At 30.5% G+C, this 121,896-nt stretch overlaps 4 protein-coding genes across 4 annotated transcripts; 3 read left to right on the forward strand and 1 right to left on the reverse strand.

Annotated features, from left to right (window-relative positions):
- Positions 1-843: 843 nt before the first annotated feature.
- Positions 844-32,786, forward strand: LOC129981581 (techylectin-5A-like). Its single transcript, XM_056092481.1, has 7 exons — positions 844-890; positions 3,392-3,567; positions 14,448-14,489; positions 16,809-16,996; positions 22,561-22,666; positions 24,390-24,554; positions 32,208-32,786. Exons 2-7 carry the CDS (start codon positions 3,393-3,395, stop codon positions 32,537-32,539), a joined length of 1,008 nt encoding a protein of 335 aa, XP_055948456.1. The 5' UTR covers positions 844-890; position 3,392; the 3' UTR covers positions 32,540-32,786.
- Positions 32,787-35,473: 2,687 nt separating this feature from the next.
- LOC129980899 (hydroxyproline dehydrogenase-like) lies at positions 35,474-85,048 on the forward strand. The gene is made up of 11 exons (XM_056091361.1): positions 35,474-35,602; positions 41,275-41,479; positions 48,003-48,190; positions 50,711-50,834; positions 54,514-54,603; positions 64,234-64,317; positions 74,520-74,666; positions 76,612-76,790; positions 78,551-78,643; positions 79,319-79,401; positions 80,407-85,048. The coding sequence occupies exons 2-11, from the start codon at positions 41,288-41,290 to the stop codon at positions 80,580-80,582; spliced, it is 1,356 nt and encodes a 451-aa protein (XP_055947336.1). The 5' UTR covers positions 35,474-35,602; positions 41,275-41,287; the 3' UTR covers positions 80,583-85,048.
- A 13,061-nt stretch (positions 85,049-98,109) lies between these two features.
- Positions 98,110-107,700, reverse strand: LOC129981314 (6-phosphogluconolactonase-like). Its single transcript, XM_056092103.1, has 5 exons — positions 107,498-107,700; positions 105,293-105,493; positions 103,013-103,161; positions 99,816-99,956; positions 98,110-98,428 (listed from the first exon to the last, which is right to left on the reverse strand). Exons 1-5 carry the CDS (start codon positions 107,622-107,624, stop codon positions 98,318-98,320), a joined length of 729 nt encoding a protein of 242 aa, XP_055948078.1. The 5' UTR covers positions 107,625-107,700; the 3' UTR covers positions 98,110-98,317.
- A 417-nt stretch (positions 107,701-108,117) lies between these two features.
- LOC129980969 (SNW domain-containing protein 1-like) lies at positions 108,118-120,106 on the forward strand. Its single transcript, XM_056091514.1, has 2 exons — positions 108,118-109,921; positions 116,666-120,106. Exon 1 carries the CDS (start codon positions 108,266-108,268, stop codon positions 109,868-109,870), a length of 1,605 nt encoding a protein of 534 aa, XP_055947489.1. The 5' UTR covers positions 108,118-108,265; the 3' UTR covers positions 109,871-109,921; positions 116,666-120,106.
- Positions 120,107-121,896: the final 1,790 nt, after the last annotated feature.

Genomic DNA, 121,896 nt, shown 5'->3' on the forward strand with positions numbered 1-121,896 from the left:
TTTTAAAAACCTAGATCTCAATTGTCCGTTATAGAAGAATAGAAAGAAAGGACAAGTTAGATAACAAATCCGTCGGAAAAGCATGAAATCTTTAAATTCTCACCTTCCTACTTCATGCATATCATTCACAATACGTATTATGTTATAGCGAAACACGCTCTCATTCATATTTTAGTGCTTTATAGTGTAATAAGGTCACTGTAATGTCCTAAATTCAAAGCTTTGTAATGTATCGTGCAAAGCAGTGCTTTATAAATGCAGGTATGAATTATACTGTAAGTTTTAAGAATTTATTAATAAAATAAAGTCCAAGAATTAAAATATTGCACACATTTTTAGATAAATTATATGTTAATATCAGGAAAAACAAAACAAAACATGAATGTTGTACATGATTGAGAACGTGAAGATAATATTTAATACAAAATATTCGTTTAATTCTCACAAAAATTATTTCTCACTTTATATCGGAGAATTATTGTTTGAATTAGGTTGGATAATTATAAACCGGATTATTGAGAGCTTTCTTACATTTTGTTTTCGGAGTTGAGAAATACTTCGTGTGGGTACAGGAAATCGAATCTAACTTTTACGATTTTTCCAGAGAATAGATATATTTTTCTTCCGGTCTCTCCAAACAAATATTCTTCGTGGGAATTGGAATATTTTTTCTTGGAAACTTTGATTCGAAAGTAAATACAGCTTCTGTTAAGTGAGAAAGGGGCAAACCGCACCATTAACCCAATTAAGAAGTTTCGTGAAGCAAAAAAGTTCAGCTGTGTGGACATTCGGAGGCGAAAAAAAGGCATACAAATATGATGTCCGATCCATTGAAGAGATTCATTTCGCGTTCCTCATTCGATTTCGTCAAGTTTTGAGACAAAAACAAGGTAAGGATCCTTTTTCTGTTCCGAAAAGAAACGACTTTTGTGTTTTGAGTCAACTATTTTGTAAAATTAATAGTAAATAATAAAAATAATAAATAAGTAAATATATAAGAAAATTCAATCAAAAATCGGGATCCCAAAGCAAAAATCATAAAGGCATGAAGTATCAAAATAAATACTCTTAAGACTCTAAATAAGTTTAAATTCTAATAAAATTTATATGACATATTCTATTTTTAATGAATATCCGAGTATTTCTTTTCTTCTAATATTCATTGAAGCTTCATTTTCATAACACGCCATTTTTAATTCCTCACAATTTTACAGTTATTGCTCCAACTGTTAAATTTTTGAGAAGAATATATCTTTATTTCTTAGTCTATATTATATTGCATAATTCATTAACATGATTTAGTTTTTTTAATTCAAATTTTGAATATTGAATGATAATTCTAAAAGTCCTAGCAACGCATGATTTATATGCGATAATGTATAAAATTATAGACAAAAAAATCATCAAACTGAACCATCGAATGAATCACAAGAAGATAAATATCTTCTGACGAATATTAAATTTGACTCGCTAGAACTATTGCGTCGACTTCGGCGCGCTTTGTAATTAGTTTCGTAGCATAGAGAAAAGAATTGAGTGTGCATTTGGATCTTTTCTCTTTAAAGGATTTGATTCAAAATTTGATTAGCATCTGCAATTCTAATAATAAAATTATAACTAAATTTCATTCACCTAACTCTTTGCTTTACATGCACGTAGTTAGATAGATAAAAATCTTCTCAAAGAGAAGGACAAAATCTCATGTGAATGATTCTGAGAATCTCATGAATGAATGACCAGGACTTTTCAGATTCGTGTGAATGAATCTGAGAATCTCATGACTGGACAAAATCTCATGTGGATGATTCTCAGAATCTCATAAAGGAATGACCAGGACTTCCCAGATTCGTTCACACGAATCTGGAAATCTCATGAATGGACAAAATCTCATGTGAATGATTCTGAGAATCTCATGACGGAATGACCAGGTCTTCCCAGATTCGTGTGAACGAATCTGGAAATCTCATGAATGGACAAAATCTCATGTGAATGATTCTGAGAATCTCATAAAGGAATGACCAGGACTTCCCAGATTCGTGTGAACGAATCTGGAAATCTCATGAATGGACAAAATCTCATGTGAATGATTCTGAGAATCTCATGACGGAATGACCAGGACTTCCCAGATTCGTGTGAATGAATCTGGAAATCTCATGAATGGACAAAATCTGATGTGGATGATTCTGAGAATCTCATGAAAGAATGACCAGGATTTCCCAGCTTCGTGTGAATGAATCTGGGAATCTCATGAAGGAATGTGATAGAAGTCTTCAGTTTCGGTATAAAGAACACGCACCAAATATCATGCTCGCAATTCTGCAGGTTTTTGAATTAACATGTCCTCAAATAAATAGACATAATACGAAAAATGATTTTTTCTTACTCAAGAAGGTTTAAAACTTGAATATTCTTCAAAACATTGAGACGGAATATTTTGCCGATTACATTATTAAAACTTGTATACGAGAAGTCAATACCGATATTATATTTGCATTTTATGTTTCTGTATATTAAAATCTCAGATTAATTCGCAACGTTAAAAATACGATTGGTAGAAAGCTGCAATTGAATTTCATTTATGTATATTTTAAAATAAAAGTAGTTTACAAACTATCCCACAGTTATTCACCTGACAATCTATTAGATACACCGCTGAATTCGACTTTATCCAAAATATAACTTGATTCTGATGAATTTGTGCTGCGAACTTAAAAATGCCGTGATCTCTCTAGTTTGATGTAAGCAAAAATAGAATAGATGTTTAATAAGTTAGATTTATATTTTTCAGTTGCACAGATGTTTACATATAACAAATAAAAAAGTCACTCCTGTGAACTAGGTATCAAAGGAAGGTAAATCTGTCCTTCGGTCCGAAATAAAATAAAAAGAAAAGTTCTCTTTCTTCTTTCTCACCATTCCTCTTCTAACTTTATAAGAGTTAAAGTATGAGAATGAACGAGAATGCAAATGAATGAATTTTATTAGATATTTTCAATGAGGTGTTACAATCATAAATTAAAAAACAGTCAAAGTTAATGACTGAAAATCACTTTTAGATCCCTGCTATAAATTTAACTTTTAGTACAAAAATTGTTTATTATAATGAGATAGTAATTCATCTAGTTTTAATTAACTTTAAGCCTTCAATCCAGGGGAAATGGGAATTTCCATCCGAACTTTTACAACATCTTTGAAAATGTTCCGAAATCATGTTATGAAAATAATAGCAATAAGTAATATCCCATTAAGGAATCAATCCCAAACAATAAAACTGTAAAGCATAAAGTAGTAACTGATTAGATTTTAAATATTCACAGTATATGAATATAGCAACCACGTTATTGTTGCAAAATAAGGCAGTATATTGTAAAATCATGCATTTTTTTGGCAGCATGCAGTATACGTGGTTTCCAGGCTTGACCCTCTGCATGACAATGCTGAGCAACACTACAATGGAACCCAGTAGGAGGGCGGACTCTGCCCCCATGACGGTGAAGAACGGGATACCTTACACTCGGTACCTGCAAGCTGCCATGATTTTAATCAAAGCTGCTATGTCCAATGTTGGTATGAAATTTTCTTTGCTTTAAAGAGATAGTGAATATTGTGTAGCACATGTTTTTCACCATTTCTCACTATGAAAGAGAAAAATTCTGTATTTCATGAAAGTGTTTTGAAATACTAGCACAGCAGAACTCCAGTTAACTAAAAGAATTGGGACCAGATTTTAACCAAGTATTAGGAGAATTGAATATTAACAAGTAGTTTATTTCTTAGGGAAAACAACTACAATTCTATAATATAACTGTCCAGCGAAATTTGTAATGCTTATTATAATTATTAGATCGAGCTTATTAGAAAGGATTCCTAATCAGGGCGTCTTATTCCTAATCAGATATGGTTTTTTTTCCTACTGTGTAAATTGACTGATTTATCGACACACTAATAAACATTATTAAAAAATAATTATGGTATCCATAATTTCCCATCTTTTTAAAATTCTTTTAATGCTGGAGTGTAGCCAAGGTTAATGTGCTGTAATCTGAATTTTTTATATTTGTACTGTTTCATTCGAGTTTATTGCTATTATCTTCTTTCGGTATTATGTTTACTTTCTTTTAGTGGATCCTTACTTGTTTGAAATTTATTTAAATGATTCATTTTGATTTGAATGTTCGTGAACATTATAAGTAATGAGGATTTCAGCACAAGGGGAAAAAAATCTGTTGTTATTATATGTTTACATCTAAAATGTACTGAAAATAATATAATTTATAAGTATTTCTTAAGCACTCTCCGGATGTACATGAGATTTTCTACTACTTTTTACATTACTTAATATGTAACAAGCATATTTGAGATATTGTTAAGAGGATAAGAGTCCGCCTACACTGGTACATCTTTTTGCTTGCTAATAATTAATTAATTTAATTTAATGAATACAAATACAATACTCTTCACATTTCTTGTACCCTTATATTAGAATATCCCTGGTTGAATAAACTAAAAACAATTAACCTTTTATAACTTTTTTATTCCCAATATGTTTTTTCTGTTTTTCTATTTGAGTGTTATCAAGATTTAAATTCCTAATACATATTTCACAACAATACTTTCATTATTTGCTTGTTTGGCGTTCATTTCATAAGAGGCATCCGAAACTAGAGATTTTTCTGTAGAGTGCATTTCTTTAAATAAATGAATAAATAAAATATTACAAATAAATCAATTTAAAATCACCGGATATGTCACACATGCACATTAACACATTTGCACTACTGAAAAGAGAGGTGAAGAATTGCAATCTGAAATTTTTAAAGAACTATGGAAATCTGTAGATAAGGTGCACGGGAAAGTATCTATATTCATTTTATAATCAGCCGAATTGGTCTCCCCGAAACGTTCTCGTATACTCTCCAATAAAGATCTTAATTACCACCCCCCATAAAATAGGGGACCTTGGGTAAGGCAGTGAATGTCTGGCATGACTTTGGTGAACAGTAGTTACGAGATATAAACTTTTGATGTGAATCTAACACTTTTATTGAATCTATCTTATATATTTTGTGCATCTTTTTTTCAGAACAATTGAAATCGAAATATGACACGGAATTGCAGTTGTAATTTCAAGATCATATGCCGAATTTCAGTAATTTAAGTCATTATGTTTATGAGTCTTTTATGCGAAAGTACAAACCGACAAAAGGTCAACCTCTTGACGGATTTAGTTCAAAATTTGATGCAAATATACGCTTTTTTTTAGATGTTAAATATGTCTATCAAATTTATCCATTTAATTTTGTACGTTTTATAGTTATGTGTTAAATAATATTCAAACAACCTTGCGGATAAATTTCTTCTGAATTTCGTTCAAAATATGATTGAAATCTTCAAATTTGATCTAAAGTACATATGCCAAATTTTATCCATCTAGCTAAATGCGTTTTAGAGATATCATGTTTACTGAAAGACAGGCATAAAGCCGAAAATACGTTTTCTTAACCCAGTGAAGTTTGAAACGTGGAAATTCGTTCAAGTCTCAATTTTGAATTTTTTTTACTATTGTTCTATAATTCTTAAACGAGAAAAATTATAATTATTTTAGAAATTAAAATACAAAATAACAGTTAAGAACAATTAGAAGATTTCTTCTGTAGGAATTTTGTGTTATATCACATTCGTACAAAAAAGACGCGAACTGTACAAATGATTACAACTGATTATTGATTAAAACATATATAAATATTTGTATATTCAAATTTCGGTTACAAATTTAAAATGACTGAATTCAAAGTATTTTCATTATATACAAATGCGATTTCTATTAATTATTTTAATTAAATTATATGATAATTATAATATGGAATTATTTTTAATAAATGTAAAGTTAACGATTTAAAAGTTAGCGATATAAATTAAATCAATTACAAATATTATAGAAGTTATTAAACAGATTGGGGAAAACATTCAAGTGCATATTTCATTAAAATGTAAATTTACTTCCGAATAATTATGGGATGATTTAAGTAGAAATTAATCAACCCTTTGCATTCGAGAGGTGACTCATGGCCACCATTCAAGACGGTGCATCATTTTAACGTTTTACTTATTTATTTATTTTTTAATTTTGATTTTTAAAAAATATCTAAAGAATAGTAAGAAAATGTAGATTAATCTTTTGGTAAAATTCGATTTAAAACTATTATCATGTAAAAAGGTTTTGAAGCTCGAAATATCGTAGGCAATAAATATTGAAACTCGAAATCACGTAGGCAATGAATAAAGCATAAATGGTCATTTTCATCATCATCTTTTAATTGCATATATTTTTTTACCTGCTTTTACCAGTATTGCATTATTATTATTACGTATAATTCTTTGACAGCAGATGCGTTTTTAAAAGGTTGACGTAGAACTATGACATCATAGCTGTTATTTCATCTCAAAATTGGTCGAACTCCGAAAATGAAAGTTTAAAAAAATTATCATTATATATAGAGAGAGGGGGGGGATAGAGGCCTATAGAGAACCGGTTGTTTCGAACCGGTTTAAACTGGTTAAAGACTTAAATTAATTAAAACGAATAATGACTTAAAAAGTAATAATGTTCTCACATGATAACTTGAAATTTGCGATCGTAGATTTCATTTAAATTTTAATATATATATTTTTTTCATATCAATAAGAAATTCCTTGTATTAGCTGAATAATTTTGCATCGAATTACTTTTCAAACTGCAAAGGATAAAATTGTTTATTTTTCTTTTAACACATAAACTAGCACTCTAGAAAACAAAATTAAATAAAAATTGAACTTCTATATGAAAGTAGCAGCATAAAATTTTGAGCTTGATTAATCTATATTTATCTTTAATTTTTTTCTCTTTATTATAGAAACTGTAACGTTTTCACAAAATTTCAAATAATATAGTTGTAATTCGCAAAAATTTAAATCCAGTAATAGAACTAATGAAAAGTATTTTTGAAAAATACACTTAGAAACGGAATTGCATTGAAAAATGGATATAACTGTGTAAAAGTGGTTTTTTGTTCTATTATACATTTTGGAGTATAATAAAAGATTTTAAAGCTGTATTTGATTTTAAATTAAAAATCTAACTACAATTTTGAAAAATCTTTCTTAATCATTTCGCTGCTACTCAAATACAAATTTTACAGTTCTAATTCAACAGTGTGCTCTATAAAGCATTTTGAAAGATTTTTTTAGACTATACATGTCATATCACGTAATTTGTAGATAGAATCTAACCTATAAGCATTAAAAAGCTAAAAAAAGTTCTTAGTAATGTTAATATATTTTGTTTTGCAAGATTTAAAGAAATATATGTGTAACATATCCTTCATTAAGTACAGATGTTAAAACAGATGTGAGTAAATACAATTCGTAGACTATTTAACGTTATAATTAAGACATTATCGATGAAGCATTAGAATTGTAGTATAGGTAGCAACAAAATCATACTAATAAAAACAAAGTTACAGATACAAATCAAATTCCACTGTCATCTAATGTCTTTATTTAAATAAAAATTTGACAAATTTACAATCTCACATAGAGAAACAATATTAACGAAATTACAACCTAGAAGTATCGGATAATTTTCAAATTGTAAAAGATTATAGATTATATTTTGATAAACACTCTATAAACTCCCAAAATTATTATGATTATTCAGCACTTTCAAGATAATACGATATAATATACAATGAAATGACAAGCTGTGATCTCTTTTTGTTTAAAACTCATTTATATACTCCATTCGAACTATCAAATTTCCCAAGAAATCAATTATTGGAGAACTATTTAATTTGGAGGGGAAAAACAATTCTAACAAATGCTACCTCATAGCTTATAATGTAATTTCATTATAGCGATATTGCAAATTCTTAAGCTGTATTTTATTTAATAGTGTATTTTTTTAAAAATTGGAACACATAGCCAGGGATTTTTACAAATATTGAGCCTGAAAATATTATGCGTCGTCATTAGTTAATAATATGTTAATATCTAAATATGTCAGAATGAAATTTTTGTGAACAATTGACTAAAAGAAACTTTAATAACAATTTGCACTTTTACCATTCCTTAAAAAAACAATCTTTAGAAAAATGTTTACTTACATTTTTCTCTTACAAAAATAGGGACTACATTCAAGAAGAAAGTATTAATATCTGAAAATGTTCATTGATGAATTTGGTAAAAAGAAGGAAAGGAGGGAGGGCGTTGTTCTTATTACGCTACATGATTTTTATATTGGATGAAATATCTGGAAATGTTAGAATTTTTGAAAATAAATAATAGTAATATTGTTCAAAATTTAAAATTAAAGAATCGAGTTACAAGTGGTAAAACAAGAGATAAAAATGAGCTAAAAGATCATAGATAATTAAAATCAAATATCATTCAATACCGTAGTTTCTTTCAAATGTAAAAATATGTTAAAAAATCGATTCTTTAAAATATCTAAAAATGCAGAAATAGACTTGTAAAATGAGATTAAAAACTTGTATTAAAATCTGAGAAACTACAAAACCTAATATTCTCTAAATAACTGGAGGGTATTTAATATCCATTATTAAGTATGAAATTTGATAAAATCATATTTAAGTTGTACCAAATAAATCCTCTCAATGGGAATCTGTTATTAAATCGGATTCCAAATATCGGTTTCAATGATATGATTCATTCCGAATTTTATTCTGATAGAGGTTGAAAATCCGAGATGATACAAATGTAAATGCAAAATAGGAACTTTAGAGAATGTGCGATCAAATAAATTTCCACTAAAATTATCTTGAGGTCCAAAAAATTGTCCACCTTTGAGGACACGAAATCCCCCCAAAAAAGTCTTAATTTGCCATGGAAAATCACTAATGAATAACTGGAGCTGTGCAGTTCTGTTGATCACATGAAATCTTGTGTTTGGAAAGTCTGTTGACCAAACTCTTCCATCTATCATTCACGAAAGAGGTCACTCTCTCGAAGGTCTCTTTTAAAAATCTCGTTTTAGTTTCGTTATATCTCTCCTCTGTGATGTTGTCAAAAGTTTGGGCACCTGAAGCAACGAGATTTTCCAGAAGGGGAGCGAAGAACTCTGTGGTGTTCTTTTCCTGAAGCTTTCGAACACTTCTGTCTCCTGTGGCGGTCGTGGACACTGAGGGCATATACATGCCAGTAGTAAACTGATCGGACAAGATGGGGAGTACAGCAGCTATGAGAACAGAAATAGGAATGATGGCTGATAAAATTAGACTCATGGGATCTGCTGACCACTTGGAGAGGAGACTTGTTGATTTGTCCGATTCATCAGATCTGTCTTCTTCTTCTTCTTCAAGGTCTTTCATCATTTCCAACATCTCCATTGGCCATTCGGATTGTCTATTAACGCCATCTTTTCTTTTCGCGAGAGTTTTTTCCTTGGCAACAGTTAATTTTCCTTTCTGGAGAAGGTTCATCAAATAGGGCAATCTTTTCCAGTCGTTGCTTTTGGCATCTTCAAAATTGGCGACAGATAGCAGGAATTCTTCTCCGGGTGATAAGTTTCTTATGCTTCTTTTCTGGACACTTTTTTGGAGTATTCCCTGTTCTTCAGATGTTATGCTTTCTTCCATATTATGTAATGCTTCTGTTTGGATATCGGTACCATTTGCTGTATTTTGGTTGATATTATCTTGCTTTAGTAATCCATTTTCTATTATTTCAGTACTTTGATAAATGGCATCACTTGATATGTTTCCAGATTCATTTAATTCTATTCTTTGCTTCAGGACATCACCCAAGAGTACTTCAGTTTCAAAGCCTGCCTCATTTTTCAACATAGTTTTGTTGAATTCCATTCCTGTCTTATTGGACACAGAATTTTCATTTGCTTCGTCTAAAGATAATCCAACTTCAACTGCAGTAGTATTTTGGTTTAACAGCAGATCTAAGTTTGTTTCATTTTCTGAAACGCTTGCATCTTCTACGAAATTGTCTTTCAAAGTCGTCTCAGTTTGGGTTGCTTCAAAATTTCGAGTCTCAACTTTGTTTGAGGTTGATGGCATAAACTTTGGTGTGGTTCGCACAGAGCTTCTGACATTTCGAAGTCTTAGGGAAACCCCAGTTGGTCTACCTTTGACAGAAAACAAATCCAGCGCACAGCAAGAAACTGCAAGCAACAGACACAAGAAATATCGAAGCATCGTTGTTCTGGAGAAATCCACTTAGTTTAGATGGGAAGAGGTGTTTGAGACGAATGTGAGAAGCTTGCTTGTGTTCGAAATTTTATCTCCCTCTCCACATCCGCGTTGAATGAACCATTGAAATTTTAGGGTGTTAATGAAATTCTGTGTTCGCTAACCCAAAGCAGGTTCGGCTCTAAGTTTTGAAACTGATTTCACGGGTGAGGTGTTTCATTCAGGAACGAATAGAGAACTGGAAAAATATTTCAATTCATTGATACCGGCTGAATCCAAAATCATGTTTACAAATTTCGTTTGGTTGTTTGAAAATAACTTTATATATCTATTTTCAGCTAGGAAAAGATTGAAAATTCTTTTTAAAAACAGATTTAATTAAATTTGATTAAAAATTCTGCGGAATATTGAAGTACATCGATCGAATTAGTTTGTATATCTTCCAAACAATTACTTATTAGTTCACTGAATATAGACTTCGACAATTGCTGATCTAATAAATAAAGCAATATTATTTTAAGAAATGCTCTCAGTAAAGTTATTACACAAATGCAGATATTTTATTATATAAACTATTTCTAAAATAAAGAGGAAATCGCGATAGTTTGTTCGTAGTTTTGGCAACAGTATCGAATCTCGCAAATTCGAGATACCGAAAGACATTTTGCTTATTTTTATTTATTTATTTAAAGTAAGCACAATACAGAGAAGACTCCATTTAAAAAGTGTGTGAACTAAACACACACGAGAAGCGCAAGTCACAAAACAAATTAAAACACACTTAAAAAATAATAGCAGAGAATATAGAATTACGAAGTTTAAAACCACATATAAATAAAATGCAAAAAAAAGGTAAAACACGTACGAGCCCAGTAACAACATAGAAGCAAGAACACACATAAACATCTCAGTGGGTATAAAATGTTTTCTTATTTTTAATATAAGAAGTCAGAACTCCTCCAGCTGGTGTGATGGAGGAGTTTAGAGGTGAGGGTGCTACCTCCGGAGCTTTCAATATTATTTTTCTGATTAAATTGTGATAATACTTGTTTATGCAAGTATTTAACAACATGCTTGTTTTCTAAGATTAAAAATTTATTAATTAAGATTCGATTTGTAATTAATATTTTTTAATTTTCCGAATGAATTTTTACTACCTTGTTTTATTTCCTACTTTTTTTTTGTAGAAGCTTTAATCAAAATTCAAGGAGATATTAAATACAATAACAATTCTACAAGATATAGTAGATTATTTTGCTCATTATTTATTAAAATGTTTCAATCCATTCATTAGACCTTATTAGAGGATGGGGCACATTTTACTCATAGGGAATTTTTTTGTACGGGGTCCGTATAAAAAGTTAAATTTTATATTTTTTAAAGCTTAATACCCTGAAAGTTTGAATCGATTTCAGAAAATTTTGCACCTCTTTTTACGCATCTTTGTAATTTACAGTATATGTCTGTGATCAATATTTAAGGAATAAAAGCCGAGGTCAAGGTTTTTGAGACACCCTGTCTAATTAAATATCAAAGGGCGAAGCCATTTAAAAATTTCATCCTTTTCTAATATTATCAGATTTGACTCTGTAAAACAGGTTCATGTACACCATCGATATTTAAATCTCAATTTAAATTTTACACTGCTCTATTAAGGGGTCGATGAATATTATTGACAAAATATTTAATTGAAAGTAAACATATCCATTATTCCCAATGAACAAGTTATTCTCAAAAGTAGGCTGTTACGACACAGTTCTAGGCGAAATTTCGAAATCAGCAACCCTTTCCTATTGTTTTGGCAATAAACATAATTATTTAAACAGAATTTACTTCTGTAAAATACAAAACAGTTGCTCCTACCGTTTATTTAAGGAAAAAGAGTTTTGTTAAAATTTTATTTATTTTCATAGTTGTTATTCTCTAGGTCAAGATAGAAAAATATTTGAAACGAAAAAGCCAACGAAATTTTTTAAAATTTGTTTTAAAGTTATTCAAAAGCCATAAATATATTTTCTCAAATCCTAAAATTTTAAATCATAACTTTGACAAGTTATTATATTTCTGATATCTTCATTTCAATGATAAAAAAAATGCATAAAAACTTGTTCTAATTGATTTTCGTCGCTATGATAAGCTAGCTATTTCTTATTTTTTGTGAAAATTTTACACCACTGATTTGCAATTAATTGTTTTTAATTTGAATTTGAAAGTACACATCAGTTATTGAACTCATAAAAGTTCATTGCATGAAATATATGAATAGAAACAATCATTCATATAAAGGATTAGATATGAAGACACTGCTGATACAAAATAAAAATCGGCATTTTGTCTTAAAAGCGTTATAACGTATTTCTCTTGAAAAAAAAGTGCGTTACAGTCGTATATATTAAAATGCAATGCTAAGAACTGGTTCTCAATGTCTTGACGTTTTGATAGATATATAAAAATAAAATTTCATCTTGTGAATAATCTCGTCTAAAATGTTTTCTGAATAAGCCTATATTAATGCATTTTTCACTCGGAACTTTGCCTTGAACTTCTTCAACCCGACCATTGGATAAAACAAATTTTGAATCATTTATTGGTTTCTACATAGGATAATGGATGCAGATATATAGTAAAATGTCTTAAAATTGCATCGCATCATTATTTCGTTTTTTTTTTTTTTTTTTTCAAACTATAGTTTCTTTTTAAGATACCGAAAACTTAAAGAGAAAGCTGTTCGCTTATTCTTTGCATCATCATCATCAACATATTCCATGTATTTTTATATCAGCCCTTCTACTTTTATATTTAAATAAGTGTGCTTTTTGCCGGCGTCCTGGCATAGGGGTAGCGCGTCTTCCCCGTGATCTGGGCGTCCCGGGTTCGAGTCCCGGTTTGGGCATGGCTGTTCTTCTGTTGTTCTATCTGTGAGATGTGTGAATGTGCCCTTCTGTAAAAAGGGGTTGTGCAAGCGAATGAGTGATGCGTGAGTGGCAAAGTCGTACTCTTGGCCCTGGTTGGCGCTGCTATAAAAAATAAGAGACGTTCCCCCTCAGGCTTAAATCGCTGTTTTCGTAACAGTGGGCTTATCAGTGGCAAGTGCCATAAGAAACAAACAAACAAACAGTGTGCTTTTTAAAATCTACCTTTTGATTTTTATCTTGTTCTTAGTAGTAATATTGTCAAACAGGGTTCTGGCGCTAATAAACAACACAAATCCTATGATATTGCACTTCCTCAACAACAGGATTAAGTCACAATTTAGTTTTTATATGCGAGGTTATTTGATTAGAATTGTATAATGTGATTTACTACACACACACACACATTTTCAGGTATTATCATGCAATTGTTCCTCAATTAAGAAACAGTGAAGTGCAATTGAAGTAACAAATAAAATAAAATAATAATAACAACAACAACAAATCTGAAAAACGCACTCGGAGGTGGATGCTTGAGAACGCATTATTCAATTTTAGGATGCACCCTTTTTTTAAATTACGGAAAGTTTATAACTTAAGTCGCAAATATCTCAGCTAAATTTACAGATAGCTCCAAGAAGCTGTTTATTTTTTTATTTATATTTTTAAATTAATTTTCTAATATTCTAATTCGTCTTCTTGGTCGATCTCCTTTATGTATACGTATATGTATATATAAAGAGAGAGAAGTGATTAGCTATTTAGAATAATAATTAGTGCCATGAAGTCAAGTTTTAGAGGATTAATAAAATGGCGATTTTTCATTGCAGATATTTTTTATTTTCATATTATTAGTTTGTTAAAAATCATATCGGTTTTGCCTTATTTGTCGAATAAATGAGGAATTATCCATAAAAGCAATTTAATAAGAAAGCTTTCTTCTATTTCTTTTCAACAACAGATAGGACAATTTTTCTATTAAAATATCATATCGTGGATTATTGACCTTTTCGATTTAGAAGCTTTGACTCATATATTACGAATTCTCTTAACCTCCTTGCATAACCCGCGACACAACATAACCCGATTTTCATTTTTCTCTTTTTCCTTTCAACTTGTGTGCGCGACATTTAACGCCCGAAAGAATTGCAACAATATTTTTTGCATTCCTGAAAAGAGGTGATGAGCAAAATCCGATTGCATTTTAGAGGTCAAAAGAGAACAAGTTATTTTATGTTTCACTTGGAATGCGTATGCTCTGTGAAGAGGGCTTTCATAACCGCAAATAAAACTTTGAATAATTTTTTGGACATTAATTGAAAGTCATTGACATTCGCAGGTACTGAAGAAGATCTTGACCGAATAGATGAAGATGATACTGGTAAGTATCACTATCTTATAATTTTTCGGAAGTACTATTTTTTTTAAAGGAAAATGTGAAACCTTATTCATATCGGATATATAAAGCAATTTTATTCCCAATTAAGAAAGAAAGATACTATTCGCAATTCAGATTTATCATTTGCCATGCAAATGATTTATTGGAAAGAAAAAAAAGTAAAAACACAGCATAAAAATAAGTAAAAATAGACGACATAAATAGGTAATAACTTTATAATATGGTCCAGCACTTATTACCTATAAATATTTTTGTTTGTAAAACATGAAAAAATAACCTCCTTTTTACATTTGTATTTGAAAAAAAAAAGTAAAGAAAAAAAAAGATAGAATTCTCCAGTAGCTAAAATAAGAATATTTCTGGTTGAAATTGCCGTTTATAATTCAATATAAACTTGCAAAAATAGCTTTTACTTAGCTTTGATTAATTGGTTTTTTTAAGAATTTTCAAGCTTCTTAGATGTCAAAATTAAATCTACTTCTTTATTTAAAAAAATTTTTTTAACAGAATCAAATTTGTCAGGTTTTCTTTTTTTCCATTTTAAAGTTATTTTCGAAATGTTTTAACATAATACATTATTTTTTTCTAAATCAAAAATGGCAATTCTTCTACATTCTTAGCAATTTGTGTTAATTTTATAATTTAAGCTACTGAAGATCTAAGCAATGCAGACGCAGATATGGAAGAACAGCAAATTACTATTTTTCAATCAAAGATTTCGATTAAGATTATAAATATTACGACAACAAAAAATACTAAACATATAAAAACATTTTTCTCTGTATTTCACATAAGTATTCTGTATTAATTTCTGTATTGCACATAAGCATCCGCGCAACCACGAATGAATAGCTTCCAGGAACCATAAAATGAGTTCTGCTCCATCTGAAAAAAAAAAGAGCTCCGTTGATGAACTTAATTTAGCGTACTCATACAACCGCAGATTCTAATACTAGAAATGGGAACGGAACTCTTAAAAAGTGTAACAACATGTACCATCAGGGTCTTCAGAAACGAATACTGGTATTACATATTGTATGTACGCAAAATAATAAACAATATACAGTTATTTTATTATAATAATAAAAGATAATAAAATAAAAAAAGTACAAAGGGAGCATTATATCCATTTCAGTATGTTACCTCTGTGATCTTTCGACAGATATCAATTAATTTCCCTCCATGTCTTATGAAAAATTTCCGGGGTTATAGTTACAGCTGTCCCTATTCGACATTTTGGATGACTGATAACAATAATTTCTTCGCTGCATATAACGTTCTGAAAGCGTTTTCACAGGGAGTCCAGAGGGAAAAGATTGACTGTCTTATTTGTTTTTGTGTGTATGAGAAACATTAAATAAATAGGAATCTCAAACTCATGGATTGGACTTCCAATCTTAGTCCTTTGGACTTCCAGGAATATTGTGTGCAATGAAGAAATTAACTGATAAACATCATCAAAAGTAGCTGAACATACAAACGGATAGCAGTACTTTATCTTTGGTACAAAATCACAACCAAAAGATCTTAAACCCGGAGAACAAGGAGGACACCAAATAAAATCCCAGCCACCGAAAGCAAATGTAATAGTTACATATTGTTATTTAACCATTCCAGCTATTCTTTCTATGCGAATCATCAACAACATTGATATGGCAATTCTTTTAAGATTGCTATATTCTTTGTCTTCTACGTTGTCAGAAGAATTTAAACACAACATTGGTGGATATAAACATAAAACATAAACGGCCATTCCGACCCTGATAAATCTGATTAACCGGACCGCCGTGTAACTACGGTTGAGACCAAAGAATCGTCACCGGCCACGACACAACCCTTTCCATGGGAAGCATGTCCCGTCATTGGTAGGAAGTAGTCAATCTCCACCATTTCTGTATTCATCCAAGTGAGAGAATCAACCACTGTACCGAAAGATTCTCATTTTCATTTTTGAGCTTCCCCCTCCCAGTGGTAATAGAAAAAAAGTTCAAACTACTGTCAGTGAATTCAGTTATAATTGCAATCAAATTGTAATTATCAGATGTAATTGCAAACTATAATAAATTATAATTGCTTGGTTGCTATTATAAATTTAAAATCCTTGTTAATAATTATGTGGGTAACCGCATTAAATTCTATTCATTCTCATTTGAATGGAAAAGATTTATTTTGATTCTAGAAAAGAATTTGTGTGTAGGATGAATAGGAAACTATTCTATTGTAATTTTGATTGCATTATTTGATTTAAATGATTTTGATCACTTGATTCAATGAAACGATAAATTATTTACGTTTCGTTAGATTACGATGAAGAAGAGCAGCGGAGGTTTCAATGTCCGGATCGTCCAATGGATTGTGAGGAGCTTCTGGGCTGCGGATTCAACACGTCTGGTATATACCGAATCTATCCAAAGAGTCGGCTGAACACGTGGGGGGAGGCCGGATTCGACGTCTACTGTGACATGGACACTGATGGTGGCGGATGGACGGTAATTCATTGAGTAGTTTGGACAGTCTTTGTTATCTGCAGATGGAAAATATTAATAATATAATAATAATTTAAATATATATAAATTCATACTATTAAAATCAATTTTTAAAAATATTATAATTTTTGTCAAATGAATATACGTTTAGTGGATCTTTTTACTTTTGGTCAGATATTAGATGGTATAATCAAATTATTTTTTTACTAATATTTAAGCATTTACGATTATTATTACATTTATATATGTATATACAAATGGATAAGCTGTTACATAAAAAATAAAGATATTCCAGTATAGGGGATATAAAACTCAACAACAATCAACATACTAGAAACTAATAATTACAATGAAACGATTAAAAAAAAAGTACCGTATTTTTCTAAGCACAACTACTTATTGAGTAATCGCATTGCCATGCCATTACTCTGTTCACCGTTATGTCCGTAGGTTCGGAACTTTGAATTCAAAAATTCCATGATACTTCCCTAAAATTGACAAAAGATAAAAAAAAAAACAATATTATTCCTAAAATAATACCATTAAATTATATTACATTTTTATAACCAATCCTTTAAATTTAAAAAAGGAGAAAAGTGGACAGCTGCTCATGAATGTTGGTTTTCCTCCCATGAGTGTCAATTTTCTGAATTTGATTTGCAGCGATATTCATAGTAGAGAGACATATTAGAAACATCAAGAGTGGAAGTCAGATGAATAAACAAAAAAACTATCAGATAAACACTAATCAAACAACTATGCACATAATACAATTATCATATTACAACGTTACAAACTATTAATCATTGTATTATAAAGATTTTTAAGGCAATGATAGAAAGTCCTTCTGGAGTTATAACAAGGATTTTTAACGTGAGTTTGATAGTGAGGAACTATTTTATAGTTTTGTCAGGAAATCTGTATTTAGCGCTAATTATAACGTTACAAATTATTAATCATTGTATTATAAAGATTTTTAAGGCAATGATAGAAAGTCCTTCTGGAGTTACAACAAGGATTTTTAATGTGAGTTTGATAGTAAAGAACTATTTTATGGTTTTGTAAGGAAAACTGTATTTTGCACTATTAGAAGCAAATAGAAGTTGAGAACGAATTGGTAGAATAATTGATTTAATTTTGTTTAATTACATAAAAGTCCCATTTTAAAGCAACACTAAGACTATTTTGGGACAGAATTCGTATTTTTGAGCTGCGGTGAGATGACGAGGACGACACCTAAACAGGCACCTCCCTCACCAAACATCAGCACCACACAGCGATAGGACATTTGGAACGACAAATTTAACCTCCACTAGACCCGCTTACACGACGGTTCTGCGGTGGAAGCAGGTCTCGAACACGGAACCTTCCGGTTCCAAAGCCTGAGACCTAGTGGAATGATCGAAAAAGTCTCAAAAACTTTCGAGCCAGTTTCATAATGTAATCTTCTATTTTCTATATTCTCAAGTTAGAGTGGAAAATAATATTTCTGGTGCACTAAAGAAAGCTTGTTATAATTCGAAAAACTTTGTTATTTGGAATAATTTGTATCTTTTGCGTTTAGTCTTTTGCTTGCAACCGATGAGGGATGCGTATTTGAGAACGAGAGTGATTACTTGTTTATATAAAAACACGTTGTTCTTGAGTGACAACTTCAAAAAAAAATCAATAAATCGAGGGAAACGGAAATGAACTTTTGTCCAAAAACCTTCCTTTGATATATGATGCATTCACTCAAATCATGATGCATGCCTTTGAAAGACAAGACTGTTGCACATCTTTATAAGTTCACAATGTCACTCTAATAGCACAGTAATAAATTTAAATCCTTTCTAATTTTAAAGTGGTAGTTACAAACAAATTACCAAATGGAAAACTGCATGATAAGAATTTTCGATGAGTAGATGAAAAGATATATTAGTTCATGGTAAAAAGGCATTGCAATTCAGAGAAAGCGATTCAAAATCAAAATCAAAATTTCTTAGAAATTTTTTTGCATCTTTCTTTAATACACGTAAGTATTACTAATATTTAACAGTGAATTATTCGAAAAATATTATTTAATGATAAAACCACCCTTAACCTGAAAGATATTCTCAATAAATAATCCATGAATGCTATATTACACCTTGTGGCGTTGTTTCACCTCAGATGCCTGGATTATAGTCACTGAATTTCTTTTAATTGTTAACTATTAAAAAAACAGATATCCATTTTTGTGACAATAGAATATATATATGTAACATATTTTGATTGAAGTAGAATGCAGGTTCGAAGCAGTGAAGAGACTTGGTATTTTTAATTCCTTTTATTCTATTCCGAGTGGCAGGCATGATTATATACAAGAAAACGCAGTGTGACACAAGAGCGAAAAAAGGGACGAACAGATGATGACTAGCCTTATATAACATAGAATTTCTGGCCAGGCGCCAATTCAATACACGTGTGACCTTTTCCACCTTTTGAAGGGTACAGAAGATATCACTTTCATTTGATACGTAGTACTGATGGCGCATTATTTTTACAAAGGGATTAATTAGACCGAAAGTGGAATTGGATCAAGAAATAAGAGAATATTTTAGAATGAAGTTACAATGGACTATAAATTAAGATAAAGTTTTGGAAATTAATTTGAATTAAATATTAAATTAAGAGTTTAAAATATCATTACATACATATATATATATATATATATATATATATATATATATATATACATGTGTGTGTGTAGATACATGTTCACTCTGGATTGAAAAACTGGCCTCTACTAATCGGATTATATGTCAAATCAAATATCGCTCATTGGCCCTAGGGGAAAACCCAGTTGAGATGAATACTTAGAGGTGGCTCATATTACAGAATCACACACTAATTTAACATAAACGAATTTAATAAACTGGACGAACGGCTGGGCAGCTTTTATATCGATGAACGCTATTACTGTACTGAATATAGTTTTAATGGCGGGAATCAGATAGCTTCTTATTGGCTGTTGAGTGATGACGCGAGCGCCGCCAGGATGACGTTCCGTACACCACATATATATTACGTTCGGGAAATCCCATTTTTGATAAACAATGTACTGACAATTGCACCCGCCTTTGAAATGAATACACTATAGTGTAAGCAAAATTGGAATGAAGGCGTGTAGGCTAACATTGGTATATCACCTTGGCATTTGCCAGAGTGCACATAAAATGATAAATATTCTTATTACATATCTGAAATGTTTGTACTTTGCCAATGATAAGTAATAACAAATTTAAAAAAATTTCAATACTGATCAGATGGGCTATAACATTTCGGAAGTGGAAATAAAGTTCAAATGATAAATGCAAAGGTGAACTCATAAGTACAAGAAATCCGATACAATTATTTATGATTTTGCTGTGGCTATAAAACTACATTTGGTTTACATGACAATCGTCGACTGTGACATATCCCTTCACGTAATAACCCTATTAGCACAAGATATTGTTCGATACTCTGAATGCCGGCCAATATCGCGAATATACTGTAAAAATATTGATGAGTATTTTGGGCTAACACGGAAGTATGCAACATTCTTACAAATAGTTTGAGACATTACAAAGCATCTGTTACTGATTTCTATTCTTCCAGATGCCGCTGCTGAATGCCGTTTTATAAATGATGTAAGCCATGCCTTATTTGTATGGTAGGCAACGGAGAGAAACGGATGGACAGTGCTGGAGTAGCCAAATGATTTACTCCTAAATTAAAATTATTGTACATAGTGTATGTGATTTCAAGTAACTTTTAAGAATAAATAATCGAAAAGACAATTTGAAATTCATGATCCACTGGACTAAAGACGCAAAAGCATCAGGATTAGGACTGCACAACGTGCCTGCGGTATATGGGATTTAAAAACAGATAATCCATGGCGTCCTCTTGATAACTATAAAAAATAAGAGGACGCAGTTACTAAGGGAACATTCTTGGAGGTTTATTTACACGACGTTTATTTACACGAAGACACACAGGACAGCACAAAGACGACAACTATATACAGCATAGAAGACGATTATCTTCAACCGAGACGTGCAGCATACAACAACATACATGGCAGCATACAACAAGACTCTACTGCAGACAGCAGCGCACAGCTTAGTTCAGCACTAGCTTGACTCCGTCGCTGCTCCGCTTATCTCTGGAAGACCAGTTCTTCGCCGTCGATCCCAACTACTCTCCACCGTCGATTCCGACCACTCTTCACCGTCGATCCCGACTACTCTTCACCGTCGATCAGGACTACTCTTATCTGTCGATTCCGACTACGACCCTTCTGGAAGCTGCGGCTGCCTCCTTTTATAGGTGTAAGGAGGCGGGGCTAGAAGCCTCTCAATCAGTCAGGAACGTTCGAGGCGTATCTCGGTTCCTAATGGACGGATCGGGAAAATTCTCGATGTTTCGGGTATAATCTATTTTGGCGCCAAAGTCGCCAAATTCGTCGCCAAGTCGCCAAATGGTCACCAAGTTTGTCGCCAAGCTCGGAGACCTCCGACGTGACACCCAGACTCCGTCCAATACAGATGACTGCAAAATTGTCTTTCTGATAATGGAACCAACTATGCTGGGAAACAACATTACAGATTCGTAACAATATTTATAAACGCCAAGAATCTGCTTAATCCATACTGAGTACAAATATGGATGCGGGTGCAGAAACAAAATCATTTACTTTCGTATTAATTTATCAAAATATAAAAAGATTAACTTAAAAGAAATCATGAGCATTTTCAAAATGTGAAACTAAATTGACTAGTTGTTAAAAGAGACGCCTCATAATATGCATTGCCCAGGACCACTAATCATCTAAATCTATCACTGACTAGTCATGAACATTTTTATAGGCATCCATGATTAATGGTATGTATGCATTGCTTCTGACGAAGTATACTTGCTCATATCCTACATTTATGCTGATTAAATAGGCCGGTTCTAACAGCAGAAGACATATCTGTGCCATTGTCGCGTACATTATGGTTACAGGAATTTAATCTGAATTTGGGGTATTGCCATTCCATACAAGTCATCTGAACACATTTGGAATAGCATGGAATGTCTTATTAAACGCAGACATCTGAAAATAAATTACTTTTCCAAATGAATAAAACATCCTGCCAAAAGTAATATATGTGTGTGTTGCTTTAGCGTATTCTTAAGCCCTAATACAATATACGCTCGTTGTTTTCCTGCAGTGTTCTACGTTTGTGGAAAACCTGCTAGTTATTAAACTTGTGTGCCATTTCTTTCTAGTATTTAATGAATGTATATTTATAATAATATTGATTACAAAATGCAAAATATTTGGTTTGCCCTTCAGGAATTGCTTATTTATGAGATAAATACCTTTTAATTATTTCCTTTTTAAATCCCTTATTAGTAGTTTTTTCGATAACAGTCATGGGAATAACATTTATTCAAGGATATCACAGATGTTGCATCAGTAGATTCTGCATTTGTTGTGCACTATGGATGCAGTATCCTTAAATCATTCAAACTTGAGAATTCTTTGTGGAATTAATATATTCCTTTTATTTTAGGTGATGCAGAGGAGAGATGATTTTGGCACCAGTTCCGACTTCTTTTATAAAGGCTGGCAGAGCTACAAATTTGGATTCGGTGATCTGAACCATGATTATTGGCTCGGTAAGAGGCTTCTCAACTTATATTACTTATCTTAAATATGTATAGCTCCATTCAAATTTGGCTAAATACAAGATAAAGCAGGATTCTAAAAATGGTATTCTTGAAATCAGGGAGATCTGAAACATAGATGTATCAGGTTTGTTTGAATATTGCAATGGTTTCTTTTTAAAAACTTCTTATATGAAAAAGTAAAAATAATTTAAAATATCGTTATACAACAGAGTTATTGATTTTTTTTTCAAATTAAAGCAGTCTAAATGCTAGAAAAGCCCTAGAATTACTATTTTGAGGTATACGAAGTGGTTTTAAAAAGCTTTTTTTTTTTTTTTTTTTTTTTTTAAAACTCTAAAGAAAGCCAGGCTTGCAGAAAATTCTTTTTATAATAGACCATGAACACGTAAATGCAAAGTCAGGCTGCGTGTTCATAAATTAAAAGAAAATTATACATCAGAGAAAATGTACAATGCAAAATTTATATATTACAAATAAACAATAACAAAGCGTGAATAAAAATATACAGAGTGTATGTCACTCCAGATGCCCTGTTCTTAGAAACATTTATTTTATGATCTTAAAACTCCCACTGGGGAGGAGGGGAAGGGGTACTTCGTAATTGAAGATGAGAGGATTCCAGTATGGTGGTTGAATCTCGCCACCCTGGTGGATACAGAAAAAGCTAGAATCGGCTCCTCCCATCGATGACGGGACGTACTTAACAATGGAAGGGTTGTATTGTGGCCGGTGATGGCCCTATGAATTCAACCACAGTTCCCGCCAGTGTTGCTGTTGCGGCGATCTTGGCATTCAGATTTTACCGTGCGTCTTTGGGTGGGTTGGAGTAGCGGGTTTAAAGTTATGTTCTCAAAAGATTTGTTGACAATGCTTTGATTTATTTGCCTTTATCATATCTAGTATCATGTTTAGTGCAATTGTATTTTTCTGTTATCACGAATTTATATTGTATCAAATCATTGTTGCACACTAATTATTCTCCCCCCCTCTTTTCTTTACTTTATTAACTGATAAAGTTTCCTTCCTGCAGGTTCTCCCTTTGCTTTGCAGGTTCCATATACTATTACAATAATGACTTGTTTTATTTCTGTTTATCTGACATATGCATCTTTAAAGTTTGTCCTTGTAAAGTTTGTATCCTATATTATCTTATGACATATTAAATATTCAATGCCTTTGCATACTTATCTCTGACATAATAACAGCCCCAGTTCCCCTTTCTAACTAGGTACTTTTTATTAAACTTAATTTCTAAGCAGTTTAGAGGCAACATTTTTTAAGGCAAACTAAAATAGCAATATATTTAATTACGAGTGAGTGCACTGAAGTACATATAAAACAGTTTAAAAGTAAATTTGAACAAAATTGTTAAGAAAGAATTGTACAACCTTTTTAACGTATTTTAAATATTCAGAGACGATATTTACCAATGCTTGTTAATTAACAAAAAAAAAAAAAAAAAAACCTTATTTATGTTTCGAGCCACTTGTATCACACAATAATGTTCTGAAATTCAAACGATACTTTTCTTTTAATTTAAATACGTTCAAGTACACTATCTTGTAAATCAAATGAAAACATAATACAAGAAAGCCCTGAAAATACCGTCAAAAAAATTTCGATGCCGTCTAAGTTGTGGGGCTTCTAAGCTTATCCTGCACTTTGAATATTGCGTAAAAGAAGAAAAAAAAAAGATATATCCTTCTTGCAGGCAATGACAAAATCTTTGCATTGAGCAACCAGCGTCGGTCAACGCTCCGTATCGATTTGTGGGACTTCGAAGGGAACGATGGGTATGCCAACTACGACAACTTCTACATCGATGATGAAACGCAAGGATACAGGCTCCATCTAGGGGACTACAGAGGAATTATCGGTGAGTGCTCGGATTTATCTCTGTACTAGGTTTATATTCTCTCTATACATACACACACGTGTATATACATGTATACATGAGTATAATGTCTTGAGTCATGTGTATTAATGTCATGAATTTTTTAACATGATGACATTATAGCTTGTTTACACTATCTAATTGCGAATAATACGATATGCATTTCGAAGAATAAAAAAGGGTCGCTGGGCAGATCGTTGGAATTAGACTACTAGCAAATTTGTCGCATTATTACTTCTAGGATAGAAGCTTCTCATTAAGAAAAGGCCTTTCAAAATGTAACATCTTTTCTCAATAAACTTCGGATCGCATTACTGTGTAAAAACCGCACAATTTACAGCACTTTAAAATTCTAAAAATAATTACCGATTTTATTGTCTCGTAGAATTTTTTTTTTCTAATTCTGACAATTTTTAAAAAATAATTCAGAGTATTCAGCAAAAGATACCTTTTTGGTGATATCAATTATATTTCTGACCATTCTTCTCTTCCAATTTTAATATATCTATATACATGAAAACGTTAACGCATTTGTAAGGATTGCAATACCAGTATACCAGGATACCGAATACTGGTATTTTGAGCTATTTGTACAATTTTGTAATAACGGTATTCACAAGTTTAAAAACCGGTTTTTCGGTATTTACTAGAAATTTTTAAAATGGTATCCACTATATGTTCAGGGATCGCGAACATAGCAAAATAGTATACATTTTTTTATTTCTCCTTAACGGGCGAAATTAATTAGCTAATTATTGGCTTAATTAATTACTTACATCTAAATTAGCGAAACATGGATTATCCCTGAAAGAAAATATTGTATCCATAACGACTGATGGATCAACAATTATGAAAAAAGTTGGAAAGTTAATTGGTGCAAATCAGCAGTTGTGCTATGCACATGGAATTCAATTAGGAGTAATAGATGTATTATGCCAAAAAAATAAAGAACAGAAGAATCCAAATACTGTGGATATAGAAACTTAGGATTCCCACTTTGAAGAGAATAAAAGTGAGAGTGATATTAACAATGAAGATAATGACAATGTAATTGTTGAAGAAGATATTGCTAATGATTATGAAATATTAATCTATCAAGAATTTATTCCTATAATTTATAAAGTTCGAAAAATTGTTAAGATATTTAAACGTTCCACAATAAAAAAGGATATATTACTAAAATATATACTCAATGAAAATAAAACAGAATATATGTTAATATTAGATTCCAAAACATGTTGGCACAGTTTACTCCTAATGATGGAACGAATTTTGAAACTGAGAAATTCAATCCAAAAAGCAATAATCGACTTAAACCTGTAAATTATTTTTTCAGATAGTGAATTCGACTTAATATCCAGAACTATATCAGCTCTACTTCCAATAAAACTGACTATTGAGGCATTATGTAGGAGAGATTCTAATAACAGCTAATGCAACAATAAATTTCATGTAGCAGTCACTGAAAGAACAGTACACATCATTATCTAAAAAATTATATATTACATTGAAAAATCGCACAGAAGAAAGGCATACCGAAATAGAAAATATCTTACGGTATTTACATAATTATAATGATTTTAAAAATGAAAATGAAAAAGAAGAATAGAAAATAACCATTTCAAATCTGATTAAGTTTAGAGTAAATTTTCTTAAAACTTTTTACCCACAAACCTATTCACATTCAAAAGAATTCGGTACAGTTTTCGAGGATTATGATGACACTAATGTCGATAGTGAAAAGGAATTGTCTCTTGCACAATAAATAAATAAAAAAAAATTCAACAAACCAAAATACAATACAGAAATCAGCGATATCCAAAACCATCCGACGAGAAATCGATTTATTTGAAGATGAGAGATTTAGAGGTAAATACTTGGAAGAAGTATATCGCACATTGCTAACAGTACCACCAACTAGTGTAGATGCCGAAAGAGCGTTTTCGACAACTGGTAATTTTTTGCACAAAATTACGTTCCAGGCTTAATGACAGTGCAATTGACGCATTATGTTTTTTAAGATCACATTTCAAAAATTTGTAATAGTACCACAGACTGAATAGTGATATTTACACTTTTTTTGTGATTTAAATAAATAAGATATTCCTTTACTTTTTTTTGATTATATACTGTTATAATTTATAAGTTACAAATTATTTTTTGTGATATTTACACTCTGTAATAAAACTGGCAAATAAAAAAAAAGAAACACCTGTTTTTTTTTGTTTTTTTTCCAAAATTTCTACTACCGGTATTAAGATCTAAAAAAACACCGAATACCGGTATTGAACTTTTGGTCCGATATTGCAATCCCTACGCATTTGGTACAAAAATAACTTTTTTTTATCTATTGTTGAATGGCAACAGTCAAATATCAGCAAATTTCCGTAAAAATGTTTCAAATTGGTCCATTGAATGTTTTTACTAGCTCATTTACTAGCTTCCCTCAATGCTCCGCTTAGATAATTTATAAAGGTGCAAAATTTTATTAGAAATACAAGAGGGAAAGCTCGATGTGTCACTAAAAATTCTAAGTCACGATAATAGAAATAGGCATTAAATAAAAAGTTTAATTGGGTACGAAAATAGGTTTAACTGTCATAAGGGCAATCACTATAACTTGCCAAAGGAAATGAAGTTTATATCTTCTAAAAGTATTATCTTATAAAAACGGTTTTCGCATAATCTGAAAGTTCAAAATATTTATTTTAATGGTATCAATTTAGTTTCCGTAGAAATTTAAATTGATATACAATTCGTAACATTACTTTTAATATTATGATAAAATTCAAAATCATCCATCAGAACAATCAATCCTATACTATTTACAAATGTTAAAATTAAGATCAAAGAATCATTTCTTAGAATATACACCATTTAATTTGCATACATTCTACAGAAATTTTTAGTACATTTATTCAATTAAATTCACGTTTTCCTGTCGTATCAAACAACAAGTCGGACTTCTTAAAAATGTATTAATAATCGTTTAACAGATTAAAAAGTCATTTATCTCAGTGAATATGTAGGTTACCAAAGACAACTAATTTCCAAAAAATTTTTCATTGTGTTATGAAGAACTTCAATCTCTTTTAACCAATTTTCTTCTAATCTTTGTAAACACGGAAATTGCATGCATTTGTAATCAGTGCAGTTGTTTTGAATCTCCCTGTATATAAATAAATTTCAAAAATGTTTTTAAGATAAGTGCATAATCGAGCCGCTCTTCCTGATCTCTTCATGAATTTTGTGTTTGTGCTTTTCAGTCAAAGATAAATTCAGCAATTGCTCGGAATCATAAATCTGTCTCGTTATGGCAGTTAAGTGATGGGGGATTTTTTTCTCTCTTCCGTTTTGATTTTTGTTGATGAATGTGTTACAACGCTGTGAATGGGATTAAATCTTTTGAGTCGAATACAAGAACAGATACTTATAAGAAGAAATTACATTAAAAAATTACATTTTAAGATATGAAAAAATTTGATTGAAATATTGGTTTTATTCTCCTATTTAGAAAATCAAGAGTTACGAAAGAAATCTTAAAAACATTATTTTATTGTACATTCTCTATAAACAAAAACTTCGGCAGAATTCCCGAAATTCAACCACTGTACCTACTTCACCAATTTTGGCAACAATCTGGAAATGTATGCATTAATTTGCATTTGAATTCGTTTAAATAAAGAAATTTTCTTCATAATTTTAGTAACAGTAATTGCAACTAAATCATTGTTTCATTGATATATATATATATTTCTTTTTTTGCTAAGCAGGAATAAAATGCAACAAATTGGATTTTTTGAGAAAAAAAAATTGTTTAAATTACCTTTAACTTAAGAAATTTTTAATTTGGAAATGAAACTCATCAGTTAAAATCAAAAACTTTTTGAGCATTAATAATCGCGTATTTTCTCTTAGAGCAACTTAATACTACCATCACTACGTTTAGATTAAAAAAAAAGAATGACCGTATTACTCTCAGTACTTTACGTTAAATTTAAGGCATTAGAAAACTTACCATGTGAGAAATTCGGAGAAGCGGTTGCTGACTCGTGGCATCAACATATGCCTTTCTCACAATGTGACATGTGTTTAAAGTATCACTTGTGTTATTACAAAACGGCACACTGTCTCAAGTTATCACTATGGTGTTGCTTAAATTCGCCAGTTTTCTTTACGTTAAATTTGCCATCATTAGAAAACTTACCATTTATGAAGTTTGGAGAAGTGGTTACCGATTCGTGACATCAACGCGTCATTGTCTTTCTCACAATGTGGTCTATGTTCAAAATATCACTTACGTTGTTACAAAATGGGACTTTGACTCTAACTGATCACTAAGTTTATTATGAGGCCTTTCTCTTGATAAATTAATAAATTTAGTTTCACATTTCAACACTTTTAACGTTATGTAAGGCATTTATATTGAGGTAACTTTTTTTTAATTTGAGTAAATATGCGATAGTATATATTATTATTGTTGTTACTTTTCAATAAATCTCAGCATGATTCTTGAAGACAGCACATTTATTGGACATAGAAAACGAAAAGAAAAGAACACAGGTATTGACAATTACGCACACAGCATCAAGTTAAGCAGTTCGCTGGAGGAATGGTGCCGGAACGAAGCAAAAGCGTAATCACACAGATATTCCTACGTCAGAAAAATAGTCTGCTCTTTTCATCCCAACAATTATTCAGCGTATTTAATTTATATTATAATTATTTATATTATATAGATTATTAATATATTATAATTATGAATATAGTGTGACTCATGATAGAGAGTCATCCATGCACATACACTTTATTGTTTAAATAAAATTCGATGCTTATAAATGTATGCTTATTAAGAACATGCATTATTTACTAAGTGAACATAATGAAATTGATAGAAAATAGACAAAGTGTTAATATAACCCTAATATCTTATGATTCATAGATATTAATTTGGAAATATTCAAATAACTTTTTTCAAACTGCTTCCTCCATCAGTCAGCGGGCAATTACCTTATAAGAAATCTGCAATTGCTTACAGATTTCTCCCATCAAAGGAGAGGTTTGTGTATTCAAGTAAATAAATGGAGTTCTGTTATCACTTTTTTACATGTACATTGTTGCCTTCAACTTTCTTTTTATAACACTTTCTACGCAGCTGCTGTACATTAAAGATGCGCCCTTAGAGTTCTGGGTTTAGACTTTAATTGTGTTTCAGATCCACCACAAAGCGGATGTCCTAAAAGAGCCATTAAAGCTATTTATATGCCTGATACAAAGATCCGACCAAGTCGTCTGAATAAGATTTATTTCTCAATCCTCACTTTTTGTATCCAATCATATTTATTCTCTCGTGTATTCTCTGACTGTATCTATGTTTTTTTTTAAAATATAATTTAAAGTTATTTCTGGGGCTTTTTTAAATTGATATTCGTACTCAAAGACCAGATTTTAAGCTGTGATAAATTATCTGTACTTGTAAAAAATTATCGGATTTTCAACAAAAGAAAAAATTTGCAAATAATTGGTTTTTGGCAACGATTGCATGATGTATTTTATCTCCCATGAATGACTCATCCTTAGACAGTCTCATCCTATATATTTCTGCATTGTAGGCCATTCTTAAGAAATCAGCTGAATCATGAACCAATTGAACCAAACTGATGCAATCTGATAACTGTTTCAAGGTGGTCGGTTCAATAGGTTCAAGCCAGCTAACTTAAAGAATTTAGGACCTGTATATGAAATTTAATTTATTTACTAACTAAATATTATGTCCCATGTATGTGTCAATTCTGCAATACTTTTTTTTCTCTGATAAATTTAAAAGAATACTGAAATATCATTCCATAAACATCGAAATCTGGGTATAAACCAGCGGAAGACATCTCCCCAAAACTTTCTCGCATACTCTCTAATAAAGATGTTAAACCAGAGAATACATTGCATAGCTTGGTGTACAAAAGTTGCGAAATATTATTCTTTGGCGTGAATTTAGTATTTTTACTGAATCTATCGTGAGCTATTTGGCGATTAAACCTTGTCGTGCCATTAATAACATTCGAAAAGCTAATCTGTGCGTTTTTCCTAATCGACTGAAATAAAAATTTGTTAGAAAGCTACATTTGTAGTCCCAAAATCCCATACCAACTTAAATATATTTAACACATTAAGTTTTTGAGCTATTGCATTTATGTGTTTCTAAAAGTACGGATCGACAGACGGTCAACCTCTCATTGGATTCGGTTCAAAATTTGATAGGTGTCCACACTATATATGATAAAAGTGTATGCCGAATTTTATCCATCTAGCTCTCTTCGTTTTGTAGTTATCATGTTAACTTATATTTGAATAGACTGGCAGACAAACTTCATAGGAATGGATTTTTTTTTTTTTTTTGAAAATTTGACAGAAATCTACAAATTTGATGTAAAGACCGTATACAAATTTCATTCCTCTAGATCAAAGCGTTTTTGAGTTACTTTTGTAACAGACAGACACACGGACATTTCCCAAAAATGTGTTTTACGAATTCAGGTGGGTCTAAAACGAGAAGATTCATCAAAATGTTGAGTTCGAATTTTTTGACGATTATTATACTTTTTCTATACTACATATTAGGGATGACGAATATTTTCAGAGCGGTTATTACGTAACCAATATCAAAAAGTCACAAATACAAGTGATCAATACTTTTCAAAGAGGGGTGTGATTCAAATCCTTCATACGATCTTACTGATGATATTTCGATTACAAGTTTTGGATCACGATAGAAAGTAACAATCGATACGATATCACTGAAATTTGCCGGAGCGGTGACGATACGATCTGTCCAATGGAAGCTCTCGAAAGAAATCGGTGATTGGATTGAAAAGTGAACGGACCGGTTATTGGAATTATCGTATCGTATCATTGAATTGCATATCACTGAAATTTATCGCAGCGGTGATTTCACCGGAAAGTGCGAGGCTTCACTGGAAAGTGCGAAGTCACCGATATTCGTATTTGATGATGCACTATTCCATACAGATCATTTTTTATTGCTCGTGACATGATTGACTTTGATTACATGTACTCTGTTTACTGCTGGCGCCATCTATTGGTAGAATATAGGACTAAAGTAAACATTTAAAGAAATGACATATATTTTTAACTCATCTTTTCCAGAAAATGGTTCACTCTAATAAATAAATTAAATAAATAGTTTTGAGAAAAAAAATAAAATTTAAGAAGTAAGCTGAAACAGATAAATTAATTCAATCACACGTTAATTAAATTAGTAAATTAAATATTAATTACAATTAATACTTAATTTACTAATCGCTTAATAAATTATATAATCGCTAATAAATTTTATATTTAATATTAACTATATTATTAAATTAATAATATAATTAATAATTTAATCATATTATTAATTTAATAATTTTAAATTAATAATATGATTAAAATAACAGATATTTGGAACGCATATTTAAAAATAACAATAACAATATTATTTGTTATTCAAAAAATCGTGGATTATGCATCTCTACTACATATACAAGAAAGTAAAAATAATGAGACGATACTTCTCAGATGGGAGCAACTTATTTTCTTAATTTGATTTCTCCTGCATTGCAATATTTTTTATTGCAGGCGATTCCTTCAAGGGCCACAACCTGTGCAAATTCTCAACAAGGGACCGGGACAACGACAACAACCCGTACCAGAACTGCGCTCTCCAATACAAAGGTGGATGGTGGTACAACAATTGCCACACCGTCAACCTTAATGGTCTCTATCTGAAAGGACGGCACGACACTTATGCCGATGGTGTCAACTGGTACACATGGAAAGGATTTCGCTACTCTTTAAGGAAAACCGAGATGAAAGTAAGGTCCTCGACCTTCCTCGCCAAGCCCTTCAACAGGTTGGAAGCCATATCCCCACTCCTGAAGAGTGAGAAATCAGAAGCCAAGGAAATGTAATAAACTTTGTGGTGTGGCACCAAAGAATGATATCAATAATGAAGAACATGAGACAGAACGTTTCATGGCTAATTAACTTATGTAAATCGCGCTCACCTGATGCGAGAAAGATAAGAAATGATATTTTTATAAGTTAAGATACAATCCTTCATGTGGGCTTTATTACTGTTTTTTTATTTGTTTTAGCTTCTAAACATTATGAAATACATGGATTATGAAAATGTTCGGATAGGCCAGGCATCATTAATATTTTGTGGTCCTGAAATGATTATGCTTTTGTGAAGATTTATACAAAACTTGTAATTTGGGTGTTAATAAAGTACTTGAGTGATTCATAATGTAATATGCTATTTAATATTATGTTGTATAATATGATGTTATTAATAATGCAAATTGAAGTAATTATATATCAATTTGACTTGTGGATACATATATTACTATTAAGTTATTTTACCTTATTACGTACTCTCTACAAACCATTTTTAAATGTCATCACACCATGGGAGTTAATTTAGTTTCAAAATAATGTGTAGGAAATCTAAATTCTGTTAAAGTTTCATCAAAAGTTTAATATTACAGAAAATTTCTTTAGAAAAATATTTGCTATGCATTAATGCGTAAGCCTACAAATTGTTTCTATTGCTAATGCACCCTTCTGATATAACTTAATCAGTCTATCTTAAAAACATTAAAACATTGTTTGCCTCAAATTTAAGTTAAACAAACTTAACCCTTTTTTTTGTTTTTTAGCTTACCTTAAGCCATGGGAAACATGCCAAAAAACTCATGGCAACATATTTTTAACTAGTAGCGAGTTTAAGCCGATTAGATAATGGCCACTGTGAACCCGCCATTTAATAAAGGAGTTAAATTTGGTTTCACATTTCAGCGCATTTTTAACTTAAAACCACGTAAAGGTTAGAGTAATTTTTTTTTTATTTTAGTAATTTTGTAAAAATAAATATGTTTTTATTTAATTATTATGACTTGATGATTCTGTTGGATTCACTTTTATGTGTGCTATAATTTAAGCAGACGCTCGCTGTTTATAAATTCGTAATAACTAAATGAGTATTTTGAAATATATAGGTAACTGATTGGATATGTCCGCCAAAGAATTAATATTATTTTATGTTTTACAAATCAATAATTTTTTATAAATGCATTTGGTACTAGGTTAATAACATTTAATTAATCTATTTGGTTGCCCTTCCCATCTCAGTCTAATCCCTAGGCAGCAAACTGCCTATTTGGAAATCCACTGGAATAAGAAACAATTTGTTCAACATATTTCAGTTATAGGCAAAATAAAATAATTATATATATTATTTCTACCTCCAGGCATTTTTAATATTTTAAATCATGCTGAGTGAAGAACTCTTGAAAGGGTGAAAGATCTCAAAGACACCCTTTTCAAGAGTCAATAAATATGACAATATTTCAGCATCAATGACCGAATATGACAAACAAATAATTTAATTGTTGCTAAAATGCAGTTGTAATTCAGTTGTTATAAATGCGTTTACGTCAGTGTCATGTCTTTGTTATTTATTTATTTATTTGAATTGAGTGTTTAATTTTAGCAATCCAACAGAAGCTTGAATTTGGAAAAGAAAAAGTAGGTGATAGGATAAAATTCAATGCACAGTATTTTGAATGGTCATCTTGATTCATAGTAAGCAGTCTACATAAAATTCCACTTATTCGGCAATGTCTATGCTGAATACAGGCATATATTAGAAAACAATTTTGAGATGAATTCTCTCTGTAAATTATTATTGCATTTCTTGATTACACAATAATTTATTTGATAGTGAAGATTGGGGTCTGGGTGAAATGACTTGAAGACACATGTTGTCTTTTATATGGTTTATTGGTAACATCAACAACAAAAGGCACATGAGTACGCCAAAATGTAGTAGGCCTAGAGAACTAAACATAAAATTTCTCGGAAGAGAGAGCCGAGATCACACTCCCCCTAGTACAGGAGTCCAGTTTGCTTCTACTGAAAAAAAAAAAGTATACTAACATCAACAGGGAGACCACGTCATACATGATTGGCAGCTAGCTCCGCCCAGGAAGATCACGTGGTTAATTGAATTCTTTACACTCTCTTTTTACGGGAAAGCCAAAATCTCATTATTCCTCGATATCATCATAATATTTTAAACAAAAAATTATATAAAACTATTTTTAAATTTAATTACGATGTAAAAATGGATCTGATCATTGAGAAGTTTGAAAATAATGCATATTTCAATAACTCGGTAGTCCCTGGTAAAATTTTTAGACAAAATCATTAAAGAACACACACTATTCTGAGAGCGTTAATTCTTTTTAACCCTTTTCTACGGCCATGGGAAGTATGCTTCCTACCAAAGTCGTCAACCTTTGTATGAAATTATGTAAGTTGACATAAGTTCTCACAAATGTTTCAATAAGACAGAAACTTAGATGCTTCAGTTCCTTATCTCACACATAACTATTTAATTAATTAGTACATAAGTTACATAACATTTAGTTATATAGCTATTAATTAATCAAATTAATTAATAATTTAATTAAATTTATCTAATGAGCTAAATGAATCACTTTTCTTAAGTCATTCTGAATCCTAAAAATATTTTAATACATCATTACTAGAAAAAAATGGCCTTTTAAAGGGTTAAGTTATACATTTTATGTGAATATACGATTCATGATAGAGCAAAATAATGCTCCGTGGTTCTTTTTCCGCCTGTGACATAACTTCTTTCAATTCGCTAGAAATCTTGACTAATGATATCTTCCGGGCTTGATGTCAACGTCTTCTACATATCATCTGTTTCTTTTTTCTGCTTTTTTTTATTTATCTTTTCATCTTTCTTATTTTTGTTGCTTCATCTCCCCTTTCTGACTGACCACGTGTTTCTCGGTGACGCCATCATATCACATAAGAGACTCTTTTCACCGCTCGTTGGATATTCACTTGACCCTTCGCTTCGCATCCGATTGAAGCCGTGATCTTCACATAACGTTTAAGCAGCTCAGGCAGCATCGCCCCGTTCAAGAGGATCCAAAGAGGTTTCTTTTCTGCTTTATTCCAAACTGCCTTTTACCCTGATCGTGATATAACGCAGCATTTAAAAACCTAGCTGTCTTTGGCGACCAGTTTGTTGACCCAAATTATTCACTTTTTAGGCTGTTAAATAGTAATATTAATGTCCAAAGGAAGCATTTTTTAAATTCTAAATTTTAGCAGCAAAAGCATGCGTTTGTAGGTTTTGACGAATGAGTTTGAATTTCATAACATTAAAATTATCTGTTGCAAATTTTGTATTATCTTTAAAAAATTATTAAAAGTAAAGAGAAAAAGTAGTGAAATTGATATAATTAAAATATAATTTTTAATCACTTACTATGCCTCAAAAAAATCAAGAATTTAAATTTGTAGTCATTTTGATAATGTCAAGATTTTCATTTTGCCAGGATTCCGGTCTAGACTTATATAATATTAAAGGTACACTGCTATATCACTGCTAAACAGATTATTTGTTTAATGCGTGTGGTGCGAAATTATGATATGTTTGTTATTTGTTATTGAATAAGAGATGGAAAAGTTACAAAACGTAGCTTGTTTGACTTAGATATTCATTTGACTGCAGTGTCAATATGTTTTCCTTTATATTTGAATGCAAACTCGTTGTACCTTGTGAACACCTACGAAATTTAATTCCGGAATTGCAGCGAATTTCTGACAAGGCAGCTATATAATATAATGGTGCAAAGGAAGCCTTATTAGAGTTGATTAAAAATATATTATGATTTTAATTGCTACATAAATACACCTGTAAAGAAATAAAAATTCTATGAATTATAAAACAATATTACAAATGTATCAATACTTTATCAAGTACATTTTGCTATATTTCTATCGTTATTTTCTCTTTCATTATAGTACTTATAAATACTGAGAGCCTGTTTTGATACTATTATATACAAACATGAATTCGGAGCAATTATGAGTTATAATGTAAAAATAAAACTATGCATTTTTCTCTAATATACCAGAAGAAAAAATAACTAATCTGAAACAAATAATTAATGGATTGTTAAATTAATGGATTGTTTAGTCTGACTAAAGTAGTCATAATTTTTGGATAAAAATTTGCATATTTATTATTATTATTTTTTTTTGAAGTATCAAAAAATAGGTACATTTCTGTTTCCAGTAATATCTTTATTTTGTCTCTATGTCAATTAGAAGTCAATTTATAGCAAACTATTGACATATAAGTGAAGCTTATTTATAAACATTTAAAAACTTTAAATATATTTTCTAAAGAACGAGTTTTTTTTATTATTCTACTGCACGAGAATCGTCATACCGCAAAAAATTGTCAGATATTTTAATGTCATTTATAATTAGTGCTCGTTATGTTGTGCAGAATGTAATGTTGAATTCTCTAGAAGTGGATTTTCGATTGTTAAATGTACATATCGTTGAAAAAATTCCAACAAATTTCATAGTTAATTCAACAGATATTCATATATTACACAGAAAAATTTCATTTTTGAATATAATTTCTAGATAATAGTTAGTTACATTCTTAGATATGTTACACATATAATGTTACAAAGAAAGATGAAAAACTGCAACCATTTTTTTTCTCTAGAACAATTCTGGTTTTTGCAACTAAATGCTAAAATTATATCAAAATATGCTTTTCCTTCAAAAGTTACTTATATATTTAAATAATTTCACTTTTATGTATCATTTTGTATTTATATTAATAAAAAACATCATATAAACCTTTAAAAAATCCCCACCGAAACTAGTCGGATACCTTAAGTTAAAAATATGCTGAAATTTGAAATGAATAAACTCTTAGTTTTTAATTAAAATTCTTTAAAAAAACGCAACTCATAAAATCTCATAATTGTCTAGAGCTACAAAATTTCCAAACAAATGGCTGTTTCTGAAAATGCTTACAATAGAATTAGGAGCGAGTTCCAAAGGGTTGACAAATTTTAGAGTTGCTATAGAAGACTTCAAACGAATGATTACAGCTCAGGCTATCTCGGATTGAAGTAGTTTAAAGGAAAAGGAGCATTCGACAGATACATATTTGCCTTTGTTGTGAGCGAAAGATATTGTTACGAATCTGCAATGCTGCTTCCCAGCATAGTTGGTTCCATCATCAGAAAGACCGTTTTACAATCATCTGTATTGGACGGAGTCCGGGTGTCGCGTCGGAGATCCCAGAGCTTGGCGATAAATTGCGGTGACTTGGGGACGAATTTGGCGACTTTGGCGCCAAAATAGATTATACCCGAAACATCGAGAATTTTCCCGATCCGTCCATTAAGAGCTGAGATATGCCTCGAAAGTTCCTGATTGGTTGAGAGGCTTCTAGCCCCGCCTTCTGAGACCTATAAAAGGAGGCAGTCTGCAGCTGCCAGTAGTAGAGTAGTCGGTATCGACGGTAAAGAACGTGTCTTCCAGAGATTAGCAGAGCAGCGACGGAGTCAAGCTAGTGCTGAACTAAGCTGTGCGCTACTGTTTGCACGTCTCGGCTGAAGATAATTGTCTCCTCTGTGCTGTATATAGTTGTCGTCTTTGTGCTGCCCTGTGTCTTCGTGTAAATAAACGTCGTTGTTGTTTTCTACTGCCGCCTGGTGATTGAGCGTTCTCCACACCATATAACTTCCACTATCCAAACGAACCCGGAAATTTCGTAACAATATCTAACAGCAGATGATGTGCTGAAATGGCTCTTAATTTGATTAAAGGAGTTCCAAGAATGCTTTGGGATATTTTTTCTATTTTACATTAATCATTTTACGAGTTATTTTCAGTTTTCATGTTATTATGTAGGACATTATTTTTCACTTGGAATTGGTGCCTTTTGAGATGGAGTTTAAAAATTTGAGACACTTATGCCAAATCTTGTTGTTTGTTCTGAAATGGCTGATTGTTTATCGACTGAAAATAACAAGGAGTTTCAAATAAAAACCTGTGCTTCAATTTTTAAATGTTTAAATTCATCTGTGACAATCTATAGAGTTATTATTGAATTTCAACAAATCAATATAATTCTTTACATGATCTTAAATACTTTCAAGATAGTTGCTGACCTTTTCCCATTTTATAGATTCTTCTCTTCTATTGCAGTGTTCCTTGATTCAAGGACGATTTATAAAATTTAATCAAGTGTGATTTGTCACAACAGATATTATTTTCAAAAAAGTAAAAATGTAACTGCCTTTCCCCTTTTCCGTTTTATAAAATATCGAAAACTACCTCATATTAAGGCTTTTCTTAAAGTTCAAAATAATCTTTTTTTAAAAAAAATGTTCTAAATACCAATATACTGCTGAGATTTAACATTAGATGGAGCAGTGATGGATAACTGTAACATTTTTTTCTACATTACTTGAAAAATAATGTCTGTTGTGACAAATCACACTTGATTAAACATCATAAATCAAGTGTTTGAGTCAAGGAACAATGATAAAGAGGAAGAAGTCAACACTCATTGATCAAAACGATATTTTTGCATCTCTTTATCATCCGGGATAAAAGTGTGATATCAGCATTAATATTTCGGACCAGATAACCTTTCTAAAGAACTTTGGGGGGGGATTGTGTTTTGCTTAACAAGCGATTTCAGTAGTTAAATAATAATAATAATACGTTGGTAGAGCTCAGATTTAAATGTCCCTGCTTAAGAACATAATTTCATGATGAAATTTCTTTATTCTGATTGTTGTTTCTATTTAATACAATGCCTTAAACCTTTTACTTTCCTTATGACAACTATATAAATTTGACTATTAATGGAATTATTACTAACCTTTTAAAATTAGTTTAAATATTTCTTTGTAAAAAGGATTTTAGGGGTTTGTTTCACCATCATAAATCGTCATTTTAACCACCTGCTTAAAAATCACCTGGGGGAAAAAATGTTGACAAATTTATTTTATTCAGAATTTATTCTCTTTATTTGAGTAGAGAGAAATATTTCAAAAAGATCTTAGACAAAGGGTTAATCTATAGAGTCACTGCGAGGCTCTGTGTAGGTAATGTGGTACGTTATTATAACTGGAAAAATAAATCCCAGTTTATGCGCTAACATGAATTTTCTTGAACATTTTACTTAAGTAGAAACTGATCAAACTAAACATGGACTTCTAGCCATTTTGAAAAACTGCCCTGAAAAGAAATTAGTGATTGATTAGCGACTATTCATTTATATAATATGGCTCTGTAAGTTACCCTTTATCAATTTCTTCGAAAAGTATATATTTTTTTCAATTCTATAATTCCTAGAGGAGAAATCTATCTAAAATATAACTCAACATTTTTAGATAAGAATAATTCTCAAAAGTAATATTTAAATATTGTCTTTTTGGCATACTGTTTTCTGCTACATCTTTCTATTATTAATCCTTCTTATTAAATTGTGCAAAAAATTTGAAATTATCATGTAGAAATAAAGGCGAGATTTTACTTTTATTCTAACATTAATTTATACCCCATCGAAGGGCACCTTTGAAGAAGTTGCAACTCTTCGTTTTCAGTTACTCGCTATTCAAAATAGCCGTCTATGAGCGCATAATAATGCTAAAGAAGCAAAATTATTCTTGAGTAATCATTCGATTGAGTAATAAATACCTAAAGATTGGATTGACCATGAACAGAGTGTTCTTTTCTAAACTTTAAGGCTAGATGAGGAGAGCAGAAATAAGTAGAACACAATAGAATAAAAGTTGCATATGGAAACTTTTTTTGTCAGTGAATGAAGTAAAAGACTAGATAATCAGAGGAAATATACAAAAAAGATTTAATAAAATACAAATTCACAACAGTTTGACAATACATCTTCATGAATGGAACACTGAAAGTCATACACAGCATGCCGATGGAAAGTTGGATGGCATATTAGTAACAGCAGAAATTTGATGAACTTCAAATTTGATGTTCAAAGAACTTAACGCACGAAGCAATAAACACTCTACATATTATTACTAATGCAATTATTTGCATTTGCTTTGTGAATTTGTACGCCAATGAGCCTTGTGATATGAATTATATCTGATGTATCTCTTTTTTTTTAAATCTTAATTCGCTGATAGATCCTTGTAGATTTTGGAATCTATTTCAAAAACAAATATGTATGTCTTATAGGGTCCCCCCATATGCTATTGCTTAATTTCCTGCATTTTGTGTAATGGAGATTGGCGATCGAATTTGAAAATCGCTATATAAAACAAGGGGCTTTTATAAGATAAATGAACTTAACAATATTTTGTTTTTGAATATTTGACCAATCTACGACTTTTTGGGACACTCTTTTGGTGAAAGACCAGTATATGAGGCACTGTGATGCAGAATAGATGAATACACAAATTTCATTACTGACATTGTATTTTATAGTCACTGAACGTAAATTCTTTGATAAATACAGTTATATATTTTAGGGCAGCCAAAAGTCATTTGCTCCTCCCCATTTTCGAAAGAAATCTTATTTTCTTTTTAAATATAACACCTTGCACAATTTAATAAAAACTATAGGACTGTATGCTCAGTTTAAAACATTTTAATATTAAGTTGGCTATCAAACAAGTGATATACAGATAATGGATATAGGAAATGATGTGGGGCGACAAAAATTCCTTTTAACAAATTTATCCAATTAAGTTTCTTTGCCCTTTTTTTAATTAATTAATTAATTATTTCACTATTTTCGTAGGAGAAATAGGGGCATGATGCGGTGCCTTCGTCTGTTAAGAGTCCTCCCCGGATCAGTGCCTGCTCGTCGTCAGTCGACCATCGCCGGACTGAGTTTCGAAGAGCATCGCGAGGCGTTCCGTCACAAGAGTACTTGGGAGTTAGTGCGAGCCCTGGCCGTCCTGAGGCTCTGTGCCGTGCAGCCGCTCGTCGATAACAGCTTACAGGTGAGATGGACTTCCCCATCCATAGTTCAAACTGGTAGGGGTGGTCTACCCAAAGCGTTCTTTCATATGCTCTAATAAAGATGTTATTGCTTTTCCCCTATATATAATTGTGGACTACGGATAGTGCCGTAAATACCACGAAGGTTCAAATTTTCATTTGTGGATTCATCACACATGAGGTTGTCTGCCTCACAGTAAAGAAAACCGGTTCTCATTGAACACATGATTTTGGCTAAGAATAGCTTTAAAAGATCGATATTTGGTATGAATCGAGCGTTTTTACTGAATCTAGCGTGCGATCTTTGGCGATTATTTTTTGGTTAGTAATCGCTGGAATGCGGTTAACACACATGTACCAAAAATCCGATGCCTATTTTGGACAGCTTTTTTTTCCGAACGTGTGAAATTAAAATTTGGCATAAAATTACAACTACTAAACATAAATTGTAGTCACAAGATCACATGCAAATTTCTTTTATTTAAGTCATAGCATTTTTTCTTTATTTTTTTTCCAAATGGTGCTTGCTGATTAGTTTTCATAACGTAAAAGCTCGTTATGGCCACATAGTATTAAACATTTGTTAAGAAGAATAAATATTCTAATAGAAACCTTCAGTTACAGACGAAACTTAATATGTTTAATAAAAAGTGAAGATTTGAAAACTGAACCAATAACAAGATTATGCATGAATCTCTGTTGTTGTTGTTTCTTATGGCACTTGCCACGGACAAGACCGCTGTTACGAAGACAGCAATTTAAGCCGGAGTGGGAGCGTCTCTTGTTTTTATAGTAGAGCCAACTAGAGCCAAGAGTACGACTTTGCCACTCACGCATAGGGATGACGAATATTTTCAGAGCGGTTATTACGTAACCAATATCAAAAAGTCACAAATACAAGTGGTCAATACTTTTCAAAGAGGGGTGTGATTCAAATCCTTGATACGATCTTACTGATGATATTTCGATTATAGGTTTTGGATCACGATAGAAAGTAACAATCGATACGATATCACTGAAATTTGCCGGAGCGGTGACTTTACTGGAAAGTGACAATCGATACGATCTGTCCAATGGAAGCTTTCGAAAGAAATCTGTGATTGGATTGAAAAGTGAACGGACCGGTTATTGGAATTATCGTATCGTATCATTAAATTGCATATCACTAAAATTTATCGGAGCGGTGATTTCACCGGAAAGTGCGAAGTCACCACTCCTCTTTACGGGAGTGACCGATATTCGTATTTGATGATGCGCTATCCCATACAGATCATTTTTAATTGCTCGTGACATGATTGACTTTGATTACATGTACTCTGTTTACTGCTGGTGCCATCTATTGGTAGAATATAGGACTAAAGTAAACATTTTAAAGAAATGACATATATTTTTAACTCAACTTTTCCAGAAAATGGTTCACTCTAATAAATAAATTAAATAAATAGTTTTGAGAAGAAAAAAATAAAATTTAAGAAATAAGCTGAAACAGATAAATTAATTCAATCACACGTTAATTAAATTAGTAAATTAAGTACTAATTACAATTAATAAATTTTATATTTAATATTAAGTAATAATTTTTAATTAATAATATGATTGAAATAACAGATATTTGGAACGCATATTTAAAAATAACAATAGCAATATTATTTGTTATTCAAAAAATCATGGATTATGCATCTCTACTCACGCATCACCCATTCGCTTGCACAACCCCTTTTTACAGGAAGGCACATTCACACATCTCAAGAAGAGCAACCATGCCCAAATCGGGACTCGAACCCGGATTCGAGAATTCCGGAACAGATTGCGGAAAAGACGCGCTACCCTTATGCCAGGACGCCGGCGCATGAATCTCTAAATAGAATGATTATTTACATGCAGAAAATGAGCGAAAAGGCCCTTAAAATATCATCCATTTTTGAAGAATAACTTATTGATTTTGGTATTTTTTTTTATCCAAACCAGAAATATTTTTGACGCTTCTGGCTATCTTATTACTTGTTATGCCAGCAAAAATCATATTTAATTTTGAATTTTTTTATGCAAATAAACTTAAGAAAAATGTGTGTTATCATGATTCTTCGCGTCAGTTAGAGAAATTCCGTAAATTACTTATTTTTTATCGTCATGGATTTCAAGAAATCTAAGATCATGTGCACACATGCGATTTGTATTTGTCAGTCATTAGCGACACTGGTTGGATAATTAACAATATGCTTTTCTTTAAAACAAAAATATTCATATTAATTTTTTATATAAAAATGAACAATTCTCATCACATTTCTGAATCTATAAAATAGCTCAAGATATTCAAAATAGACCCAGCGTTTCTATCAACGAATCAATGAAATGAAATTTCTAATTTAGGGTTAAAAATGTCTGGAACGAAAAAAATTTCTCAACCGAAAAGTGGTGCAGAGTGAGAGGAATTGCAGAAGTTCTATTCTAGTAGATAAAGATTAAGTAATCATTGACGTCAAAAGTTTCTTTTTCTATTGCTTTTCATTTTCCAATTGAAGTCGTCTGAAGCATGTTGAGACTCTTAAAGCAAAATCGCACATGCCGTCGATAAGGAAATGAGATATGAACGCAAGAATCGAATAAATTTTTTTCGTGTTTGGGAACGCCAGTTACGACTGACCTGAGACGCATAAACAAACGCAATGGTGCTCCTCTGACCTTGGGTTAGGAAATCACCAACAATTTAATACCATTACGCAATCGGAAAAAACTCCAAAACAAACATATTGAGATATATCTGATAACGATTCATAATAACGGAAAAAAATCTATTCAAAATTTAATAATTGTATTTTAAATATTTGGTTGTGAAATAGATCGTAATTTGATCCATTTTGAAATATTTGCTAAAATTAAAACTTAATAGAAGCTCCATTGATAAATCCAAAAGCTAGAAAACGGTGATTGCTGCCTGATTACATAATTGCGTATAATATAAACAAATGTCTGAATAGCTGAATTGCAGAAATACTTGTTACGTAAGAAACGCGATAATTCTCGGTGCAAATGTAGAGAAAGAAAGAATAAAAGACTTTATTTATTTCAGATTATTATCAATTAATTCGTGGAAATTTTTTTATTGTTATGAAACAAATTTTTACCAATCACTTTAAAAGATTGACTTGAATTTACTTCTTCTTCCCAGTAACGTTCTTGGCAAAAAGAACCGAGTCCTGACATAGTGCCACAATTATGCTCCTGTATTTCTGAAACTTCGCTCCGTACACATAAATGTTTAACCCTATTTCGTTCATTACAGCTAGATCTTCTTATGAACGATTTTTGAGCATTTTCATTCGACCTGTCTTCTCTTTTTCGACGATTTCGTTTTAAAATCTATACGGCACGATTTAAACGCATCATAAAAAACTTGGGTCATAATAAAAATCGATTGAGTTAAATTTTTTTTACCGTTAATTTTTTGTTTAAAAATTTTCAAACCGTTCACTTGAAATCTTATCAAACTGCGCGTTGATGTTCCCTGGCGACATTGAAGTATTGCCAAACGGTGATTAATAAATTCGGCCTAGTTTTGCGCCCACGTAAGAGTTTTATATAGAGAGATTTTATTGCATATTATTATTTTTGATTAAGAATAATTCGTTGTGGATCGTTGTAATATAAACAAATGTCTGAATAGCTGAATTGCAGAAATACTTGTTACGTAAGAAACGCGATAATTCTCGGTGAAAATGAAGAGAAAGAAAGAAAAAAAGACTTTATTTATTTCAGATTATTATCAATTAATTCGTGGAAATTTTTTTATTGTTATGAAACAAATTTTTACCAATCACTTTAAAAGAAAATTTTTATTTTAGAAAAAAAAAACCGAGAAGATTTTAAGTTATTCAATAAATGTTTCCTTGTACAGTTAAAAAAAAAAATCAATTTGCATTTATACAGGTATTTATTTGGTTGTCATAGCAACTATGGTGAAACCTGGATTCATGCCGGCGGATCTGGTTCACTTTAAATCCGTCGGGTCCACATGTCCTCCCGTTGGTGTGGTGTGGGAGTTTGAAGTGGATGTGCCTGATCAGATGTCGTTCTCGTCATCTGACTGCAGTTCAAAATTACAAAATCTATTCCAAAATAATCCTTGTTTTGCTTTAACAAAAGAGACATTAATATAACTAAACTGAAATTAAACATCAACAAATCATTTTATTTAAATAATTCGAAAAATCATAAATAGTTCATCGTTTGACTGGAAATGAAATGGAATTTGGCTTGTTTTCTCTTTCTTCGTGATCTACAGGAATTTACCTGCCAGAAATAATTTTTTTTGTATCTCTCTGGTTTATCAATTTTACATTTCCTGGCCCTATATACACACTTCACATTAAACTCAAAAACTGAATTCAGGATTTGTGTGTTGTGATAAATATACTTTATAATAAAAATTTAAAAATTAAATGATGATATTAATATTTAATCTGATCAAGAATAGTCTCCCAATATCCACCATAATATTGGGGCAATTAATTGATTGCAATATAAATCTTGATTATAACTCTTAGATAGAGTATAGCACAAAATGGATTGCTTGTTCGACTTGACTAATTTAATATCAATTTATTTAAATTGGAATGGAACAAATGGAGTATCATTGCATCATTTAAATAAGTTAGAAAATTAGCACTAAATCTAAGAGTATTCTTAACACGAGAAATATCTTCCGTCTCTATTAAGATACTGCTCTGTATCTTTATAACATTGTTCGATATTCTGGATGTCGTACAATATCTGAAATCTTATGCCTTTCACTATCAATACTCTAGGTAGTTTCTTTAATTCGTCCTTCTATTTCGGTATTCTTACTTTCTGTATAGAAACATCTGTATAGATGTAGTTACTTTCTGTATAGAAACATCTGTATAGATGTAGTTACTTTCTGTATAGAAACATCTGTATAGATGCAGTTACTTTCTGTATAGAAACATCTGTATAGATGTAGTTACTTTCTGTATAGAAACATCTGTATAGATGTAGTTACTTTCTGTGTAGAAACATCTGTATAGATGTAGTTACTTTCTGTATAGAAACATCTGTATAGATGTAGTTACTTTCTGTATAGAAACATCTGTATAGAAACATCTGTATAGATGTAGTTACTTTCTGTATAGAAACATCTGTATAGAAACATCTGTATAGATGTAGTTACTTTCTGTATAAAAACATCTGTATAGATGTAGTTACTTTCTGTATAGAAACATCTGTATAGAAACATCTGTATAGATGTAGTTACTTTCTGTATAGATGTAGTTACTTTCTGTATAGATGTAGTTACTTTCTGTATAGATGTAGTTACTTTCTGTATAGAAACATCTGTATAGATGTTCTGTGGATGTAGTTGTAGATGTAGATATAGATATAGATAGACAAAGCATTTAAGACAGGAAAATCTCAGTAGGCTTCTTCCTGAAGTGCAAATTCTACCAGCTTTTGAATAAAGCTTGTTAAAAGTACGATCTGAGAATCGAACTCGCAATGTTTTTCTTCCTGTCGATGCTCAACAAAGATCCAATAACTTAACCCATTATATCTAATCATTTCAATTTATTGCCTTCCGTCTCATTCCTATATAACTTGCATGTGTAAATTTGAGAGATATCTTGCTTTGGATAAAAGTAAGTATATGATACGGTAAGAGTACTTGCTACATCTTGAATGGGTTTATGGCGTATTGGTATGAGCCAGGATAGAATCTGGGACCTTGTGATTCGCAGCCAGGTAACATGACCACCATACAAAAGCAATTGCTCGGGTTGAGTAGCTATTAACTGGGTTATAAGCTATTCACTACAGACTCTCCCTCCAGTGAGTCAGAGGAGAGACGAACGATATGGCTGTTGAGTGGGGATGTATTTACTAGCTGTTGAGTCTAATGCTCCTGTACCCATTTGAGTAGCGCTAAGCGTTATGGCGAGCGTGTGTGGGTGAGTGTTTGCTGATGCTGCGTCAAGTGAATCTGACGACTTTGGTTTGCTGTGGGTAGATGGCGCCACAACAGCTGTACGAAGGTTGAAGGTTCATCTTCCGAGGTCACCAATGTGGCGAATTGGTATGAGCGAGGATAGAACGTGGGACCGTGTGGTTCGCAGCCTAGTAACATGACCACGATATAAAAGCAATTGCTCGGGTAGCGCAGCTGTTAACTGGCTTATAAGCTATTCACTACAGGTTTCTGACCCATATTCACATTTGTCGGTGTGTCCAAATGGATGGTTTTGTCAATTAAAAAAACTGAAATTTTCTTCTGAGCACAAAATAAAGAATCTGGGATGTCACATCTTCTACTATACATCAGAGTAGCTAATTTATATAATTCAAGTTGGCTACTAGCATTTGTTTCATGAAAAATTGCGCGAAGTACAGACACAAATCATCAAATGCATGGTCATACTACAGTGGCAAAAGGCATTTTATTTCTATATTGTTGATATCGTTTTAAGATAAACTGATTTTCCTTCCTTGCTGATTACTGACAATGATTTACAGCTGATGCGAGGACTCGAACGTGTGGGTGGTGAAACCTGCCTTCGCTTGCTGCTTAAACGCACCCTCTACGCGCAGTTTGTGGGAGGAGAAACACCAGATGAGCTGCGCGAGTGCATGCATAAAGTGACGAATGCAGGAATGCGCTGCATGCTGGCCGCAACCATGGAGGAGGACATAGGTGAAAAAGGGTAAGAATATTTTTATGCAATAGCAATACATACTTGAAAAATATTGAATAATAATTTTTTAGAGCTATAAATTTCGGTGCTCGATGAAATTTATTCCTTTTTTTTTTCATAAAAATTGTCAATATTATGACGAAATTATCAATAATCTGACTCCAGGAAACAAATAAAAAGACTGGTTTGATTGCTTAAATCGATCCTGATTTTGAAAAACAATTAGAGAGAGAAACCAGAAAATCCTTTGAACTATTAAAATTACATCACAAAATAGTAAAAATTATGATTAATTAACTATACTCGGAGGAACTACGTATCTAATGGGAGAAAGTGAATGCTAAAGGATCACGCTGAGAAAATTCAAAGATATTAATTAAATTTATACCAGATTTTTTTTTACTCCAAAATTACCTTTGTCTTTAAAGAAATCTCCTTTTTTAGGAACAATCTTCACTGTACAAAATTTTATAATTAAGATTGCTGTATATTTTCATGATTATAAAGCTTATATTGTGAAAAACAAAGAAAATATAAAATCCAATTACGTTTATCACATAAGGACTTTCATTTTTTTTAATGTCCTTAATTAGAAGAAGATACTGCTTATTGGGCCCTGTTATTACCTCATAAACTCAGTACAGCTGGGTATACATTTGATACACTTTCAGAAGTAGAATTATTCTTCCAGAGCCCTCAGTTTTCGATTACATAGCACACAATAACATTACATCCGGCATAAAGAAAGCTTATTTAAAATATGAAAAACAGAGGAACACATATGAAGTATATATGAAGTATATTGCTTGTGGGGGAAAACTCAAAAACGTTGCCTGGCTTTTCGTTATTAACAGCCTTGCAGGCGTGCCGTTGAATGGTGGTCTGAAAGGTATTTACTAAAGTGCAAGCATTGTGAAAAGAAGCAATTCTGTTTCTTTTGCTTTTAGAACCCTATTTATTAATTTTTTATAGATTCCCATTAACCAATCCTCAGCTTTTATGAGATTTCAGATACGTGAATATGAATTATAATTATCATTTTTTAAATAATGCTTTTCTTTCTGTAAACCAGATGTGAGTGATGTTTCGGGAAATAGTAAATTGTAAATGCGTGGTTTTTTTGGTACTACTCCTCCTTTGAGAGTTTGGTACTTTGGTTGGAATGTCATAAAAATAACACAACTTTAACTTTATTTTAAATTTTAGAATAAAGGAAAGCTGCAGAGTGCTATATCAAACAAATGCCATGGATGTTTCAACATACAGACTTTTTCACACCTAACAATTGTTAAATAACCAAAGAAAATTTCAAGCTAATTTCGTTACAATTAGAGCAAATTATAGATATGAAAGTCTAAAACATTCAAACAATATCCATTTTATGCCTGACATAAGGAAGCAGATAATTAGTACATTCTTTTGTGTATCTTAAACATATTCTCTTTGATCATCAACTGCATGTGGAAAGTGCATGAAGATACTAGAGCAAATAAGAAGATAAATTTCAATACATAAAGTTTGCAAAATGTGTAAAACTGCACGTGGCCGTTTAAAAATTTGTTGTATTAGCTCTTGTGACTTTATTTTATTCTAGCAGCATTAGGTGACCAGTTTTTCGCCAACTATATTAATAGAATTAATATAAATATATCATTCAACTTTGATTATCTATATCGTATCAGAACTAAAGAAAATACTAATTTATACTTGAGAAATAAACATAGATTAGCAAGATCTGGTAATTGGCAAAATCGTTCCAATTGTTAAGGCGTAGGCCATTGCCAAAGTTTTATTTTGCGATGGAGGATGGAACAAGCGACTATTGAAGATGTATCTGGGAGTCGTGAGCTTTCCAATGAAATAAAAATTTTAAAAATCTGTGCTATTATTGTGGCTGGGTAAATCTGTCTCGGTTTTACCCTTTAAAGAATTTACAAAGTAGTAGTGTTTTTGAACCTTTTTCTAAAATAGAGTGGCATAGAGAGCAGGCGGTCATTGAAAATATATCTAAAAGTCTTGAGCTTGCATTATGACACGAAAATTGGAGAAATCAGACAACTAATTGAGGTGGAGGTCGTTTATTCTTTAAATATATAGATATCATCTTATATTTAAATATAAATATAAACTATCGTGACGATTTTTTTTTGTCTGTAACAACAAACAAACAAACTGAATGAACTTCCCGTAGCATTCGTGTGTATGGTATTCTCATAGAGGATGTATCTCATATGAAGCATTCTCACTGAGAAATCCGTTTAAATATTGTGAATATGACCGAATATAGTTACAGAGAGAATTAAATCATAGTTTCACTGTAAGTAAGTAGTAAAGTTCTTAAGTAAAATATAATTTCTCTGCGAAAAGATTTCTTTGTATTATATTAACAAGAAACTTATGACAATTGTTATAAAGGCCATTTTGAATTACCCTGTATAAGGTTTTTCATTTTGTATTAATTGCATTTAAGTTGTATCTTTATATCCGAATAAGAGAATTTCTTAATAAATGCTGCTCTTTCACTGACAGGTGCGAGGCGGTGTACCGGGAGAACTGTCGAAGGATCCTGGGGGCCATCGATATGTCTGCGGGAAGTCCCCCCTCCCCCATGATACAGCTCAAGCTCTCCGGCCTCCTACCTGCAAGATTGCTGGTGAGTGAAGGAAGTGCCTGTTCTTCATGTCCGACAACTATAAATTGTTATTTATTACATACAGGGATATTGCTTGCTCTTCCTATCCAATAACTATAAGTTGTTATTTCTTATGTACTGGGACATTGCCTGTTCTTCCTGTAAGTAATAATATATTCCGATAACTATAAATTGTTATTTCTTACATATTACTATATTGCCAGCCCAAATGGTAATTAAAACATAGTCCTCCCTTTCATTTTACCCAATGACGAATTAAGCCCATGTGCAATGCAAGTGTCGGTGGCTAATTTCCTCAATTTCTAAAATCAAATATTTTTTATTCTAATTCAGTATTGATATGAGTAGTTTTATGAAGCAGATTTCGAAAAACTGAAATAAAACATTTAATCATGAGTCATCTTCAAAAGAATGGATTTCAGTATCTCGAGTATAAAAATAATATTAACAAAGTAGTAATCTATATCTATATCTATATCTATACTTATAATAAAGCTCAATGTGTGTGTGTGTGTGTGTGTGTGTGTGTGTGTGTTGGCGTTCTACAGGCCAGGTCATTTGACATACAGCTACCAAATTTGGTACATGTATACCTTAGAGGTCGGGAATGTGCACCTGGGGTCCCGTTTTTTGAAATTTTAATTAGAATTTTAATTATTAATTAAAAACTAACTTTCCCGCCAAAAAAATCTTCCATTTTCCCCACCGCCAACTTTTCCGCCAAAATAATCTTCCATTTTCCCCAACGCCAAATGATTTAGGTTTTAGTTCTTTTTTTCTCCTAACAGTAATGAGGCTAGGGTTAAGATTTTTCGGCGGATTATTTCAAACGATTCTGTTTATTTTCTTAATGTTTTATGCATTTAAAATGAAACATTGTTAATTAATCCATGTTTCAGATTCATTCTGAAGTACTTTTGAATTAAAATAACACAGAATAAGGGAAATTAAAAATGTCTAATCTGCATAGCGTTACCCCAACTGGCGTAGAAAAAATCACGCATTTGCGTTACCGTAAAAGGCGAAGAAAATTCACGCATGCGCACTGTGTTCTGATTGTTGGCATGGCAACCATTATCAACGGACGATTTAAATTACTTTTAGGTTAGTTGTATGCTTTTGTAATTAAATTGTATTTATGTTAATTATATATTTTTTGATATATGCTTATAGTTTTAAGTACATCGTTTTTTAAGTAGTTTTTTTTAACCTGTTTTCAATGATTTAAATTATTTTTAGGTTAGTTGCATGCTTTTGTAATTAAATTGTATTTATGTTAATTATATATTTTTTGATATATGCTTATAGTTTTAAGTACATCGTTTTTTAAGTAGTTTTTTAAATCTGTTTTCGACCGATTATTTTAAACGATTCATTTTATTTTCTTAGTGTTTGATGCATTTAAAATGAAACATTGTTAATGAATCGATCCGTTCATGATGAATCTGAGAAAATTTTGTTGACAAATTCTTGAGATATTATACAAATTAAGAAAGATATTCTTTAGTGCCCATAAAGTTTAAACGCTCAGTGACTCTATTATCAGTAATCATATTATTAAAAAAAAATGCTTTGTTTCAGTAAAAAATATTATTATATTAATTGCAGATTAATCATTTACACTTTAATTTAAAGCATAAATTCTACGAGGGGCAACAGAAAATGAGAGAGATACATATCGCGTTATGACTGAATGCCTTTATAATATTATGAGTGAATTATATGACTATCAAAATTTGAAGTTTTAAAATATTTTGCTGAAGAATCTATTAAAGTTGGAATTGCATAAAATATTTAATTATTAAAATTTTAACGAACATTAAGATTGGCGAACCGGCTGGTCGCCAAAGGCGGCTAGTAAAATAATAAAACTTTCTTTTACTCATTCTAAATATCAATCAGTGGTAGGATCGATTTTTTTAATTATAAGCCGAAATATTTTTTAGAGTTTTCAAGTAATATAATAGGAAATTGGCAGTATAAAGTTTATCAATTAGAACAGTTGTTAGAATAATTTTCCAAAATTTAAACAATGCTTGATTTTAGTTTTAATGAGTTCGAGAGAACAATCTTTGTAAATTAAATGAAAGCATAAATTTAAATTACTTTAAATATACTATCAAGACTGAATATATAGTACTTATAGTATATTTCTTTGCAATAAGGTAGTAATTTCCTTAAGTATTATTTTATAAACAGAGAATTAAAAGGGCATGATGATATTTTATTGATTTTTCTATTTTTATATTCTATTTAAAATTTTTCTCAATTATATAGAATTAATAACATGTGTATACAAAATGCTGTGATTTCATTGTTTTAGTATACAAATTTAGATACTAAAGCAATAAAAATATTGTTGGAAAATAAATATACTTAAAATATTTATAAGAAAATTTTCAGTAATGAGAGAAAAATTATAAGAATAGAAAATTAGTATTAAAAAACTTATTTTTTGAATTTTAAAGCAGATGATAAAAGGTTTTTCGAACAATATTCTCCGAAATTAATTAGATAAAAAAACTTAAAATTTTGATTAAATTAAAAATTTAATTAAATTTCTCGTATTGATCATCTACTACTGAGGACATAATTAAAGGCTAAATTTGGTAGCCATAAGCCAATAATAAGCTAATAATAGTTTTGAATGATTTTTTTTCGTCACCCAAGTAAATTCAATAAAATATGACAGCTTATAATCATCCTCCTATAAAAATTTAGTTTTTTTTATTTATTTTCTTTAATCTTAGAAATATTGTCAGGTTCGTGTCCCGATTCCACCGAAGAACCGTCGTGTAAGGGGGTCTGTTGCAAGTTAAATTCGTCTTGACCAAACGTCCTCCCACTGGTGTGGTGTGGTGTGGAGAGGAGGGTGCCAGCTCACGTGTCGTCCTCGTCATCTGACCGCGGTTCAAAATTACGAGGTCCGTCCCAAAATAGCCCTAGTGTTGCTTTACAATGGGACATTAATATACCTAAACTAAACCAAACTAAACAAAGAATTTTATTAATGATATTAAAAAGATTAATGAATTTGCACATGGCTGCCCTTCGTGGCTCGTAACACATCGAAACGAAATTCGTCAGGCCAAACGTCCTCCCGCTGGTGTGGTGTGGTGTGGAGAGGAGGGTGCCAGCTCACGTGTCGTCCTCGTCATCTGACCGCGGTTCAAAATGACGAGGCCCGTCCCTAAATAGCCCTAGTGTTGCTTTACAATGGGACATTAATATAACTAAACTAAACCAAACTAAACAAAGAATTTTATTAATGATATTAAAAAGATTAATGAATTTGCACATGGCTGCTCTTCGTGGCTCGTAACACATCGAAACGAAATTCATCAGGCCAAACCTCCTCCCGCTGGTGTGGCGTGGTGTGGAGAGGGGGGTGCCAGCTCAGGTCTCGTCCTCGTCATCTGGCCGAGGTTCAAAATGACGCGGTCCGTCTCAAAATAGCCCTAGTGTTGCTTTAAACGGGACGTAAATATAACCAAACCAAACAAACTTAGAAATACTGTTTACTGATGAAATATATGTTTAATTCCGTTTCCAAAGATAATTAAAAAGGTATTCTAGCAGTTTATTTGCGAAATATATTAAATTTTTGGTACGAGGATACGTAATTGTTCAACTCAGGAAAAGCTCACAATGCAGTGAATACCACTTTTTCTTTCTCCAGGTGCAGGTCGGAGATTGCTATTTGGCGACCGATTGCAGGCAGAGAGTAGTCGAAGCCCTCGGCGAAGGATTGGCGGGGAAGTCCGTGCAGGTAAGTTAGAAGTACTGAATGAAGAAATAAATTTTGAACAAAGGCTATATTTTAGAACAAGGCTGTCTAACTCAAATGCTATCAAATTTAAAAGATCTAACTAACGGGTCACAACTCCATCCTCCTCAATTTTTATAAAAAGGCAGATTCAGACAAAAACGCAGTATTTCCTGCCTGACAATTAACATCTATTTTTCTTCTACTAGTTCTATTTCGATGTTTGTCTTGTCTACAATAACCAGATTTGAAGCTTATCTAAGTGAATGTCAATCATTTTATATCTTGAAGGAGCGTAACTTCTTTCTGTAAGTGTAAATAATTGTCTGCAGAGACGAATGCTACTAGGGTTTATACAAAAACCGACTTTTTGAAAAACCGGTTTTCGAATTCAATATTTCAAAAAACCCGGTTTTCGAATTCAATATTTCAAAAAACCCGGTTTTCGAATTTTTGTCAAAAATAAATAGAATAGGGAAAAATATTTAATTTAATTTATGTAGGACTCAGAAATCACTACTATTTTAGAACGCACATTTAATTACATTTAGGACGATTAGGACATTTAGGATATATATACATTAACATAAAAGAATTGAACATTCAGTAGATTTCGTCGAATACGTCGCGTCTCGTCTCGTCTTTACTTCGTCCAGATCCGTCTGATCTGACACGTCTTTACTCTCGTCCAGATCCGTCTGATCTGACACGTCTTTACTCTCGTCCAGATCCGTCTGATCTGACACGTCTTTTCTTAGTAGATCACTAAGCGGTTTTGCGATTTTTGAATAGTGGGGTATGAATTTCCGAAAATAACTAGCAAGGCCTAAAAAGCTTTGTACTTGTTTAACAGTTTGTGGTTGTGGAAATTTTTTTACAGCTACCGTTTTAGATACAGAGGGCTGTATAGTTCCGTTTTGGATTCTATAGCCTAAAAATTCTATTTGTGGTTTTAAAAACTGACACTTCTTAAAATTAAACTCCAAACCGTACTCTGATGCAACCTTCAGAACACGTTGTAATTTTTCTAGCCCTTCTTCCTCGGTTTTGGATGGTATAATAATGTCGTCCATATAAATCAGTACAGTTCCATCTAGCATCAAATTCCTAAATATCACATTAATGTAACGCTGAAATACACTCGGACTATTGGAAAGTCCAAATGGTACTTTAAGAAATTCCCACTGGCCATGATGTGTTACAAAAGACGTAAATTTTGTGCTATCTTTCTCTACGTCTACATGAAAAAATCCGTTTTTCAAGTCCAAAGTAGTAAATATTTTTGATTGCTCAAGTTTGTCGAGCAAATCTTCTATGAGGGGTAAAGGGTACCGATCTTTAATCATCTTTTTATTTAGCTTACGATAATCAATGCATAACCTATAACTATCATCCTTCTTCTTGCACAAAACCACGGGTGAAGAAAAATTTGAACTACTGGGTTTTATTATCCCTTCCTGTAACCATTTATCAATCTGAGTTTCAACGAATTTTTGTTCTTTAAAAGGCAGCCTTCGAGGGTTATGACTAATCGGAATATCATCGCTCAATATTATTTTCATTTGCAAATCCGTACTTTTTGTTTTGTTTGGCGAATACTTATTTAAAAGACGATTTATTTCCTGTCTCAACGGTTTTTTTACATGACTCATGTCGATTTCATCATAGTTTATCGAATCCGTTAAATGAATGAAGTATGGGAGAGGATGTGTATTTATTTTATTGCCAGTCTCAGCAAAAATAGGTGCCTGACTGTCTCTTTTCAGCTCCGAGGAACGTAGTGATACGACCTTGACCTCGTTTCTCACCAGCCGGGTGTAATTTATTTGGGCTCTTTTTTCATGAATGATAATTTGATTTTCTTGGAATGAAAAGCTTAGGTTATTTAATACGTCCATACCAATGATTATTTCGTTCGGCATTATTTCTAACACATACACATTAGTTGATATTACATATTCATCAATTAATATATCACAATAAAAAAAACCTAGAGGAGTAATGCTATCTCCACTTATACCAGCTAATTTAACATTATCAGTCATTAAATTAGGTTTACCAATTTTCAAATAAAAATCATAATTAATCATAGTAATATCACTTCCAGTATCAATTAATGCATCACAATTTACACCATTTATTTCAACATTTTTACTAAGCTTATTTACAGTTTTTGGAGAGTTACGAGTATATACTTTATTAGAGAGAGACACTTTAAAATCTCTTTGCGGGCAGTTACTGGCTTTGTGGCCAAAGTTACCACATTGGAAACATTTCAATCCTTTGTTTTTAAACTTGCAATTAGTTGATTTGTGGCCAGTCTCATTGCAATTAAAACATTTATTATTACTCTTGTTATAGTAATTATCATCAGCATAATTCTTTTGAGCACGAACGAACGGCAATGGTGAATTTTTAGCTTCTTTCGCGATATCAAATTTACTTCTGTTTTCGGAAACACGCCAATTTCTGTTTGTTTCCTTTTTAAGGTGACTTCGTGCAGCTTCATATTCGTCCAGTTTATTAACCAAATCTTCTACTTTCTTTATTTTGGGTAAATCGTCGAGGAAATGATCGCGTACGTCATTTGGTATTTTACTCTTTAACTGGTCAACGACCATTAGCTGCTTTAAATCTTCAAAATCGGTTATTTCTAAACAATTTATCCATTCCTCAAAAAAGTTATTCAGTTCAAAACCGAAATCCCGCCATGATGAAGAAGAATCTCGTTTGTGAGTAAAGAACTTCTGTCTGAGTTGTTCGGAAGTTAATTTAAATCTTTTAAGCAAGAGTTTTTTTATGTAATCATAGTCATTAGCTGATGGATCAGGTTCGCGAGCAATTAAATTGACTATATCCAATGGTAATAACCCGAGTAAATAAGAAATCCAGTTTTCTTTTGCAATGTTAGCCCTACTTATTTGTTTCTCAAATAACGAAAGGTAAACACTTATGTCTCCGCTATTATCGTAATTCTTTAGCAATTTTAATATATCAGTCTTAGGCATATCTGATGCAGTTAAAGTATTTTCTCTACTTTTTAACTCAAGTTCTAACTTTTTCAAAGTATATTCACGCTCATTCTTTTCGGCTTCTGCCTTAGCCTTTTCGGCTTTGGCCTTTTCAGCATCTAACCTTTCGCGCTCCTGAGTGATAGTTAAAAGTAAATCTTTTACGAACTTTTCGTCATAGTCTTTCGACTTTGTTATCATTGTAACTAACTGTCGCACTTTGGCATCCTGTGGTGCCGTTAGTTCTAATTCGTCTACTAAAGTTAGTAAGTCGCTCTTTCGTGCTCGTGTAAGAAATGCCATACTTGAGAATAAATCAAAATTGTACTCACAATTTCTTCAACGTCGATCCACACTGCGTCAGTCCACAAGGAGTTGGTATCCAAAAGGTTTATTGTAGCACGTCAAATTGCTCTACGTCAAATTTCACTCCTGTTTGGCTCTTCATTAATATCTCGGCCGAACCCCCATATTTGTAGGACTCAGAAATCACTACTATTTTAGAACGCACATTTAATTACATTTAGGACGATTAGGACATTTAGGATATATATACATTAACATAAAAGAATTGAACATTCAGTAGATTTCGTCGAATACGTCGCGTCTCGTCTCGTCTAGTCTCGTCTTTACTTCGTCCAGATCCGTCTGATCTGACACGTCTTTTCTCTCGTCCAGATCCGTCTGATCTGCCCTCCGTCTAACCAGCGTCAACTCCGTCTAACAACCAGCAGATGGCGCTCGTCACTACATTTATATAAAATAACAGAAAACGAAATCGATATCAAAATCAAAGTCAATATATATATATATATATATAATAAGGATTACATATACATATTACTTACACAAAATAACGAAAACTCAAACTAAAATTTCAAATAATATATATATTACTTTTACTAATTTAAATTTCTCCTATGAAAATGGGATTTTAAAAAACATAAAATATTCACTGAACTGTGGCTAGGTCTTGTTCTTATTTTGGACATATATATTGACATATTGCCTGAAATTGAAAATACTCGTTTACTAGCTATTGAGCTTGGTTTTATAATCTTCAGGGCATCAAATAACAAATCTAAGTGTTTTTGTTATTTTATTCGTTGCCTCAAATAACGAAAATTCAGCTTTCAGTGTCTTTCGATTTGTAAGTTTTTCTTCAGGGTCTTCAAAAAACTTATGAATTGATTTTTCTGTGGCTTCTTTTAAAAAAGCATTACTCTGATTTCTTCGGTTTGCGTATCATCAGAATCGGTTTCTACATAAGAATTTGGAAATATTCAAAACAATATATTTCCAGATAACTTAATAATTTCGCATTTTGAAGCTAAAGAAAGTACACTAAATTTCTTCGCTGGACTAGAAATGTTTTGTGGATTTTGCAAATACAGTAAAATAGTTGGTAATTCTACTTGTCTTCTTTCTTGAATTCGTTCTTTTAAAGCATATAATGATTTGAAACTTATTTCAGGGTTTAAATTGTTTAATTTAATTAACAGAAATTCAAATATACCTTCACATGTTAATAAAATGACATCTCATCGTCCTAAGCCTCCGGCTGTTTAGACGCATTGGTCTCAACCGATAAAATTCTATTTTTTAAGACGAGGAATATTCAGGCGTTCCAGAAAACCTGTTTTCAAATGTGACAAATTTACTTAAAAAAAAGAGGTTTTGAAAAATTGACAAACCCTAAATGCTACCACACCTGAAATAATTTCATTTATTAGCTTCAGAGTATTTGCAAAGTCTTAATACCTTGATTGGCAAACATTTGTTAAATACGGTTGTTCCAACTGCACTGAATTTGGTTTCAAATCTGAATAACTTTGGATAACAATTATTATTTACATATATCTAATATATCAAAATCTCATGTCATGGTGTTTGTGTTCGCACTCCTCCGAAACGGCTCGACCGATTTTCATGAAATTTTTTATGTGTATTTGGTATGAGAATAGATCGTAAAGTATATTTCACAGTGCTAGGTAATTACGGTGTTCCCATCCACTTTCACCGTACGCTGATGAGATCAACGCTTGCTTGAAATTATCGCCACTGTGGCGTAATATTGAAAAAGACCAGCTAATCTATCTAATATATCAAAATCTCATGTCATGGTGTTTGTGTTCGCACTCCTCCGAAACGGCTCGACCGATTTTCATGAAATTTTTTATGTGTATTTGACAGGTATTAGAATAGGTCGTAAAGTATATTTTATAACGCTAGGTAATTAGGGTGTCCCTATCCACGTTCACCGTACGCTGATGAGATCAACGCTTGCTTGAAATCATCGCCACTGTGACGTAACGTTGAAAAAGTCCAGCTAAAAATAAACACGCGCGTCCAAATGCTACAAGATCCATCTGCTGACACATTCTCGGACCAATTGTTAGATGTCGGCGATGGAAAAGTGGCTGTCTAATAAAATACTGGATGTATAAAATTGCCCACTAACTTCTGCACTATCGTTTATTCGCAAAATGCTCTCATTGACTGCATATTTCCCGATGTACGCACATAATACATAAATCATGCATGGCTGGCAGAAAGAGCTATTTTGGCAGCAAAAAATGTGGACGTCGACGATTTAAACTTCAAGATACAACAGTCGTTGCCAGGCGACTTGGTATCATACAAATGGATCAATACAGTTTGCGATGCTAACGAAGCTGTAAATTATTCAACAGAGTTTTTGAACTCACTGGATTTGCCATGCATGTCACCCTACTTTCTACGACTGAATGTTGGATCTCCGGTTATTTTACTTCGGAATTTGAACCCACCATGGCTGTGCAATGACACGCGATTGATCATTAAAAAATGGACGAAAAACGTTATCGAAGCAGTCATTTTGAATGGCATTTTCCGAGCCGAAAATGTTTTGCTGCCATGAGTTCCAATGATTCTCACAGACGTGCCAATCGAATTCAAACGCGTTTAATTTCCTATTAGATTCGCATTCGCAGTGACAATCAATAAGTCGCAAAGCCAAACGATGTCTGTTTGCGGCTTAGATTTGGGCACACAATGTTTTTTCACACGGGGCATGTTCTCGCGTGGGCAAACTATCGAGCTTATTTGTGTTGACTAAAGACGGACTGAGAAAAATATCGTACACTCATTTGCTCTTCGAAATGAATATTGATTTTCTTTATTTCATTTTTATACTTTAGGACAAAAAATATATATAATTTTTTTAACTTTACTTTTAACTTTTAAGAGATCAAACAATGTATATGTTCGTTATGTTAATGAAATACATTGTATTGAGAAAATGAATGGTTGGTGTTTTTTTTTTTTTTTTTTTTTTTTTATCGGCGATCATCGTCTACAGTGCTCCATTCCTCTTTCTGTCATAGATCCCATCCCCACACACTCACAATGTATTCGTTAACAACCAAAATATTCAATAGAAATAATTTATAAGGCAGAACAACGTTTGCCGGGTCAGATAGTCTCATTATAAACATAAGATGCTCTGCACTTCACGATATTTTGTGGTATTTAGAATATAGAACAATGCCTTACAGATATTGTACAATATACTGTGCCGATTGGATTAGGATTGATTCTATGTCTATGGACGAAGAAGAAATAGAAGAAAACAAAGTTTTTTTTTTCTCAATGGTTTAAAACCACCCAACTTTTCTGTTGTTAATGAAAAGTGTTGATGTAATGTAATCGTTTAAAGGTAAATATTAATGTTTGTTACTAGTAATTATGTATTATTACGAATTTTAAAGATGAAATTACAAAATTTTCATTGAAATCTAGGGGGTTCCGCCCCCTGGTCGCTTTTGCTCGCTCACCCCCATGAACTGTTAAAGCAGTTCCTCACGGATCGCTTCGCTCGCCCACCATCTACTAAACCATTTTAGTCTAGCAATAGATATATTCAGATTCAATTTATTCCAAAATATGATAAAACAATGAAAGAAACAAAAAAAGGCAAAGCAAAAAGTACACTCGCAAAATTCACCTGCATCAAAGTTCTTTGTAAACACACATAACCTTTCATTTAAATAATTATATACATCCACCAAAGAAACAAATTTTTAAAAATTGTGCTTTTCTCACAATTTTTAAAATTTGGGAACTATACCATAGAAACAGAATTAAAAAAAAATGATATTTACAACAAAAAAAAAATTAAAACAAATTTGCCACTTGAATTTACTTTTTTCCCGGTAACGTTCTTGACAAAAAGAACAGTGCCACAACTATGCTCCAGTAGTTCGGAAACTTCGCTCCGTACACATAAACATTTTACCCTATCTCGTTCATAACGACTGGATCTTCTTATGGACGATTCTTGAACATTTTCATTCGATCTGTTTTCTCTTTTTCGACGATTTCGTTTTAAAATCGATACGGTACGACTTAAAGTCATCGTAAAAAAGTTTGTCCGTTTTTTAATTTATTGTTTAAAAAAATTTCAAACCGATACAAGAATAGCGTTCTCTTAAAATCTTATCAAACCGCGCGTTGAAGTTCCCGGGCGAGGTTGAAGTGCTTCCAAATGGCTATTAACAAATTCGGCCTGATTTTGCGTCCACGTAAGCGTTTTATATAGAAAGATTTTGTTGCATATTGTTATTTTTGATTAAGAATAATTCGTTGTGGATTGCTTGCGATTCGCGCACTGTGAATTTATCATCCTCATTTTAGAAGTTATATAGAATTCAAGTTACTGGATTTGTCAATAGTGGATGCAGTTTGGTGGAATAGCTGGAATAGTTATAATAGTGTAATAGCTATCCATTTAGCATCAGCATTTTGACTGTTTCGTTACAGAGGGTACCACGTTTTGCGGGGAGATCTAGAGGATAGTAGCTGAGCAACTAATGGTGTTTGAAGGCACATAAGAATTTTGGATAAGTATACTTTGAGTAGATAGACACATTCAGAGAACTTCAGAACACTTCACCTCCTTGTCAGCGTGGATAAGAATCCAGCCAATAAGTAATCGGGTTATCGCTCTGGTGTACAATAATAGAGGAGTCATAATCGATTGAGTTCCAGTTATTCCTATATCGATGATGCAGCTTATCTTCTACGATAAAGATTGGACCGTGTTTGATGACAATCCTTAGGACTCTACCATTTGTTTACCTGTTATCAGTAAATTTTTACTGGGCTAGACTGAGATAATCCCTATATGATCATCTATAGTGAGTACTGTAAGATACGCAATTGCTTAAGAAAAAGTGCAAATGATTTTTTGAGGCAACATCTATAGTGAGTACTGTAAGGTACGCAATAGCTTAAGAAAAAGTGCAAATGATGTTTTGAGGCAACATCTATAGTGAGTACTGTAAGGTACGCAATAGCTTAAGAAAAAGTGCAAATGATGTTTTGAGGCAACATCTATAGTGAGTACTGTAAGGTACGCAATAGCTTAAGAAAAAGTGCAAATGATATTTTTGAGGAAAAGATTTAATTTAGGTACTTGAGTGAATATCCGTTCTGAAGATACTCATTGTTTGTGTGACATATTCTTTCTACTGATGAGACTTTTTTTGATGTAGTTTTAAATATTTGAATATTTAACTACACTGGTGCTCAGAATTAAGAGAATTTGTATATTTTGTCGAATAACTAGCACTCTCGAATTGTGGTTTTGTAGAAACGCAGCAGAGGTTTGATGGTCTGGGCAGGCATCATGTTGGATGACCGCACAGACCTCCATGTCTTTGAAAGAGGCATTGTGACTGGTGTGAGGTATAGGAATGAGATCTTGAAGCCCTGTGTTCCCTTTCCAGAGGTGCAGTTGGCAATGATTTCTTTTTAATGGATGACAACGTGAGGCCACCTAGAGATCATCTGATCGACGAATTTCTGGAAAGTGTGGATATTCGCCAAATGGATTGGCCAGCCAGATCTCAACCTTATAGAACATGCTGGAAACACTCTGGAGAGTACAAATTCAAATAGCAATCAACCCTCCGAGAGCTATCCAGGGATTGAAAACAGCGTTGCTGAACGAATGGGACCACTGGCAAAAATAAATTCCAGCATGGAATCCCAGAGCGAGGCCTGTATATCTGCAAGAAGGGACCATACCTCCTATTAATTCATTTTTTATTCTATTCTGCAACTGCTGTTTCATGCTTTTAGCGCATTGAGATGCGTGAGGATAGAACCTGGGACCTTGATACCAAAACAATTGCTCGGGTAGCAGGGCTGTTAACTGGCTTATATGCTATTCACCACATGCTTTTCACCTCCGATGAGTGTTACGCACGATCATGTGTGTGTGTGTATTATAACTGTTGAATGATCATTTTTTTTTGTATTATATCAACCTATGAAAAAATAAATTTCATTAAAATCTGACTAGTTTGAACACCAGTGTATTTTAAGTTATAAGGTTATCAAGACCATTTTGGCTTAAATTATCATCCTTTCATTGCCCGTTGAATGAAAAAAAAATCCCACAATAAGTGGGACAATTCCGTTTAAAAAGTTATTCCGTTAAGATATTAAAAAAGTTCCGTTAAGATCATGTACAAAACCACATTTTATTTTCTGAGTATTTTATTTTAAACATTATTTTTATATCAATTCAATAGTTGTTGTGAACTATACGCATTCATGAAAATGCTTCTTTCCACAGATGGGGCCTTTCGAAAAAACCTTGACCAAAGATGACCAAGATGCTTTGAGCAGAGCGGTGGGACGACTCAGAAGTATATGCCAGGTGAGTGATGGGAAGATTCAATTTGTATCCGTTTCTTTTCTATTTGCAAATGCTAGTTAAATTTATTAGCATAAGCCTTTCTTAAGTATCTAACAACTGTATTATGAAGGGTGTCCCAAAATTAACACAAGATTTGAATTTACCACCATTTGTGCAGTAAAGTGTTGGCAACCTAATTAAAAGCACCATTTGACAGTTGATAATTTAGGTTACTAAAAATGGAGAATTACGCGATATAACAACGTTATATCGTTAACGCTAGATTTACATAAAATAATTTTTTTTAAAATTGTTATATTTTTATTGAATTGCTTACACAGGATAAGGTTATGTATAACCTCAATTAAAACAAGATTTGAATTTGCCATCATTTGTGCAGTGGCAACCTAATTAAATGCACCATTTGACAGTTGATAATTTAGGTTACTAAAAATGGAGAATTACGCGATATAACGACGTTATATCGTTAACGCTAGATTTACATAAAATAATTTTTTTTTAAATTGTTATATTTTTATTGAATTGCTTACACAGGATAAGGTTATGTATAACCTCAATTAAAACAAGATTTGAATTTACCATCATTTGTGCAGTGGCAACCTAATTAAATGCACCATTTGACAGTTGATAATTTAGGTTACTAAAAATGGAGAATTACGCGATATAACAACGTTATATCGTTAACGCTAGATTTACATAAAATAATTTTTTTTAAAATTGTTATATTTTTATTGAATTGCTTACACAGGATAAGGTTATGTATAACCTCAATTAAAACAAGATTTGAATTTACCATCATTTGTGCAGTGGCAACCTAATTAAATGCACCATTTGACAGTTGATAATTTAGGTTACTAAAAATGGAGAATTACGCGATATAACGACGTTATATCGTTAACGCTAGATTTACATAAAATAATTTTTTTTTAAATTGTTATATTTTTATTGAATTGCTTACACAGGATAAGGTTATGTATAACCTTAATTAAAGCAAGATTTGAATTTACCACCATTTGTGCAGTAAAGTGTTGGCAACCTAATTAAAAGCACCATTTGACAGTTGATAATTTAGGTTACTAAAAATGGAGAATTACGCGATATAACAACGTTATATCGTTAACGCTAGATTTACATAAAATAATTTTTTTTAAAATTGTTATATTTTTATTGAATTGCTTACACAGGATAAGGTTATGTATAACCTCAATTAAAACAAGATTTGAATTTACCATCATTTGTGCAGTGGCAACCTAATTAAATGCACCATTTGACAGTTGATAATTTAGGTTACTAAAAATGGAGAATTACGCGATATAACGACGTTATATCGTTAACGCTAGATTTACATAAAATAATTTTTTTTAAATTGTTATATTTTTATTGAATTGCTTACACAGGATAAGGTTATGTATAACCTTAATTAAAGCAAGATTTGAATTTACCACCATTTGTGCAGTAAAGTGTTGGCAACCTAATTAAAAGCACCATTTGACAGTTGATAATTTAGGGTTACTAAAAATGGAGAATTACGCGATATAACGACGTTATATCGTTAACGCTAGATTTACATAAAATAATTTTTTTTAAAATTGTTATATTTTTATTGAATTGCTTACACAGGATAAGGTTATGTATAACCTCAATTAAAACAAGATTTGAATTTACCATCATTTGTGCAGTGGCAACCTAATTAAATGCACCATTTGACAGTTGATAATTTAGGTTACTAAAAATGGAGAATTACGCGATATAGCGACGTTATATCGTTAACGCTAGATTTACATAAAATAATTTTTTTTTAAATTGTTATATTTTTATTGAATTGCTTACACAGGAATAATGTTATGTATAACCTTAATTAAAGCAAGATTTGAATTTACCATCATTTGTGCAGTAAAGTGTTGGCAACCTAATTAAAAGAACCATTTGACAGTTGAAAATTTAGGGTTACTAAAAATGGAGAATTACGCGATATAACGACGTTATATCATTAACGCTAGACTTACATAAAATAATTTTTTTTAATTGTTATATTTTTATTGAAATGCTTACACAGGATAAGGTTATGAATAACCTTAATTAAAGCAAGATTTGAATTTACCATCATTTGTGCAGTAAAGTGTTGGCAACCTAATTAAAAGAACCATTTGACAGTTGATAATTTAGGGTTACTAAAAATGGAGAATTACGCGATATAACGACGTTATATCATTAACGCTAGACTTACATAAAATAATTTTTTTTAATTGTTATATTTTTATTGAAATGCTTACACAGGATAAGGTTATGAATAACCTTAATTAAAGCAAGATTTGAATTTACCATCATTTGTGCAGTAAAGTGTTGGCAACCTAATTAAAAGAACCATTTGACAGTTGATAATTTAGGGTTACTAAAAATGGAGAATTACGCGATATAACGACGTTATATCATTAACGCTAGACTTACATAAAATAATTTTTTTTAATTGTTATATTTTTATTGAAATGCTTACACAGGATAAGTTTATGTATAACCTTAATTAAAGCAAGATTTGAATTTACCATCATTTGTGCAGTAAAGTGTTGGCAACCTAATTAAAAGAACCATTTGACAGTTGATAATTTAGGTTACTAAAAATGGAGAATTACACGATATAGCGACGTTATATCGTTAACGCTAGATTTACATAAAATAATTTTTTTTAAATTGTTATATTTTTATTGAATTGCTTACACAGGAATAATGTTATGTATAACCTCAATTAAAACAAGATTTGAATTTACCATCATTTGTGCAGTGGCAACCTAATTAAATGCACCATTTGACAGTTGATAATTTAGGTTACTAAAAATGGAGAATTACGCGATATAACGACGTTATATCGTTAACGCTAGATTTACATAAAATAATTTTTTTTAAATTGTTATATTTTTATTGAATTGCTTACACAGGAATAATGTTATGTATAACCTCAATTAAAACAAGATTTGAATTTACCATCATTTGTGCAGTGGCAACCTAATTAAATGCACCATTTGACAGTTGATAATTTAGGTTACTAAAAATGGAGAATTACGCGATATAACGACGTTATATCGTTAACGCTAGATTTACATAAAATAATTTTTTTTAAATTGTTATATTTTTATTGAATTGCTTACACAGGAATAATGTTATGTATAACCTTAATTAAAACAAGATTTGAATTTACCATCATTTGTGCAGTAAAGTGCTGGCAACCTAATTAAAAGCACCATTTGACAGTTGATAATTTAGGTTATTAAAAATGGAGAATTACGCGATATAACGACGTTATATCATTAACGCTAGATTTACATAAAATAATTTTTTTTTAATTGTTATATTTTTATTGAATTGCTTACACAGGATAAGGTTATGAATAACCTCAATTAAAACAAGATTTGAATTTACCATCATTTGTGCAGTGGCAACCTAATTAAATGCACCATTTGACAGTTGATAATTTAGGTTACTAAAAATGGAGAATTACGCGATATAACGACGTTATATCATTAACGCTAGATTTACATAAAATAATTTTTTTTTAAATTGTTATATTTTTATTGAATTGCTTACACAGGAATAATGTTATGTATAACCTTAATTAAAGCAAGATTTGAATTTACCACCATTTGTGCAGTGGCAACCTAATTAAATGCACCATTTGACAGTTGATAATTTAGGTTACTAAAAATGGAGAATTACGCGATATAACGACGTTATATCGTTAACGCTGGATTTACATAAAATAATTTTTTTTTAAATTGTTATATTTTTATTGAATTGCTTACACAGGAATAATGTTATGTATAACCTTAATTAAAGCAAGATTTGAATTTACCATCATTTGTGCAGTAAAGTGCTGGCAACCTAATTAAAAGCACCATTTGACAGTTGATAATTTAGGTTACTAAAAATGGAGAATTACGCGATATAACGACGTTATATCATTAACGCTAGATTTACATAAAATAATTTTTTTTTAAATTGTTATATTTTTATTGAATTGCTTACACAGGAATAATGTTATGTATAACCTTAATTAAAGCAAGATTTGAATTTACCATCATTTGTGCAGTAAAGTGCTGGCAACCTAATTAAAAGCACCATTTGACAGTTGATAATTTAGGGTTACTAAAAATGGAGAATTACGCGATATAACGACGTTATATCGTTAACGCTAGATTTATATAAAATAATTTTTTTTAAAATTGTTATATTTTTATTGAATTGCTTACACAGGAATAATGTTATGTATAACCTTAATTAAAGCAAGATTTGAATTTACCATCATTTGTGCAGTAAAGTGCTGGCAACCTAATTAAAAGCACCATTTGACAGTTGATAATTTAGGGTTACTAAAAATGGAGAATTACGCGATATAACGACGTTATATCGTTAACGCTAGATTTACATAAAATAATTTTTTTTAAATTGTTATATTTTTATTGAATTGCTTACACAGGAATAATGTTATGTATGACCTTAATTAAAGCAAGATTTGAATTTACCATCATTTGTGCAGTAAAGTGCTGGCAACCTAATTAAAAGCACCATTTGACAGTTGATAATTTAGGGTTACTAAAAATGGAGAATTACGCGATATAACGACGTTATATCGTTAACGCTAGATTTATATAAAATAATTTTTTTTTAAATTGTTATATTTTTATTGAATTGCTTACACAGGAATAATGTTATGTATAACCTTAATTAAAGCAAGATTTGAATTTACCATCATTTGTGCAGTAAAGTGCTGGCAACCTAATTAAAAGCACCATTTGACAGTTGATAATTTAGGGTTACTAAAAATGGAGAATTACGCGATATACCGACGTTATATCGTTAACGCTAGATTTACATAAAATAATTTTTTTTAAATTGTTATATTTTTATTGAATTGCTTACACAGGAATAATGTTATGTATAACCTTAATTAAAGCAAGATTTGAATTTACCATCATTTGTGCAGTAAAGTGTTGGCAACCTAATTAAAAGCACCATTTGACAGTTGATAATTTAGGGTTACTAAAAATGGAGAATTACGCGATATACCGACGTTATATCGTTAACGCTAGATTTACATAAAATAATTTTTTTTTAAATTGTTATATTTTTATTGAATTGCTTACACAGGATAAGGTTATGTATAACCTTAATTAAAGCAAGATTTGAATTTACCATCATTTGTGCAGTAAAGTGTTGGCAACCTAATTAAAAGCACCATTTGACAGTTGATAATTTAGGTTACTAAAAATGGAGAATTACGCGATATAACGACGTTATATCATTAACGCTAGATTTACATAAAATAATTTTTTTAAATTGTTATATTTTTATTGAATTGCTTACACAGGATAAGGTTATGAATAACCTCAATTAAAACAAGATTTGAATTTACCATCATTTGTGCAGTGGCAACCTAATTAAATGCACCATTTGACAGTTGATAATTTAGGTTACTAAAAATGGAGAATTACGCGATATAACGACGTTATATCATTAACGCTAGATTTACATAAAATAATTTTTTTTTAAATTGTTATATTTTTATTGAATTGCTTACACAGGATAAGGTTATGAATAACCTTAATTAAAGCAAGATTTGAATTTACCATCATTTGTGCAGTAAAGTGTTGGCAACCAAATTAAAAGCACCATTTGACAGTTGATAATTTAGGTTACTAAAAATGGAGAATTACGCGATATAACGACGTTATATCATTAACGCTAGATTTACATAAAATAATTTTTTTTTAAATTGTTATATTTTTATTGAATTGCTTACACAGGATAAGGTTATGAATAACCTTAATTAAAGCAAGATTTGAATTTACCACCATTTGTGCAGTAAAGTGTTGGCAACCTAATTAAAAGCACCATTTGACAGTTGATAATTTAGGTTACTAAAAATGGAGAATTACGCGATATAACGACGTTATATCATTAACGCTAGATTTACATAAAATAATTTTTTTTAAATTGTTATATTTTTATTGAATTGCTTACACAGGATAAGGTTATGAATAACCTTAATTAAAGCAAGATTTGAATTTACCATCATTTGTGCAGTAAAGTGTTGGCAACCAAATTAAAAGCACCATTTGACAGTTGATAATTTAGGGTTACTAAAAATGGAGAATTACGCGATATACCGACGTTATATCATTAACGCTAGATTTACATAAAATAATTTTTTTTTAAATTGTTATATTTTTATTGAATTGCTTACACAGGATAAGGTTATGTATAACCTTAATTAAAGCAAGATTTGAATTTACCATCATTTGTGCAGTAAAGTGTTGGCAACCTAATTAAAAGCACCATTTGACAGTTGATAATTTAGGGTTACTAAAAATGGAGAATTACGCGATATAACGACGTTATATCGTTAACGCTAGATTTACATAAAATTATTTTTTTTTAAAATTGTTATATTTTTATTGAATTGCTTACACAGGATAAGGTTATGTATAACCTTAATTAAAGCAAGATTTGAATTTACCATCATTTGTGCAGTAAAGTGTTGGCAACCTAATTAAAAGAACCATTTGACAGTTGATAATTTAGGTTACTAAAAATGGAGAATTACACGATATAACGACGTTATATCATTAACGCTAGACCTACATAAAATAATTTTTTTTAATTGTTATATTTTTATTGAAATGCTTACACAGGATAAGTTTATGTATAACCTTAATTAAAGCAAGATTTGAATTTACCATCATTTGTGCAGTAAAGTGTTGGCAACCTAATTAAAAGAACCATTTGACAGTTGATAATTTAGGTTACTAAAAATGGAGAATTACACGATATAGCGACGTTATATCGTTAACGGTAGATTTGCATAAAATAATATATATATAATTGTTATATTTTTATTGAATCGCTTACACAGGATAAGGTTATGTATAGAATAACAAACTGTCGAAATTTTCCAAGCCCATTTTGTATAAATATGGCGGAATTTCTTTGATGCAGCGTTGAATTTCCTCCCTCAATGCACGCATGCTTGTGAGTTTGTTGGCATAGACTTTGATTTCAAATAACTCTATAAAAAGATACTCAATGGTGTTAAATCACACGATCTAGGACGTAAATTTTTAAATTTTCGAACTGTGGCAGTCAGATTATCACTTTCATTATTTTTGAAATATTGTTCAACAATGAAAATACTCTGTTCTATCACGTATCTTTCTATTTTTACTGACCCTAAACTGTCAGCTGTCAATTTTTTTTTTCATAAAACTGTCAATACTTTACTGCAAAAAATAATCAAATCCAACAAGGAGTTGATTGTCTATCTGTCTATACTTTTAGAAGCATGTAAACGCTATAATTCAAAAACGGAATTATTAAAATGCATCAAATTTGTTATGTGAATTTGTGACTACAAGTGTAGTTCTGTGTCAATTTTTTGTTTCATTCGGGTGGGAAAAGCGCATCTAAAACACAAATTCAATTTTTAGATACTATTAACCACACTCCAGGGCAGAGCCGACCTTCTCTATGAAGGGTCCTGTGGTGAATAGCATATAAGCCAGTTAACAGCTCTGCTACAAGAACAATTGTTTTGGTATCATGGTTATGTTACTGGACTGCTAACCACAAGGTCCCAGGTTCTATCCTCGCGCATACCAATCGACTAAATTGGTGACCTCAGACGATGAAACCTCAACCTTCGTACAGCTGTTGTGGTGCCATCTACCCGCAACCAAAGTCGTCAGACTCACTTGACGCAGCAAACCAAAGTCGTCACACTCACGTGACGCGGCACCCAACACACTCGCTACTCAACTGGGTACAGGCCCATTCAAACAACAGCTAATATTACATCACCACTCAACAGCCATATCGTTCGTCTCACCTCCGCCTCACTGGAGGGAGAGTCTGTGGTGAATAGTATATAAGCCAGTTAACAGCTCTGCTATTAGAACAATTGTTTTGGTATCATGGTTATGTTTCTGGACTGCTAACCACAAGGTCCCAGGTTCTATCCTAGCACATCACATATCGCTAAAGGCCCGTGTGCAAGAAACCAATTGGGGCCTTATATTTTTTGAAAAGTCTACAAATATACCAGTACGAACAGAAATTACTATTGCATGTTTATTTAATGCTATTAATTACTTCGGGAAAATTACAATTTTTTGCAATTTCTTTTTCGATGTTTAATATAGCAGGTGCATGTAAGCGTTATGCACACATGCTTGACCGAAGACAATTCTTTATTAATTTTAATTTGCTGAAAGAGCGCTAAGCATTTATTATAGCAACTGGCAACGTAAAGGGAAGTTTTAACACGGTTAATACATTTAGAAATAAAACATTATAATTATTAATTAATGTATATTGCAATATGTGTTGAGCGTTATTTACATCCCTTTCATTCGAATTCAAATCCCATAGCAAAACAATTATTTGGATTAGATTTTCATCTACATTGTTATTATAAAACATTACAAAGTTTTGGGAACATTTTTCAAATTCATGTCTTTCTAAACTTTTTATATGAGTGACTCATTTGAAATATTTTTAAATTTATCTTCTATCTGCGCAATAACAGTATCAGTTTGAAAGTTGAAAAAATAACATCTAAATTCCTCAACCGGCTTTTTTATAATTTCACCTTCCGCTATTTAAAAATATATATATATATATATATATATATATATATATATATATATATATATATATATTCAGAAAATAGTTCTGAAAGGTTCAAATTACTTCGAACGCTTTTGCTTCGTCTAAAAATGAGTTAAATTTTGTTCTTAATTTTTTTATTTCAGTTTTAATTCTATCGATTAAATTAAAAGCGCAATCGAGAACAACAGGTTTTACTTGAAATAGTTTATTTATAGTGCTAATTTTTGACAATATTGTAAACCTACTATTAAACATAAAATAAATGTCATTTCTTGTATTGAATCCATTAGACTTTTAGTTTCGAATACTGCTATATTATTATTTGCACCAATAACTTCTTCTAAGGCATTACAAGTTTGTTCGAATTGTATATACACTGCTTTAATCGTATCTATTTTGGCTCCCCAACGAGTGTCGCATAATGGTTTAAGAGTAATGTTTAAATGCTTTTGTAGAATTTCCCATCTTTTTGTAGATGCAGAAAATAAACAATATAAAAAAATTACTGCTGGAAGCGGCGTCATAAATTGATAACTTAAAAGAATGGCATAGGTTAGGCACATAAAATGCATGAGGGTTTAGAGCAATTATTGTAGATTGTATTCAAGATTTCACACAGTTTCTACACTTTCATTGCAAGATTGTGTAGCTTGTGCGGAACTTACTTTGCTAATTGAAGCTTGAATTGTAACTTCTGAAGTAGAAGGAATTTCATTGCCAGAATTATTTCGTTGACAAGAAAACAGATCTACTCATAACTTTTTGAAATATAGCTTTTCTCCTTTTTTCTTTTCTATTAATTTTCTTTGTTGAAACCAAGTCTTGGCACCCAGAGGAATACTTCCTTAGCATGGACATGATTAGATCTAACAATATTAAACATCTTAAAGTATGAATTATCAAAGTAATATACGCAATTTAATTTAGTAGGTGAGGTAAATGACCATACTTTATGCTTATAATATGTTGCACATTTGCACTTAACTGTAATATATCTGTAATTAACTGTAATATTTCAAAACCCATCGATTTTTCCAGTTAAGTTTCGTCCTTTCTTCGTTTCATCTCCCTATTACCGTTCAGAACATTATTTTAGTTCTTGATCATGTTGGGGCCCCTTAATCGCGGGACCCCGGTGCATAGCTTTCGCTGCATCTCCAAGATGGCCGGCCCTGCTTCATGGATTAATCGCCAAGAAACTCCCCAAAGATGACACGATACATTAACTTAAAATATTGAATTCATCCAAAGGATATTATTTCATAATATCCTTTGTACAGGTACGTCAGTTCTATGCAATACGTTCTCGGATTAATATCTTTATATAATATCTCTAATAGTTTTGGTTAGATCAGTCCAGCTAGTTAGATTTTGTTAGAACATCATATCTTAATACTTTCTATTTTTTGTCCAATACAAAAAAAAAAGCGTGTTTTAAATTTTATTTCTCTACGAAACAGATATTTGTTATAGTTGAAAGAATGTTATACCAACTTTTATGAATATTTTTTAATCGATTTTTATGATGAATACTTTTTCTACTGCAGGCAGCTCATCAGAAGGGCGTGAGAGTTCTAGTAGATGCAGAATTTACTTACCTCAATGAAGGACTGAGCGCCCTAGCCTTAGGGGCAGCGGCTGCTTTCAACTCCAGCATTCCGGTCGTTTGGAATACCTACCAGTGTTATCTCAAGGTCAGCTAATTTTATCTCTTTATTCATTTTGCGTTCTAAAACTACACTTAAAGCATCCAATAATAATTATAAGGAATGACAGTTCGATAAAATGCCAATGCTATCATGTTTGTTCTCTCGAAGCAATACATAACATGTTTATATATGGCTGTATTGTTACGAATCTGAAATATAGATTCTCTGAAATGTTAGTATTATAAATGTTAGTTAGTATTATTCAGAGAAATATAGATTCTCTGAAATGTATTATTATTAGAAAGAGAGATTTGCAAAGATTAGCGAAGGATGTAAAGTCATTGATTTCAACTTTGGCGATAAAAATGCACAACAACGAGGACGGTACCTTCAAGGAGTTGCTGAGTTCTTGACACGTAATCTCCTACACTAAAAAAAAAAAAATTACTGAAGAAATAAGGAATTTCTAAAATATGGTTCACTTTAGTTATGATAATACTAATATACTAAGTTGGGGACAGAAGAGAGAAAACTAGTAACAGACTCGTCACACGATCAACTGCAACACTTTCTCATGCCTCGATTGGGGTCAAGTGGTGCTGAAAGGGTTGAGCCTGTACAAGCAAGCAGAATGTTGATGATAGCTTTTTTTAATGGGATTTTCATGTGTCTGCACGAGACTCACTGCTTTTACTAGTTTCGAGTTTTTCATAATAGTGCTGATTTCTTTCGGGGCTCCCATAGTTTCTTTAAATAAATTGTTATCTTCTGGGCTCAGCTTTGCCATCTCTCTAACTGGCATTTCCAGTTTTCTATATTTTTCTTACGTAGGTTGGGGCTCTTGTCGTCTGATTATGCATGCGTGGGTTCTAGTAGGTTTTCTACTGTTTGGTATTCATGAGGATCGCTTAGAAAAATGGAGATTCTAAAAAATGCAAGAAATATGGATATATCTCTATTAGAAATTTAGATCAGGAGATTTTTCTGGAGAATTATATGTGATATTCTGTTTGAAGACTATATAAACCCAAGATAGAACTCAATAGGAGGGAGGGGGGTGAAGACTTCTCTCTGGAGTTCTGTTCAAAAAGCGAGTTGATGAGCCATAGAATGCTTTTGCTAACGCTGTTGCTCTTATTTAATAGCGAATTTTAGCTATTTAATAATGAATTAATAGAATTTTATAAGTGTTTGCAGCTTTTCCAGAAGAAAAGCTATTCACAGAATAAAGCCTTTTTTCCCATTGTCCAGCTTGTTGAAATAGATTCACACCATGAAATATGAAATTAGAGGAGAAAATGGTGAAAGGGCTGAAATATCTCGGGATGCAAACTATCTTTCTTAGCCTTCTGGCTTGCAGTCATGAATTTTTGAAACAATTGTCTAAGAGATTAATCCTATAAGCAATTAATTATCTTAATCTAGAGACTTTTATCTCTGAGAAATGAGATTTTAAGATTGATGAGCATTAATTTTTAATAATTCCTGTAGTTTGCTGATGAAGATATATTGGAACTTTTCCTATTTTTGTTCATAACTTATGACTGAAAAATATCAGTTCATTGCCAAGGCGTGAATAAATGTAATAAAACTAAAATGCTTTTGAGTATTCATCTTGAAATCTCAATTAAATTTTCTTGAATTCATTAATTGTTAAATAAAAAAGTAAGTAATGAAAAGACAAGCTAGTTGAAAACAGATTTTTAAGAATTTGTTGTCAGAATTACAACTCCTTTAAGAATAAAGCTATGCTAATACTATGGAAGCATATTCCATGCCTTGGTATCAAATCAAGTTAAGGTGTTTCGAATCAGACTCCCTTTTCCCCATAACATTTTCAATTTTTCGCTTCACTTCTTTAATTTTTCTATAATGCGTTACCTGAAATAATCTACCCCTTTTTAACTGCGTTTTTGATGAACAAGCTAAGTGAATAGAAAACTTTAAAGATTTAGAGGATCTTATTTCCTTTTTATTTTTTTCTCCTCAGGAAGCTGATTCTCGCGTTCGCATCGAATTGGAGTTACTAATGGAGCGGCTGGGTGTGTGTTTTGGAGGCAAGATGGTTCGTGGCGCCTACATGTTACAGGAGCGTCAACGGGCCCAACGACTGGGACTGCCCGACCCTATCTGTGAAAGCTACGAAGCAACAAGTGAGAACTACGACAGGTGAGGAAAAATTTGCTTACTTTTAAATAATCCAGTTAAAATATAAATCAGTATGATTAAATAATCACGAATTCTTTACTAGTAGATTAAAAAGCATTTCGAATACGGGTATTTATATTTTAAGAAAGATGCGAGAAATTAATTATTCATTGTTAAACATCTTTATAATTGTTTAATTCAGATATATTTTCATATAAAATGAAATAATGGCAAGAAATCATATTTGTTTTAATGAACAAAAGGTTATTATAGGTAAAGTAAAAATGAAATCTACGATCGCAAATTTCAAGTTATCATGTGAGAATATTATTTTTAAGTCATTATTTGTCTTCATTAATTTAAGTTTAAACCTGTTAAAACTGGTTTGAAACAATCACAAGGCTTCTCTGTAGGTCTCTATCCCTATTTAGATAAAAAATTTCTCGGTAATAAATCAGTACCTTTAAAAAAAACCATTTTTTTTAGGTTTTTAAATGATGTGAAACCAGTTTTGTGCAATAATATTTTTAGAGATTCCACATAAAAATACTAAATACTCGCTTAATTTTTAATAAATTACAAATACCAAATCACCTTCTTACTTTGCAAGGATTTTTTTGTTCTAAATGTAATACAGTAGACTCCCGATTATCCGCGGGCGGGTTATCCACGCCTGCCGCACAAAGTTTTTTTTTTTTTTTTTTTTGACTGATTTTTTCAAAAAGGTGCAGTTTTACAGTTATGCTTTTGTAATTACATAATATATTACAGTATTAAAACAGTACATATGTATTCATTTTTCTGTGTATCCTTGACGCCTCTCGTAAGTACAAAGCACTTTTCTGTTTTCATTAACAAAATGCATTTTAGGTTAGTTTTGAGTGATATACTAAAATATTAAGCGTTAGTTAAACCTCTCCTGCTGTTTATTTTACGTTTTATTGTACATAAAACGATTTTTCAAAGTTGGAATGACTTTTTACTTTTTTGCTATACCCGTTTTTAGCTTTTTTCGGATTATCCGCGATTTTTGTTATCCGCGGCGGCCGCGCCACCCAATTCCGCGGATAATCGGGAGTGTACTGTAGTTTTAAATTGAATGGTTTGATCTTTTGAGCATGAGCACGCAATATTAGTAAAGAATATTCAATGCAAAGAAATTATAATCAGATTATATATGCACAATGGAATTTGTCATGCCCAATTTTCTGAATGAAAGTTTTCTCTCGGCTCTCACAGTATTCTCCGCATATGAGCTCAAACTTTTGTAATAATCCTGAGGGTAACCACAAACGAACCTGTTTCACCCCGCCCATAAGCATTTGAATAAATTGAATGATCGAAACGCTGCGACAACATAATCAGGAACTAATGGTTGAGTCCTAAGGATCATCACCAGCCATGGTACAACACTTCCGGTAGGAAGCTCGTTCCGTCATTGGCCTCAGGTAGCCAACCCCACACCAATTGTGCACCTAACAGGGCGACGATAAATAACTCTGATGCTGAAAGCTTTTATTTTTGAGATGCCACCTGGGTGCGGGTATTAATCCTGAGGTGCAAGAAACTGAATAAGACTTTCAGCTGAATACTTGTTACACATTCAAAATTAGAATTATAAATATAAATTTTATTAAAATCAAGTATGTCAGTTATTATTTCTGTAAGATTGAGACACTTCAATTCTTAAAATTAATATTGGTATGATGATGACCCTTGTACTATTTCTGCAAAGTGAAATATCCTCTGTGCACTGATTAGATTTCCCTCTTTCTCTGCAGGGTGATGTCTTTCCTGCTGGACCGGGTGGGGCCCCGCTGCCAATTCATCGCGGCAACACACAACGAACGTAGCATAAGACTCATCATTCAAAGGTAAGAGATGAAGTATCAGTCATCGCTTTCAGACTTAAAAAGACTCTTTCATCAATGACTGAATTTAATTTAATTATGTCAACATCCTGTTTTTTAAAAAAATGCGAAAAATATTTTGGAACAAATTTCGTAATTAAATCAGATGAGGTTGAACTGTTGTACACACTCATGAAGAATTCTGAGACTAGTTAATAAATTTAATGCATAAAATTCATACATTTAACATAGATTCACACATAATTTTAAAATGTATGTTTTTCCAATTCGGAAAGTCAGAAATGTGGAAATTCATCAAAATCTCGATAAAGAATTTTTGACAATTATATTTTCTTTTTTGTACATTTCGCATATGAAAAGGTAAAAATTATGTAAAAATTGAAGTTCTATCAGTAAAAACAGAATTTTTTTAATTTTAAAATAGTGTAAAAATTTCTTTTGTGCAATTATATTTTCGGAGGTTTGGCGAAGTAACATCAAAATCTCACTTTAATTTTTAAGTTAGTAAAGTTTCCTATTAATTAAATTTTTTTAAAAATATCGCACATTTTACCAATCACAATATTTTTGTACAATATTGTGTAGATTTCGATTAAAAAGCTGTTCTATAACGCTAATACACACACACTGTCTTTTATTACTAGTAGATAAAAACGTGAATGCTGAATTTTTTTCTAGAATGGAAGCTGAGAATTTAGATCGTCGTTTTGTGAGCTTTGGTCAGCTGTATGGAATGTGTGAGCAGATATCTAAACCCTTGGGTGAGTCTACTGCATTTTTTCAAATATGTGCAAAAGCTTATTTCCGATATTCAAATTGCATGTCTAAACAACACATTTAAAAAAACATATATTTTCAAAATTTTATAAATTTTGTTTTAATTATAATTAATCATTTTTTTAATACAGTATTGTTATGTTTTAATAAACACACTTTTTATATAGACATTAATTTAAAGTAATAAATATCAATTTTTCAGTCTTTCCGATCCTAGGTTGTAAATGATTGCGAAATTCAGGTTTGGCAGTTATAATGAGCTAAATGCATTTGGTGACTAGACAGTTCATCCAGATTATTGATTTTTTTTTGGGGGGGGGCTATTAAATATATTTGCAGAATGCACATTCTTTTTAAAAATGAATTTTTTTATAAGACCGTAAAACATGAATTTCATTGAATTAGTAAAATCAAGTTGTAAGGCTTACAAATTCAGAATTGTATAAATTACGAAATAGAAGCCTAAGTGAAAATCCCACTTCAAAATAAATGTCCAAAGAAAGCATTTTTAAACGTTATTTTAACCCTGACAAAAGCAAGCGGTTGAATTTCATGATGGATGAGTTTGGATTTTGTAGCATTAAAAATTGTTACAAATTCTGCATTATATTTTTAAGGTTATAAAAAAATAAAGTAAACATTTGACAGAAGTGAAATTTATATTTTTAAAAAGGTAATTTTTTTTTAATTTTAAAGTAACGTGAAAACCATTTTTATAAGAATAATTTTAAAAGATATCATCAATAATACTTTCCACAAATAATCAAAGATCGCCCCTACAATTAATAATTATTTTCACATGAGATAAAAATTATTGAGAAAGTTCGGCGTACCAAATCACACTTTTGAACTCACGGTTCTTCAATCTGAAAAGCATAAAATTTCTGAAGTAGGACAGATTCGTGTAATTTTTCCGATGTCGTTTAAAGATTTCCTCAGAATTTAAGAATACAATTATTGCTAAATCCTTTCTTTTACTTTTGTTCCAGCGGAATGCGAATTTTCTGTCTACAAATCCGTCCCCTATGGCACATTAAGAGAGGTCTTGCCTTACCTTGCCAGGAGGGCCGTCGAGAACAAAAGCGTTCTGGAGGGGGCCCGCAAGGAGCAATCTCTGCTCGTCAAAGAGCTCAGAACACGTCTGCGTCCTTTTGGATGTCCCTAGCTCCATCCCTCAACAAGAACTTTAAAAAAGAACATCTATTCACACCTGTCTGGCATTGGCAATTGCTTTACGTCAAACTGAAATGAAGAACAAGAAATCCTCATTATTAACATTCTGAATTCACATCGCCTTTTAATTATCTATAGGTCAAGTCGCAGTTAATGAGATTTCAAGAAACTACTGTTAATATATATATTTGAAATTATCTTCTGGATGATTACAAAATGCTGATGCTCATGCTGAGTTTGATATGTCACATTGAATGCTCACATCAGTTCAGGAAATCCAAAATCTTTGCGATATCATCGGAATACAATGAAGCCGATAAAAACAATAATCAATCGAAGTTTAATATATTTTGATATTACTAGGAAAATGCTGATAAATTTAGACAGTCAGCAATTTGTTTTCGACAGTATTCGATTGTTGTGAATTTGAATTATTTTGAACATTATGATGTATTTGTGTTACTATCTACTATTCTACAACATAGAAAATTGCAAGAAGAAACTGAAGTGAAGATACCCTCTCTCTCCTAGGTATTTAAAGTTTAATTCAATGACTGTATCACAAGAATATAGGTGCAATCTGAGGGTGAGGATATAAAAACAGGACTACACTATATTCACCGACCACGACAACCCATCCTGTAGGAAGTCCATTGCGTCTCAGAGTGGACATAACTGGGCTGTACACCATTAATTTACCCATCTGGGAAGAAGTATACTGCTTATTTATTCTGCAAGCAACTTCTCAAGATGCCCTAGAGGGGAATTCCACAATAATACTGAAAACTCGTGTTGTTCAGCAACAAAGTTGTCTTTCTGTTTAATCGCTCCAGATATAGAATTTGTTTTCATCTATTGCCATAACAGCTTTCTTATGTTAATTAAAATATATATTTTCTTTAATAATAATGTATTTAATTTTAATATTAAAATAAAATGAAAATAATGCTTTCGTGTTTTCCCATCACCATGAAATTGGATGATGTCATGAAATGAAATAATTTTATATGAGTGTTGGTTTTTTGAAAGCTCATTCTTTACATATCAGCGAAAGCAGCTGCAATTTGAACATTCATGATATAATTTTGCATAGTATAATTACATATATCAGCTTTATTGGAGAGACTTGTAAGCATATGGAATTACTGTCAGAGTCAGATTAAGCCTTCTAGGGGCCCTTAGACAATAAAATATCGGAGTCCCCGTTCCCCTCTAAACTTCCACAACCAAACCCTTTTTAGCGATTTTAATTTCATCTGTATATAGGTAAGTTCAAACAGCAAATTTTGACAAACTGAAATAACTAAACTCTCGTCAACAGATCATTTTATAAAAAGTTGGTTTCGGCATATCACGTATAAAAACTGCTTAACTAAAATTTAAAAGCAATTCTAAACAAAATAGTAAAAAAAGTGAAAACTTTTCTTAACAAATCTAAATAATATCTGATAATTAGATATCGTAATATTAAGGAGGTAATATTAATTAATTAAGGAGGTAACTTGTTAATACTTCAAAATTAGTTTAAACAATATTTAATTTTAATTTAACTATGCCCGACATGCTTTACTACTACCTCCATCCGAAATGTTAAACTATTTTCAATGGAATGATCACTAAGAATTCTCATGTGTGTACAATAATTTATAAATATTTACAGATAATAAATATTTACAGATATAATTTACAGATAAATAATCTTTCAATAGCAATTACCTTTAACATTTGGGGTTCCATTTTCTAATGTAAAAACTGACTCGGCTTTTGTATTTAATTTCCCATTTAAAGTTAGTCCCATAATTTTAGAAAACATTGCATTTGATAAGATAAAGATAAATTAAGCACTGGAGTGTATACATAATTCTTGATTTAAATAAATGTATATAAACGTTCCTCACTAGATTTATCATAGTTGAATTTCTTTTTGCTGTGAGGTTATTTGGAAAATGACAGATACGATAATTCCGTTGACTCAGAAGAAGATCAGATTTCTTTTGATGCTAAAACACTAAGGACATTTTTTCAAAAGAATCCGCTTTCATGCGCCTAAGATATATTAAATATGCGACGACTACTCTTCTCACAAATTTGAAAACGTACATGAATCAATTAATTTTTCATGGAATATTATTTCATTATAAATCAATATGATTTAAATTTTGCAAATAGTTTATTACAGAAGGAGTGTATAATACATAGTATAATTATACGTTTCTTTAATATTCTGTACTTTATACACTAAATATATATACTAAAGATGTGCACAGTATACAGTATAGTAATGACTAGATAAGATTTTTTGATCGTTTAATGTAAAATAAAATAAAAAACAGTCATTAAATAATTTAATAAATTCTCTTTGACCTGTGTATTCAGTTCATACATTCTATGAGGATAAAAAAAAAAAAAAAAGTTTGTCGGATAGTTTTCGAGATTCCCTTGCACTGCGAAGAAACAAGTTCCTGTTCATAGAAATAATGGAAAAATGATCTTTTTTTTCTAACCATCAATATTATTACAAGAATATTGAATAAAACATTAACTCCTTTCAGCTGAACAAACAATTTACGTTTTTTCTGGAATATAATGTTAATGGATATATTAATCAGAAAGAGAAAATAACAGTTAGTGCTATGATAATACATCACCTAGTTAAGAAAGAAGGTTTCAAAAGGTTTTATATAAAACCGTCTCCCATTTAATAAAAATCAATCATTCTTACTAAGATTAATTTAAAAAATTCATGCTTTTATGGATAATATGCACAATTTATGAAAAATGCAAATATAAAATATTCAGACCAAAAATGAAATATATAAACTTACGTATTCTTTCTTACCAGAAAATATAACCAAATTTTATGTTAGAATCGTCAAAATAAATCACTAAATTTCTGAAAACGGATAATATAAATCATAACTTATAATTCAAGAGCAAAATAAATTGATTTTTTAAGAAGATATTGAAAAAAAAATTAGACACACATCATTAAATCTCTTCAACGATGCAGATTTCATAATTCAAATCATTATATTATTTTGTCATGTAGCTTCTGAGAATTGAAAGAGAAATCTCTCAATTCTTCAAAAATTATAATGATTCGACTGAGCACTTAACAAAAAAAGAAAATATCTGTTCCAAATTGATAAGCTACTAATGTCGCAATGAAAAGTATCAATACAATAGAGATCCATCATTCTTTTGTGTCAAATGGAAGATCTCAATCGAGATTAATTATTGACAAACATTTAAACAGCTTTCGAAAAGTTGTGAAATGTATACCTATTACTTAAAATCAATTTTTACTCCAACAGCAAAAAAAAAAAAAAAAGAGAGAGAGAGAGAGAGGGTCATTTGTATTGAATATAAATGGCCGAATGATTCTTTAAATGTGAATAGAGATAGCGAATATTATTCGATTTGAATTTTTATAGTTTCGATTCTGAAAATTTATATAACATGTTTCATTTCTGATAGTTCTAGAAATTCTAAAAATGTTCCAAAGAAGAAAGTTTGACCAAATCTTTCGAATGCAACACATAGAAAGAAAAGCGTTTTCGGAAATAATGACACACGATTCTTGGCAAAATGAAAGAAAGGACGGAATACCTGACCATTCACTTCTAAGACAATTTAGACTGATTTTTGCAATTCTGCGTTTTGTTGGAATAGATGCTCTCAAAGCTGGCAACGACTGCAAAGAACTACATACCGCTAGAAAAGGAGTTCAAGAAAAAAGAATTGTTCACTTCATCAAACATTGGCCGATATATTTGGCCTTTGTTACTTTTTTCATAAGAGCGTCTTTTCAGTTTTTGTGGGTGATAGTCTGCTCGGAGAAGCACACTGAAATAACTCACCTTTCTTTAGTTCTTTTAAAGATATTTCTTTTTGTATCAATTTACAGAAAACGTCAAAACATGGTGAAATTGATAATATATCTCGATCGAGTATGTAAAACATTACCTGTCTTCGAAATCGGTAAAAAACATATTCCATATATTTTGTATTTCACATTCATATTAATTTTTACAATCATTTTAGAAATATTATTAGATCTAAATGATGAAAACATATCTGAAATCAAAAAGAACTATTTATTTTCAAATCCTGTTTTTTCATACTTTTTGTATTTGATTTATCAAGTTTTTGGATTACTGTATTACTTAATAACAAAAATTGCTCTTAGTTTCTTCAGTTTTTATTATTGCATGACATGCAGCTTGATCACGCTTCTTTTAAAACATTTGTGCTATTATCTTAAAAGAGCTAGCTTACCTGGAGAATTTCAATCATCGCTAAGTATTTATCTCAAAATTGCTCGAAATCTCCGCTTTATGGACTCAAACTTTTGTCTGCCTATCTTTTTGTCAGTGCTGGCAATCATGCTAATGTCGTTTTCCTGTGGATACAGATTGGCTTTTCAAACATATATGCCCAATAAATTTTTGATTTATATATTGTGTAATTTAATTTTCGGTCTGTCAATCCAGTTACTGATAATGTTTTCTGCATGCGCAACCAATGAAATGGAAAGAAAAACGCGAGTCTTTTTGCAGTGTTTCCAATGCCGGATTCCAACATCGAACGATGCTGAAAGACTTAAAAGTTGTTTGATTCAAGAGAACTACTTAACTCTTTGGAAAACCTATATCATGGATCGATCGCTCATAATCACTAGCATTGGAACCCTGTTGACTTATGGGATATTAATTGGCACTTTGGGGAAATGAGATATATATTATTTGCCAGTGGATTCTAAAACCCTCCGCGTATTTAGGATGCGTTAGGATGGTTTAATTAATCGAAATAGGGTTGAGAAGAAAGATGAAAGGAGGGGATGTTTACATTTAACAATAAAGTAAACTCAGATTACTCGTGAACTGAATTAAAATAAAATAATACGGTCAGAAATGACATGACACTGTCATAACGAGAAAAACAACTGAATTAAATAGTATCTAATAGGCCGGAAATCAAAGTCAAAGAAATACGAAGAATTTTGGAAGTACGCTTAGCCCATCTTGTCTCACCCCTTAGTGAGATAAAATCGTCGAAAAGTGGACATTTCAGGATACTGAAAAGAAAACTACTAGTGGTTACTGTAGAGCATGGAATAAAGAAAAAACAAATGAAGAAAAGGAAGGAAAAGCTATTGCTTGCTACTTCAATGATGATGATGTCGTGTCCGTGTTACCACGGAAAGGGGGTACAGTAGCTTCTAAGGGTAAAGACCCCTTAGCATCCGAGGGCAGAAGTCTGACTTCTAGCTCATATGAAGATGAAACTCACACATTCGCTTGCACTACCCCTTTTTACAGGGGGGTGGGGGGACATTCACACACCTCACAGATGAAGAACAACCATGCCTGAACCCAGGACGCCCAGATCACGGGGTAGACGTGCTACCCCTATGGCAGAACGCCAGTTGCTACTTCAAAACATACTTTAATTGAAACTCTATTATGTGCTAGTATGAAACTCACTCTGGAAGAAAAAACACCCTGGATGCAATGTGAGATATATAGATATATCGTAATAACGAATAAAAATAGAATTCATATGAAAGAATTAAATTTTTCAAAATGTAATATTAACTTCCTATTACAAGTCCTGTAATTTAAAACACTTTTTCGGTTTGATCCCATGAGACTCCCTAAACTCATAATTTATTAAATATATCAAATATATTATCATAATTTTTTTATTTCCCGCTACGTATACCACACCATGATACGAAAAAATAATCCGCTCAGAGGAAGGCTGTCTGTCCGGCTGCTTAAATATAATTTAACACGATAACTACAAAATGAGGATAGCTAAATCGATAAAATTCGTCACTCAGAATTAGCATCTATAGTGTAAACATCTGTAAAAATTTGAGCCAAATCCGACAAGGGGTTGGTCGTCTGTTTGTCTAGACTTGCATAAACATTTAAACACGACAGCTCAAAATCCCAAAGATTTATTTATACAAAATTTGGTATATCGTTTTGAGACTACAAGTGTAGTTCTGAGTCAAATTTTTGTTGCAATCGGTTGGGAGAAATGCATTAAAAACACAAATTTGATTTTTGAATACTACTTTCTGGAACAAGGGAATATGCTTCTTATTACTAATTCCATAATTTATAACTTACACTCGGAACACGAGGTACAGTAATGACACTGTTTTAGTATTCCGTCAACAAGTCAAGAGATGTATTTGAAAATCTTTCCGTTATAGATAATTGTCATTTGCTATTATAAAAAAATCGAAGCAAACAAATTGTAATACCAATTTACTTTGAAACAAAATTTATGTTTCTGTTGGATAAAAAAGGAAAAAATTTCTTTTTAATGCCTTGTCCTTATTTCACAAGATTGAATGGAATTCTATAATTGATTTTTTTTATCAATTTTCCCTATATTAGAGTTCAGAAATTTTGTGCAGTTATTAATTCGTGAATATTTTGATAATTTCAGAACTCTTAATTACCAATCAATATATTAATTCAACTATTTCCCAAAGATGTTGCACAAAAATTAATTTCAAAAATATAAATACCGAAATTTTATAATATTTCTAAACATGATGTATAAAATATATTAAAGGATAGATAAATATATAATATAAATATAAATTTTTTTATAAATTTTTTAGTAAAATAAAAAATTACAAAAATTCCATTTTTGTTGATGAGCTAAAAAGTCAGGAAATAATACATTTTTAGCGAAAGTTAAATAATATTTTTTATATAAAAAAAGTGAAATAATGTAATTATAAAAAGAAAAAAAATTTGAAAATTTTCTGACAATTAAAATAAATAATGTCATTAAAATCCCAGTTTACTTCGAGTATTTCGATCAGAATCTCTTACTTTAACGGTTTTATTTTGGCATACTTATTTTGTTAATGTAACCAACAGAACAGACAGACGAAATTTTGATGTACTGTTAAATTAAATGCGAAGACTTCGAATGCACAAAGTGAAATTTTGTTTAATCAATATATTTTAAAGCTATGCACTTCTCAATTTGTATAAAAAAAAGATATCCAAATTATGGCAAGATGCGGCTAATTTTAAAATAGCTGATATACATTAAAGAAATAATCTTGCTTTTTTATATTTATAATAGTTTAAAAAAATGCATCAAAAAATTTAAATTATCATAAAAAATAAAAAAATAAGAATTAAGTCATTCTTATAATAGTAATAATGCAAATGCGAACAAGAATACATATTATTCTAGTAGAATATTCAATCTACAATTTATGAACAAATTGGAATATTTGTTCTTTTAAACCAATATTTATGAAAGGAATTGTTTGTATATCTATTTGTGTGTCGGTTCAATGCACTTTGAGGTCCTAATTTTAAAACTGAATGTAGAAATTTTTTCTGTTGTTTTGGATGATTGTTTGTTCTTTTGTTTTGATCTCTTACATAATTTATTAAATTCTAAGAATCTTTTTAAAAAAATTTAATTTAAAACTAAAATTTCTGCATCCGACATTCTATTTCCATTATCGTTTTCAAATTTTTTCAGATCATTATTCGAACATTTTTCTCTAATTTAAGATAAAAACGATCAAGGTACATTCATTTATTTATTTTTAATTAATCATTTTCCATATGAGTTAAAAAATATTTCAATTTTTGCTCGTCCAGGCTTAGACGAAAGAAAACTTTTTCCACAAAAATGATTTGGCAAGTTGCCAAATCAAAACTCGGCAAATCAAGAATCATGACATTCTATGAATAAAAATCTGCATTTGTTAATCGCCGTTTGACAACAGCTCGCAAGTTTGGAGTGTTTATGTGTGTGAAATGGTGGAAAGTGTGGGCAATATTCCGTTCAGTTTCAACTATAATTGAAACGTGATGTATTAAAATCTTATTTCGAAATTTAGCTCCACCAAAAGGTCTGTTTGTAGGAACTTGCTTAATTGTAACAAAATTACAATGTAATATTAACTTAAGGAAAATTTACAATTGACATAATGTATTTTATATCATACGTGTCTCTTACAAGAAAGCTAGTAAAACATTAATTACTTGATTAATAACTTAACTATAATAACACTGAGAGTCATGAATACAATGATGCAATAACTACAATTCTTTTTAGAAATAGTAAAGCGAAGTAGGATTATTTCGATTTCTCAAAAAATGAAGAGTAGTGAAGGATAAATGAACACAAATGGCACATCTAGAGATCATGAGTCTTTATATGAAATCAAAATTTTCGAAATAGATGCAATGGTTAAAGTTGGAGTTCACCGTCGTAGGTTTTATCATGTGTTTCGATTAAACTGATACTCATACAATATCACTGTTCAAGTTATTATGTACACTGATACATACATACATATATATATATATATATATATATACACATACATACACACATACAAGAACAACAAAACATGCAGCCGAGACAACACAGGCAACACACAGCAGAACCACACTAAAACAAACAGTAACCCACAAGTAGTAATCGGTAGTAATAACAACCACAAAACACAAAGCGGCCAGACAGAATTCAGCAGAACATGGGAATCTATGTTGCTTCACTCTACGGTCTACTACCACTGTCTCCTCGCTTTAGCTGTATCCAGCTGCAGACTCACTAATACATGATTGGCTACTCCACACACGACTCAATGCCGCTTCCACAATAAACAATAGAACTTGGCACACAGCTCAATTCAGCAATCGCTTGAGCTCCACTGGACTGATCCAACTATTCCGCAGTTGCTTAGCTTTCTTCTCGACAACTGCGGCTTGAGACTGCCGGACTTTTTTAGTTGCTGAAGGCGGGCAGAGATGGTTCTAGAACAATCAGGCATATATCGGTTCCTGTTAGCTGAATTGCTAACATTCTAGCCGTTTCCAGTATTATTTTATTTGTCTCCAGGCTCTGGAATCACTGATTCGGCATATATATATATATATATATATATATATATATATATATATATATATATATATATATATATATATGCCGAATTTTGATTTAAAAATTATTTTTTTATTTCTTTAAATATACTGATAAAAACTTTTTTAATATTTATTATTACAGAAATATGAAATAAGAATTGTAGATGGTTGGTCAAAACTAAGGATATTTTTAAAAATCACGAAAGTAGATGGGAAAAATGAAAATGAGTAATTTCATTGAAATGAGTAATTTAAATTGAAAATGAGTTTCCGTATCAGAAAAGTAAAATCAGAATTAACTTGTATTGCTTAACTTTTAACTTTAACTTTTGTTGCAAAAGTAATAAACTTTATAAAATAAAACTTTCATTTCAGAGTATATTCGAACCTTTTTTTAATACAGAAAAAAAAAAAAAAAAAAAAAAAAAACAGTTTTACCAGTAAATGAAAACAAATTAAATTACTGAATTCGTGCGCGACAAATTATGTTTAGAATTATTATTTTTCAAGAAATTTTAGCATTATTTAATTTTTATGTAATGGAAAAAAGTAATAACGATTTACTGTTACTTGTTTGAAAATGGATTATCTCTTAAAAACGCAATTTTTGAATAAATCAAACTCTGTAACCTTAAATTATGACTAGTAAATATCTAGAGGTTTAATGACTAAAATATAATTGTGAAATACAAATGGAAATTCGATCTGACTGTTTTATTGCGAAATGTTTTTCGGTCACGAAAATGCGTGAAAAAAAAAGTCGAAAATTGCTTAGATTATAGTTTTTTTTAAAAAAGGAACATTCGCTTTTACGTCAGGCAATAAGAGACTGAAACGTTTATTTATGCATATGATGTATAAAAATCAGAGAAATTCGAATTTTCTTCATAAGTCTTTCCTCCCGATATTAATTCTTTTCCACGTAACCGGAAGTGACGTTCTGGAGAAGCAAAACATATTGCCAATCTTATTTCTAAATATTTCTAAATATGCATTTAACGTTTTTCAGTTTTCTGCGGTTGTATTCAACTTTGCACTGATAATCTTATTTTCTGAAAAGAAAACGCCAATAGCAATATTTTGTATCATCAATCTATTATCTTTCGCAAATTTTTCAGTGCGAAAATCAGGAAAAAATATCCGCCACGATTTGAAGATTTTGTCGAATCTCCTACAAAAAATTCCACTTCATAAAAAAAGTTATAAATTTAAAGCCGCCATCTTTGCTTACTGTTTCTTCACGATTTTCATTATTTCTATATATGGATTATTATATTTGAATTCCAATGAAAGCACACAGGCTAAAATTGAGCTACTAAAATCGCCGTATGCTTTAACGCAGTATGGATATTACTTTTCACTTAGTTATGATATTGCTGTTGTATCATTCCTACAGGAAAAAATATCCGCCACGATTTGAAGATTTTGTCGAATCTCCTACAAAAAATTCCACTTCATAAAAAAAGTTATAAATTTAAAGCCGCCATCTTTGCTTACTGTTTCTTCACGATTTTCATTATTTCTATATATGGATTATTATATTTGAATTCCAATGAAAGCACACAGGCTAAAATTGAGCTACTAAAATCGCCGTATGCTTTAACGCAGTATGGATATTACTTTTCACTTAGTTATGATATTGCTGTTGTATCATTCCTACAGGAAAAAATATCCGCCACGATTTGAAGATTTTGTCGAATCTCCTACAAAAAATTCCACTTCATAAAAAAAGTTATAAATTTAAAGCCGCCATCTTTGCTTACTGTTTCTTCACGATTTTCATTATTTCTATATATGGATTATTATATTTGAATTCCAATGAAAGCACACAGGCTAAAATTGAGCTACTAAAATCGCCGTATGCTTTAATGCAGTATGGATATTACTTTTCACTTAGTTATGATATTGCTGTTGTATCATTCCTACAGGAAAAAATATCCGCCACGATTTGAAGATTTTGTCGAATCTCCTACAAAAAATTCCACTTCATACAAAAAGCTATAAATTTAAAGCAGCCATCTTTGCTTACTGTTTCTTCACGATTTTCATTATTTCTATATATGGATTATTATATTTGAATTCCAATGAAAGCACACAGGCTAAAATTGAGCTACTAAAATCGCCGTATGCTTTAATGCAGTATGGATATTACTTTTCACTTAGTTATGATATTGCTGTTGTATCATTCCTACAGGAAAAAATATCCGCCACGATTTGAAGATTTTGTCGAATCTCCTACAAAAAATTCCACTTCATAAAAAAAGTTATAAATTTAAAGCCGCCATCTTTGCTTACTGTTTCTTCACGATTTTCATTATTTCTATATATGGATTATTATATTTGAATTCCAATGAAAGCACACAGGCTAAAATTGAGCTACTAAAATCGCCGTATGCTTTAACGCAGTATGGATATTACTTTTCACTTAGTTATGATATTGCTGTTGTATCATTCCTACAGGAAAAAATATCCGCCACGATTTGAAGATTTTGTCGAATCTCCTACAAAAAATTCCACTTCATAAAAAAAGCTATAAATTTAAAGCAGCCATCTTTGCTTACTGTTTCTTCACGATTTTCATTATTTCTATATATGGATTATTATATTTGAATTCCAATGAAAGCACACAGGCTAAAATTGAGCTACTAAAATCGCCGTATGCTTTAACGAAGTTTGGATATTACTTTTCACTTAGTTATGATATTGCTGTTGTATCATTCCTAGTATTAATATCTCTAATCATCACTTCAGTTACAGCATTTTATGGTTTTTATAGCTTTTATCTGCGATTCCTTTTCTGTGAGTTAGAAATGCTTATACGTAATCACAGCTATCTACAAGATTACCATCTGATCATCCAAAATTATCTAGACATATCTTCAGCCATGCAATTGTTGGAAGATCAGTTTTCTTTCATAGCCTTTGTTGTTGTTGTAAGCAGTATGATGGGCCTCTTTTGGATTAATTTTAATTTCCTTTTCATTCCCAAAGGTGACTATTTGCATTATTTATGCGCCTTATCGGGTGAAGTCACTTATTTGACTTTTATCGGAATGCTTACATTATCGGCTTCTGCTGTCAACAGTGCCAGAGAATCCGCAAAAGATGCTGTGAAGTCTCTACCTGGAAAGTTTCCACTGAGCTACAAAGAAATAAAAATCATCTTAACAAGCGAATGCAGTCATGAAGTTTATTTGACTTTATGGAAAATATACAAAATTGATAGATCTTTATTTATTAGCGCCATAGGAACTCTTGTAAATTACGGAATTCTTGTGGCAACATTAGGAACAGTGAACGATTCCAGCAACAAGTGAGAGATATTACATGTGCAAGCAGATTGTTAATGTATTTGTATCTGCAAACTGAATAATTCGCATTCGATGATTATCATTTATCACGAGCCGTGGAATAATGCGCTTTCGAGGTGTTCTTTTGCTGCCACAAAATATTCAATGCGTGTCTTCATAGCAATGCAGTAGGATTTAGAATCTTAACAAAGCCATCGTTACAGACGATTTTTAAAAAAATTGAAGCATTTATTGTTTTTATAATGGAATTTTTGTGGCAACGGCAGGCAGAGTGAACAATTCCAGCAACAAGTAACAGATATCACATGTGAAGGCAAATTGTTAAAGCATTTGCATATGCAAGCAGAAAAATTCGCACTCAATGATTGTAAGTTATCACCAATTGTGGAATAATGCGCTTTCGAGGTGTTCTTTTGCCGCCATAAAACATTCATTATGTCTCTTAATAATAATTGAGTAGAATTTAGAATCTTAGCAAAATCATCGCTACAGACCACTTTTTAAAAAAATATTTTTGAAACATTTATTGTTTTTATGCCGGAATTCTTGAGGCAACCTTAGGCACAATGAATGATTTCAACAAATAAGAGATAACACATGCGCCATCAAATTGTTAATGTATTTGTATATGAAAAAGGAATAATTCGCACTCAATGATCGTAAGTTATCCTCAGCGGCGGAATAATAAGCTTTCATTGTGTTCTTTTGCAGCCATAAAACATTTAGTATGCGTCTTTATCAGCAGTGAAGTAGGATTTAACAAAGTCATTGTTACTGATGATTTTTTGAAAAATAATTTTGAAACATTTATAGTTTTTATAAACTACTTCCTTTTTTTATATTTTATTTCATTAAATTCGATTTCCTTTGACCTTTTTTCGATTTTCATTCTTTATTCTTTAAATTTATTTTTTTGCTCTGCATTTCCCTCATATTTTTCATATTTTCTACCCTACTTTTTTATATAGGAGGTTTTATTATTTTACTTTTTCTTCATAAAGAAGTTGGTGCTGGTAACAAAAAAAAACTGAATTTCCTCTTTCGTTATATAATTTTATTGTTATGATCAATTAACATTTAAACTTATATTTAAATCAAATTATTTTATAATATACTGGTCATCTTGCTATCATTCGAATTTCATTATTTTAGTGAATTTCACCAACAGTGTCCTTTTTGTGTAAATGACGTCACAACCGGATGAAATGTGTAATTGTTTGCTTCATCTAGTATCTAGTATTGCAACATCTTATACAATATGATCACTGTCTTAGCCCGCATTTAAAAGCAGTTGTAGATTCGAACATTAAATTAATGTGCATTTTACGTATATTTACATGGGCACATTCATTATACACTACTGGTCAAAAACATTGCAAGTTTGAGAAATTTCGCGTTTTTTCAAGAATAAGCCCCCCTCTCAAAGTAATATTTTTTTCCTTTAAGGTGATATTTTTTATGTCAATATGTTAAATTAGTCTTAAGGCAAGATATAATTAAATTATTGAACAAAAAATTTATTTAAATTCAAAAAGAACAAAATACAAACAAAATGTACAGGTTGTCAGTATCGAAATCCATTTTGGTTCCCCGGAATAAAATGAAATAAAGAAAACATTTGAAGTTCTTTTGATCAGAAAAGATAATAAAAGAGTTACTGAGATTTTAAAAGGGTTGAAAGAACAACTCTGTTAAGCATGGAATCCACAAGGTGTTGCAACATTTCTTACGGTATTTCATGGTGAAAAACTTTAATTATTTTTTCTTGAAGCTGTCGCTTTGTTCTGAAATGATTCTCACTTATTTTCTTTCCCATTATACTTCACAAATTCTCAATGGGGTTTAAATCTGGCGAGTTTCTTGCCCATGCCAAAACATTAATACCATGTTTTGCAAATGCAGCCTTAACCTAAAATAACGAATATTTTGATATAGAGATCAGAACTGAACTGAAAGGAAATTTAAAATTTATTGTAAAGTTTGTTTTACTTTTTTCGATGTATGGCATCGATCTTGCTGAAATCTGGGGGCACGGCAGTGCCCCCGCCAAGTCGAGCAAAAACAAGCGGCACGGCTGTACCATCCTTTTCTCAAAGCAGTTCATGCCATTTTCGACCCCCTATAACTTCGTTGTGGATAAAACTAGAACCCTGAATTTTCAGTAACCAAGCAGTCATTATATAAACACGGTATATTTCAAATCTCATTAAATTTGAACCATTAGTTTAAGAATTATAATTAGTCAAAGTTTGGGAATTTTGTCACTGACTGATTGACTGATTGACTGACTGACCGATCATCAAAACTCTAAGGCACTTCTAGCAGACATAGACGCTTCAAATTTAGAATACAATTAGTGTTTAGTGTATAAATCAAGGAAAAACTAAAATATGCGTGTAATAATGGATGGATCGATAAATTTCTTGAAGTTTCGAGCATTATCCATTCTGTCGGCAAATTCGACGCCAAGTCTCCAAATGGTCACCAAATTTATCGCCAAGCTTTGGGATCACTGGCTCGGCATCCGACAGCATCCAATACAGATTACTGTAAAGCGGTCTTCCGTATGATGACACTATTCGCACTGGGAAGCAAAATTACAAGTTTGTAACAATATCTAATTTGAAATAATTGAATTTGAAGCTGTGGAAGCTGCAAACGCAATGGGTGTTTTTCAGAGAATTAATCTGGTAGAAGAAAAGCAAACTGCTCTTCAAAGTATGATATGTATAGCCTATGCTATAACTATACACAAAAGTCAGGGCCTAGGTCTAAATAATGCACTGATGGATATCGGTTCCGCAGTATTCACATCCGGTCACGCTTACGTGGCACTTTCGAAAGTTACAAGTCTGGAGGGCTTACATCTAATTAATGTCGACTTTGGAAGTATTAAAGTGCAGGAATCCTTAATTTGTGAATACAACAGACTAAGAAGCATTTACCGTCCAGACTTGTCAAAAATCGTAACATCAAAGCTTACGAGAAAAACCCATAGAGACAGGGAGTGGGCTTTGAGAAAAACTGTAGCTGAAACTCAAGAAGTAGTACCAGAAAAGAAAAAGAGGAAGACTACATACAAAAATAAGAAAAGAATTATCTACAAAAAGAAAGGAGATGCCATCAAAAACATAACTTGTAAAAAAAACCAAGTCTCGCAACTCAATTTTTCTATCGTAAAAAATTGTGAGATCCATGTAATACCAAGTCGGTCCATTTATTCAGTGCCTACTTAAGGGTTCTTTTGTCTTAAGTTATTACATAATTAGCTAACCTAACAACATCTTATAGTGATCATATCAATATTAAAAATCTTTTATGGTTTAAATAAATAGATTGACTTGGCAATCGCACTAAACAATCTAATTTAATATAATATGTTAATGTAATCTAATTTAATGTAAAGATACATTGTGTTTTCATGCGATGGCCATTAGGACAAAGTGGCAAAATTTGAATTTAATGGGCTATGACAGCAGAAGATCGACTCCAGTATCTTTGCTAACAGCATGACATAGCTTGCAACGCCTCTCTTAGGCTCATGATCATATCGGTTGAACCCTAGACGATTGGAAAACCGTGGCTTGGGCACATGAGTCACGATTTCAGTTGATAAGAGCTAATAAGTATGGAGCAGACCCAACGAAATTATGACCCAAATTGCCATCGATCAAACTGGCAATGGCTCCATAATGGGGCTGTTTTTAAATGGAATAGAATGGGTCCTCTGGTCCAAATGAACGTATGATTGACTGGAAATGGTTATGTTCAACTATATGGAGACCCCTTACAGCCATTCATGGACTTCACGGTGGAGTCACTATCACCCAAACACCGATGGAATTCTTATGGATGATAACGCACCATATCACCGGACCACAATTGTTTGTAATTGGTTTAAGGAATATTCTGGACAATTCCAGCGAAAGATTTAGTTACCTAGATCACATGAATCTTATTGAACATTTATATGACATACTCAGGAGGTAGGTTCGTGCACAAAAATCCTGTTCCGGCAACACTTTCGGAGTTATGGGCGTCTATAGATGCAGCGTGGCTCAATATTTCTGCAGGGAACTACCAACAACTCGCAGAGTCCATGCCACATCCAGTTGTTGCACTTCGTCGAGCAAAAGGTGGTCCAACGAATAACGATTCGTAGGTATTCCACGACTGTTGTTACTTCAGTATACGGTGGTATCCTTGGATCTATGTCACCCTGGATACATTTCTCCAAATTCTTCCTTCTGTTTTTTTTCTTTTTTTTTTTTTTTTTTCATTCTTGCTACATTAGCTAAACAAATTGTTCTGAACATGCTTTCGATATATTGCAATTCAATGTATGGAGGGAAAAAAAAAAAAAAAAAAAAAAAAAAAAACGAAGCTTAATTTATAATTATTAGGAAAATTAAAGACTTTTTAAGGGCCTATCTCAAAAGTAAGCACTTTCAAAGTATTTAAAAGTAGCTTTCAAATTTCAACACTTTTTATGACGCTATGTACCATATAAAAAGTTGGCAATTACTTAATTTCAAAAGTTTTTTAATGATAACATCTAAAAATACTATCGCAAAAAAATAATTGCTCTCATTTTACAATTCCGAAAATTATCTTTTCGATAGCATATATTTTTTATATTATTTTTCAGTAATTTTAACAAACATTTAAACATGATTTACAACAAAAAAAATTTAATTAGAACTTCATTATTTAAAATTTGTAGACTTTTTTTTTTTTTTTACTCTTGATAAAGATTATTATATATTAGATAATTCCGAATTTTATTTTACTCTTATTAAAAAGTGGTAGGCGATTTTATAATTTATAAATGTTAGGTTTCCTTTCTTTCTCAGTACGATTTTAAACATTAAATCATTTTATTTGAAAATTAAATTTGTCATGTGATTTACATAAAACTATTCAGAAGATTTTTATCACTTCTAAAGCAACTGTATTTAACTATGCATTTCATAAGACGCGGTCATTTCTTCTTATTTTAAAAGTATCTGTAGCTATAGATTTTTTATTCTCGAATGTGATGCAACTAGATTAAATTTAAAAAGTTTAAGCTTCAAATAAATGTAATTATCATAATAGCTATTTCAAACATGTGTGAATCCAACTGTTAAAATTTTATAACCCAATAAATGAAATTAAAGTTTAAAAGAAATGGAGGAAAGAATTATGTATATAATGATATATAAAGAATGGTGGTGTATGCAAGTGTGCCTCTGATTCAATCAGATCTAAAACATTGTTATTATGATAGCCTCAATCATGGGCCGATTTTTTAAAGTAAAGATTTTTATTTTTGTAAAAAACATAACATCTTATATGAAAATAAAAATATATAACCAGCACTATGCTTTTTTTTTTAAGTATAAAACTTCAAGAGAATAACCATATCACAACATATAAGGCATAACATCACAAAGCCATTTTATATTTTGATCTTCCTCCACAAGCCAGTGGATGAAGTAAAATGCAATGCATTAAATGAGAAGTTTTGCAGCTTCCTTATCCACAATCCAATGCAATTCCCCTTGGGTTGGACGTACCATTGCTGCAGGAAGAGGATTTAAACCATTCCCTTCAAGAATATCCTGAAAAATGATTTTATTTGAAAAGCTTTTTAAAATAACATCAATAAATTATAGTTAATAGAAATACAATTTTAAAGACTTTTTTTATTACATGTAACAAATAACAAAAATAATTATTTTCAATTTTAGTCTTTAATTTGCTACTCATTATAATAAATATTACCAAATTCAGAATAGATGGCACCATGTGTAAGAAAGCAAAATCTCATTAAAATTGCTTAAATAATAATCAAATTTAAAAATATAAAAATGAATACTATCACACATAAGGAAATTAGTTTTACAAAATTCTACTTGTACAAAAATAAAGCAAGTAACGTTCAAGCAAAATGTGCAACTAAAAAAAAAAGGAATCTTCAATTTTGTTAAATCAAAAGTTATAAATCATAAAAGAAATTGATCTTCTCTAATTACATTATTCAATCAAAAGGATACTAAACTTTTTCAAAATACCATATGCATGCACATACATTCAAAGCGAAATAAGAAAATAATTAAAATAAGTTCTTAATAAAAATTAAAGGAGAATACTTTTGGATTATTTGAAAAATAATTATGTTTTTTTCCAGTAGAGGGCATAATTGTATTTTTTGATAGTCAACTAAACACTTATCGCATTGCCATTAAATATTTTGATAGTTGAAATTGCAAGGTTTATTAACGAAAAAGTTAGTTCGACTCTATATTATAGTTTTTATTTGGTGTTCTATCAAATATAAAAAAATAAAAAACAGCATTTTTGTCCTTTTTAAATTTTTTTATTATCAGAAAGATAAAAATGCTGTTTCAGCAAGAAAAAAATACTTCATTATGTGTGGAGATGATATATTAACAAAATATCAATGCCAAAATCGATTTGTAAGACTTTAAAAAAAAAAAAAAAGAAAAGAAAAGAAAAACGCATTTATACCTCACAATGTATATGCTTAACCAAAATAAAATATTTTTTAATATGTGGGATAAATAAATTTATTTCACACCATAAAAACTATCAAATAAAATTAAAATTAATACAGTATCTAATTGGCAATGCTCATTTTGAATGAATGATAAATGATACATTATTTTTATGATAAAATAAAGAAATTTTAAATAATAAATAATTTCAATGTATCATTTGTTTGATTATAACAAGTTCTGAAATTGCAGTAAGGGTTTTAAGTCTTTTTATACCTCTAAGAAAAGAATAAGAAAGAAGAAAGCAAATTATTATACTAAAATGCATTTAAAAGCCCATATTATTCCTAATATTTTAATAAATTTACTGAAACTTAGAAATGCATGAACAATATATATGAAAAATTAATATGAATTTGTATGATAGAAAAATTTAGTAAAAAATTACAAATTCTCACAAAATACAAATAAAGAACTATCTGTGGCATACTTTGAGAGTTTCTGCTTTCGATTCCCCAGTTGTAACAAATACAACACATTTAGCATTGTTCAATACTGGTAAAGTTAATGTAATACGGCAAGGAGGAGGTTTAGGAGAATCGGTTATGGCAGCAACCCAGTGTCTTTCTTCCTATAAATATAAATAATAAAAATACATTGGTATAACAGATATCTATTATATGATGCAATCAATGATTTAAAATAAAATATTCTTCAGATTGTTAAATATATTTAAAAACAGAATATATTTCATGCAGAGAAAATGCAATTATGTTCAGAAAGATTATCACAAATTGACTATAATTTTTTTTTTAAATGTATATAAATGCTAATTACATATATATTCATACCAATAAATTAGTGAAATACAAACTTACATTAAAAAAATTATTAAAATTTAATTTCGGTTTTTCTGCATTATTATGTAGAATAATTTTCTTTTCCAGTTTTTTGACATTATTTTAAAGTTTAGTGTAATTTTTTTAGATTGGTAGGAGTTTTAAGTTCTGGTAGTTGCTAAGTTAATTTCAACCGATTATTTATTGTCATTGCTAAAAGTTCAGTATGATCAGAAAGACATTTCGATACAGACAAGGGATTTTCATTTTATTTAGCAAATATTTAATGTGAAATTGAAGTACACCTATCAAGAAATGTTCCGAAAGAGCTGCTAGTAGAAAATGGATCACATGATGTGAACATATACAATAAATTATCTTTAATTTACCACTGTAAAATTCTTCTGAACAGGGTTTTGAGAAATGTTCCATCTAAAAAACTTGATATAGTGAAAATAAAAAAATAAAAATATTTCACTGCATACAAAGCATTTAAACTATCAGTTCTCAAGGATAATTTATTTAATAAAATCTCATGGATAAAATTAATCTTTGATGTTTGCTTTAAATATAAGATGATACAAATTCTAGATTTGAGAGTATAGAAAATCCAAAATTCCATAAATATCAATCGCTACTGGTTACATTTTAATTTTTTTCAGTAATGAAAATTATATTAATCAGCCGCAGAGGAGTTGCAACACTATAGCAATCATTTTTAAAACTTGGCTTTTTGACTTTCATAAACTATAATTTAATTTGCTTAATTTCATAAATGGAGAGTTCAGAAATGGGGTGGGAGATACAACAAGTTACAAATATACAGAATTTGGTTATAGGAATGTTAACACAAAAAAAAACATTAAAAGTTAATTATATATTATAACAGGTTCAAAAGTGATATTTATATTTCCAGTTTGCACAAAAAGATCCGAGGTCAGTACAGCATATAACTGGTATACATATTCATTTCATGCTCTTTACTTCTTTCCTCTCATAATTTTATTGCAATTTTTAGCCATTTTGCTTCAATACTAGTTGAAAAAAAATAAGTTCCATGCAAATATTTATTTAATTTCAGCTTTATTTCTTTTATTACAACCATTTAATCAAATAAAAATATAATGTTAATTCTCTTAAAATTGAGATTAAGGTCATTATACAGAAGAATAAATTGTAATACTGAGATAAATATTTTAAAATATTCAGGGGGGTGGGATGATTTGAATTAGAAGGTTTTTTTTTTTTCTAGTATAAAATTATAAATTCTTGTAGCTCACATTTTGTTTCACATTTTTGGACTAGAATTTTAGGGTTGACTGCCTAAGAAAGGTGTGATAAACAGAAATTTGTAGTAGTATAGCTACATCAACTTTGTACTGAAAATTTTTCTTGAAATAATTTGATTAAATAAAGATGAAGCATCAATTATTCACTTTATTAAAAATTTTAAAAATTTAACAGCTGATTTTGAAAACTATTTTCAGAAGCTGAAAATTCCTACGATTAATTTTTTTAAATACAGTAGACTCCCGATTATCTGCCGATGGGTTATCCGCGGAGTGGATTATCCGCGCCTGCCGCAGTAAGTTTTTTTTTTCTTTTTCTTCCAAGCAAAGAGAAAATGCTTCCAAAGCAAGAAGAAAACTCAAATGACTGATTTCTTCAGAAAGGTGTAGTTTTACAGTTATGCTTTTGTAATTACATAATACATTACAGTATTAAAACAGTACATATGTATTAATTTTTCTGTGTATCCTTGACGCCTCTCGTAAGTACAAAGCACTTTTCTGTTTTCATTAACAAAATGCATTTTAGGTTAGTTTTGAGTGATATACTAAACTAAGCGTTAGTTAAACATTTCCTGCTGTTTATTTTACGTATTATTGTACATAAAACGATTTTTCAAAGTTGGAATGACTGTTTTCTCTTTTGCTATACCCATTTTTAGCTTTTTTCGGATTATCCGCGATTTTTGTTATCCGCGATGACCACACCACCTAATTCCGCGGATAATCGGGAGTGTACAGTAGATGTTATAAAGGAAAATATGTAATCCTGAGAAATTTCATTTTCTTCAAAGTAGATGAGCTATTATTGGTCACTAAATTTCAAAAATATACATTGTAACATATTCTCAGAAACTTGGAATTTCAGTTTGAAATGTCTATTATTATCTTATAACCATGAAAATTTACTATCCAAATCTTAAGCTTCATCCTAATAAGAATATTGTCTTCACAGCATTTTTAAAAGCATAATTTATAATAATAATTGATGTAAAACTACTAAAAGTCACAAATAAAAAATGCATACTTAAACTATCACAAACACCAATATATTTTGTTCATTTATAAAATCAACACAGAATTATAAAATATTATATTAAAACTTTTAATAGAAAAATAGCAAAAAGTAACTGACAGCAGTTAGTTTTATGAATGAATGATAAAGGGGAAATAACTTTTACTCTAAAAAAATATCTAAATACTTAAATATTTAAAAAACATGCATTAATATTGTTTCAACCCACTGTTGTTTAATCATGTTTCAACATGAATTAAAATAGAATAATTTGAAATATCAAAAATAATAAAGAATGAAATATGAAATAAATTTTAAAATTCAATAAAATAAAAAATTAATTTGTTTTGACATCATTTATAATTTGTTATATATAAAATTAAATTTTAAAAATGATTAAATAAAAACATTAATAATGTAAAAGAAGTCACAAGTTAAAGTCACAGTCGCAAAATAAATATATATTTACAGTCACAAGTTAAATATACATTTTTTAAAAAGCTTTGCCAAGTAAAATACTTAACAAAACATTAAAAAAAAGTACCTTCAACAAGGGATGATTTGGAAAAAGTGAGCAAGTGTGACCATCAGGTCCAATACCTAAAAGCAGAAGATCAAACTTTGGAATGGACGATAATGAGATTCTGAATTCTTGCTCAATTTTAAGAGCATAGTCTATAGCAGCTTCTCGCACTGAAAGAATAAATAAATAAAAAAAAAAAAAAAAAAAAAAAAAAAAAATGAAAATGTAATAAATAACAATAAAAAATGCACAAGAGTTCAAACAATATTTTTCATGTATAAACAAATGAATCTTGAAAATATTTGTTTGGTACAAATGCACAGATTATTCTAATATGCAGACTTGACTTATTTCATGCCTGCAGAAGCCATCAGTAAGGAACCAAGATTCAATAGGCCATCAGAAACAAAGCAATAGTTACCAAGCAGATAAAAAGGAATGCTGCAACTGCTTCAAGAATAGCTATTTTTCAGTGAAACATGAATCATATTTTCTTAGGTTTTTACTACTTAAACATGAGATACTGATAGGCAAGTAAATGTACCATTAACAAAAAAGTCAAATCACAATATAGGAATAGTCAAATCACAATATAGGAATTAGCAGATGATGCAAACATTAGCTTCCACTGAGAAAACTATAAAGAATTTATATCATATACTGGTAATTTAATAAAATGCAATAAACTTCATATCTGTTTCAGAAACTAAAAGTCTTACACTACAAGCTATTTTTCAAAACTGCAACTTCTTGATAAATATTTTTATGGCACTGCTAATTTCTGAACTAATGAGACAATAATGGTTATGACTAGGTGATAATTTTGATCATAATGATCTAAATAGAGACATCTAAACAAAAGAATTGTATAAAATATGTTTATTAACTAGAAAATGGCAACCAAACAAATCTATCCTAAACAACATTATCTCATAAAGTAATTGTAATGAAGCATTAATCTATAAAATTAACCACAAAATATTATTTCAAAAACAATATAACTCTTATTTGAATTTACATAAGCTCATAGCATAATTAATAATGAACTTTACTGAATGACAGGAATGCGTTTATCATCTTTAACTCAATAAAAATTTTAAGCAATAATTAATTTTCTTTCAATTCAGAAAATAACCAATGATAGAGAAATAGTGAAATTAAATTAAGATTTATGGTACCAATTACTTATAAACATGTACAGGGAAAAGAGAAATAATCAAGAGAAAGGAAATGAAGATATCATGTAAATCAAGAAAGTTACTTAAAAAGATGCAGAATTGTGGACTTTTGTAAGATTCAGGAAGCAATGCTCATCTACTTAGAATATGATTTTATAAAGCTTTTTTGTATTAAAAATTTTTCAAAACTCTTGTACCAATCTTGTAAGCAGGCAGATATTTAAAATTGTATGAAATCATGCTAAGAAATATGCAATTTTCTAAGTGATAATATGCATGATAATTTTGCTTTCCTAACCTATATGAATTACAATACTACTTACTTCAATGTGGCTGAAGGAAAAAGTAAAATAGTAACATATGCAATGGACTTAATGAATTGTATATAATTTCTATAAGAAATATTACAAAATATGAAAAGTCTAAAACATATATTTAATTATTTAGAAAAATCTCTTTCTAATATCAATAAAGTCCTGTGCCAGTTAAAAAATTCTATTGTAAATGGAATACATACAGGAAAGAAAATAAAATAAAATAAATAATAAAAAGGAAAATTAGCGTACAGTATATGAAGAGCATAGCTTTAAAAAAAAATCAACTTTTGTTTTTCCTTTCACATTCATTCATAATTAAACTATATTAATACGAAACCTATAAAATTGCAACAACATAAGGAATTGGGAAAATATTTTTTTTTAATCCTGAAATTCAAAAATATATTTAAACTATCTTATTAATATATATATATATATATATATATATCACTAAGAATTTTATAAGGCACCTACAGACTTCATGCTAATAATATTAATTTTTACACGATGAAAACAACAACAAAAATGATATTTGCATGTTAATGGCATGCTAATGATAAAGCACACACACACACAAACAAAAAAAAAAGAAGTCAGGTTTATTGCAACCATTGATTAATCATCAAAAATGTTATATTAGACTATTGAACATGTTTGAAAATCATATGCAGTTAAGTCTAAAATTCAAATATTGCCTGCAGTTAAGCCAAAAGTTTGTCAATGCTACGCAGCTAATATTCAAGAACCAAAAATTTTCATGGGTAATATAATATAACCAACAATAAGACAGTATTTCACAAACTTACCAGAGATATTAGGATTCATAGTAACGAACTGTTCTTCAGTAACTGGCACAACCTTTAAGAGATCACGTTTGTAACAACCAAAAGTACTTTCAGGATGATCAAAAGGAACATGCCTTTCATCGCAGAAGAAGAATTGCCATTTTTCCCAAGTTGTGTTTATAGTAGGCAATCCTTTGCACAGAAACTTAATCAAACTACCACCTGAAAAAAATTATAAAATTACACGGAAGAAACTAAACTAATAAACTATATTTTAATTCAAATTAAATATAACAGATTTTAATACAGCATTTGCATTTATAAGATAGTAAAATTATATTTTATTACATAAGGGCACAATTAGATAATACAGGATTTTTGTTAAATGTTTAAAGTGAGGTTCTGAGGACACAGATCCAAGAAGATAGGAAAGTATTGTATATTCAGTAGTAACAATTATTGCATTAAAATCAACCAAAATTATGTGACATATTATAATATATATCATGTCTATGGGGAAGAAATACAAGAACTACAACAATTTACAAATTTTAGCATATAATTTTAAAATGTAATAAAATTTTCAAATTTAAAAAATGTTACATAAAAGGTAGAATAGCTTGGGAAATAGCTTTTCCTACAAGGAAATTTAAAATAAAATAGGCATAAAGAATTTCATAAAAATTAAATAAATACAGGCTTATCTTAAAAAACATAAGGAATAAATTTAATTGGTACTGGTGTATTAACTGCATGTCAGAGATTAATCACCAAATATATCACATTTACTGTAACCAGTAATTAGTCATAAAAAATACCATGTCTGTCCATGTTAGTAATGTTTGCAAATGATATCTGATTAAACTAAATATCACACTTAACACATAATTCTAATATAGAATCAGCTATTTCTTTCCCTTCCATTAACATTCTTTTCAATCCATTCATTTAAAAAATGATTATACAACTAACTGATGGAAATATATTCTATCAAATCTGGAAGGACATCCATTAAATTCTTAATATGCGTACAAACTATTTCTACAAATTTAAAACTTTTTAGAAAATTATTCTAAACTATTGTCCAAATTTAAATTTAAAGAACAGTTTAATATAATCAAATAATACTTAAAATCATTTTAAAATGGTGAACTGTTTTATAAAATGAATCTATTAATTTGAAATTAGGTTAAAAAAAACATTAACTCTCTTTATTTATAGACTCAAAATAACTGAATTTAAATTAAAAAGTGCTCCAAGCAAGTATATAAAGTGAAAAGTATTTCACAAATTAGTATCATAGTAATTAAAAATAATGCTTTTTTTCCCCCTTTGGCTACTGTTTAGCTTCTAGCAGAAACATAAAAACTAACTTTTCATAAAATGTAAAAAACAAATATTACAGCCTAGGAAGAAAAAAGTAGGACTTCATAACATCCTGCATTTTATCAAGCATGACAACAGAGAAATAAAGTAAGATTACCTGCACAATATAATGAATATATTTGTACAAAATATGCAAGAAATAGTAAAAATATTATAGAATTATTGCATAAAAATAAAATTAATCGATCTCAAGAATGATAAAATTCGATTCCGAAAACATTAGTTCAGCATTTCGGAATGTGTTATATGGAAATGTGCTACTCTGAAGAGATGCTATATTTTTGAGAGAGCGTAATTATAAACTAATTGTGTTTGTATTAAAATACATTCTTCAATCATTTTGTGAATAGAACCATATTGAACAATAAATATATTAAATCTTAGATTTATTCTCAAATTTATATCGAAAAATAGTTTAAAATATGTAAAACAATTCAAGCAATGTACGTATTTTCATAAGCTTTCAGCACAAAAGAAAATTAATCCAATTCTAATTACTAAATAAAAATCATATTAACCTCAGGAAGAATAATGTATTATAAGAGTCAAGTTACTTGTTTATGAATGTTTTGAGCGTTCCAGAAAAATATACGGACAATTTTTCCATATCTCATTTTCTCGCATACTTAGACTGATTTTGACATGTGAAAGTGACATATTAAACTTAATATCATCATGTTAAACTAAAAAATATGCATCAACTACATTAAACATATGTCGGTAAGCAATAAATGATGCGGTTCGCACTTCTAATTAATGCGCAGATTTTCTTAATCACATGTTTTCAAATATGAACAGGTAAGAAAAACAGGTTTTTGATTTAAAACAAATTTGTCTTACCAGATAAACCTACTCGGAAGCAGTTATTTTTACTAATCGCTTCCGAAGCTTTACTTTCTATTAATTTGGATACTGAAGAAATAACTTCAGCCTCATTTGCACACACATTAACTTCCACAGGTGCCATGTTTACATGAGGATTGTTTTGGAATTGGAATCAATCAACACTTGCCTTTCGTAGTATAATTTTATTCTGGAAATGATCAATCGCTCTCATTGGTTGAAAATAGTGAATGATTGTCGCACTATTTTTAATATTAACTACCTGACTTACTGCATTTCAAGAAATAGTTATTCGAAACTAGATTATTTATATTTATCAATAGTTTGGAAAAAATATTGGTTTGAAACTATTTAGAAATCCTTCCTTTTGATTTATAATAAAATTTTTGAAAAAAACTTAATGAGATAATAATTCATATCTGCATGATTGGTTTTTTAAGCAATCGAAATACTAAAGAATAGCGTATTTTATCGTAATTTTGGTATTTCATTAAAAAAATATTGAAAATTAGTTATGAAGTCAACATTTTAGGATTTATTAATAGGAATTGGTTTTGAGTTGCAAGCATTCGTAAGGGGACCGTTGTCTACGCAACATCTCAACTCGTTTAATTTGTTCATTTTTGTTATTCGTTCACGATGTGAGTTTAGAAACGCGTACTTTAATTTGCAGTGAAATTTTTTGTAAAATTTTGTGAATTATTTACTTTAGTTCTTTGGTGTCGCATATGTGTTTTCGCATCTGAATTTTTGTGATTACTTGTAATGTCTACCTTAAAGACATTTTTACCTGCTCCTGCCCAAACTTTTAACGACCGAGATAATAAACACGGTTGGAAAAAAACGGTAGAATCATCAAGCAGACAGCTTGTAGTAACTTCCCAAGCTCCTCCTTATGGAGCCAGGAAAGGTTGGGTGCCTCGATCTGTCGAAGACTTTGGAGATGGTGGTGCATTTCCAGAAATCCCAGTTGCCCAATACCCGCTAGGGTTAGGTAAGAAGAAAGAAAAAACAAATGCTAATAATTTACCTGTTCAGTTAGATTCACAGGGTAGAATAAAATATGATGTTATCGCTCGTCAGGGACATGGTAAAGATCGAGTTGTTTATCATAAGTTTCAAGATTTATTGCCTTCAGAAGTAACAAATGAAGATGATCCAACTTTGCAAAAACCAACTGAAGAGGAGGTGAAAGATGCAACCGAAGCTACTAGATTGGCTCTCGAAAAATTAACCCAAACAAAAATATCAGCTGCTATGCCCGTCAGAGCAGCTGAGAAGACAGGACCTGTACAGTATATCAGATATACACCATCTCAACAAGGTTTTGCTTATAATTCAGGTGCAAAGCAACGGCTTATACGCATGGTTGAGGTGCAGAAAGATCCCATGGAACCACCACATTTTAAGATTAATAAAAAAATTCCACGTGCTCCACCATCGCCACCAGCACCAGTGATGCATTCACCTACACGCAAAGTAACTGTAAAAGAACAACAAGAGTGGCGAATACCTCCTTGTATTTCTAATTGGAAAAATGCCAAAGGTTATACAATTCCTCTTGATAAAAGACTTGCAGCTGATGGACGAGGGCTGCAACAAACTCATGTTAATGAAAATTTTGCCAAATTGGCTGAAGCATTGTATGTAGCTGATAGGAAAGCAAGAGAAGCTGTTGAAATGAGATCCCAACTAGAAAAGAAATTAGCTCAGAAGGAAAAGGAGAAGAAAGAAGAGAACTTGAGAAAGTTGGCCCAGCAGGCTAGAGAACAAAGAGCTGGAATAAGAACTCAGCCAGCTGCTGAGAAAGATGAAGAAGTACGAGAGCGTGAGAGTCTTCGTTATGAGCGTCACAAGGAAAGACAGCGAGATCGAAATATACAACGTGCTGCTCCAGATAAAAGAAACAAGTTGGAGAAACAACGTGAAAGGGATATCAGTGAACAAATTGCTCTTGGCATGCCAAATGCGAGACCTTCCAATGAATTGCAATTTGACCAAAGGTTATTTAATTCTACAAAAGGAATGGATAGCGGCTTTGGTGAAGAGGAAGATTATAATGTGTATGATAAACCATGGCGCTCACAACAAGCTGTGAGCAATAATATATACCGACCAAAAGGAAATGCTGACAAAGATATCTATGGGGAAGATTTTGATAAACTTATAAAAACAAATAGATTTGTTCCTGACAAAGAATTTGCAGGAACTGACCGATCTGGTCGACGTGAAGGACCTGTTCAATTTGAAAAACAAGAGGAAGAAGATCCTTTCGGCTTGGATAAATTCTTAACTGAAGCCAAGAAAGCCAGTAAACGACCCACTGGAAATGACTATGACAGAGAGAGAAGTAAAAGAAGAAAAGATTAGACTTTTTAAAAATAAGCATACTGAAAAGTTGGTAGAAAGAGTTTGCTAAAAGTAAGTTGTTTTTTTTTATGTTCAAAAATGTTTCATAATTGCATCTTTTAATTTTACCTTTGAATGAATAATTTTAGCACCTTCATGTGATCAGATATTTTGTTATGTGATTTAAACCTGTACCTTAAATTAGGCAAGGTACTTCCTTGAATTTATATTAATGTAAGGAATACAGCTCTGATTTTTTTTGCCCGTCTTGGACAAATTGTTTCAAACACTAGAAAAGTCACCAAATTTTGATTAATAAATGCAGGTAAGTTATCAAATTTGTTGAGATCTCGCCTTTAAAAATTACATTTAGCAGTTATATTCTTTAGGTTAGCCTTATATTATTTAAATACTTATTTATATTAGATTTTAGAAATGCAATATATAATAGATCATTATCTAACAATTTTTTTATTTAAATAATTATATTGTAAAATCTCTCTTAACTAGCAATATCAATTAGGGAAGATAAATGCTTTAATGGAGTGGAAGTACAGCATGGAATGAACAGAGACAATTTTGTTGACTTGTCATTTTCTTGATAACAACACAATTGCTTGGAATAGGCATAAAAGAATGATAACATACATTGAAATAGGCATAAAAGAATCATTGAAATCCTGCTGACCATTTGATGTTGTTGAATGTTCAATAGATATTAATAGCAATGCAAAGTCGTTTACAAAATAGTTACTACTGATCCATATATCAGTTCTTATTTATGGAAGAATAGATCCAGATAATGCTGGTGTACCTCTTATTGGAATACATATATTAGGGAAGGAAATAGTTTGTTCAGACTGAAACATTAAGAAGAAAGATTTTACTGATTTTCATAGAAGTTGCCAAGAAATTGTTATTGCATGTTATGAATCCTTATATTATATTTGGTGAATTTTAAAAAGTGGCATCAAATCTTCTAATCAGGTAGGCATTGAGACTTAAATGTCATCATACTAAGAAATATACTAAAAATTTCATGCTATAGCTTTAAAGATTTTTTTGCTTTTTTTTCTCCCCGGAACTTAAAATTAGATATTTTTTCTGTTTAAATCATCTGTTTGACTTTCAACATAATTTATTAAATTTGGGCACAAGATGAAAAAACAAAAAAATTAAAAAAACATGACCGTTAGATTCACACACTGTAATTTTTATAGATAATACTGCAAAATGGAAATAGACAACTATTTGAAATATGATCAGCTATCTGGGAGGGCTCTGATGTACAACATAGACCCTATTTTTGGGAAATTAAGAGAGATTTTTACTAAGTAGAAAGATTCTACTAATTCTTATGATTTATAATTAAATTTTATGTAAATGACATTAAATGCTCTTATTATATTTGTTAATGGCATATTATCATTGGTAATATTATTGGTCCACATATCATTGGTCCTTATTTTCTTCTGTTTCTTTTGTGAATACTTCCTCTCTCTTTTCTTAACTATTTTTCTTGCAATGGACTTGTAGCATCTATCATGTATATAGGAAGTGACAGAAATTGGTGTGGGTTGGTTGTTATACATTCTACACCATATCATCCTAATTCTGTCAGTCAGTATGGGCCTAGAATTGTTGAATTTGTGTGATGTGGAGTGCTTGTAATCCTAAATGTAGTCATGTAGTCCTAAAATATATATCTTAAATCTTTTATTCTTTTTTTTACTGGGCAATTTCAGATACTCTGTTACAAAAGACATTTATCCTAACAGCCTAGACTTCACACATGGTCAAAATTAGCTTTTATAATGTAAAGATTTTGAAATTATTAAGGTTGTGGATATAATTAACCACACTATACTATCATATCTCATATTTCAGTGGCCACATTGTATCTATCAAATTTAATATCTGTTCTATTCATTTATTTTTAATAACCTTTCCTTTATGATTGTAATAGTCCTAATGAGAATGATCAGTGTTTTAAAAAAATTAACAGTTTCTAAAGATTGTTTTCATTATTCCCAGAATTTCTTTCCTAATAATTTACTTTTCATTACTACTGAATGTAGAAAGTCCTGAAATCTGAATTTCATATGCTGTGATATAATAATGAAGATATCAATGGAAATAAAATAGGTAAACCCCCTTTCCAAAAAAAAGATTGGGATAATTAATTTTAAGTTATATAAATATGTACATTTATTTACTTTTAGGTTATATTTATATATATGTATGTATGTGTGTGTGTGTTTGTATGTCTTATTCAGTAAGCAAATTCATGGGACTAAATATATTTCTTGTAATTATAATTGAATAAAATCATTTTAGTACTTTTGCAGTAGCCACATGTTAGCAATTAAATCTCAAAGATGTCAGGTTAGTCTAAAGAATATTTTCACCTGTGTGATGCAGTTAATTGTAATAGACTACTCTGATCCACCCTGAAGTAGATGAAAAAATCTGAACAATTGGGATGCCATAACAACATTCTTGGAAATTGTGATTGATCCTAAAAGCTATTACTGGCCACAATACAACCTTTCTCTGTAGAAGGTGCGTCATTGATAGGGGATTGCCAGTCCCACATCATTACTGTATCTACTGGGTGGTAAGAACCTACTACTATGTTCAAAGCTACTCGTCCTTATATCTGAGGTGTGCCCTTTTGGGCAGATGGACTGACATGCAGTTAAGGCAAAAGTTCATCAATGATGTGCAGTTATATCATTGTATGCATGAATAGAAAATAAAAATATATCCAGTTCTATCCAGCTGGGATAGAAAGATTAATCTACCTGCAACAGGTAGATTAACATTTTAGTTTATTTTTTTTTTATTTTTATTTTTTTTTTGCAATACTTGTTAAATGCTATTCATCACCAGTTTTGAAATAGTGCCGTATATAAGTATTCATTACCAGGAGAGAAAAAAAAAATTATCAAAGGGGAAGCAGATGGATAAATATATCAAGAACTGTTTAGCTAATGAACTATCAGTTTCTATAATTTGTTTTAATGGATGTTTGAATATTGGTTATATAAAAATATAAAGTTTATTGATAATGCTGCTCCAATTATTTAGATCACCAGTTTCATTCAGATTAGTAGGTAGATTATGTAAACCAAATATAAGTATAAAAACATTTTTTTAATATTCATTAATATATTGTAAATGCTTTTAAGTCAATATAATGTATGTCTCTATAATTTGTTTTAGAAGACTAAGTCTTGAGCCAGTGAAAAAAAAAAAAAAATTCTCTCTGCCCCTCCCCCAATTTATTAGTAAAAAGTTAATATCATAAATTATACCTTTTAATATCTAAGTACAACCACTTACTAAGCAATCAAATTTTCATGGCATAATTCTATTCACTTATATCGGGAGGTTCAGAATCTTGAGTTCAAGAACTTTGTAATACTCCCTGAAAATTTGATATATCTTATTGAACTTCTTGCTTTTAAAATCATAAAAAAGGGGGCAATGTGCACTTTGGATTTATTTTTTTAAGAGATACCTAATAGGTAAGAAACTTTTTGAAAATATATAGTAAATCATGTTTTGTTTTTAGCATGTATGTTATTGTCAATGCAATTAATCAGTTATTAATAAAATGGCATATAGTATTAACTGAATTTATTTATTATTTACTCTAACTATAAGCTTTAAGTTTGTTTAATTTTTGCTTGACTTTTTAAAACTTGTACAAATATGTGTATTACATTAATAATGTAATACACATAGGAATTATTATTATTATGTAATTTGAGATTTTTATAATGGGATTATAATCATATGTAAATAACTTAACCACTTACAGCACAGAATTCTGAAATTTTCAGTTTGGCGATTTTCTTTATAACTGTACTATGTTCCTCATTGCCTGATATTTGCTCACAGAATGTAAATAATATCCTAAAAGGAACTTTTCATTACTTGTTGAATAAATTATAAATTTGTCTTTAGAAAAACAAATTTTTAAATATTATTAGATGTCATAAATAAGTTTTACTGAAAGGAAGCATGTTTCATTTTCCATCCCTTGTAATGTGTTTGGTAGACTTTTATGTAATGTATTAATTTATTATTTGCTCTGTTCCATATAAAGCAGTCCATTATTCCTTTTTTGTATAATTTTCATAATCTATGTAACATTTGCTTTTTTTTTTATTTTAAAAATATCAATTGTTATTTCTTGTATGATATTCTTTTTTCATTTTTAATTATGAAAATATTTATTAAAATTTTCACTTAGCAAAACAAGGAATATTAGTTTATAAACCATTTGTAAATATTATGAATATATATTAAGAGTTGAAACTTTGAGAGCTATTTATATTTAATTGTTTTTTTCATTTAGATTTATTTAAAATTATCTGAAATTTACTTGGCCAGATGCTACAGAGAAAACCAGTTGTTTATTGGTCATTTTAAAGCATCTTTAATTAAAATAAATCCAAGTTAAAATTATAAAATAAAGCTAAACTATTTTTTCGAACAATGATTTAAGATGATAAAATACACAATGAAATTAAAGGGAGCAGATATAAAAATGAGTAATTAATGTAGATATTTTGTTTTTAAATTAATTAAGAAAGCTTTTGTAGATCATTTTTTTCTTGTAGAACATTTTGAATTGAGAGTTTTAAAAACTGTTGTTGAAATTAGTTTTCAAAAATTCTTCTAGCTCTCAAGCAATTTTTTTTTTTTTTTTTTTTTTTTTCAATTTACAAAATTAGTCAATTTAGTTCTCTTCTTCACTTTCTGAACTCATGGTAAAGTTGCATTAGTTGTCTGTATACACAAACCTTGCAAAAAACTCACCCAACCGGACAGCTACTGTCCGAGCATTCTTTTCCCTGCCCTTAGCAAGATAACTGACCAAATCTTCCTATACAGATTAAATGATCCGAAGTACCAAATATCTCCTTTCAATTTGGCGTCAGAAAAAATTTATCTATCATCGAGCAAACTTCTTAGGATGATTGAGGGCAGTCTTCAAGACTTTTGCAACCATCAAGGTACAGGTATAGTTTTCTTGGATATTGCTGAAGCATTTGACTGAGTTTGGATGGTCTGATCAAGCTTCTCTCACTGTATCTGTAATAGGCAGTTCGTAGTGCACAGCAAGAACTTTCTATTGAAGCCAAGAAATATACATGATGGTGTAGTTCAAGGTTCTAATCTCAGCTCCATATGCTTTAATATCTATATTAATGATATTCCAAAAACAGCAGATACAAAAATTTGTTTATTTGATGACAGTACTACTCTGCTTTGTGTTACTAATAATCCAAAGTTATTACAGAAATGTACTACAATCATCCTAAACTGAGAAATAGCTTATCCAGTGGAAATTCCAAATCGATATCAGATCTATATATAAATCTAATCAAATCCAAATCTATATTTAACTTAATATAGATATCTGTATCTATATTAATAGATATCTATATTAAGTTAAATCAAAAATAATTTTAATGGTACAAAGGCCAAACTTTACCTAATTCTCTACTATAGGCAAGTTTAAATTATTAAAAAAAAAAAAAAAAAACTACTGATACTTAAAGCAAAATTTGTGGCCTCTCATCTCCCAGGCATCCCCAATGTATGCAGCTGCTGCTCTCACGAGATTACGAAACACAATCAAATTAGCAACATGCCTTGGTTCAGAACAAAGACATTAAGACATGTGACATTATGATAAGTGAATTCCATTTTTTAAAAAAATATTAGTGTCAAGATTTTTCAATAAATTGGATAACATTGCAGTCAGAGAAATTGAGTCCTCTAACCCAAACTTCTGGAAAATGCTAAGAGACCTTGGCATTTCCTCTGTGACTGAACTTAATTACAGCTTTACTGTACCAATTTGTTGACCTTTTTTTGAAATTTTTTAATGTAAACTTTCTCTTTGCTATTCTGTCTCTCACTCTTTCTAAGTAAATCATATTTCATGCACGATTAATAAGTTAAAATCCTTATAAGTACAATCATTTGCAAAGTATTTTCACTGCCACATAACTACATATCATTTGCCATGTCCAGAATTAATTCCTAAGATGTCAAATTTGTATTTTACAAATTACCTAATCAAACCTAAAGAATAATCATTTATTGAAAAGGATAAGGCATGCAGTTTGTAATCCAATAAATATGTGTTCTATTTTTTATCCCTGACATCTGAGCAACATTGCCAGTGATAGAAATATGGAGCTTATTACGAATTATTAGAATCTGCTAATGGTTGTGTGTTTTTATTGTTTATCTGTATGAGAAAATTGTCCATTTTTAACATTGGTAATTTTCTTCTAATTAGAATGAAAATTGATGTACAGTGTATATTTGTGATAAATGAGAATTTGTTAGAGAATGTTTTAAAATACTTTATTAATTTATATCAGCACATTTTTTTAAAACATCAGCACATCATTTTTAAAAAGAAATTTAGGATTTTTTTTTAAAGAAATTTTAAAAAGAAAATTAAAAAGCATAAATATTTTTAATGTAAAAATACAATTTTATTGCGATGTGATTTGAATGATAAAATAACATTGTTAATATAAAATTGTAATAAAATGATTGGATTACTTCATGTTTCAATGAGATTTAAGTTGTTAAATCATTAAACAGATGAATTAAATGCATATATTTTTTATGTATTGAAATGGATTCTCAAACTTTATAAATTTATCATCTTCATAAATCTTTTTGTGTGTCTGTGTTAATGTTTTAATTGAAAATTGTGGAAGTTTCTACCAATCAGCAATTTTATTAAATTTTACTAATATGCACTTGTTTTCTCTCCAGGTTATTCTAAACCTCTTGTGCAAAAGTTGACCTGCCTGATCATAATTATACAGTTTATTTCAATTTGATGATAATTATGAGCTGATATAAAATTTTGGCACTTACTAACCATTAATCTGTAAGTGCCTTTTTATGGTAAGAAGGTATACAAACAAACACAGTATTTTTCCATTAGCTTGTAGCAGCTAAATACAGCATCCTTGCAGTAAGAACATGGTGAAAATCCCATGTTTCATAATATAGGGTTGCTATATTGTGTGCAGTGTGTATTTTGGTGGCTGTTGTATAAACAGTAAAATGACATTTCACACTCACATTCTGTGTGATAGTAGTTGCTATCTGGCTAATGAAAAATTACTAAAAGAATTTTGCTGGGTGTTTTTCTATATCCAGTTTTGTGCACTCTGAATCATCAGAGGAATAATGATGTATATTTAAAATAAATTGAAAATGAAATATTTTTGCTGTAGACATTATATTGATGTAGTAACCTTTATTTTTTAGTGTTACATTTTATGGTTTCTGTTATAAGTGTAAAAAGTAAAACAGTGGACATTATTAGAAATTGTTTTTGTATGAAAAATGTTAATGATTCTTCTAAGAACTGAATTTTAAGATGTTTATAAAAAGTTTTGATATGCTTTTTGAAAATAATTTCTTACTACGAAATATGATATATATCTTTTTAACTGTACTAAGATTTTTGACGTGATTTTATGATTGCATTTCCTTTGTCATCTCAATCACATGGTTTTTTTTTTTTTTTTTTTTACTTTATTGATATAAATATTGTTTCATTAATTTTTGCCAAAAGATACTGATTAATTGTTACTTAATGTTGAATTAGTTAAAATTATTATAACTAGTCTACTTTTTAATACTGATCTTTCTTATAATGTGTTGTGCTCTCTGTTATTTAGAAAATTATTTTTTCTTGTATATTTTCTTAAAAATTCTAGAAAAAATAATTTTTACTCATTTTATTTTATTTATTGAAACTTCTACTTGCAAACTCAGATTTAAACAAGTAAAATCCTGTGTTTATCTATATTATAAAATATTTGATATTTCATGAACCTTACAATGTTTATATCAATAGAATTTTACAAATTAGAATCTTTCTTGTGCATAGTATCAAAAGATCTTTTTTTTTTCAGTCTTTATAATAAATAATATTTAAAAAAAAAACATTTTTTTTTAAATACATTGAAAAATAAAGAATGTCTAATTTCTTAATTGAACTGACTAAAAAAAACTATTTAGAAAAGCTGATGCAGGATTTCATAGATATAATTTGTGTGTAAAAAAATTATTTATCTTTGATTTTTATTGCAGTTTTTGTATAATAAATACATTGTGGCTCATAGTGCAAAAGGACATAGATCAAGAATTTACTTTGGTTAAACTAGTCTGTATTCCTTTATTTTACTAATAGGTCCATGTCACCAAATTTCAAAAAGTAAAATGATCCTGGCAGCTTGATGCATTTTTATTAGCAATAGGAAAGTGGGCAAGTGTAGTTGATTTCTGTCATATTTAATTTTTGATGCGAAACTTTTTTACCCTGTGAACGATAAATTCTTTCTATTTCAAAATATGGTAAACAACACTTGGAAATACTTTTTGACCAAATTATAGGTATTCATTTAAAATTTATTGCGGTTTCAGTTAAGTAGTATAATTTATTAATTATGGCTATAAGCATAATTTAAATTAAATAATTCAGTTTAAAATGTAATCTTTTAGACCTATCAATCCTTTAAGGCTTCTTGAAAATTGTCAAAAATCAGTCATTGTCTCTCACTAACATGTTGTGCATAATTATTAATATTAGGAATGTTATAAAAATTTCAGTTAATTGTTGCAGTTTGTGTCTTTGCATTTCAACAGTGCTTTTATTATGATAACCTATTTCATAGATGCATTATTTAGTTTATACAAAATTAAATTATTATTTTTAAATCCAGTTTAATTCAATCCAATTACTTGTTTCTAAGATTCATTTAATTGTAACTGTTTGGTACAAACAACCCTTCTTGATTAAAATTATTTGTTATATCTGTTAATTTTTTTTAATGTTTTTAAAAATGTACATAATATTTTTTTTTTGACAGAGATAAGTATAATTTTCAGTTTATTCTGCTTATTTAAAATATTATATGCTAGAACATTTTTATTTTTAACTTGAAAAATATTTACCAATTAATCTTCATTTTATTGTATTGTGGTTTATGGAGAAAATCAAGGAATCTATCTTTTTTATGCACTATTAAAAACACTTAATTGTTAATACGCTAGTAAGGTTAACTCCTGTAGGAGGGAAAAAAATATTCATTTCGGTAATTTATTCTGTTACCTTGATATTTAACTATGATAAAAGAAAAAAATTGGATAAGAGGATTTTTACTTATTATCATGGCCATTATTAAAATCTGTATTCTAAAAGCTGATTCATTGAATCAGAAATTTCACCCATGTTTTGTTTCAAATTAAATTTGAAAAGTTTGTGTTCACTTTTCTGTAAAAAAGTAAAGCCTTCATAAGATCACTTCATGTATACATTTGAAAATATCTGAATAATATGTATAAAAAGTAAGAAAAATGAAAAAGACAGGGAAAGGTATTATAATTATTATCGTTATTATTTTGTAACTTTATATAAAAGTTTTCCATTTATTTAATTTCATTTATTAATAATGTATTTTAAATATCAGTCATTAAAGTGCATACTACATTGTTTACTCTCCAATATGAATCATTTTGACAAAATACATTCTTTAACAGTTCTTTCAAATAAAAATCGAAGGGGGGGGGCATAGCTTCATCTTAAATTTCAAGATGTACTTAACTCTGTGAACATAAGTTTTTAAGCTATCCTTTCTAAATTATTGAATATTGAAGTAGTGTTTTTGAATATTAGTATTTGGATTCACTTCTTTTTTACTTAAATCTTTAAATTTATTTACAGGATTAATTGGTTCTCTGTACCTGTAATCTATAAATTCACATGCACTTATAATTTAGTCATTAGTGTATATGTTTGCATGACTCATCATTAAAAAAGAATTAGTTTTCCATTATTATTATGAGTAAATGACAGAAAATTCTAAAATGATGATTAAATCTGTATGTGAACATTCATTTAAGAAAATCCACTGTTGGTTTGTTAATTTGTCACTACTTATTGTTTGTTTCTTGTAAAATGTGCCTGTAAATTGCAATTTACATTTACCATAAATTGTTTAACAATTCTGGGTAAAACTCTGTAAAAAATATTGCACATATTTTAAAGATTCCTCATTGCTGATTAAATATCATCAAAAATTTCCATGCATCAGTCATGTTCTTTGTAGCTTTCTCAATGTAAAATTTGTGTATGTATGTTCATATATTCACAATGTCAAATCAAATACACAAATAAAAATAAAATAGTTTTTCTGATTTTGTATCAGTTTATCTTTTCTTTCCATATTTTGTTTAAATTTTGGTACATTTCATGAAATAAAAGACCTTCATACTATTGCTAATTGATTTATCTTTATCATTTATGGAGTGTATCAGAAATAATTTTTTAATGAATTTTAAAAAATGTTAAACTACAAAAAAATCATGTTACTATGATTTTCAAATAGTTATTTCTCTGCAGGATTGGAAAATTAAAATTTTCCCTTTTTTAAAAACACTTTAACTTCATGTTTAAAGGTTTTTTTATTTATTTATTTTTTTATTCAGACTGTTATGTACAAGAATTCTGAAATGTTGCACAGATTTTAATTTATGGTGTCAGTAAAACATTTTAATGTTTTTCGAGTTTTTAATTATCAATTAATATTTTTAATATTAGTAAAAGAATTTCAAAAGGGTGGCATTACGTATTATTCAATTAGAGAAATTTTTTTTCTTCAAATTTTAGTTAGAATTTTAAATAATAAAGAACTGAACTGAATTTTGGTGTTTCTGAAAAATGAATTTTACACTGTTTCAAAATTTAAAAAGCGGTATTTTTATTGATACCAATTTAAGTCATGCAAAATCTTCTAGAATTTTGGCAGTTTTCTAAATATGTATATATATTACTTAATTTCCTACACTTTTTAGATAATGATAGCATTGTTGTAAGGAAATTCAAACCGATTTCATTGTGTCATCGAATATTTAATCTCATGATTTTTTTTTTAATTGTTGAAAGTTCTAGAATACTCTAGAAGGGATAGGGATTACTGAATTTTTTTTTTATTCAAACAATACCTCTTTAAAAAAATCATATCATATTTATTAAAAATTAAAATGTATTTCCAATTGTTTGAATAATTTAACAAAAAAGTTTATATTTAAGTAATAGCAATTGTTGCAAATATTCTGTCGGCACAATTTTGCGCATGCGTTAGGATGGATTTAATTCTGCAAAATAAGGGTGATGGGAAAGGAGGAGATGTTTACATCTATACTTATATAAAGCTCAATGTATGTGTGCTTGTGTTGGCGCTCTACAGGCCAAACCGTTTGACCTACAGCTACCAAATTTGGCACATGCATATCTTGGAGGTCGGGAATGTGCACCTGGGTCCCTTTTTTTGAATTTTTAATTAGAATTTTAATTATTAATTAAAAACTAATTTTCCCGCCAAAAAATCTTCATTTCCCCACCGCCAAATGAGTAAGGCTTCAGTTTTTTTTTCCCCACGCTAAAGAGGGTAGGCTTAAGAAATTTTCGGCAGATTATTTCAAAGAATTCTGTTTATTTTCTTAAGGTTTGATGCATTTAAAATTAAACATTGTTAATAATCGATCTTTCAGATTCATTCTGAAGTACTTTTGAATTAAAATAAAACAGAATAAAGGAAATTAAAAATTTCTAATCTGCATAGCGTTACCCCAACTGGAGTAGAAAATTCACGCATTTGCGTTACCATAATTGGCGTTGAAAATTCACGCATGCGCATTGTGTTCTGATTGTTGACAACGGATACGGACTTGGTTTTGAAGGTTTAATACGTTTCCGACTGATTATTTCAAACGATTCTGTTTATTTTTTTAGTGTTTGAGGCATCTGAAACTAAACATTGTTAATTAATCCATCTGTTCATGATGAATCTGAGAAAATTTTGTTGTAAACTTCTTGAGATATTATACATTAAGAAAAATATTCTTTAGTGCCCGTAAGGTTTAAATACTCAGCGACTCTGTTTTCAGTACTCATTTTTTTTTTTTTTTTTTTTTTTTTTTTAAAG

This window comes from Argiope bruennichi, chromosome 8 (assembly GCF_947563725.1).
Source record: "Argiope bruennichi chromosome 8, qqArgBrue1.1, whole genome shotgun sequence".
Taxonomy (NCBI): Eukaryota; Metazoa; Arthropoda; class Arachnida; order Araneae; family Araneidae; genus Argiope; species Argiope bruennichi.

Excerpts from the sequence above, each read along its gene's own strand:
- LOC129981581 (XM_056092481.1), top strand. The coding sequence starts at position 3,393 with ATGCAGTATACGTGGTTTCCAGGCTTGACCCTCTGCATGACAATGCTG. Across the intron at positions 3,568-14,447 it reads AGCTGCTATGTCCAATGTTG|GTACTGAAGAAGATCTTGAC; the intron begins GTATGAAATTTT and ends TGACATTCGCAG. Across the intron at positions 22,667-24,389 it reads GAACCATGATTATTGGCTCG|GCAATGACAAAATCTTTGCA; the intron begins GTAAGAGGCTTC and ends TCCTTCTTGCAG.
- LOC129980899 (XM_056091361.1), top strand. The coding sequence starts at position 41,288 with ATGATGCGGTGCCTTCGTCTGTTAAGAGTCCTCCCCGGATCAGTGCCT. Across the intron at positions 41,480-48,002 it reads TCGTCGATAACAGCTTACAG|CTGATGCGAGGACTCGAACG; the intron begins GTGAGATGGACT and ends AATGATTTACAG. Across the intron at positions 74,667-76,611 it reads CCTACCAGTGTTATCTCAAG|GAAGCTGATTCTCGCGTTCG; the intron begins GTCAGCTAATTT and ends TTTTCTCCTCAG.
- LOC129981314 (XM_056092103.1), bottom strand. The coding sequence starts at position 107,624 with ATGGCACCTGTGGAAGTTAATGTGTGTGCAAATGAGGCTGAAGTTATT. Across the intron at positions 105,494-107,497 it reads CTTCCGAGTAGGTTTATCTG|GTGGTAGTTTGATTAAGTTT; the intron begins GTAAGACAAATT and ends AATTTTTTTCAG. Across the intron at positions 98,429-99,815 it reads CGAAAGCAGAAACTCTCAAA|GATATTCTTGAAGGGAATGG; the intron begins GTATGCCACAGA and ends ATCATTTTTCAG.
- LOC129980969 (XM_056091514.1), top strand. The coding sequence starts at position 108,266 with ATGTCTACCTTAAAGACATTTTTACCTGCTCCTGCCCAAACTTTTAAC.